Below are 139,640 nucleotides of genomic sequence, written 5' to 3' on the forward strand. Positions count from 1 at the left end.
GTGACAACCTCAAAGTTATCTTCCAGGCACATACAAGCCCAACTGGACTTTGAATGAGGGACTTTCTCTGGCAAATTGGGAAAAGGAACCTTCACTGACTTTCCACCTAGGCCTTCCCATGAGAGCAGCATAATCCTAATCTCTCTGGGCCCTTCTCCTGAGTTGCCCAGTGAGGACACCTAAGCCAGTGAGCCCTACAAGCATACACTTATTCTTGTTTTTACTCTTATTTACGACTTCATATGCTCCTTTTCTTGAGAGACAGTTTTGAATATACATAGAAATCAGAAAAGACTCATTTGCCACAGTCCCCGAGCCCACAGCTGTTTAGTTCTGACCCAGTGTTTTATCCCACAGTGAAACCCATCCAACTCATCCAGGTGATAGGGAATCCTCAGAGAAGGGATCATTGCCCCGTGTCCACTGGCACTGGTGGCCTCTCAAGCCTTGTTTGATTGAGTCCATTGAATTGATTGCATGTGTTAGAAAAGTCCCTTCTTCATCTGGAAACAGAAACCATTCCCGGGTGGTATCCTTAGTCTGCTCTTAACGTTTTCCTCTGACTTCCCCTCAAACTGTTCCCTCCCTTTAATGGATCTCTGCTTGATTAGTAATTATCCTCCGACCCAAAAAGAAGAAAAGCACTTACCTTCACCATTAAACCAGTATTTTAAGCCCTAGACTATAAGGCTCCCTGAAGAAGTTTCTATCCTTTCCTCCCTTTCCGATTATTCCAGAGTTTCACAAGGATAAATACTGAGCCATGTGGCAGTGCGACAGCATCAGGTCTGGCCCTGCATCCTCAGAGCAGGGCGCCTGGGTTTGACTCTGCTGCTTAATTTTTAACTTCATTTTCAAGTTGTCACCGATAAAATGAGTATCTCAAAAAGTGACATCATGTTTTTCTGCTTTGAACTGTGCATACAACCAAAAAAGTCAACAAGCATTTTTCCTGAAAGGAAGGTGGCGTATTGTGGATGAAAGACCAAGGCTCCCAGGGTTAGAGGGATGAGGTGAACCCCATCTTCACTTCTAGCGTTTTCTGCGGCCTTAGACAAGTTGCTCATCCTCTGTGAATTTCATTAGTGAAGCAAGGGTTATAACACCCAGCTCATGGAGTCATTATGCAAATTAAATGAAATACTCATGCTGACTGGTAGTCGGTTTTCCATAAATGAGATGTTTCCCCTAAGGGGTTCTGCTAAGTTGTCTAGACTTTCCTTAAGTTTTTGGTGCCCACATTCTTATAAACTTTGACTAATCCAATATCTTTTCATGAAGCTACCCTTTTTTGGGGAACATCATCAAAACTTGTGGCCACTGACTGACCCCTAAGCTAGGCTTAGACACTCAGAGGCTCCTCGGCCTCTCCTCTGTCCCGAGAATGTGGGTCCCAGTTACCTTTTCTGCTCCCAGAGGCCGCTACAAGGACATAACCTTGAGATGGTGATGTGTGTTGAGAACACCTGTAGGATATGTGGCTGAGCCCAGTAAGGGCCTCTTTATAAACTTCTAAGATTTGGAAGGGGGGTGCAGAGATCCTTTTCTGTCACGCATGATAAGGGTCATTCCCTTTGTTGTTATTAAAACAGCCACCGGCCGACCTGGAGTGGCCGTGTCTGTCATCAATCTTTTCTTGTCCTCTGAATACAGGGGCTTGTTTCCGATTAGACTCAGGATGCTCCCAAGAGGGAGATAAACCAGCACCCTACACTTCCTTCCTGTTTCTTATCTGACCCTGCCATTCTCCAATCTCTGCTTGACTCCTGATTCTTGGATTATGTCTTACTTACGAATTTTATTTTTTGGTTTGTGGTTGCTACTGGATATTTCCAGTATGACTTTGACCCTTATAAAATGAGGTGGGGGTCCCCCCTCTGTCACTTTATTAGCTTCAAACTGCCTTCATGGTGTTTCCTTGTGCGGTCGGCCTCACCATACTCCCCCAAAGAGCCTACTGGAGCCAGCACCTTAGTTTAGCTACTTCATTTTTTGGTTTTAGCTTCCTGTCATTGCCGTCATAAATTAACACGAAGTTAGTGACTTAAAACAACATGTATTTACTCTCGCAGTTCTGGAGGTCAAAAGTCCAAAATGGGTTTCACTGGGCCCCAAATCAAGGGGTCTACAGGGTCACACTCTCCCCGGAGGCTTCAGGGGGAGAAGCCATGTCCTTACCTTTTCCAGCTTCTAGAGGTCATCTGCTTTCCTCGGCTCACAGCCCCTTCCCACATTCTGAAAGGCACCAGTAAAACATCTTGAAATCTTTCTCACTCTGACCTTCCTGCCTCCCTCTTTACAAGGACTCTTATAAAGGGTCCTTGGAAGGACCCCCACCCTTCCAAGTGGGGCTCACTTGGAAAATCCAGGAGAGTCTTCCCGTCTCAAAATCCCTGACTTAATCATGCAGGGAATGTGCCCTTTGCCACACAAACTAACATATTCACAGGCTCCGGGGACCAGAACGTGGAAGTCTTTGAGCAGCATTATTCAGTCCACTTTTAAGTCACAGACCAACAGTAGTTGAAACAGTAGTTCCTTCCTCCCTTTAATGAAAATTCTGGTTATTGACCTATTGTAAAGTCATCGAGTACCTGACTAGCCAAGAAAAATGGCTAAAAAGAAGACATATGAGGACTTCTTCTTTTTTTTTTTTTTTTTCCTAGTCTGCCCAGAGAAGGTGTGACATTTTCTACTTTGCTTGCAGACACAGCGTGACATGGCAGCAGTCTCGGTAGAAAAGATAGCCAAGGGGTGCCTGGGTGGCTCAGTGGGTTAGGCGTTTGCCTTCAGCTAAGGTCATGATCACAGGGTCCTGGGATTGAGCCCTGCGTCAGGTTGCCTGCGCAGTGGGGAGCCTGCTTCTCCCTCTCCCTCTGCCTGCTGCTGTGCCTGCTTGTAGTCTGTCACATAAAATCTTAAAAAAAAAAAAAAAAAAAAGAGTAGCCGAGACTGATTCTCCCCAATAGGAGTAAATATATTAAAGGAATATCCCCAGTGTCCAATACCAAAACTAAGATTCAAACTATATTCTTCAAGCTTCATATTTTGTTTAACTAGTGTAATCATATAGTTGAGTTGTGCAAGTTCCCTGCAGAGATCCTGTGTGTTTTGAAAATTGTTATATTCACAGTTCCTGGCACAGTATCTGGCCTGTAGTATGTTTCATTAAACATTAATTTATTGGGTGAATGAATTTTTTAAAGAAAATTTTTCTTAAGATTTTATTTATTTATTTATTTGACAGAGATCTCAAGTAGGCAGAGAGAGGAAGGGGAGGCAGTTTCCCTCCTGAGCAGAGAGCTTGATGTGGGGTTCAAACCCAGGACCCTGGGATCATGACCTGAGCTGAAGGCAGAGGCTTCAACCCACTGAGCCTCCCAGGCGCCCTTGGGTGAATGAATTTTTGAGTCACACTCACCAATAAGAATCAGGATTTCTGTAGCTGGTCTAAACCTTTCACCCTCCATCACTATTTTCACATAACAAAGTGTTGTTAAATCAACTCCCAGAGTTATGTACTAAAGCATATAAATTCCCCTGTAGAATACCTCAAAAGGAATCTACCCTATTGTGTTCAAAGCTGAGCTTAAAATAGGAACCCAAAGGGGAAGTAGTATTAACAGAATAAGCAACAGTCTGGCCATCAGGAACGCTGGTGCTGGCTCAGTAAAACGTGAGACCAGGTGTCAAGCTCTCAGACTCCCATTACATCAATTTTCTCACCAGTAAAATGAACAGTTGGGCCCGAGGAGCTCTGAGCATAGTACATAACTAAAAGAACAAGTATCTATAACTTACGTGTAAGTATCAAGAGTAATACAGCCGAAAGATCAGTTATGTCTTTCTGGCCTGCCATTAGCTGTTTCCAATCAGAGCCAATTCCACACTCTTTTTTGAGAATTTACTATATTCCAGATGTGGTGCTAGCTTCTGAGAACACCTATTTGTTTAAGACCTGACCCATGACTCCATGGAGGTCGGAGTCCACTGAGTGAGACTATACACAGACAGACAACTGGGGTGAAAAGTGGAGAAAACAAACAAGCCGTGTGCACAGGGATACCAGGAGAGGCTGAGGACCCCGCCAACACAAGGGTATCAGGGGAGGGCTTCCAGGAGGAGGCACGGCTGTGGTCAGTCTTCACAGGTGGTGTGGGTGAGTCAGTGATGGAGATGAAGGACTTCTGGAAAGAGCAAAGGCACAGAGGTGTGGTGTGGGGAATTGCAACCGTTCAACACGACCAGGGATTAAAGTGCAAAGGCGCAAAGGGGATTTGGAGAACTGACTGCAAATATGGGAAAGGTTTTTTCTTTTAATCAATTGCTTTCCCCAGTTGTAGAAATAACTGGCCAGCAGAGGAAATAGAAAAGAGTTTTTGATGTTCTCTAGCAACAAAAACTGTGAAATTTTTCGGAATCGTTTGAGCAAGAAAAGTGTGACTCAGAGAAAGAAAATAATAAAATTTTATTAAAGGACATAAAACAAGACCTGGCTAAATGGAACCAGGTACTATATTGCTGGTTGGGAGCACTTAATATAAAAAAAATGTTGATCCTCTTGGAATTACTAAATATATTCAGGAGTGCCTTGGTGGCTCAGTGGGTTAAAGCCTCTGCATTTGGCTCAGGTCATGATCCCGGGGTCCTGGGATCTAGCCCCTCATCGGGCTCTCTGCTCAGCAGGGAGCCTGCTTCCTCCTCTCTCTCTGTCTGCCTTTCTGCCTACTTGTGATCTCTGTCTGTCAAATAGGTAAATACAATCTTAAAAAAAAAAAAATCTCCAAAAGAGGACTTCCACATCTTTAAAAAAAAAAAAAGCCCATCAACGGGAGACTAACTAAGCAGATTGCAATACATCTTTATGTAAGAAAAACTGAGCAAGAGTTTGAAAGGATGAGTTGCATCTGTACCATTTGACTTGGATGCTTTTGTATAATGTCCTAGAATTTAAGTGAGTAAAGCAGACGCAGGCTACATAGAAAAGGACCCCATTTTTTCCTAAATATTTATACATGAAAAATCAGGATCTATGTATTTTTTGTTTGTATGAGATTCTGGGAGTCAGACCTGGCTGTTAACTTTGGTTATCTGGTTTGGGTAACTAATGAGTTGGTTAAAAAACAAACAAACAAAAAAAAAAACTGTAAAACTACACAAAAAGGTAACTACAAAAAAATCAGCATTTATAGCCTATGCCTGTAGAATTACATGTGTTACTATGTGCATAAATATACGTGTATATGTTTGTCTATGTGTACGTGTATATATACAGGTGCAGGCATGTATTTCTATGCATACATGTACACACACGCACATACATGGAAAGAGAGCGAGAGAGTCACAGGCGAACATAATTAGCTTGGTGGAGAGGGATAAGCCAAACTTTCTTACTTAGGTTTTTCCTATATTGTTTAAGGTTTTATACAAAGAATATTTATTTATTCTGTAATCAGAAAAAGAAAAAAAAAGCCCATTTTGATTTTAGAAAAACCCAAAGCACCCAGATCATACACTAAGTCAGGGAATAGTGGGAAGTCTGGGGGAGAAGTCAGCAAGACCAGGTCACAAAGGCCTTTTATGTAATATCCAGGGGCACAAATTGTATCTTGTGGTTCCTGTACACCCTCAACACAAAGGTATGCAGACAGAAATAGGAATGCACAGGCAGGGCAGCCAACAAAAGTGGTTAAAAATAAGACAAATGGGTACTTTTTTTTTTTTTCTTCCTAGAAGAAGGCAGGAAAAATAGAAAATATTTTTCTGAAGTGCCAGTTTTATGCAATACTTTGAGGAATATGTATTTATTTATTTATTTATTTGACACAGAGAGAGAGAGAGAGAGAGAGAGAGCACAAGCGTGGGGAGTGGGAGAGGGAGAAGCAGACTCCCCACTGAGCGAGGAGCCTGACCAGGGGCTTCATCCCAGAGCCCTGAGCCAAAGGCAGATGCTTATCCGACTGAGCCACCCAGGTGCCCCTTTTTATTCATTTTAAACAATTTCAGTCAAATGTAAAAATTCCGTGAATTCTACAAGAAAAAATACAGAGACATGAAAAGGAATCCATGCCAGGCTTTCCTGCGTTACACACCCAGATCCACTTTGTGGTTAAACTTAATCTAGTGAAAAAAAAAAGTGACTAGGAATGATTAAAATGTCTTAAGCCAGCATGAAGCATGATCAGGTTTATACTTTAAGGACGTTATTGTCTGGTGGTTGTGTCTGATGAATGAGAGTATGTATATCCCTAACTGAAAAGTACTACCAAGTGAGAAATTCAGAGTGGGACTAACAGAATGACACCAGACTTTTGTTTCCAAGAAGGAGACAGAGGCAGACAAGCAGTGATGAGTACAAAGGCTGAACCAAAGAAGTTTCACATTGCATCATAAGAATTTAATCCCAATTCTGGCTGCAAAATGACCCCGAGGTAGAAAGAAGTTGGTAAATAGAGAGACATCCAGATCAAGGTCCCCAAGGATTTGAGCAGTCGCCAGCATTTGCCTCAAATCCCCAGGGGTTCTCCAAGTAAGTAAAGAGGAATTATTTCTATAAGGCCAGAGGTCTTCAGTTGGGACCTCGACCTTGGATGTGGCTTGCACCATATAGAAAAGACTGATTCCACCCCATTGTTCCAGGTGAAAAGGAGGCTATGGAACCTCTTTCTTACCTTTACCGTAGACCTGCAACCCAATCACAGCCTTTAAGACCTGAGGCTCCAGATGGCAAGAGACCGAGAGGGACCAACCCAAGGGCACCAAGAACAGAGCAGCTTCTGCTAGAATTTTAAGATAAAGAGAGACTCTTCAAAGCTACCATGGAAAGCTAATGTATTATCTGTGCAAGGAACAATTTTTTATCCAAACAACAGATGGGCCCATGAAAGAACACTCAACAAAGTAGAATACAGCAAAAGAGAAGCATAAATCTCTTGTATTTGTCCTGCTCAGGATTTGTGGTGTATTTGTGATTTGAGAAATCCATGTCCTTGATTCCAAAAACTTCTCAACTGCTATCTCTCCAGATACTTTTGTTCTACTCCTCTGGATTGACCTATTATTATAGATATACAGAATCCCTGGTCTAGCTTTGGCTCTTAGCTGCATTTTCATGTATGCCTTTTTTTTTTTTTTTTTGTCTTTTTGTTCTGTTCTGCATTCTGAGCAAATTTTCCTTCCACTACCCTAAGGCAGCACATCTGAAATTTAGTGTGCATATGAATTACCTGGGGGAACTTATGAAAGTGTTAAGTATCTTGGTGGGTCTGGGGTGGGCCTAAAGTTTCGAGTTTCTGTGAAGCTTCCAGATCAAGGCTGATCCTGAAGCTATTAGCCTTCTGCTACTTTGTGTAGAAATGTTCTTATTCTCTCTTCCACTATATTTTGTCTACAGTTCAGTCTGGGAATGATATTTAGTCTAAGATTTACCTCAGCAATAAGGTTTCTTCTTTCAAGGCCTATATTTTTTCTCATATTTCTAAATTTTTTAAATGGTCAATTTTTCTTACTTAATTTGACCTACTTCAGTTTCATCATTTCATGATGTCTTTAAGCAGAAATGAATCTTTCATTTATTTCCTTGAGCATCCTAAACACAGTTATCTTTGTCTGACTTTAAAATTATTTTTGTCTGGAGTAAATTCGCATGCCATTTGTGGAGTTTGATCGCGGTCTTTTGGGTTTAGGTTACTTCACGAATTTTGAAATTTTGGTGTGCAAACCATATTTCAGTATTTTTACTTGTCTTTCTCTGAATCTCTCTTCTTTTTCTTCTCTCCCTCCCTCAGGGCTTACCTTGCACTGTCTAGGACTTTTTTTATGTTGCCTTCACCTGCCTTTTAAGGTTTGCATTCCAGAACCACGCCATGTCTTATCCTAGCATTCGAGGTCACCCACCTTGAGATGACATTCCGGCCATCACAAATCTGGTCTCTGATCTTGTAGGCAGCTTGACTGAGATGCTAGCCGCCAGCCTTAGTCTGTATTTACTTCCCTAGTTCTTCAGGATTCCATCTTGCTAAGGCCCAGAACCCTGGACACATGGGGCCACAGACTGGTCTGCAGCCTCCTTCATGATGTGATAGAAACTCAAAGATGCCTCCATGATCCCTGTCTCCTCATGTCCATTTCTCTGTTCATGTCCTTGAGTATGGATGGGACTTGTGATTTGCTTCTAACCAATGGAATATGACAAAGGTAATGGGCTGGCATTTCCATGATCATATTATATTATGTTATATTAGCCTCTCTTATTAACAGGCATGCTTCTCTGTCTCTCCTTTGCAGGCTTTGAGGGAGCAAGTGATTGTGTTTAGGAACCCCCATATGGGAAGACACTGCAGGCAACCTCTACCAAGAAATTTAAACTTTCAGTTCTCTAGCTATAAGGAACTGGATTTTTGTAATAACCCGAGTGAGGTTGGAAGCGGCTATTTCCCTAGCCGTGCTTTTGATGAACCCTCAGAGTCAGTCAATATCTAGACTGTAAGGTGAGGTGAGGTGAGACCTTGACAAGGTCAGATGAGACCTTGAAGCAGGGAACTCAGCTAAGCCATGCCTCAATTTCAGATTTACAGATGCTGGGTAAAAATAAATATGCGTTGTTTCAAGCCTGTAGGACAATTTTGAAAAGCTCTAACATTTGGGTCATCAAAGCTTCAGAAGTACAGGAGAAATGGCACAGAGTGGGAAAAAAAATATTTGAATCCATATGGACTAAAAACCCTCAAATACATTGAAAGACACAAATGCACGGCGTCAAGATAATCAGAAAACTCCAAACAGGATAAAGCCACACACACACAAAAATCCATGTTCAGGATAGATTGGAGTACAACAGGCTGGTCTGGAAGGTCTACTTTCAGCTACAGAAAGAGAAAAAGATCAAAAATAAGCAAGCAAACAAAACAAACATATAAGCAGCCCATCACAACACAAAGCCATGGGGTAGAGTGAGACGTAGACCAGACCGGGGGATTGAGAGTGAGATTTGATATACAGAAGAGTGTGTAGGGGAGAGACAGAGACAGAGCCAGAGAGCCAGAGCCCTAGTCCTGAAGGGAGGAAGCAAGCAGCCTGTCTCCTCGTCAGGATCCCTTCATCTCATAGCCTAGAAGAGACACAGTCCCTACTGAACCTGGGCCCTGGTGATATGTGTCAAAGATCAATGGGACTTGTGGTTTTTAAAAACTTACTCTGAAATAATTTCAGACAGAAAAATTGCAAGACAAACACAAAGAATTCTCCTATATCCAAACCTAGATTCACCAATTGTTAATATCATGCCACATTTGTTTTCTCTCTACCCATACATCCTTTTATAGATCTGTGTCTCTATATATAATTGCGGAAGAATTTGAGGTTAAGTTGCAGTTATCATCCTCTATTCTTAAATATTTTATCTCTAAGTTTGGATTTCACAAGCTGTCTTAAGGATGTCTCTCCTAACATTCTCCCCTCTGCCCAGTCTGGGATCACACCTTGCATTTAGTTGTCATGTTTCTTCAGTCTCTTTTAATCGGGAACAGTTCCTCACCCTCTTCATCTTCCAGGACAATGAGTTCTTAAAGGGTACAGGCTGGGTGTTTTGTAGATTCGTTGGATTTTTAAACCTCACTGCAAAGTGCCCTTGGGGCCCAAAGATCTCTTGGCATTGGGGTTCAAAACAGGTGGATGGTCATAGGGGCCAGAGAAAGGGTCTGATCCAAAGGCTGATGGTCTTCTTGTCCCTGCATTGCTGTATCAGTCATAGAGCTACGGATGTGGCAGTACCTCCCTGACGCTGAATGGTGTTGAAGATGTTGAGGAGTCTTAGGGGTAAGAGACTCTTGGAAAGGGAGACTCGTCTGTGAGTGAATTTAGCTGTACTAGGAGTCAGGGGAGGGTTTTAGTCCATCTTGGGGCAGAATCCACCTCGGGGTAGGTTCTGTATGTAGGTAACAGGTCCCTAGGACCTGAACTTAGGCTGTCTGGGCCAAAGGGAAGAGCCTAGCTTGGGATAAGCAAACCGAGCAGATTCTCCACCTTCCCCCAGCACCCCAGCTCAGTGGTGGTTATGAATTTTCCCTCCATGTAAAAATCCTATAAAGGAAGTATGCAGGGAGAGGGGAGGAAGGAGATATGAGTTCTGCTAGTTGCCTCACTTATGTTGGTCCCAGATTTATGTGAAAATAAATCTTGGTTCTGGAACCTCACTGTATTCACATAACATGGAATACTTTTAATGACTCTTGACCTTTTCACTATAATTCCTGGCCCTCCTCTTCCCCTGGTGAACTTTCACTTCTCCTTCAGATTATGACTCCGAAGTTTTCAACTCTGCAGAAGTATCCAGATTCTGCCAGGAATTGCATGCTCCTTTATTTTTTTTTCTCAACTTCAACACTTTTTACTACCTTGTTATAACATGTAGGATATAATATTTTTTACATGTTTTAGCTTTCTGGAAACTTTATAGGAAATAAATTATCTCTAATATAATTGGTATGTCCCCAGGGTCCAGCCTAGTGTCTGCTGTAGAAAAGCTATTTAATAAGTACTTATTGTGTGAGTAATCATTTAAAAATGACTGTTTGGAAGTAAATGCCTTTGTTAGCCATTTGAAGTCACCTGTAAGAACAGATTACACTTACAAATCTTTTTAATATTGATCAAAAAAGTAGTTACGCTTTCTTAAAGGCAAAACCATACAGACGTAAGACACCAAAAACGCAAGAGTGCCATCTGTTGATCAACATGTAAGCAAGGAGGTCACTAAGATGCCATGTAAAATACATGCAATTTTTGATAATGTGCCCCATATGTAGGTTATATAAAATGTGAAAGAAAGATGGAAACAAAATTAATAGATGTTGCTATGTTATTTTCCTAGAAAATATTTTCTCCTAATAATCCATGTAAAATGTAATAATTTTATTTTTTTAAGGTTTTATTTATGTATTTGACAAACAGATTACAAGAAGACAGAGAGGCAGGCAGAGAGAGGAAGGGAAGCAGGCTCCCCGCTGAGCAGAGAGCCTGATGTGGGGGGCTCGATCCCAGGACCCTGGGATCATGACCTGAGCCGAAGGCAGAGGCTTTAACCCACTGAGCCACCCAGGTGCCCCAATAACTTTATTTTTCTATAATGATAATTTAAAATGCAATAGTAGTATATCAAGAAACAATATATTTAATGAGAAATTATTAAAAGCTTTTTCCACCTATGCTTTTCCCCCAGATTAAGAATAAAGTAAGAAGCTAATTCTCACAACTTATGTTCACTATTGTCTGGGAGATGCCAGCCAAGTGTAGTATGGGAAAAAAAGTAAAGGTTAATATTAAATGTTAATGGTCTAAATATTCCAATTAAAAAAGCAAAGATTGTTAGAATCCATTAAAAAATGGAAGAACTAAACATATGTCTGCTAGAAGAGAAACATTTGAAATATAAAAAAAGATAAGTTTAAAATAAATGTGTAGAAAAAATGTACTATGTAAACAGCAAGCATAAAAAGACCGAGCGTCTATATTAATGACAGAGTTGAAGACAGAGAGTATTTGCAGAGATAGAGTGATATTTTGTATTGGTAAAGGGTCAGTTCAGCAGGATAATGTAATGATCATAAATGTGTATGAGCTTAACAACAGAGCTCCAGGATACATGGAGTAAAAAATGGAAAGGATTAAAAGGAAAGTAAAAGATTCTACTATCACAGCTGGAGATTTTAATATTCTTCTTTCAATAATGACGGAATAACTAGATAAAATATCAGTAAAGACGTAGGAGATCTGAAAAACCATATCCATCACCTGGAATGAATTGACACTTACAAAACATTATACTGAACATCTGCATCCATGTTCTTTTCAAGTTCACGTGGTTATATTCATTGTGATAGACCACATTCTGGGCCATAATACAAGTTAATAAACTTGAAGGGATTTTTTTTTTTTTTTTAAGATTTGTTTATTTATTTGAGAGAGACAGAGAGAGAGAGGAGAAAGCACAGGCAGGAGGGCCAGGGAGAGGAAGAGACTCTCAGGGAGACTCCCCACCGGGGGTGGAGCCTGATGTGGGGCTCAGTCTCACAACCCTGGGATCAGGATCTAAACCAAAACCAAGAGTCAGTGGCTTAGAGACTGTAAGAGGGATCCCAAATGGGGAGGAGTGTAACTATAAATAGGTGGTCAGAGTGAGCCTGGTAGAGAAGGGATCCCTGAAGGAGTTGAGGGAAGGCACCCAGGGGTTATGTGAAGGACAACTATTCCCCAGAGAGGGACCGCCCGAGTGCGTGCTTTTAGAGCCTGCGGTGCCCCCTCTCCCGTTCCTGCATCCCAGACTCCCAGGGTTGCACCTAGCCTCACTCTTTGGAGGAGAGGCATTTCCCCTTGCGGCAGCTCCTATGGGTCTCTCTCTAGGCCCATATTTGAGGGACATATCTCCGAAGGCTCATCTGCATTCCCCTCCTCTTCTAACACTGCGGGCAGCTCTCTCTGCACGAACTAGTCCCTCCTTCACCCAACAGGAAACGGAGGCAAGGTGTGCTGGCCCGCGGCCGTCGCAAGACAGACCCTGTCATTAGGTCGCTGCTTTTCTCTTGCTGTTATCTGTAGCTGTGGCAGTTTGCTTTTTTTTTTCCCCCGGCATCCACTGGCTTCCTTTGTACGATCCTTTGACCAGACAGGTTTGGAACAAGCTCTGCCTGGGTCCAGAGTCACATCCACGACAGTGAAAGTCATGGGGATCAGCAAGGATGCATCATGCCTCAAGGCCTCATTCTGGGTCTTCGTCTGTGCGCTGGTTGCCTCGGGAGAAGCTATGTCCTGTGCTGGGCGCAGGGCCTGCCACCACCCCATGTGCCAGCGGGACACGATGAGCCACTGGGCTGCAGAGCGGCCCAAGTCTCTGTGAGTAGCCCGGGGAGCACAGTGGTTCAGAGAGACCCCTGTCCGAGAAGGGAAGAGAGGAACGTGTCCCACAGTTTGGGACCCGCAGGACCCTGTGTGGGCGAAGTCCCCGGCCCCACAGCCTGTCCTCCATTGTGCAGGTCCCGTGACGGCCCCCGCTGAGGCCACTCGCAGCGGGGCTACGCGGGCTCGGGTTTGCAGTCCTGGGCCGCGCGTCCGGGGGTGAAGCGCGGTCTCCGCATCCCGGGAGGGCGGCCGAGGAGGGAAAGGAGCGAGGGACAGCGAAGTGGGGCTGGCGCGGGCCGACTGCGGGACACCCGGAACTCTGCTCCTGCCACCACCGCTTCTCCCACGCCCTTCAGCTGTTGGACAACCGCGCGCGACCAACATGGGCCCCAAAGGGGGTCGGTGGCGGAAGGAGAAAGCTCTGGACCCTCTGCGGGCTTCCTGATTCGAGCCGCTCTCGCTCAGGTCGCAAATGGCGGACGGGGTGATTCATTTCTCCCGACCCTTCCCGGCTGTGAAAGAAGGGTCTTCCCTCCCGCCGTCTCCCCTAACCCCAGTCGAGCTGAGCGCAAAGCTGGCGTCTCCCCCCCGGGACCCCGCGGGCGCCTCCTCCCGGGCGCTGGCAGGCGTCTCCTCAGACCGCCTTCCGGGCGCTCGCGGCCCGCCTCCCACAGCAGTTTCGCTTCTCAGTTCGCGGGCGGCGGGGCCTCGGGCGGCGGCGGCGGCGGCGGCGGCGAGTACGTGGCGGGCGGCGGCGGGGGAGGGTGGTGGGCACGCGCGGCCGGGCGGGGGGCGGAGATGCGCGCTGGGGTGGGGGGAACGCGGCGGGGGGGGGGGTCCGTGTGCGGGTGCCCGCGCCGCCCGGACCCTGCCCGCGTTCCCGGCGGCTGTCCGGCTCCTGCGCCCGCGGAGCGCCCGCCGGGCCTGGGGAACCGTGGGCTGCGCGGGGAGGGAGGGCGCCTGCCCGCCCGCCCCGCACGCTCGGGGCCTCCCGAGGGGAGCGCCGCACCCTGGCGCCGGGGAGCCGGCTGTGGTCCGGGGGGAGAAGCTGCCTGCCGGGGAAGGGAGGTCCCCGGAGGAAATCCGCGGTGACTGCGAGAGACCGGCCCTGGCTCTCAGATGCCGGCAGCCGCCTCGCAGCCGGAGCCGAAGCCCGGATTTCGTGTCTGGCCCTGTCCGTGCAGAGGCTGCTCCTCGCACCTCGGCGCCCCTGCCCGCCAAGGCGCGGGGCTGGGGAGCGGGGGACAGGGCGAGGTTCCCCAAGCCGCTGCCAGCCGCAGTGGGTGCCTCAGGTCAGGCCTCCCTGTCACCCGTCGTCAGGTCCTCGGCGCTGGACACCAAGAGGCCGAGCCCCCCGGAACATCTCCGGGGCGCGGCCTCCCACACGCCCTGGCTTCTGCAAACCCCCCACCCCGGTCCCCCGTGCTCCCGTCACCCCGAGAACCACGTCCTGGTCTGGAGGGGAGCTGGTCCCCTCCCTCATTCTGCAGGAGCGCTGTTCCCGGGGACAACCATTCTTTTCCCGATCTTTCCCTCAGGACTGAGAGGACAATAGCAAAGACACATTGGTTCTTCCGGTTGCCTAATTTGCTTTCGTTATTGGTGCTCCGTTGAGACATTATTGACCCGGTGTCTTTTGTCCCCCGTGGGGTGGGAGTGGGGGCCGAGAGAGCTGGCAGTGGGGTTCCAGCAGAGTCAAATTTGACGACCTCAGGGGACTCCTTCATGGCCACCCAGTTACATCAGGGTTGCTCGCAGTCCCGAAGAAACAGTTCTGGTGTAAGGATTCTTGATGTTTGTAGAGTAGGAGTTTCACATTCCCTCACTTGAGTTCTGTCTTGCTACAGCTTTGGTGAGGAAGCCTTCCTTGCTCTCTGTCTCTGTCAGTGCTGGGTCTGAGAAAACTGCACCCATCCAGTGTTGCATATGGGCCATCATGGAGCCTCCAGTGGCCCCAGCTGTTAAGCATATGGCTAGCGGGATTGAGAAACTGAGTTTTAAGTTTTATTTAATTTTAATTAATTTAAATATAAGTGGCCACATGGGATCGTGACTGCCATTTTTCACAACACAGCCTCATTTTATGTACCATCTTAGTCCCAGTCCATCTCATCTCTCTAGAGAGAAGACTCTAGGACCTGTGGAGGCTGGTCGCCTCCCACGAAGCGCATGGCTCGGAGGCTCAGGTGAGGTGTATTTCCATACCTGTGCATTTTCGTCCCTGCCTCTAGATCCCATATTGGAACTTGTCAGGAAAAGCCATGGCCTCAGCCACCAAGAAGATGAAGGAGGAAGCCACGTGTGCCATCTGCCTGTCCCTAATGTCTGAGCCCGTGAGCATCAGCTGTGGACACAGCTACTGCAATCAGTGCATCATGAGCTTCCTTGAGAACCAAGGCCCTGTGGACACATCGTCCAATACGTTCCCCTGCCCCCACTGCCGGGCTCCATTTCGACTGGCCAGCCTGCGGCCCAACAAGCAGCTGGGGAGTCTCATTGAAGCCATCAAGGAGATGGAGCACGAGATGTCATGTGAGGAGCACGGAGAGCACCTCCACCTGTTCTGCGAAGACGAGAGCCAGCTCATCTGCTGGCGCTGTGAGCGGTCACCGCGACACAAAGGGCACCACACAGCCCTCATCGAGGACGTATGCCAGGACTACAAGGTGAGCGTGTGGGTTGGCAGGCTTTGGCAGGTGAGGCTCCCATGCTGCTCCCTGGGGACCGAGGTTATTTAGCCTATGACCTGAGACGATGATCCTGAAACATACCTGTCATCATGTCACCCTTCATGTCACATCTTTCGTGATATGAGAAATAGTGTATTGTGGGTCCTCACTTGAGTCAAGTCCTGACCGTCCATCCTGACCTTCAACAGGGGGGGTCCCACTCTTGCCCCCCTCCCTTCTTGCTTGCTACAGTGGACGTTTCCCTGCTCTGGATCGCCATGTGCTCGGATGCACACCTGCCTGTGTTATTGCTTCGCCCCACGTATGTAATTTTAACAGTGAGCGAGACCATATGATGTGCTTTGAAAACACAGGAGACAAAGACATACAACCTTTTAGGTATCCTACAGTCCGGTGGGGAAGACAAATCAGTAAAAGAGGCCACGTGGAATCAGCTGGTTGGATGGGGACGAGGATCACCACGGGGTGGGCAGTGGGTCTGAGCAGCCTTTCCGGAAGTGACTCCCGAAGAGCACGTAACAGTCAACCACAGGTAGAGGCCCGGAGAGAAAAGAGGGCGTTCTGGGCAGAGGAGACCATAGGTGCGAGGGCATAGCCAGGGCAGGGGGTGTAGGGAATGCCAGGTGATGGCCTCGGAAAGGAGGTTGGCCCGGAACTGTGGTGTCAACTCAGAGTCTAAATCGCAGCCCAGAGTGGTACTGCCCACTGAGGGGTTTTATTTGCAGATTGAAGGATCAGGTTGACATCGAAAAGGGCATTCTGGCCTTTTACTGAAAGTGCAAGGTGTATCCAGGAGTAAAATTCAGCTTATTCCTGTAAGAAGGGGGAAGGGATCGTTTCAAGCAAGATTTAGGAAGGGGAGCTAAAGGATTGGAAAATGTTGATGGAGGATGAAGTGGAGGGAGAGGTTTGGGGCAACTCCTGTTTCTCACTCAGAAGCAGTAAAGAAGGCTGGCCTTTGCTCTAGGGAATGAAGAAAGGGCGCAGTCCTGCTACCTTATTCCCTCCCTGTCCTGCCTAGATTTGAAGAAAATGTCCCCAGTGTGGGGCTCTTTGTTCCTGCCCCTGTGAGGTGGAGGTGGGCTTATAGTGAGGTTCTGGGTCCCCCAGATCGCATTGGCAATACAGTCTTTGACAAGTCTCATAGAGCCCTTTCTCGAGAGTACTCAAGAATTAACGAGTGTGCTCACTGAGTTTACAGAAGACAGGGGCTGATATTTTAGAATTGATCGCAAGCAGCAATTTAGGTCAGCTGCAAATTCTTTTCCATGGAAATGTGAAAAACTGTTTTGAAAAATCTCCCCAAAACTTGATATAGATACAAAATCATTTTAGATTGGCTTCACGAATTACCACTCTTAAAGATAGCAGAGCTCCCCTCCTGCGTTAACTGTTCCTGGTAACTTCAGCTGACATCCTGGTCTTCCCTTCCCAACTGAACATAACACATTCAGAATTCCCTGTGCATCACCCTGGCATGGGTTATGTTTGGTTCAACACATTATTTTATAAAATCTTGAAGATGATGATGAGATGTTCTGTGTAAAGTGTTTCCCTGGCAAGACCGTAGTGGATATGGCTCAGGCTCTGGGGTAGCAGACAAGGTTGGAACCGCACCTCAGCTCCAGCAGCCACTCAGAACTATCTATGAGGGGGTTACGGCACTCGGGCAAGTTATTTAACCCCTTTCTAAGCCTCAGTTTCTGCTGCACAGAAATGGTGTTAAGAATCCTACCAATTGCTCTGTGCCGCCAAGGGGATCAAATCTGTGATTGCACATACAGCCTTCGGCGTGCTTCCTAAACTACTGTAATGACTCAATGTGTATTCGGTGTTATTCTAAGAGTCTTGGAGGCCTGGGGTTCCCCTTAACGTGCCTAATGGAGAGTTACTAAGTGAATGGACTTTATTCACCCATTTTTTCCTTCAGGAGAAGCTTCAGAATGCTGTGACAAATTTGAGGCAACTAGAAGAGGAGTGCACGAAACTGAAGTTGTTCACAACAAAGCAGATAAGCGAATGGAATGTAAGAATTTGCGTTTATTGTTCTCAAGTTCTTTTCTACCCTAGAGTGCAGGCATGGGGAATGGTTGGCAAAACACAATGATAATTTATTTTTAGTAAACCAGACCAGATGAAACTCCAAAAAGAAACCATTTTTTTAATACCTCTAGTTGTCTACATCTGTGAGACTTTGTTTCCGATCCCTTCAACTTTTCAATAGTAATTGGCTAGGATCCCTGATACCTTACAGAAAGCAGAATTGGTATGTCTAGTTTAGTTAGAGCCGTCATTGGCCAGGCTTCAAATTTGAAATACCTCAAAGTGCCTTCCTGGTTTGAAGGCCTTAACTTTATTGCTTCGGCACACTTACCACAGTGCGGGCCGTGGCTCTCAGCCTTGCAGGTTCAGAAGTCAATCTTTGTGAACATTAAGGAAATAGAATCACTCCAGGTTGAGACTCATAGTCCTCAAGCTCATGAGGTTGATAAAAGAAGTCTATCTGATTTATAAAGAGGGTCACAACTTTGCAAGAACCTATACACTTCAACTGCAGACTTGGAGTCTCTAAGATGATCCCATGGCTGACTAGTTCCCCATGATCAGAGATGCATTCCTTTATGGAAGTATTTATGTAACCCATCAACTTGTAGCCAAGTGCCTCAGCCTGGTGGACCATTTTGCCTCTCTCAGGGGTCTCTTCCTTCCTCTGCCCTGATCCTTTGTGTGTGGATGCTAAACTCCCCAAGGATGCTGTCACTTCCCTCATTTCTGGGATCTTGGGCCATGGGTAGGATCTTGATTATAGCTAATATATACAGAAACCCCATCCATGACCCTTCCAGCACATCCTCTCAGTTATCAAAACACTGTCTGAGTTGGGGAAGCACTAGTGGAAATTGCAATTCTCTATCTCCTGAATTTGAAAGCCTGACCCCAAAAGACTTATATCCCTTGGCTTCTGTCAGTTTTACACGTGAAGATGATTACTTGGACCCCGGACTGGTGGTGAATATTTCTCAGTTAACTATGATAAAAGCCTGCCACCCAGACCTCCCCCTGCTGAAACCATGGACTTCCCTACTAGCCTGTTTTTTTGAGTCCAATCTCCATGATGTTTATTCCAAACTGTTGCTTCCAGAAATTCCCTCAGGCTCAGAAATACCTCCTTACTTCCTGAATAAAAATTCAGGTTTTTTCCTCTGTTACTGATAAAGTGTTTGACCTCAGCTCTAGTTCCGTGATTAAACTATCTGGCACTACTGCCCCTCCTTCTTCCTGCATCTTGGCTGAAGAAGAAGGAAATCGGTCAGGTGACTGTCGAGAATCCTGACAACTCTCCCACGTCTCAGTGCTTGCCTCCTAGGCATGACTCGGCGGCAGGCAATCTGTGACATTCTTCCAGCTCTAATGACTGAGAAAACATTCTTCTGTGTGTGTTAAAATACACATAACATAAAATTTTCCATTTTAATCATTTGTAAGCATACAGTTCATTGGTGTTAAGTACTTTAACTATCACCACTGTCTATGAATGGGAACTAATAGTGGAAACTGAACTCTGGAACATTTTCATCATCTCAAGCTAAAACTCTATACCCAATAAACACTAACTCCCCATTCCTTTCTTCTCTGTAACCCTGTTCCACTTTCTGCCTCTACGAATTTGGCTAGCATAGGTAGCTCATATAAGCAGAATCATATAATATTTGTCCTTTTGTTTCTGGTTTATTTCACTTAGCATAATATCTTCAAGATTCATCCACATCATAGCATATGTCAGAATTTCATTCCTTTTTAAGTCTTCATAGTACGTCATTATCTGTATACCATATTTTACCAATTCGTTCATCGATGGACGTTTGGCTTGTTTCTACCTTCTAAGCATACTCTCTTGACTCTAGGAGAAGATAGATATTGAGAAACAAAAAATCCAGTCTGACTTTAAAAATCTTCAGAGCTTCCTACAAGAAGAGGAGAAGTCTCATCTGTGGAGGCTGGAGAAAGAGAAAGAGCAGACTCTGAAGAGACTGAGAGATAACGAGGCCACTCTGGAACAGAAGAGCCAAGAACTCAGGAGTCACATCCTGGAACTAGAGGAGAAATGTCAGAGCTCAGCCCAGAAATTGCTGCAGGTGGGGCTGTGCCCTCGGGGGAAGGAACTCTTGAGCTATTAAGAGAAGAAGAGGGAGGGAACACGGGCAGATTGGTGAGGCCTGCCTCCCTCATTCAGGTGGCACATGGGCATGAGGAATTGAAAGAAATGTTTCTTTGAGGTATACCTCAGCATTGGGTGGCCTTTGCTAGTCTATAGTGAATCACAAAAATCTGTTTCTGTGACTCGGAAAAATATAGCCCTTCTGATGGATATGGTGGGGTCCTTGGCTAAAGGGAATCATGGGGTAACTTTTGCTACCATTTGCCTCTGATTCATGTGCACAGAACCCTGACTGTCAAACTGCCTCCTGAAGCCCTCCACCAGCTGACTGGTGGGCCAAAGAGTGGGACAGCCAACACGAGGGACAGTATTTTCCCTACTTCGCTTGTAGAGCCCTCCACAGCTCTATGGGGCCTTCTTTCAGCTGTATGAAGATCTACCCCATTAAGATAAACTATGCCTGAGCTATTAGTTCTAGTTCCTTCCAGTAGGACAGCATGACTGCTGAACTGCCCTGTGACACCCGCTGCCACCATCTTAGTGGGCCATTCTCAGGGGCTGTGCACGGATTCACCGCTAAGGACCCATAGTGATAGGTGATGTGGGCTCACTCTGAAAGGGATTAGGTCACTGAAAGCAAGTCTTGCCAGAGGAAGCACGGGCAAAGCTCCTCCGCCTCGTCCTGAAGCATTCCACAGGCTGTGATTGCAGACACCATAGCTGCCCACAGATCTCAGCCAGAAAGACAGCAGACTCAGAGGCTGATACACATCCTGCCATGCTGAATATCCCAGATGGCTGGGGTGGGAATCCTTCTGAGTATCCATCAGGATTTGAGGCTAGAGTCCGTGTCTTCACTTCTTTGGAAAGAGCATATATAGAGACCAGCCCCATGCTCCAAGCCTCATGAAATACTGATGTTTCCACTTACTTTTTGTCTGTGTTTCTCTGTAGGATGTGAAAGACACTTTGCGCAGGTAAGTCCTATATGAGCATACGAGGGAAGGGGTGTGGGTACATAAAGGTGAATGGGCTGTCTCACTGAACGAGTCCTTGGCCTCTGCTTATTCTAGGAGTTGGGCTATGACATTGGAGAGACCAGACGCCCACTCTCTGGAGCTTCATGCCGTGTGCAGTGTTTCTGAGCTTTATTTTGATGTGAAGAAAATGTTAAGAAGCTATCAAGGTATGTGAAGAAGCCCTGAATGCTTCTGGATGGAAGGTACCTGAAGTCATAGCCATGTTCACTGCCGGCCCCCTGGGCAGCCTCACAGCCAGAGAGGTTGTTTAATGGTTTTCAGTGGCTCTGTCTTGCCCTCCCCTTGTTAGCATGCTCTAGTGCTTAGACAGGACACAGCGTACTGGTTATCTGTGCGGACCTTTTGCATTCCTGATCCCCATGTATTAGCTGGGTCATCCCAGGAACATAACTTCCTCAGTTTCCCCATCTAAAAAATGAAGATATGGACAATCCCTGCTTCATTGGGTTATCATGAAGAGTAAGTGTGTCAACATGTGTCAAGTGCTTAGTGCAGTGTCTGGGATATAGTGTTTGTGGTTAATATTTTAGTCAACTCTCAGAGCAATGTAGGAAAGATCAGTGAACATTATGGGCTTTGATTCAGATGGTTTCAGGACCTTGACCCAGACAACACAGACGGTAAATATTAGAACCATAATGAAAACTGAAATTTACGAATTCCAAAGCCTGAGCTTCTGGATTCATTGATTCTATTAATCCATGCTTTCTATATTTCTGCAATATGTTATTTATAATTACAAAATTTAAAAAGCTCCAAAAACTGAAAGCTTTAAAATTTGTTTGACTATAAAATCAGACCTAACCTAAAATGATTTGGAGATTGTATTATCTCTTCCAGTGAACAGATTTAATAGCTTAAAACAACACATACATATTATCTCATGAATTTTTGGGGTCTGAAATCTGGGCACAGCTTAGTTGGTCCTTTGTTTAAGGTTTCACAAAGCTGCATATTAAGATGTTGGCCAGGCTGGGGGGAAGGATTCTCTTCTAAGCTCACCCAGATTGTTGGCAGAATTCATTCATTTATTATTATGGGGCATAGGGCCCTGGCTTTTTGTGAGCTGTTGGCTGGAGGCTGCCTTCAGCTTCTAGAAGGCACCCCTCAACTACTTGCACATGGGCTTCTCAACATGGCCAGTTACTTCTTCCAAAGTGAGCTCAAGAGAGTGTCTCTAGAGCATGTCTTTTAGAAAGATGGAATCCCACATAATGAAATATAATCTTAGGAGTCACATCCCATCATTTTTGCCATATTCTGTTGGTCAGAGGCACTTCACAGGTCCTGCCCACACTCAATTGGAAGGAATTGCATAAGAGCACGAACACCAGAAGGCAGGGACTCTGGGAAGGCCAAGCCAAATCTAACAATACATAACAACAACAAAAAAAGAAACCTATTGCTATGATCAAGTGGGATTTATTTCTGGGGTGCAAAGGTGGATCGATATTGGAAAATCAAGAATGTGATACATCACAACAAAAGAGAAAGGGTAAAAAAACCATATGATCATTTCGATAGATGCAGAAAAAGCATTTGACAAATTATAATATCTATTCATGATAACAACCCTCAACAAAGTAGGTTTAGAGGGAACATACCTCAACATAATAAAGGCCATATATGAAAAACCCATCACTAACATGCTACTCAATGGGGAAAAACAGAACTTTACACCTACGGTCAGGAACAAGACAAGATTTCCACTCTCCCCACTGTTATTCAACAGATACTGGAAGTAGTAGCCACAGCAATCAAACAAGAGATACAAATCAATTAAGGAAGAAGATTTTCACTATTTGTAGAGGACATGATACCTTATATGGAAAACCCTACAGACACCACCAAAAAACTACTAGAACTACTAGAACTAAATTTAGTAAAGATGCAGGATACAAAATCAATATACAGAAATCTGTTGCATTTCTCTACACTAATAATGAAGTAGCAGAAAGAGAAATTAAGGAAACAATCCCATTTACAATTGCACCAAAAGTAATAAAATACCTAGGAATAAATTTAACCAAGGAGGTGAAAAATCTGTACTCTGAAAACCATAAAACACTGATGAAAGAAATTGAAGACAATACTAACAAATAGAAAGATATTCCAGGCTCATGGACTGGAAGACTAAGTGTTGTTAAAATGTGTATAGTACCCAAAACAATCTACAGATTGAAGGCAATCCTTATCAAAATACCAACTGCATTTTTAACAGAGGTAGAACACCACTGACAAAAAATTTTGAGTCCAAAATGCATTTGGACCCAGGGAGTTCAGATAACGATTATGGACCTGTATTTATTTTCCCCTCAAGTTAGCAACAAACAATAAGAACAGCTACAAAACAAAGCAACTCTGTATTTGATCCTGTAAAGAGATTCAGGAAAGGAAAAAACAGGACTCCCTGCAAATCACATTCAGATCACTGAGCTGATTTGTCTACTCTTAGCTTTTATAGGATTACAAAATTGTGCAAGTCAATCTCTTTCTAAAACGACCTCATCTTTTTACTAGATAATCCCCTTTCTTTTTTAGAACCCTTATTATTAAAACTTTTCTTGTTTCAAAAGTAATACAAATAAATAGTAATCAGTCACACTATATAGATAGATACGAAGAATAATTCAAGGTTTCTTCTACCCTTCTCTAATCTTACTTCTCCAGGTTACAAGAGTTATGTCTTTTTCTGGTTTTATTTTATTTTATTTTTTTAACGAACATTTACTATATAGAATGTCACTGGTTGCTTTCAAAAGCTAATATTCCATGAGTACATCACAATTATATGTAACCATAGCCCTACCATTGGAGCTTCGGGCTGCTTGCAGCACTTGGAGATCACAACATTGCTTCAGTAACAGCGTGGGCCATGCAACCTTCCATCCTTGCGTTTTCATAGCTGGAGGGCACACATCCAGCCCTGGGCTCACTGGGCTTGTTGTTAATCCCAGTGCACATTACGCGGGCCAGTGTGGCAACATACAGTCTCACCAGCACCAGGAAAAGCAACTTACAGATACCAGGCCCTCTCTCCATGACAGATGAGGAAACCTTCACATATGTTACCTGTTTTATATCACAGTCCTCTCTGTAGGAAGTATTTTCACTCTATAGATGAGGAAGCTAAGACAGAGAGGCAAGGGATAAGTGGAAAGTCAGGTAGTCTCTCTCAGAACACACTCTCTTAATCACTCTGCAGTGTGGCAAAAAAATGAATATGTTGTGTTTTTGAATCCATTGTTCAGTGGCATAGGCGCTGAAGTTTATGTCTAGTTGGTTTTGTTCGTTGCTGGTACACACCATGCCGCTGGGAACATTCTTCTCCATGGGTACTTGCATTCGGTAAATGCTTTCCTCTGAGGATATACCTTAAATTGAAAATGGTGATGTGTCGGGGTGCGCATTTAATGTGACTAGATATTGCCGATCTTGAAATTGTATCAGTTTATATCCTGCCGACAACATAAGAGCACTGACTGTTTCATATCTCCCTGATTCTTTGCTTATAATTTATAATTTTTGATAATCTGATGGATCTGAAATAGTACCTAATAATTGTGGACTTAATTTGTGTTCTATGATTTCCCTAGCAAGGTTGAGCCTTTTGTAAGTCCATTAGCCTTCTTCTGTGATTTACCCATGATCTGCTCTGATTGAAGCATTTTTCTATTGGGTTCTTTCTCTTACTGACTCATGGCAACTTATCATGACTAGTATCTCTGGTATACATATGACATTTTACATTTTCATTCTATCTTTTGCTATATAGGGTTTCAAGACACATTTTCTTTCAAAGTCTGTGACTCTTATTTCCAAAGAGCTCCGTCGTCATCAATGGGCATTGAATTTATCAATGAGTTAGTTGTATTGATAGGGTCATGTGGTTTCTCTCCATTAATCTGTTTATGTGGTGATTATGATAATTTATTTTCTAATGTTAAACCATAGTTGCAGTCTCAGGAAAAGCTAAATTTATATATATATGTATATATATGTATATATGTATATATATGTATATATATATATAAAACATACAGGTTTGATAGCCAAATAATTTGTCATGAAGATCATTGTTGTGCTGCAGTTATGTTGCTCGATAAGGGTTAGTTGCATAGAGCAGTTAAACAAATAGTCCCCTGGGCAAACAGGAATCCTGACTTTAGAAAGTAAAGAAAGTGTAGCTGTCCCCGCATATACTCTGATAGCATGACTGGGATGGAGTGATGATGGAGACAGTCACTAGGTATGTCAGGAGAGGGTGCTTACACGTCAGACCTCCTCCCGGTTAGATGAGTCATATGCTTTCCTGGTAAGTGTCCCTCTGCAAACACCTTCCTTCCCCATTACTATGACTAATACTCAACCAGCTCTGTTGATGACAACGTTGTATGTTGGCTCCTCACCTTGACTTTTTGACTCTCAGTCTAGTTGGTAATAAAAACATCCCAGTCTTTTCATACAATTAGACACACAAACAGAATATTATATATCTAATAATATATATTAAAACATTTGACATATATAGGGAATTTATTTTTGATATAATATATTCCGTGTGACATCCAGTATATAATGATATATATCAGATGACTATTTAAATAATAATTATATAACAATTATATAATTAATATGTGTAATTAATAATATGTTATATAATGTAAAATATGTAATATGTATGATAAATATTAAATATATAACATATACATTTATACATATATAAAAAGTAAAGTAGGTGTGTAAAAATACAATTATACATACATGTAAAATTTGACTTATTATTTATATTATTTTGTTTAGGATTTTTATGTCTTTGTCTGTAAGTTACAGGGTTCTGTAATTCTCTATTCTTTGAAAGATTTGATATGAGATTACCATTTTCCCTTGACTGGTAGAATTTCTTTAAAAACTGACAAGGTCCCTTTTTATTTGGTGTATGTGCATCTTTTATTGGCTGTGGGTAAATTTTAAACTCCTTATTATATTTCTTTAACATTAGGCCTGTTAATGTTTTCTTTTTTCTTGTGAATGAATTTTACAAAGAACTGTTTTTCTAGAAAGTTATTCATGTTGCTGATGTTTTCAACTTTCTTAGTACCATAAAGTTTACCATAAATTCTCTTAATTTTTAAATTTCTATATTCATTCCAATTTTGTCTTTTTTCCTCCTTTGATAAATCTTTTTTGAGGTATGTCTATTGTTATTAGTCTTTTCATGAAAGCTATAGTTGGCTTTTCCCTCTCTATTGCATTCTTAATTTTCTTTCATTTCATTGGTTTATTGTTTAAACTTATTTTCCTTTTTAAAAAAAGTTCACTTTGGGTTTCTCTGTACTTTTTTTTTTTTAAAAGATTATTTATTTTTTTATTTAGAGAGCACCTGAGCAGGGGGAAGGGCAATGGGAGAGGGGGAGCCTCTCAGGCAGCCTTCCCACTGAACACGGAGACCCATATGGAGCTCGATCTCATGACCCTGAGGTCATGACCTGAGCCTAAATCAAGAGTTGGATGCTCAACCTGCTGAGCCAACCAGGAGCCCCATTCTCTATTCTTTTCCTATTTTAACCTGCATAGCTAGCTCCTTAATTTCCAGCTTTTTTTTTTTTTTCTAAAATAAGTACTTAAAGGTTATCAATTTTCTGGAAAATTCCACCTTAGCTTCATTGTATAATTTTTTAATATGTGGCATTTTATTATTGTTCAAGTCTGTATATCATCATATTATGATTTAGAAGCATTTAAAATTCCTAATATTGAGAATTTTTTTTTATTGATCTTTTTAAATTGATTTCTAACCTAATTGTATTGAGGTGAGAGAACATGATCTGTGCAATATAGAATCACTGGAATTTGTTCAGACTCGCTTTCTGACTAGTTTTTACTCAGTTAGTACATATTCCATCTATACTGGAGAAAAGTACATATTCTCTGTTTAAAATTGCTGAGCTTTACATGTATTTATTAGATTGAGCTTGTTGGGTTGTTCAGATCTTCTATATCTTTCCTTTTTTGTCTGCTTGATCTATCAATTATGGAGAAAAAGAATGTTAAAATATCTCATGATGGTTGTAGAGTTGTCAGTTTCTCCTTATAATTCTATAATTTTTACTTAGTATATTTTGACACTACATTATCAGTGCATGCATATTTGGAATTAGAATATCTTCCTAGTGAATTAATGTATTTTTCTCTCTTAGGTAACCCTTTTCATCCTTGATAATACTCTGACTTAATATCATTTGATATAATTATATAACTGTAACAGCTTTATAACTATATTATCCATCCTTTAACTGTCAACCTTCCTGTGTCTTTTTGTTGTATGTGTCACTTATAAGCAATCTGAGGTAAAAAATTTTTAAATTTTTTAATTAACATATAATGTATTATTAGCCCCAGGGGTATAGGTCTGTGAATCACCAGGTTTACGCACTTCACAGCACTCACCACAGCACACACCCCCGCAAGTCCATAACCCCGCCACCTCTCCCGACCCCCGTCCCCCCCAGCAACCCTGTTTGTTCTGCAAGATTAAGAGTCTCTTATGGTTTGTCTCCCTCCCGATCCCATCTTGTTTCATTTATCTTTAAAAAAAAAAAAGAATATCAATTGAAACCTCAAATTTTTTTGAATCAGGCTCGTGATAAGAACTGATCAGATAGCATTTAATAAAGGAATTACTTACAGAGGTGAAGACTGGGGTCATTACCAAGGAACAGTGAAGCAGCCAGGGCTAGGCATAAGTACGGAACCATCCCGTCCCTGGAGCCCTCAGAAGCAGGTGGAGGGCACTGTAATTGCAGGAGAGTGTGACCAGAGGCAGAGGAAGGCAGATCTCCAAGTGATAGGCAGTAGGGAGGGACTTGGGACTCTTAACTCTGCTTCTTTTTGCCCTGTGGTCTCCTCTAGTATTTCCCATTGGGTTTGGAGAGGACAGTAACTATGTCAACTCTGCTTAGTTCTTTTCCTTGACTCCTCTGAATGAGTAAGACGGTGGAGCTGATGAAGATGATATTATTTTTTTTTCTTTTTTTAAAGATTTTATTTATTTATTTGACAGAGAGAGATCACAAGTAGGCAGAGAGACAGGCAGAGAGAGAGAGAGAGAGAGAAGCAGGCTCCCTGCAGAGCAGAGAGCCCGATGTGGGACTCGATCCCGGAACCCTGAGATCATGACCTGAGCTGAAGGCAGCGGCTTAATCCACTGAGCCACCCAGGCACCCTGAAGATGATATTCTTATCATTACCACTGACTGGGCACTTACTATATTCCAGGAATTTTACTCAGCACTGAACATACATGATCTCATTCAGTTCTCCCACTATTCTTTGTGCCAGATACGATAATTTCTACTTCCTACATAACAAAACTGAGTCTTAGAGAGTGACTTGTCTAAGCTGTCAGGGCTAGTAAGAGACAATGCTTGGATCTGAGGACAGGCTGGTTTTATTTAAATTAAACTGTGCTCCTGGCAACAAAAAATTATTTATTTATCTACTTACTTATTTATCGTTTTCAGTCAATGTGACTCTGGATCCAGATACAGCTCATCGGGAGCTCATTCTGTCTGAGGATCGGAGACAAGTGACCCGTGGATGCCCCCAGGAGAATCTGGACAATTCTTCTAAGAGATTTAGTATCTTACCCTGTATTTTGGGCTGTGAAGGCTTCATTTCAGGAAAACATTACTTTGAAGTGGATGTGGGAGAAGGAACTGGGTGGGACTTAGGAGTCTGTCTGGACAGTGTTCACAGGGACGTTGGTTTGATGCAGAAGCCTCAGTCTGGATTCTGGGCCATTAGACTGTGCAAAAAGAAAGGCTACTTAGCACTTACTTGTCCCATAACTTCCCTTTCCCTGGTGGAGCAGCCTCTGGTTGTGGGGATTTTTCTGGACTGTGATGTCGGACTTGTATCCTTTTACAACATGACCACTGGATCCCACATCTTTACCTTCCCAAAGGCCTCCTTCTCTGATACTGTCCGGCCCTATTTCCGGGTTTATCAACATTCTCCTTTGTTCCTGCCTCCCCCAGACGAGTAAGGAAAGAAGTAAAATCTCCTTCTTGGTTTAACTAGCATAGAAAATATAACGTTAATCCTGTGGGGGCAGAAACCTGGTCTGTTTTCTTCACTTCTTGTACTCAGAACAGTGCTGGGCTTTTAGTGGCTACATAATAAATTTGCTTTGAATGAATGGATAGAACAATGGGAAAAATACCACAGATGGTCAGCCTGAGCTGGGGAAGCCAGATAATAGCAATGATCGTGCATTGTCTTCTCCAACCCCCAAGCCCCGCAGTGGGTTCAGAGCTTTGATTTCCAAGAGTTTTGGGGTGACCAGCAGGGTGACCCGGAGGTCAGGAGGTCTGAGTTCTCCCAGTTTGTTCAATGCCATAGGAACTCATGGGTGGGGGGTGAGGGAAATTGCAGTTGTCCCTACCAGCTGTGAGAAAAAGCAGGAGAGCCAACAGAGTGACTCTTCCAACCTCTGGCATAGCTCCGATGACGCAGTGAGGACAGATGCCTTCCAGACCTGGTGAGCTCTGCCTGTTGCAGTAACACGTCACCTATGAGAGAAATTGGCGTACAGGGCTATGTTTCAAATGGGAAGGAGATTCAGAATAATAACAGATTTACTTGGTGGACTTGGTACTGGAAAAGAAGTTGGTATTTTCCAGACTGTGCCAAGCCAGCTATCTTAAAATAGTTTAAGATCTCAGCAAATAGTTACCACTGGCATGATTGTTGGCAGACTTTGTTATGATTCTTCTATGACCAAATAGACCTTAGCTCTAGCTGGGTCAATTTTGAAGAGAACATTCCATGTTCAACCTAAATTATCATGGCTGAGTTGACTAATGGCAAGATCATAGTAAAGTCAGCCAAGCCACAAACAACATAAATGATTGAGGTGTGATGGCTGGGTCTTTAGAAGCTGTCCTAGATTCTACAGATGGCGGAAGTGTGGCTAACAGGAAGCTGGTAAATTTGTGGAGGTTCTATACCAGCCCTGGATTCTATGGGTTTCTTGGGCTTTCTACATTTTCTGGACTGTCAACATGGGAGAGATATGAACTTGCTTCAGCCACTATCATTTTGGGTTTTCTGTTCAATGGAAACTAATCCAATCTTCCAGGACACAGTGAGTTGCTATTCCTTAACAAAAAAAAAAAAAAAAAAAAAAAAAGTAACCATAAAATCATCTACTCCTTATTTGTTTTGTTTCCATGTATTGAACTGGTGTTCTGTAACTTGCTGAACTTTATTTGTATATATGGGTTTGTTTAGATTTTCATTTCCTCTTGAATCAGTCAGGTCATTCAGTTTCTTTTAAAAAGCAATTTATCAAAGTTTTCAAATGTATTTGCACATAATTCTTCAAATTGCTCTCAAAACTAATATTTCCTGTCTATGCTCTTTCAGACTTTCATTTTATTTCCTGTTTTCTTTTTTAAAAAACCTCTATTACAGTAGCTAATGGTTTGTCTAATATAGTAGCATTTCTTCCTGTTAAGGACTAGCAGAACTTATCTTTTGTTCTATAACTTGCTTGCACTCCAGTTTCTCATTGTATCTTAATTTTCCTTATGGTTTACAAAGGTTTATTTTGTTAATAAAAAACATTTTTTTTAGTTGAACGTTTATCATCATTCTTTCTTGCTTAGCAATCTAAGTGTTTAACGGTATGGACTTTTCTCTGAGCAGGGTACTCAGTTCTAGGCCCTGCCAACATTAGGAGGACACTCCGCACTGGGCCAGGCCACATTCCAAGATGTAGGGTGGAGAAAGGGACATAGATGTAGAGCAAAGGGCCTGCGGGTAACAGCTAATTTTTATGTAGCTTCCGAAAACCTACTATATGGCTTCCTGCTCGCATTGCATTAGCAAGAACCAATGGGCAGAGGCTGCGTGCAGTAGCCCGTTCGTATTTAGCCAGAAAAGAAGAGGGCCCCCAGTGCCCCTTCTTCAGACCTTCTAGACATCTCCTACTGCAGTTGCATGCAAGGTCAGTTATGTGTGGTGTCTGTGGTCCTGCAGCAGAGGACCAGGGACAGGGCACAGCAGGAAGGAGAGACAGCAATTGAGGGAGCCAGAGGAATACAACTGAGCAACCCACCCAGAGTCTGTGCACCTAAACTCACCGTGGCCCAGAAGGCGAATGCTGGCCTCACAGGCCTTGCCTTCCTGAATGAGTCATCTACCTTTCCTGCCTCTCACCTTCCGTACATCGTGGTCTTCTCTTTGGTCCTGGAGAAGGCCAAGGTTGTTTTGGGCTTTTGAGCGTGCTGTGTTCTAGGTTCAGAGCAGCCTTTAAGCCTCTGTTTTTTCTGAAGCTGGGTGGGCTCATTCTGGTCACCAGCTGTGCAGACAAGAGGTGGGTGGCGATTCACATCCCAGGAGGGAATCTTCAGCCAAGGAGGGAATGGGGTGGATGGATAGAGTCTCCAACCAAATGACCTACAGAGGAACAATTCTGGGATGACTTCTACACGTTGCCTCAAACGACATCCAGTGAAATGGAACCGACGTGTTCACAGCGGTAATCGGGTCAGGTCCGCATTCCCTGTCCCAGCACGCCTGCCCTGGGGGCCCCTCCTAGCTACCACCTGCACCCCCTTCCCAGTCTCAGCTCAGCTTTTCAGAGACAGCAAGCACCACCACCTCCCTCTCTCTTGGCCTCTTTCTATAAATAAATACAGAAATAGATACAGATACCAAATGGTTAAACTCACAGGTATTTATTGTGGAATACTGTAAACTAAAGTAAATTATACTCCCAGTTCCAAGGAACAAACACTCCCACCATGGGAGTAATCCACCTTCCCCATATGTATGTTAGATCTTGTTTTTCTCAGTGCGAGCTCCTCCCCATGACATTAAACATTATTTTAATATGTGGTTTTAAATGACTAACAATCTCATAGTCACATATGCTTTTGGGTTGTTTCTTGCAAATACAAGTAATGTTCAAATGAACATCATTGTATGTAATTATGTCTTCAGCTTTCTTGTTTTTCCTCAGGGTGGGTTGCCTGAGTCCCAGTATATAAACATTTGGTTAAAAGACTTGATGTATTCTTTTTTTTTTTTAAGATTTTATTTATTTATTTATTTGACACAGAGAGAGAGAGAGAGATCACAAGCAGGCAGAGAGGCAGGCAAAGAGATGGGGAAAGCAGGCCTCCACTGAGCAGAGAGCCCGATGCGGGGCTCGATCCTAGAACCCTGAGATCATGACCTGAGTCAAGGCAGTGGATTAACCCACAAGCCACCCAGGTGCCCCAAAAGACTTGATACATTCTTGCCCCCTCTTTTCCCCTTCCTCCACTTCCTCTATCTGCTCTTCTGTTCCTATAGCTCTGGCCATCATTGGCTGACCCCTGTAGGAGCTGGGAACCTTGGGGGGCTTTTATAACATGGAAACCGTGGGCGAGGTCACATGGGAGAACCCATCCCAGGAGATGGGGAGTGGAGAATGTTGCAGTTTGGAGACGAAAACATCCCTGGAAGGAGATCACTTCATTAATGTTTCCTCGTGTAAGAAAGGGAGAGATACAGAATTTTTAAAATTAAGGTGCTGAAGGGGCAAGGGACAAGAAGCTGGATGCATCTGGGATTTTACTTCGGAAACAACACCTGTCACTGTTGTAAAAGACTAATTCAAGGGGCGCCTGGGTGGCTCAGTGTGTTAAGCCTCTGCCTTCAGCTCGGGTCGTGGTCTAGGGGTCCTGGGATCGAGCCCCGAGTTGGGCTCTTTGCTCGGTGGGGAGCCTGTTTCCCCCTCTCTCTCTGCCTGCTTCTCTGCCTGCTTGTGATCTCTGTCTCTCTGTCAAATAAATAAATAAAATCTTTAAAAAACAAAAACAACCAAAAAAGAGACTAATTCAAGACTATCCGCTGAATGCTTGTCAATTTCTGCATGAAACCGCTCCAAAACTTTGTTGTTTAACCCTGCTATCAATTATTAGACTCACAATGGTGTAGGTCAGCTGGAGGTTCTTGTAGTCAGGGCTGTATGTGGCTGAACCCTATTGTGCTTTCTCGTGTGTCCACAACAACTGGAGAATCAGCTGGCCCTAGGAGATCTTGCGTGGCCTCCGCCCAAGTCTGGGGGTTGGCAGGCTGCTGCCTGGAGCGCCTCCTCCTGTTAGCAGGCGAGCTTAGCCTCTTTCCCATGGTTGTTCAGGGCTGTAAGAGAACCAAAAGGGGGACAAATTGCAAAACACCCGGCTCTTTTGAGGCTTCTGCTTAGGTTACATTTGTTAAATCACTTGGCCAAGCCCAGATCTAAGGGCCAGAGAAATACATTCACTTCTTGATGGGAGAAGCTGCAAAGTCACAAAAGCAGAAGTGTACAGACAGAAACAGGATGAGATGAATTCAGGACAATTTTTGCAATCTATCATTAGAAACTTATTGGTTAAAGTCTCTACATCTCAACTAAAGGAGGGATAGAGATTCAGAGACACTCTGAGTCCTTGGCCCATAGCAGATTCAGTCCCAGTTTCTCCCAAAGACAAGGTCTACTGGAACTCCTAGCAACATCAGTAGTTCCACTCTTTGCCCACACAAACAGCCACAGCCCCTGGGACTCAGAACTGATCCTCACACCCGCTCTCTAAACTCTGCCTCTCATGCTCTTCTATATGGCTTCTGTGATTTGTCCTGCAGAACCGACCTCCTGCGCTTTCAGGTTCACAGGCAGGCCAAGACATGCCTGAGACTCGTGCTGTGTGAATAACCCTGGGAGCCTGGTTACTTAAGAGTTTATGAGCTGGCCTCCAGGTCAGAACTGGCCCTTCTGTTCCAAACACCAAGAGCTACAAATCTTGGCTCGCGTCCCCTCCTGCTCCAGGGGGGCCGGCCCCCCAGGGTGGCATCCAGGAGTGGGGGCAGACACACAGCCGGGATCCTTGATGACACAGAAATGTGAGAACACGGAAAGGCAGCTCGCTCCAAATTACACGTAGGTGAACAAATGTTTAATTTCAAACCCTGTTATGTGCTCTACAAATCTGGCCCTTATGGGGACAGTGAGTCGGAAGTCTTGACCGAGGGGAGGACGCTCTGCCCAGGCCTCCCAGTCAGGACTGCAGCCCTGCCGTCTCCACCGGGCTTCCCCGGCAGATGCAGCAGGATGTGTAAGGACCCGATCTGATGTAACTCTGCCTTATTCTTATTTATTTGCCTACTATTAACCTCATCTCTGTGTAGATTCCTCTGCTCTTCTGTTTCTATAGCTTTCTGTAATAATAATAAAGTTTTCTTTCCTTTTTGAAACCGAAACACTGCTGTTGTGAATCTTTGGTTCAGAACACATGCCCACCCATAACACCAGCCTTGAGCGGAGTCTGCACTGGTTCTCTGGGACTCCCAGGGAAGGAAAAGAATTGCCAGCAGCTGAATTGGAAGTGCAGGAAACACCTCAAGCCCTTCACCCCAAATTCTCTTCTTTACCAGGAATAAGGAAGACAGAGGTCTGATGTTTAGGAAGGCGTTTGATTAGCATGTTAATGAGCATATGGCCAAGAGAATCTGCTACACTCCTCGAGCTTATACTGAATTTCTCTGGTCAAGTAAAAGTGATCCAACCTGTTCTATTCTAGGAATCCGGTGTTTCCTCACTCCAGGCCAGAGGCATGGCCTGCGGTCTTCAGAGCTCATTTCCTTCCCGTCCGCCCTGCAGCTCAGCCATCTGACTCTCTGTGTCTCTTTTTTCCAATGCCTAATCTCTCTGAGGAAGGGACTGTTTTGTTTTTTTTTCTTCCTTTTGCATCTTGGTGCCCATCCTAAGAGCCTGCTTTAGTTTCTTGGACACCTGGATCCATTAAAGACAGTAAGTGAGGTTTAAATGCTCATCTTTCTATGGTACAGCCAGATCTATGTCTGATTTCTGATTTGATTTACAAGTGGGTGACACCAGCCTTCAGGGTTCTGTTCCCTCAAGGGTAATGCTGGAGCAATAATCAGGTACAAAGCAACAGGTATGTAACACAATAAATGGGCCTCTTCTGTTAATCGATGTGACAATTGCAAAGCACTTTCTCTGACATGACCTGCTGAAGAGGACTTCTTGGGCCGCCATCGCATAATCTTTGTGGGATCCTGGGTAACTCAATCCCTTCTCTGGGCCTCCAACCCTCCAGAAAAATATTAACCCGATTTCAGTGATGACAATGAATAAACATTCACTATTGTGTGGGACTTGGCCCAGATCAGGTGGTTTTTAACTTTTGCAGCCCACTGTGGTTATCTGGAGAGCTTTTGAGGAATACACCAAAGCTGGCCTGCCCCCAGGCAAATTAAAAGGGGATGTGAGCAAGGGGAGCCCAGGCACAGAGTTGACATCTTGAACTTCGGCAGTGACACTAAAGGGACCTCTCCCCCAGAGGTGTCACTTCTTTGGCCTTACCCAGGTCCCCTTACCCCATGAGCCTCAAGGAGGACGGGGCACCCCCTTCTCTCCTGAGGCGGGTCCTGAGGGCCTTCAAGGTCCCACCCTCACGGGAGCCTCTCCACTCGGTCCTGGGCGGCAGGCAAATCCCCGAAGGGTGTGTGCCCCCAGCGGCGGCAGGGCCGTGGGGCTCCCCGCTTCCACGCCAGGGGTCCTCTGCGCAGACTCCACCACCGACCCGAGTAGGGGTGATGGGTGGGGGGAGACCTCGCGAGACCGGATCAGGCGTCAGCATCCACCGAGCTCCCCCGCCCCTCCAAGCCCAGCCAGGTCGTCGGGAAAGGTCCTGGCGCCTCCTGCCGCAGGAGGTCCGCCCCCAGCTCCGGCCCCGCCCCGCAGCACCGGCTCCGCCCCCTCCGGCCTTCAAAAGCTGCGCATGCGCCATCGCCGCGGCTCGTGTGCCGGCGTCTGGGATCGATTGCGTGGTGCTTTCGCTCCCACCCGGCGTCCTCCCACCTGGCAGGTCGGAACGCTGGGGAGCCCGGCTGCTCCCCGCCGAGGTTTTTCTCGTTTCTAAGGTGGGGAGCCCTGGCAAAGGGGCTGGTCGTGGTGGACTCGTCAGGGGATAAAGATGGAGACCCCTCGTCTGAGTCGGCAGGAAAGAGGTGAGTCGCGTAGAGACCCCCGCGGAGTGGGTGGTCCGGGAACCGCCGACCCTCCCGGCCTCGTGCTTGTGGTGTAGCCGCTGGGCTTTCCTCAGAGGCTTCAAAGGGGGAAAAAAAGAAAGAAAGAAAGAAAGAAAAAGTAATGGAAGCCTGCATATCCAACTCCCAGATCTTTAAACGTTCACATCTGTGTTTGCTCCAAATTGTGGTGGGAGAAATCCAAGGGGACAAACTGGAGGAAGAACTCCCCGCTTATCCCTCTGAGAGTCAGCAGTGCTTCTGAAGGTGGGGCGTCGTCTCCCAGAACCCGTTTTGATTAAAAATATTAAAAGTTACTTTTCACAATACTAGATGCAGTACGGGGTCGTTTAAATGGATTTTTAAGGACGGACGTCAGGGGCTGTCTTGCTGCCCGGCCCATTTGTGTCTATACTTTCGTCACTTGCTTTTTCCCCCGCGGGATATTGGTTTTTGTTATCTGTGTGGATACATGCCGTAGCGTCCATTCCATTGGAAGAATAAATCGTAATTAATGCCTTTGTTGCTGATGGTGAACATCCGGGGGTATTGGTGGAGAGCTGGCCGGCTCTGAGGCTGTGATCTGCTGCGGTCTCCAAGACCCTTCTTCGCTGCTGTGTTTCTGACTCAGCTGGAACCCAACGAGAGCAGCGCACCCCTCCACAGTGTGCATACTTTTTCACCCTCTCAGTGAAAGACTCCCAAATTCCAGTAGTTACTAAGTGGTACCAGATGCCCCGCCTAGTGACTTCAGCATGTAGAATCCTGCATCAGTGCCTGAGAGGGGTTTTTTGTTTTTGTTTTTGTTTTTGTTTTTCTCCCCATGTCCCAGTGTTTATGTCTTATGAACTTGACTGTGCTTGCTTTTATCTAGCTTTCTAATTTATGCCAGGCAAATAGGGAGTAAAGTGACCTCTCACTGTTTTATTTGTCCATTTCGGGAACTGAGTTGTACATCTCTTTAAATGATGATTAGCATTGCAGTTTTCTGCCTACTGCCCGATGATACCCTTTGTTGATTTTTCTACTGAGTCAGTTACATTTTTTGTTGCTTTTTCAGATGTTTATATAGTTTACCTATTAATTTTTTGTGGGTTTTTGATATTTAAAGTATCTCCTCACAAATGAGGTAACTTTGTCATAGATCCTTAATTGAACAGCAAACCTTAATTCTAACATAATCAAAATTGTTAGTTTAATTATGACTTGTGCCTCTAGGATTTACTTGAAGTTCTCTTTTATTGACTTATTTGTGTATTTACAAGCTTTGGAGTTTACCTTATGCTCTTAGGCATTTAATTCATTTAGATTCCACCTTTGCAGGCAATGGAGAGGGTTGGGATCCAGTTTAATTTTCATCATTCAGTGAGCTAGTTTTCAGGGCACCAACTACAAACGATCTGTTCTTTCCCCGTGGACCTGCTCTGTTCGTTTTCATGTTCCATCCCTGGATCTACCCATGCCAGTCTCGAGCTCTTGATTATATATTGATTATATATTCTTGATTATATTATATATGTTTTTTTTTCCTCGCTTGCAAATAGTGCCGCACCTTACATTGTAGTTCAGATCTGTGTGCGTATGTACAAGAATTTTTCCAGGGTGTATACCAAGAGAGAAAATTGGTGACTGTTAGGGGATGCACACTTTAATGGGACTCCAGACTGCCAGGTTGACATCCTTTTTATTTTTTTTCTTATGTTCCTGCCCCAAGAGTTTGAAATGGTATCTCACTGTTGTTTGAATTTGCATTTCCTTGCTTTTTGCAAGTTATTGGTCATTTTGTCGTGTCCTTTTCTGCTAGTTGTCTGTTGGGTATTCTTCTGGGTTGTTTTTCTTTACTGATTGATATTTAAAAGGTTTGTGTGAATTTTGGATTCTGATTCTTAGTGATGTAACAGATAGTGTCTACAAGTATATTGTTTGTCCCTTAATTGTGATTAGAATGAATCTTGTTAGATAGTGTTAATTTTGGATTGTTCAAGTTGAATACTATATTTCTTAAAAGTTTTTGGCTTTGTATCTGATTTTAAGGACTTCTGCCCTTCTCTGAGGTCATAAATATCCTCCTTATTTTCTTCTAAAATTTTAAAAGATTTTGTTTTCTAGTCTGTGTCTTTGCTAGCTCTGGAACTTTTTGTGAGGGGTAGAACTATAATTTTCTTTAGATTCTGTATGAAAGCCAGTCGCTCAATCTGAGTGGTCAGCCCCCCCCCCCCCCCCCCACTTTTAGTATTGCTGCTTCTGTATGTTCTGTGTTGGCACTGTTTCTAGGCTTTCTCTTTTATTGTACTGATTTCCTCTTCTGAAGCAGGGCTCTCCTCTGTTGCTGAAATAAAATAGTTCTGCCAACAAAAGACCCGTCTGATCCTCATAACCATGCCATCAATAGGGAAGGCCGAAGTGGCATGTCAGAGATTGGACATACTCTGTGACGTGGCCAGGGGCCTTCGGCTGGTGGAATGCTTATACCCCAGTCGTCCCCCTACTTAGCAGGAGCTGTTTGTGTGTGTGCGTGTGTGTGTGTGTGTTTGGTGGGTAGAGGAAGGGGGTGCAGGGAGAATCCTCATCTCCAGATCTTCCCATTCACTTGTTCTAGTATGTGGAATCTTATCATTAAGTGTTGATGTTTTCAGTTTTGTTTGTTTAAATCAGTATCTTCTTTAGAAAGTAAAGTGTCGCTAAGGCTTAACATATAATATGTTTAGATAGTTTATCTCAAAGCCAGGACCTTTTGAAACAACCAAAATGATGAAATATGGAAGGTTGGAATGGCCTCTGTCAGGAAGGGCAGCTTTTAAAACTGTAGACTAAAATAAAATTTAGAGGTTGTTTTTAATTTTAATTAATCACCCCATTATTTCTCCTCTTTAATTTCATATATATTTATGAGTTGATTATAGTATTTTTCTGTTTTTACTATACTTATCCTGATAGTAATTGTCACCTGTCCCCATTCCAGCCAATAATATACTTAATAAAAAATCAGCTTTGAGGGCGCCTGGGTGGCTCAGTGGGTTAAGCTGCTGCCTTCGGCTCAGGTCATGATCTCAGGGTCCTGGGATCGAGTCCAGCATCCGGCTCTCTGCTCAGCAGGGAGCCTGCTTCCTCCTCTCTCTCTCTACCTGCCTCTCTGCCTACTTGTAATCTCTCTCTGTCAAATAAATAAATAAATCTTTAAAAAAAAAATCAGCTTTGAGGAATAATTTATATCCGACACAATGCACTTGTATTCATTGTATGATATAATAAATTTTATATATCCATGTAGTTACCACCATAATCAAGATACAGCACATTTCCCTCAACCTGGATAGCTTCCCTGTGCCCCTTTGGACACAGTCCCCCAGACCCAGACCTCGACCCTCGCCCACCACTGATCTGCTGTTATTATACCTTAGTTTCCCCATTCCTTGGATTTCATATGAATGGGATTTATATCACATATTCTTGTATCCGGTTTATTTTTCTCAAAATGTTTTTGAGCTTCATCCTTGTCATTGCATGTGTCCCACTTTGTTCCTTTTATTGTTCTCTTTCGTTAAATGGTTACATTACTTTTTTTTATCCATTCACCTGTTGATGGACTTTTGGGTTGTTTCTGATTTATGGCATTGTGAAAAACACTGAAAAAGACATTTGTATACAAGTCATGGTGTAGACATGTTTTCATTCTCTTGGTTGGAATTGCTGGGCTGTATAAGTATTTGTCTAATTTTATGGGAAACAGCCAAACTCTTTTTCCAGCATGGTTATAACATTGTCCACTTCCTTCCACAGTGTATGAGAGGACTGGTTCCTCCAGACCCTTGCTAACACCAGATCAGCACTTTTAATTTTAGGTATTTTATTAGGTGTGAAGTGGTAACTCATTGTGGTTTTGATTTGCACTTCTGTAATAACTAATAATGTTTAGCATCTTTTCATGTACTTTGCCATTTTTACATCTTTTATGACATGTCTGTTGAAAACTTAGACTTTTTTTTTTGCTTGTCTTATTATTGAGTTGCAAAGTTCTTTATATTTGCTGGATACAAGTCACCTGTCAGATATATGTATTATAAATATCTGTAGTTTCTCTTTTCATTGTCGTATCTGTTTTTTGAAGGACAGACCTTATTACTTTTGGTGAGCTAATTTGTTGTTTTATCACTTACAGTTTTTGGGTGTGTTTTTTTTTTTTTTAATAAATCTTTGCTTGTCCTGAGGTATTGAAGATTTTCTGTGATTTCAGTTCTTATATTCAAACCTGTGACCCATTTGGAGTTAATTTTTGTGTAAGGCTTTGTGTGAAGTTTTTTTTCCCCTATGGAGGATATCTAGTTGTTGGAGAACCATTTTTTGAAAAGATTGCCCTTTCCCTTTTGACCAGCTAGTTTTGGCATATTTCTCACAATTAATTGACTGTAGATGTTTGGATCTGTTTCTGGGTACTATGTAGGCCACACCCAAGTTGGTGCAGAAACGAGAAGGGGGACGTAGATGAGACAGTTTGGGACCATAAGGAAGAGAAAGGGTTTCTGGGGTTTTAGAGCTCATCAGCTCCAGCAGAGGAGCAGACACCATGTTTTCCCACCAGTGAGGGGAGAGGGGTTAGGTAGTCCGTGTGGGGCCAGAGAAGACAGGGGATTTCCCTGAAACAAAGGGAGTTTTGGCAACTGCTTAGGAATATTCCTTAAAGTCTCTGTCCCAAGGAAGACTAACCACAGTTTGTCAAGGAACAAGAAGAGCACCCTTTGGACCTAACACCCCCCCACTCCAGATTTCCCCACCAGGGTTTCAGGTAAAAATTGAAAATGGGGTGGGCCCAAGTGGAACGTAAATCCGTATTTGAACTAAGTTAGGTTTGTTGGCAATTAAGATATACACATCTTTATTATTTATTTATTTACTTATTTATTTACTTGACAGATGGCAGAGAGAGAGGAGGAAGCAGGCTCCGCACTGAGCAGAGTGCCTGATGCGGGGCTGGATCCCAGGACCCTGGGATCATGACCTGAGCCAAAGGCAGAGGCTTTAACCCACTGAGCCTCCCAGGAGCCCCAAGCTAGACACGTCTTTAAAGTTATCAGCACTAAATGTAAAGCTTATTCTATTGAGGTTTACTGAAGGTCAAAAAAGCTCATATTATCCTTCTTGGAATTTGTTAACCAAAAGATGACTAAACTGATGGTTAATTAATTGTCTCAGAGTTTTCTTGGGTAATTGTTAAGATAGCTTTCAAAGTCTTTGGTAACCTGAAAGTTTAAAGTTTTGCTTGGATGATAAATGGAATTAAATTTGTTGGACATCTAAGTCTTTTCCAAATGGGAGAGAGTGCTAAATCACTGTTAACTGGGCATAGGTTTGTGCTTTTGGCTTACTGCAAAGAACTAAGGATATTTAAATCTGTTGGTAACATGCTTTGTGCTTAACTGATTCACAAATTTGCCATCTAAAGAATTCTGGTATAACAGTTTGCCATTGGTTACTCCTTAGTCTTAACTGGAGATGAAGGTTTCTAAAGAATGAAAAATTCTGCTGACACTAACTACGACTGATGGAAATAAGGGAAACCACTCTGAATGTGGAAAAGTGGGAGATAAGTAAGAAAGATAAGAAATGGGAATGCATTTTTGTTAAAGGTAGAAGAAGGTAATTTTGTCCGAAATGAGATGGTTGATTGGGAAGAAATGGCTTGGGACAAAATCTGAATGCAAAGGGAAGTTGTAGAAGGTTTATGGAGGGAAAACTTTGGAATGGAATTTTAGATGTGGTCAGGATGGACTGAGACTGAAATGAATGGATTTGAAAGTACATTGTTAGAAGATTGAAAGTTTGCCTTCTCTCTGTTCAATAAGACCAAAAGTATTGTGTGGTTGTTGGTTTGTCTTGATAAGAAAATGCAAATAGTTGTTCTCTCCACCTGCCTAGAAAAATCGGGTCTTTAACATCCCTAATCCTATGTAGGCATGTGCTTTAAAACTTTCCAAGGTTTTAACAGACTTCCCCAAGATTTAAATCATGAATAAAGTCTTGTGGACTAATTAGGCTTGCTTGCTTGGTATGTAACATTCTGGTTCTGGCTATTGACTTGTTATGTGGCACAGAATAACTGAGTTGCCTTATCATAGTGAACTCTCCTATCAGATGTTCATTTCTGAGTTTTTTGTTTGTTTGTTTTTGTTTTTTGTCATTTATAATTGTCCTTATTGTCTTGCAAAATGAGTTTCATTTCTGGGAGGTTCATATAAAAGACTTTTAGGACAGCACAGGTATTCAATATCTTTAAGATCAGAACTGAAATGAATAAGAATTTCCAGAACTAGCTAAAGCTGCATTCAAACTAAACCAGAATTAGTAACATGGGACTGAGTGAACTAAGAGATTATAGTGTTATGGCTCTTGTTTGAAACATGGCTGGTTCTCTAATGTTTGCTCTTCCAGACTAAGGAAACTTTTTCTTAAGATGTCTGTGACTTACAGAAATATGAAAATACTCATTTGTAAACAAATCAAAGCATTCAACTTTTCTCTCTACCTGAACCCTCAAATTCAAAAGGTCTTTGCCCGGGAAACATTATGCCTAAGTGTGGTGGAAGGATCCTTTAACAAATCAGTGGTCTGGCCCTGATCCTGTTTTAATTTGGGGACAAGAGCATGTGTGTATCTTTCCTGGGAACGCTGATGGACCCATCTGGCTCCTCAAGTGGCTCATACGCTCCTGCAGTGGATCACACTCCAGAGGAACTTCTGGATCCATCCCAACGCCTCATCCCGCCGTTCTGGAGGCCGAAGACACTGACATACAGCCTTGATTACTATAGCTTTTTTCTTCTTTTTTTAAGATTTTATTTATTTATTTGACAGACAGAGATCACAAGTAGGCAGAGAGGAAGGCAGAGAGAGAGGAGGAAGCAGGTACTATAGCTTTTTAATGAAGTCTTAAAATTAGATAGTAATAAGTCCTTGGGCTTTTTTCTTTTTTGGAAGATTGATTTGGCTCTCTCTAGCCCTTCACATTTCATGTAAATTTAGAATCAGATTGCCAGTTTTGAGCCTCCTTCCCAAATAAAGCTCCTGCTGTATTTTTTTCATTGGGATTTTATTAAAACTATTATATCAATTTGGAGAGAATTGATATCATGACAGTTTTTAAAAAATTTTTAATTTTTATTTAAATTCAAGTTAGTTAGCATATAGTGTATTACTAGTTCGGGGGTAGAGTTTCGTGATTCATCGGTTGCATGTGACACCCCGTGCTCATTCCATCAGATGTCCTCCTCGATGCCCGTCACCCAGTTACCCCAACCCCTCCCCGCCCAAACCGCAGTTGTTCCTGGCAGCCCTCAGTTTTTTTTCTCCCATAGTTAAGAGTTTCGTATAGTTTGCCCCTCTCTCTTCTTATCCTATTTGATTTTTCCTTCCCTTTCTCTGTGCTCATCTCTTTTGTTTTTTTTAATTCCACAGATCAGTGAAATCATATGGTATTTGTTTTCTCTGACTTATTTCACTTAGCATAATATACTCTAGTTTCATCCCCATCAGGTCTTTAACATCCCTAATCCTATGTAGGCCTGTGCTTTAAAACTTTCTAAGGTTTTAACAGACTTCCCCAAGATTTAAATAATGAATAAAGTCTTGTGGACTAATGGCAAGATTTCATTTTTGATGGCTGCATAATACTCCTGTGTGTGTGTGTGTGTGTGTGTGTGTGTGTGTGTATATACACATCGCATCTTCTTTATCCATTCATCAGTTGACAGACATCTGGGCTATTTCCATATTTTGGCTGTTGTGGACATTGCTGCTTCAAATCCCTATTTTTGTATCCTTTGGACAAATATCCAGTAGTGCGGTTACTGGGTCATAGGATAGTCTTTTTTTTTTTTAAAAGAATTTTATTTATCTGTTTGACAGATCACAAGTAGGCAGAGAGGCAGGCAGAGGGAGAGGGTGAGGGAGAAGCAGGATCCCTGCTGAGCAGAGAGCCCAACGTGGTGCTCAATCCCAGGACCCTGAGATCATGACCTGAGCTGAAGGCAGAGGTTTAACCCGCTGAGGCACCCAGGTGCCCTAGGATAGTTCTATTTTTAACTTTTTGAGGAACCTCCACGCTGTTTTCCACAGTGGCTGTGCCAGCTTGCATTCCCACCAACAGTGTAGGAGGGTTCCCCTTTCTCAACATCCTCGCCAACATCTGTTGTTTCTGGACTTATTAATTTTAGCCATTCTGACCCATGTGAGGTGGTATCTCATTGTGGTTTTGATTTGTATTTCCCTGGTGCTGAGTGACGTTGAACGTTTTTTCATGTGTCTGTTGCCATTTGGATGTCTTCTTTGGAGAAATGTTTGTTCATGTCTTCTGCCCATTTCTTGATTGGATTTTCTTCCTGAGTGTTGATTTTGGTAAGTTCTTTATAGATTCTGAATACTAGCCCTTTATCGGATATGTCATTTGCAAATATCTTCTTCCATTCCGTGGATTGCCTTTTAGTTTTGTTGACTGTTTCCTTTGCTGTGCAAACGCTTTTTATCCTGATGAATTCCAGTAGTTCATTTTTGCTTTTGTTTTCCTTGCCTCTGGAGATGTATCTAGCAAAAATTTATTGTGGCTGAGGTCAGAGAGGTTGCTGCCTGTGTTCTCATCTAGGATTTTGACAGATTTCTGTCACATTTAGGTCTTTCTTCCCTTTTTAATTTATTTTTGCATATGGTGCAAGAAAGTGGTTCAGTTTCATTCTTCTGCATGTGGCTGTCCAATTTCCCCAGCATGATTTGTTGAAGAGACTGTCTTTTTTTCCATTGGCTATTCTTTTCTGCTTTTATGAAGTTTAGTTGATCATAGAGTTGAGACTCCATATTTAGGTTCTTTATTGTGTACCAGTGATCTATGTGTCTGTTTTTGTGCCAATACCATACTGTCTTGATAATTACAGCTTTGTAATACAACTTTGTAATAAAAAGTTCAGAACAGTGATGCCTCCAGCTTTGGTTTTCTTTTTCAAAATTACGTTGGCTCTTTGGGAACTTTTCTGGTTCTGTATAAATTATAAAATTGTTCCAGCTCTGTGAAAAATGCTGGTGTTATTTTGATAGGGATTGCATTGAATGTATAGATTGCTTTAGGTAGCAGAGACACTTTTTTTTTTTTTTAAGATTTTCTTTATTTATTTGACAGAGATCACAAGCAGGCAGAGGCAGGCAGAGAGAGAGAGGGAAACAGACTCCCCGCTGAGCAGGACCCTGAGATCATTACGGGAGCCAAAGGCAGAGGCTTAACCCACTGAGCCACCCAGGCACCCAGCATAGACATTTTTTTAAAAGATTTTATTTATTATTTGACCAAGAGAGACACAGCAAGAGAGGGAAAACAAGTAGGAGAGGGAGAAGCAGGCTCCCTGTGGAGCAGGGAGCCCAGTGTGGGGCTTGATCCCAGGACCCCAGGATCACAACCCGAGCTGAAGGCAGACGCCCGACAGCTAAGCCACCCAGCTGCCCCTAGCATAGACATTTTAACAATATTTGTTCTTCCAGTCCCTGAGCATGGAATGTTTTTCTATTTCTTTGTGTCTTCCTCAGTTTCTTTCATGAGTGTTCTATAGTTTTCTGAGTACAGATTCTTTGCATCGTTGGTTAGGTTTATTCCTAGGTATCTTATGGGTTTTGGTGCAGTTGTAAAGGGGACCAGTTCCTTGAATTTGTCTTTCTGCTGCTTGGTTGCTGGTGTATAGAAACGAAATAGACTTTTGTATGTTGATTTTATATTCTGCAACTTTGCTGAATTCCTCTCTCTATCAGTTCTAGCAATTTTTTTGGTGGCATTTTTCAGGTTTTCTACATAGAGTATTGTGTCATCTGCGTAGAGTGGAAGTTTGAGTTCTTCTTTGCTTATTTGGATGCCTTTTATTTTTGTTGTCTGATTGCTGAGACCAGAGCTTTCAGTGCTATGTTGAACAACCGTGGTGAGAGTGGACATCCCGGCTGTACTCTTGATCTTGGGGGAAAAGCTCTCAGTTTTTTCCCATTGAGGATGATATTAGCTGTGGGTCTTTCGTATATGGCCTTATTATTTTGAGGTACTGTTCCCCCTATCCCTACTTTGTTGAGGGTTTTTATCAAGACAGAGTGTGTATTTTGTCAAATGCTTTTTCTGCATCTGTTGAGAGGATTATACAGCTCTTACCCTTTCTTTTATTAATGCGGTGTGTCATGTTTGATTTGCATGTTGAATGACACTTTCAGTCCAGGAATAAATCCGACGTGTGGTGAATAATTCTTTTAACATACTGTGGGATCTGATTACTTAGTAATCTTGTGGAGAATTTTTGCATTCATGTTCATCAGGGATGTTTGTCTGTAATTCCCCTTTCTAGTGGGGTCCTTGTGTGGTTTTGGAATCAAGAGAATGCTGGCCTCATAGAATGAATTTGGAAGTTTTCCTTCCATTTTTATTTTTTGGAACAGTTTCGAAGAAATAGTTATTATTTTTTTTTAAAGGATTTTATTTATGTATTTGACAGAGAGAGAGAGATCACAAGTAGGCAGAGAGGCAGGCAGAGAGAGAGGAGGAAGCAGGCTCCCTGCTGAGCAGAGAGCCTGACATGGGGCTTGATCCCAGGACCCTGAGATCATGACCTGAGCTGAAGGCAGAGGCTTTAACCCACTGAGCCACGCAGGCGCCCCGGGTCTTGTTTTTTAATCCATTCTGATACCTTATGTATTTTGATTGGAGCATTTAGTCCGTTTGCATTCAGAGTAATTATTGAAGATAAGAATTTAGTGTCATCGTATTACCTATATCAAGCCCAGCTAGTACTCTTGTAATCGTTTTAAATTCTAGTTCAGACATCTTGCTGATTAAATCTGTGGCACTGAGTGCTACCTCCTGTTCTTCTTTCCTTTGGGGTGAGTGTTTACATCTTAATCATTTTGTCCAGAAAAGAAAAGAGGAAAGAAAAAGATAAAACAAAAAAACCTAACAGTGGGTTTCAGACAATACCTGAAAGGAATTGAGAAAAATAGGAAAATAAATGAAAAAATTAGAAAAACATTTTTTGGAGAGAGAGTGTGAGCCAGCGAGGGTTAGAGGGAGCTGGAGCGAGAGGATCGTAAACAGGCTCCATGCCCAGCCCCGAGCTTGACGCCCGCGGGGTGTGACCTCATGACCCTGAAATCATGACCCGAGCCAAAAGCAAGAGTTGGGGACTCAACTGGCAGAGCCACCCAGGTGTCTTGGCAGATGTAAGCCTTCTAATCCCTGAATCCCTGAATACGTCTGTATTCAGACGTACTGTATTCAGGGTCTTACTAAATTGACTTCAGAGGAGCATAAGGGAACTTTTTGGAGTGAAGGGAATATTCTGTGTCATGGTTAGAGTGGGAGTAACATGGGAACATACAATTATCAGACCTCACCAAGGTGTACTTTAGATTCTGTAGTTGACTGTGTATGAGGGACTGCAGTGAAGTTTGTCTACAGAGTAATAACAAAAATTACGTCAGGTATTACATTTCTTTCACTGACATGATTCCTAACCATCAGAATCATTTGACTTGCGTGTCATTTGAACAGCTGGTTTGATGCTGACGGTGCCGCATTCGTTCACGAACTGTCTTCGTGACGCACTGCCGACCCAGTCCAGGGAGAGATCTGGCCCCCGGGGCCTGGCAGGAAGGGGAACTGGGCCAGGCGCCGTGATAGTCAGCAGAGCATCTGTGTCAGAGATGATTACGTGTTCACTACTGTCTCTTTCCTCTTCTTCCCTGGACTCGAGGTCAGACTCCTGGGAGGGTTTACTGGTCAGAGTGTATGGCCGAGAGACTGAGTTCTGGTTTGTAGAGGGTGAGCAAAAGTGACGTGTGCCTTCCAACTTGGCCCATAACCAGCGATCACGTCAGAGCACTCCACGCCCTTTTCCTCTTCAGACTCTTGTTTAGAGACCAGCTGCAGGGCAGGGTTGGGAGCCGTAACCTAAAGACGGCCGAGCCACGGGTTGGAAGGAGCCATGTCTCCCAGGCAGCGCCCCGACTGGATCTGGAGAGCAGTTTTCTCTAACAGCCTCATTTCAGTCCCAGTTGTAGTCTGCTTCTTTGATTCTCTCAGCACGCAGTGTGCTCTGGGGAGATTCTAGATTCTCAGCTTGGTTGTGGGTAATAAGGAAAAGCTCATTCCATACAGACGCGTGAGGCAGAGCAGATCAGGACAACAGAGCGGGCCAGGAGCAGAGAGACTCCACAGGGGAAGGAAGGCCTTGTGGGCGGGGGCAGCGGAGGGAGATGGGCCCTGGAGTCAGGAAGGGTCCTCGGGGCATGCCAGCACCCACCAGAGCCTGGCAGAGCTATTGAAGGAAATTGAGAAAAAGCTCTGCTTACCACAGGCACAGAGGATTGGGCTGTGGATGGTGGGTAAATCAGGGGTTAACATCTCTGTCATATTGATGAGGAAATTAAGTTTTATAGAGATTAAAATATTTGTATCTAGCCTGGTGCTTAGTTCATAGTAGATGCACAGTAAATATTTGTTGAATGAATGAATAATTTACTAGTCTGACACCTTGAATGCTGAAGCCTTCAACCAGGGATTGAGAACTTGTCTGTTCGGTGATGTGTAGAGGAGGTGCTGGTACCCAGGACGGACGCCGCTGTGCTTGCATACGGTGCTTGGAAAAGGTTTGAATGTTCGTGTGCTCCCTGCTTGGCCCTCGTCCCTACCATTCCCGGTTGCCTTACAACTCACGCGGTCTCCACGTTGAAGTCAGCCGTCTGTCTCCTGTGAGCTTGGTTGTGTGGTACCCCTCTTCCACTTCCCCGTCCACAGGTCACCTTCTAGATGACTCTAGAAGTCATCTAGGGGCTCTTCCCTAACCTGTCGTTTTGCCTTCTCCCATATCTTTCCTGCCACTGCCACTCCATCCTCTCTCCCCTTCTCTGTCCGCTTATGTCCCGGATTTTCTCATGCTATTCGGCATTCTAAGCGAACTTCTTAGGCTACGAAGCCTAATACGAGGAGCTGGAAAACCTAAGCCCGGGACAGAGTTGTATCAGGGGTGGCGTCTACAAGTTTGTGTTACGTGTAAAGAGACATAAATATTACTGTACTGTGTGGTTAGTAGACAAATGAGCAGTGTCTGTAAATTATAGTTAACCAACATGTTACTCTGCTTTTACTGGCTGCAGTTAACTACCTGGGCATTGAGTCATTTTAGCGTATTTTCTTGTCTGATGAACTAGGAGTTAGAAGGTGTTGTGTCCGTTCTGAACAAAATATCCACAGTGGCTGTACTCTCTGTTTCGAAGTAGAAAAATCCCTTTATTGATATTATCAAACTAGAATAGAAACAGCAGAAAACGGAAATGTGCACACAGACGGGAGCACAGTAAGCCATGAAGGCGGGTAAGACAGTCACATCGGATCGGGTCCTCGCACGTGCAGCCGCATCGGCCGGGGAAGCCCCGTGGACACGGCCGGGCTGCGGTCCTGACTGAGGCCTGGGCGGAGGGAGCGTCCCTCCCTCGGCGGAGACTTCGACTCGCCGTCACCATAGGGGCCACATTCACAGGGTGAGTGACGGGGTCTGAAGTGAAACATGTGTTCGCCGACGTGCAGTTTGCAGCGAGCTGCCTTTCCAGGTTCTCATGTTTCTGTGTCATCCAGGATCCCGGCTGTGTGTCTGCCCCCACTCCTGGATGCCGCCCTGCGGGGCCGGCCTCCCTGGAGCAGGAGGGGACGCGAGCCAAGATTTGTAGCTCTTGGTGTTCGGAGCAGAAGGGCCAGTTCCGACCTGGAGGCTGCTCACGTCCGCTGACCGGGCTCCCAAGCTCACTCGTGCCACTTGAGTCTCGCAGGTGGTCAGGTCTGGGGGGACAAGTCCCAGGACCCTCCGTTCAGACGGCGCAGCACATGAGAGGCTCTGGGGACGCAGCCAAGGCTGTGTGCACGGTCACCATCTGGACGGCTTCAGCCTAGAGCAAGGGGAGCGGGGCTGGAGGGACACGGTGCCTTGGGCGGGTTGCCTGGTGCTGACGGGCCGAGTTCTCCAGAAATGTCTTCTGTAAAAGCAGCTTAAGAACCTCTGTCCCCAGAGGTCACCAGACCTGCCTTCACTGGAAGTCCTCGGAGCAGAGTTGGATGGAGCTTGACATCCCCAACCTGTCCCTTTCTGCTCCCTGTCCAGACTATCGCCTTCCGACAACCCTTGCCACAATCGGCTTGGGCTTGCTTCCTTCTTCTCTGGTGCCCCAGGTGCTGAGGGTCACACCCCTCGCCAGACACACACCCACAGGGCCTGTGGGGATGGGCGGGGTTGGGGGACTCCCTCCCGGCCTCTTGCTTCTTGAGGTGGCTCCGGGCCCCGGGGCCCGGGTTTGTGGCCAGTCCTCCCCATTCCTAACATTGGCCGGGACAGGCTCCTCCCACTCGTTCTGTCTGTCTGGCCACTAGACCAGATGTTACTTTGACCACAGGACCTTTGTCCTGTTTATGGAGAAGCCCAAAGCCACGGGTAGGAGCTCCACCAGTGTGGAATCAGACTTATTTATCCTTACATCCTGCCGGAATATGGGAGGCAGCGCAAGGAGAGCTGTGTCTGGACCGCCGGGAGGGGTTGTTTGTTTTAGGAGCTGGAAGACAGAAACATCAGCTTAATAAGCTTTCTGGGTTCAGCTGAAATGTGAGTGGTCAGCCTCGCTGTTGCCTTTGGGAGTTATGTAATAATCCAAGTGGTATCTCACAGACCTTCCACTCTGTGGAAACCTAAATGTGTCACATTTGCTAACAAGCAAAAATTACATTTATGACATAGGAGGCCATTATATTTTCTTTGGATAACAGTAAAATATAAGGAAGAAGTGGATTTGCTTGGGAGTTTTTCATATTTAGCTTAGCACATCTAGCCAACAGAGACATCGGATTAATTACTAGTTCTATTGAAGTAAAAACAGGCATTTTGGAAAAAAGGGGGGTTCTGCTTCTTTTATTTTTTATACTCATGTAAAGTAATACCTTTATATAATAAATAAAACTTGAGCATGAGGGGAGCATTTATTTCTAATAACTATTTTAAAATTACACGATAATCTAAGTGATGATGCACATGGTTTCATAATTAGGACATTCTGATAGAATCAACTCAGTAATACAACAAAAACTTCATGAGTGTCCATAACCGTACATATTTTAAGAAACCAGTTCTAAAAGAGCCAGTATCAGGAATATTGTAAAATGAATTGGGGCAGCTAGAATAGTCTGTATTTTCTCCTGACAAAACAGGTGAGTGACTCTGGCAGTTCCTGAGAACATTCTCTGAAACTAATGGCATATCCATAAATGCTTAATAGTCAGCTCTTGAGAAGACAAACAAGGAACCCCCCCACCCACACACACACAGACAAAACCCCTTTAACCTGTAGCGCTCGCCCTTTTCTGCAGTGCACCTGTTCCCGCACAGTGGGTGTCACACTAGCCGGGGCGAAGTGCGGTGGCGGTAGCAGAGCGAGGCCCAGTAGCCCACGACGGAGTCTCGCCACTCCATGAGCTGGAGCCTCCCGGTGGGTGAGGATAGTAGTGAGGTAAGTAGGAGGTGTGGGGGATCTGTTGACTTTTCTTCTTTTTTTTAAAGAGTGTGTGAGTGGGAAGGAAAGGCAGAGGCAGAGGGAGAAGCAGGCTCCCCACCGAGCAGGGAGCCGGATGTGGAGCCCATCCCCGGACCCCAGGATCAGGACCTCATCTGAAAGCAGACATTTAACTGACCGAGCCACCCAGGTGCCCTTAATTTTGTTTTTCATATAAGCTATTTAATTGTAAATGTATTTAATTTAATTTGTAATATTCGTTGAGTTTAAACAAGCAGCTCACAATAATGCCTGAAAGCTTAGCAGTTGGCCCTGCTGAGCGACGTGAGCCGCCCCCACTCGGCGGCTTTGTCCTCCTCCTTCTGTGTAAACGATCTAGTCCTGTGACATGGGGATGCTCTGAAACTCCAGTGGGCAGCCAAGAATTCCAGACCGGTGAGACATGAAGCCGACCGTCAGAGATCCGTGGCCAGGACGTGCTGGAGTGGGTGTCCGAGCCCCAGTCCTTGTGTCCCCTCACCACCCCCTCTGGAGTCCCAGGCAGTTCCCATCGCCTGCATCTGGTCAGCTGGCCAGCAGGTGCTCCCTCAGGGCGTCGGGTTCTGGAAGTAGCTGTCCTCTGGTGGTCTTCCAACCCCAGCTCTGTCCTGAGGCAGGAGGGCCTGAGGAGCCAGGTGTCTTTCCAGGGCCTGGTACTGAAGGCTCTTTTTAGGTCTGATGAGTTCCGGGGAGGATGGATGCTGTTTCAGCCTTGGGGGATCCGGAGGGGCTGGACAGTGACGTAGGAGGTACAGGGAGCTGCCTCACTGAGGACATTGGAGTAAAATCTGAAAGAGGGTGAGGGAATGAGCTCTTGTGTTTTCTGGGCAAACCATTCCAGGTAGACGGGATGATCCATGCGAAGGCCCCAAGGCAGCTCTGTGCTCCCGAGGCTGCTCCTGGAGGCGCGGTCACGGTGACAGTGTGAGGTGCTGGGGGTGTGTGTGGGTGCAAAGACATCCGGCTGTACAGAGCAGTGTAGTTTGCTGAGCGCAACCCATTAAGTATTTGTGAAATCAGTTTAAGGGGCTGCTGCCGCCTTTTTATGAGAGAACAGAATGTAGAGAAAATAGCACAGAAAAAGTAAAGTTAGGGTAAGTATTATTTATTGAAATACTTGTTTTGCTTTTGTGTCTTTGCTGTGACATGTAGTTCTTACCGAGTAGAATTATGAAAAAAAAACAGATGTTTGAAAGGCCTGGCCCTCAGACCTTGTAGGAACACTGGGTTTTCTACTGCACGAGGAGGGAAGCTGATGGCAGGATTTGAGTTAGGGGACACGAGAAAACACCTGCTCGCTGTGTCGGGAGCAGACTTAAGAGGATGGTGGTAGAAACAGGAAGACCAGTTGGGAGGCTGTTGCCACGGGTCCAGGGGAGAATTAAGGCGATGGAGGGACCGTCTGAGGACAGGGGAGGGCCTGCGGGTGCAGCATCTGGAGAAAGACTGAACGATGGGTGTTGGACATCTGTGTGGCATTGTAAGTCAGCAATTTCTAGAAGGCGTATGTAGTATTAACCTTACTCAAAGAGAGGTCTGGCCTTTGCCCCTAGCTGCTGGGACGTGATCCAGAGGCCCTTGGAGAGTGCCTTTGTTTACCTGGCGGTCTCGGCCACTGGACAGTCAACAGTATAATTCATAATGGGAGCTTTGGACAACACAGGATCTGCTCCTCCTCTGGGGGGCTGGGACAGCGGGTCAGCCCCGGGACATCAGTGGTGGGGCTCCAGACCCGTGAGAAAGTACCTTTCGGTGTAAGCCACCAGGCCGTGGGGTTTTGTTGGGGGCACACAGTGTGATAGAAAAATGGGCAAGAGATGCAGAGGAAAACCACGCATCTGCCACGATGGAGAACATTGAAAAAAGACCAACAATTTTAATTAAAAAACAAACCCAAAACTAGCAGGATATGAAACAGGGATTTTCATCTAAATTTGACTCAGTATTAGGTGTGGGAGGGTCATCTAAATGTTCATAACTATGGCTTTCATTTTCGTTTTTGATTTCAGAGCAGGGAGAAGTGGTACAACCACTTTGGAAAAGGTAAGGGTTTGACCCAGTGATTTCTGACTCTAGGAATGTAAACATCGTCGTGTCCGCACAGGCGCCGAACCACGTGCAAGAGCGCTCGAGGCACTGTCATCCCTGAGAAAGAAACAAATGTCAGTCGGCAGCGGAACAGACGCCTAAGCTGAGGTATGGTCACAGAATGGAAGCTGATAGGACACAAACGAGTCACACCTCTGCACAGCAACACAGATGATACACAGATGAATCTGCCAAACCTGATTTTCTGCGAGAAAGACACCAGGCACAAAAGACTGCTTGTAGTTTGATTTCCATTTAATTAAGATCCCAAACCAGCTAAACTGAATGACTGTCGGACATCGGGAGGACGGACATTGAGGGAGGACGGAGGGCGGTGAGTGTCAGAGCGGGGTGAGTAGCAGTCGGCGGACGATCTGGGCTCTGACCGGCGTGTGCTGCGGGGCCGTTTACTCTGCTTGTTCAGTGAGCTTTACAGTGCTCTTTTGTCACGTTTTGTTACGATTTTCTCTTTGTAGGTTATGTTTCCTGATTCAAAAAGTTTAAAGAAGGTTGGGATCTTCTAAGGACTCTGTTTTCCATGAGAAGAATTTTGAGCACCAGAATGAACTTTAAAACCTCCAGTTTGCTTTCTAGGTAGGTTCAGGAGCTGCTTAACTGCTACTCACTGTTTTCGTCTCTCAGTATCAAAATACTGAATGAATATTTGCTGCACAACCATGGAGTGTGTAGCATATTAGCAGCTTTATAAATAAAAGGATAAAATCAACCCACAAGATTTTGGGGGGAGCTGCTGTCCCCATTAACTGAATCCTATTTCCAGTGGTCCCCGTTCTGTGTGGGACAAGGGATAGTGCGGATCTGTGGGTCACTTCCCACGTCGCTTGGCTTTACCTAAGAGCAGCCAGGCAGTGCTGGGTTCTCTAGGGGCAGAGGGTCTACACATGCACACCTGGACCCTGTGCCCTCTCTGAAGAATTAGCAGATACGTGAGCGATCCTTTAAAAAACACCGAACCCTATGTGAGTGTGGAAGAGAGTGGCTGCTTACAAAAGCTCCTTCATCTTCAGCGCACGGGAATGAGGATACCTTACCTGCCTCCTTAACTGTTTCCTCTGTAGTTAGGATTCCCCATGTGGAAAGGGACAGTGCCCTGTAAAGAGTTTGGAGGAAAGAGTGATAAATTGGTTCAAAGAGAACACCCACTGATTCTAAGATCATAAAACTTAGTCTAGTTTCTTTCACTCATTGACCTTGAATGTGGCCCGACATACACGCTGGGTGAAAGCACAGGGCTCTGAAGCTCTGGTGGGCCCTTCTTAGCTGGTGGGGCTGCTGGGGCCTGACGTCAGAGCGCAGCGCTCCTTGCGGCTCGCCCGCACGGAAACAGACGCTAACGCACCTCCGAAGCTTGTCTAGCTCTAAGCATTCCACAGTTCTTTGAAAAGCTGGAATGGTCATGATTGCCCTAAAATTGGAACTTAAGGACAGGAAGGGTGGGTGATCTTTGCCCTCTTTTGGGAAGGATTGTCAGTCCTCAGTTAACACAGTGTGGTGCCACTGCTTGGACAGAGGGACTGATGCACAACAGGAAGTCCAGAAGTCAACAACACAGGAATTTTGTATGCCATAAAGACAGTACTTTTTTATTTAATAGGTTCCACACCCAGTGCAGAGTCAAAGGTGGGGCCTGAACTCATGACCCTGAGATGAAGACCCGGTCTGAAATCAAGAGTTGGACGCTCCACCGACTGAGCCCCCCAAAAGCCCCACCGATAGCCTTTCTCATCACTGGGAATAAAGACGGACTTCATTAGTGTGAGACGATGGGATAGCCGTTTGTAAAACACCATATATACCAGGATAAACTCCAAATAGATCAAAGATTGACATGTTAAAAAGAACAGAATAAAAACCCAGATGAGAATAGAGGTGAATTCCTTTGATTCTTGAAGTGGCAAAGACCCTTCTTAATATATTGCTCAAAATCCAAAAGCTGTGAAAGAAAATATTGACACATTCAATTACTGAAAGATAAGGCCGGGTAGCAACATTTATCAAAGTTAGAAGACAAAGGACTATCTGAGAAAACGCCTGATACAAAGGGCTCAGCTCTCTGATACAGACACGGAGCTTCCAAAACCAACGCGAACTATTGTTTTATACATTGTGTATCACGTACCTGTGGGAGGAGATGGCCACAGGTCCAGGACAGACTGCTAGGTGAACAGCGGTAGAGAACTTGTATGCGTTCTCCTGTGAGAAGACAAGGAAGAAAAGTATGTTCTGTTTCTGTTTCCATAGACACTGGAAAGGGAACTGGGTGGCCAAGGTCAGTGACGTGGAAGTGGACTTCTCAGTGTGGATCTCTCCACGTAATTTTGATTTTTGTAGCAAACTATTTATTTTAAAATGAAATAAAATGGATGGTGACCAGTTAGAGTTGAAGTCCACTCACATTTCTGTCTTTAGGCATTTGTATTTAAGATTCCGTGACGATGATTTTACTGTAAACTGCAGCTTGCAGTGTTGCTGTTTACCCCGGAATCCCACTCCTGGAAACCCATTCTGAGACACCCTTGGAAATGACCATGTAGTTTTTGCTAAATAAAATTTTAAGTCCAGCAGGCAACTGGTGAGATCAACAATGGCGCACACGCGATGGGATCCTGGGGGAGCTACTGGGCCAGCACTGTACTCGGTCACCACATAGTAGGTAATACTTGTAGTTTAACCTAGTTCTGTATTTTTTTTTTTCTTAAGATTATTTATTTGACAGAGAGAGAGAGAACACAAGTAGGCAGAGAGTGAAGGGGAAGCAGGCTTCCCAGTGAGCAGAGAGCCCGATGCAGGGCTCGATCCCAGGACCCTGAAAATCATGACCTGAGCCAAAGGCAGAGGCTTAACCCACTGAGCCACCCAAGTGCCCAATCTAGTTCTGTTTTTGTCCACAGAGTAATTTTACCCCTTAGGTTTGCACGTACACATTGTCAAAGATCTGAAGAATAAGTCATAGTGTAAAGAATAGAACAAACTCACCCCCCGCCCCCCAACGTTCCTCCTTTTCCTTTGGGCACATAGCACGCGCAACCTGCAGCATCCAGATGCGAGATTTCCCCTCTGCTCTTTTTCCCATTTGTGAGCAAATGTAGGACTTATACAGAGCCAAGGTCATGATTTGTCCTCAGTACTTTAAAGGGCCTGCACTGATCACCCATCAGTCCTGGAATCCTGTAACTCCTGTGCTTTGCGCATCTCTTTTCTTTCCTTTCAAAAGTCCCCACAGGCAAGAACAATGCAATCAATTAGTAAATAATAGAATTTATATGTCACCTCTTACCCATCTGTTTCTGGAAGACCTGGGACAAGGAGATGGATTTCAAGTCTCTCTACTCTCTTATACAGATGTTAGATCTGATTCTGTGGTCAGAACATCAAAACAGCAGATTCTTGGGATTGTGAAAAAACCATAAAGGAGCATCTTAACACTAGTTTTCAGATTTGTGACCCCAATAAGATACACAGTCTTCTTCATGACCCAGCGCAAACCTACTTATGCCTAACGACGTAAGGGCCCCCAACCTAAATCCCAGGAAGCCTTATCTACCTTTACAGGTTGGCACGCTCTAAGATGTTCTCATCTCTTCCTGACAGTCCATGAAAATCACTGCTCTAATGCAACTTTTACATTAGCAAATGGAAGCACAGAGAATAGTCGCTCAGTTTTATCAGTGATAAATGGTCAGGACTAGCTATCCTCTGCCCTTGATGTTTAATGCCTCAGGACAATATTTTCCCCTTTATACCTTTCTCTACCAAGGTCTCCTCTTGCTGACCTCACCCAGGTTCATGGCTTTACTTGCCATCCATATACCAATGATTCCCAAATTTATACTTCTAGCTGAATTCAATTCCATCCTCCCCAAAACTATTCTCAAAGCTAGCAGTCACCTCCATACTACTGATCTACTTACTGATCTACATAATTACTTAACTAGTCTCAGGCCTATACTCCGTTCAGTCAATCAGCAGCATTTGAATCCAGTTGCTAACACCGCATCCAGCTGGTAATCTCAGGGACTCAGAATTTTGATGGGGGAGCAAAAGGCTGGCTAAGGACAAAGCAGAAGCTGGTACCCTACTCCCTTCCCCCACCTTTGTGACATCTGTGACAGTCCTCAGGCCCTCCTGGCTGCCCTAAAGGAAAAACCAATAGCTAACTTGTAGAGATCACAATCTTGCAAGACCTGAGACTCCTTCTGCTTAAAAATGTCCTAGTGATTTACAAGAAAGAGGCTTTCTTACCAACAGCCTAACTTCCAGAGACCCAGAGCTCAGTTCCTGAAGCCCTAACATTGCCCTCCCCTCCCTAAAATGGAAGGAGAGGGAGGTGAAAGGAAATGTCAATCAAGCTGAATTTCTTCTAAACCGAAAGCTCACTGACAAGGACATGTAACAGCAGAAATGTGGCATTCCACCAGGAAGCTCCCAACTGGTACCTCATTAGAGAAAACAAACAAAACACCGCTTGGCTTGACAATAACCAGGCCTCCAATATCCTGAAAGTTTTTACCGTGTCAGCCCTTCTGAACACCCCCTTTGTCCTCACCTCCCCAACTCCCCAATATATAATCACCACTCCTTGGGGTACAAGGCAGCAGCTCTTTCTGCCCACGGGCCTGTCCCCGCACTTTAATAAAATCACCTTTTTGCACAAGAGACGTCTTAATTCTTTCGTGGTCGTCGGCTCCAGGCTCCAGACCTCCCTTACATTCTAAACTTCATCAATTTGACTTGCCCTCCTCTAGCTCTACCTCAGCTCACGTGCTTCTCTCCTATTCGACCACCTTAGAAAAACACACATCTTTTTCTAGTTCATTCTTTCAGTCACATTGAGTTTGAAGAAAATTATATATCAATATAATTAAAATCTAAAAGCTATTGAAAAATTTTCAAACAGCAAACTTTGAAGGTATTTAAAATAATGAAGATGCCAAAAATTAACAAATATCCCAAAGGACAAACAATAGCTTAAAACTAAAAACTAAAGAGGAATTCCTACTAAATTATTTACTTTGGAAATTCTTAGCAAATGCAGTACAAAAGGGAAATAAAATGCTTGGTATTCACATCAAGGAAGATAGAAAACCAATAAAAGTTATTTTGGTGATGACTAGGAAAAACTCAAGGGGCTTTATTCTAAAAAGTAGCAAGAAGCGGGAATATAGAAATTGGTAAATTCACTGGATACAATAGATCAATACATTTCCTCCTTCCTAGCAATTGAGTCCTAAAAAAAGGAAACGAGGGCCTTCCATTCACAGTAGAAACAAGCATATAAGTTAATAAGGAAACATGACTTATACAGAGAGATCAGTAGAAAAGAAGAAATTCCATTTGAGACTTTAATAACAGAGGATATACAGTGGGAGGAGGGGATGGATTATTTAATAAATTGTGTTAGAACAACAGGCCGTCTATCTGGGAGAATATAAACTTGGATTCTATAAAAGTACATAAAGTTTTAGATGGGTTAGAGACTAAAATAATTTTAGGAAGCAATTTTGAGAGGAAAACCTAGGCTGTTCAGTTTCTTAACCAAGAATGGAAATCTAGAAGCTTTATAAGTTTCTAACATTTAATATTTGGAATTTTATATAGATATCTATAATATATTTAAATGGAAAATTTACCATAAACAAAATATAGTAAAAAAAAAAAAAATGCCAAAAAGTAGAAAACTATCTGCCACAGAGGTGATAAGTAGTTCACTACTATATAAAAAAACCACAATGGGACAAGAAAGACAAACTGCCCAATGAAAAAAATTAGCAAAGGGATAAGCCTGCATTCTCTGAAAAGTGTATTCAAATGACCAATAAACCTAAAGAAAGGATATATACAAATGACCGTGATCATGCCCATCAAAGTGACAATATGAAATAATCTTCCACCATTTAGACTGGCAAAAATTGAGACCACACCTTGATGGCCAGAATGGGTGGGGGGAACTATTTTCAGGACATGTCAGCACCAACTGAAATACAAAATGCACTCTGATCTAGCAATTTCAGTGCTGGAATTCCATTGCACTGCACCACAGTCAGCAACCGTAAATGTTAACAAGTGTCAATGCTTACCAACAGGAAATGGACGAATAGCTTGTTACTCCATGTGAAGGACATTAAAAATAGAATTTGACTTGAAAGAATTTTCAAAAGGTTTCAAGAAGGAATGTGTATAAAGCAACCGTTTTGTAATTAGCTCTCACTGAAAACCAGATGCACCATCGTACATGTATATGATAGGTGCTCCTAGATGACTGAGTTCAAAGAAAACATTAAATAGCCACGTGCCTGCGTGGAGCAGAGATGTGAAATGCCTGCACGGCAGACATCGGATAGTGGGAGACCAGCAAGAGAGGAGGAAAATATCACCTGAAAAATGGAACAAAGAGTATGCAGGGACGTGTGTAAAAAAATAAGGCCTTACAACCAATTGAGCTGATTAGTAACCCTGGCTCACCAGATGTTGTTTTCTCCTTGGAGGTGAAAGACGTGATTAAAATCTGCATCCTAGAATTAAATTTTAAAAGCCTAAAGAGACAGTTCTGCAAAAGTGTCTTTTCCTACCTATCATGGTAGCCCCACCAGAATGGGAAACCCTGGGGACGATAAAATACGCTCTTAGGTACAGAGTGGATTTGCAAATATTACCCAATCAGGGCAGTTTTGTTTCCTATATCTACAGAAGCCGGGTAAGGGGCTTTGGGGCTTAGTCTCCCAAACTTCGTCGTGACCAGCGCTAGATACTTGTGGCAGTGCACAACCCGACCCGCGCGAAGGCGCCGGCCCGAGGCGCTGCCCGAGGCGTGCGGGGCCTACCTAGTGGGGCTCCTCGAGGACACCAACCTCTGCGCCATCCACACCAAAGCTCGTCACCATCATGCCCAAGGACATCAGCTGGCGCGCCGCATTTGCAGAGGTTGTAGCCAAGCATTCGGTTTCAGTGGTTACCCCAGGAGCACTTCTCAGAGGAGCCCAAGTCCATAAAAGGCCGCTTAAAACACTATTGTCCCAAATACCACAGGGCTCGGCTGTTAACCCAACCGCTTCCAGCTGGGGCCGCGTGGAGGAAAAGGTGTGGATTACAGCCCAGCCGGGGACCATTAGCTCCCCAGGTATTGCCCACACGGTTAACTAGGCGAGAAAGCACAGTAGGCCGCTGGTTGCCAAACCTTTAAGTGTCGCCTAGGAAGGTTAGGCACATCAGCGAGAATACAGGAGGTCTCTAAGAAATATAGGTGTGGGGTAAGGATTAGCCCAAAACCGTCCTCGCAAGTGGGTGGCAACTCCACGTGGGAGCCGAGATACACGCTGTACTAAAGCTCTTTCCCCTGAAATAGGTTGGTGGCTCTTAAAAGAGCCGTTGGGTTACTGGAACAAGTTCCAACTGCAACTCTACTTTTTCTTGGGTGCGGCCTTTTTGGGCTTCGCAGCCGTCTTTGGCTTGGTCACCTTCGCCTTGGCCGCTTTGGGCTTCACAGCCTTGGCTTTGGCGGGGCTCTTGGCTACTTTCTTGGGCTTCTTGGGACTCTTGGACGGCTTCTTGGCCACAGCCGGTTTTTTGGCCTTCTTCGGAGTCTTGACCGCCTTTTTAGTAGCCGCTGTGACCTTTTTAGGTTTCTTAGAAGCGCCCGTCACCTTGGCTTTCGCCACTTTTGGTGGGTTGGCCTTGGCCTCGCCGGAGGCGGCCTTCTTGTTGAGCTTGAAGGAGCCCGAGGCGCCGGTGCCCTTGGTCTGCACCAGGGTGCCCTTGCTCACCAGGCTCTTGAGGCCCAGCTTGATGCGGCTGTTGTTCTTCTCCACGTCGTAGCCGGCGGCCGCCAGCGCCTTCTTGAGCGCCGCCAGGGACACGCCGCTGCGCTCCTTAGAAGAGGACACCGCCTGCACGAGCAGCTCCGACACCGAGGGGCCCACGGACTTCTTGGCGGTGGCCGCTGCCTTAGCCGGCTTCTTGGCTTTCTTGCCGACAGCCGCGGGCTTCTCGGGGGGAGCGGAGGTGGCCGGAGCGGGCGGCGCTGTCTCGGACATGGTGAGAGCAACGAGCAAACTACCAGAACCTGACTGAGCAGGAAGACGCCGGCGGCCCCGGCGCGGCGTACTTATAGGGCGGGGCCGTGCTGTGATTGGTGCTCGCCCGCGCCCGCCTCTCGCCCCCTAGCGCCCTCCGCGCCACCGTCCTCGGCGCGGCCCCGCGGGGACCTTGCGGCGGCTCCCCGGTCGCCTCCAGCAGACCGCACTTCTGGGCGGGCAGGGGTCGGGCTCCGCAGCCCGGTAACGTCGGTGGCTGCCACCGCCTTTTGCAAAACAAGCCTTTTCTTGCGGGGCGGAGGAAGAGCTGTTTGTGCGGGAGGCACCCAGACAGGAGTCCCGGGCAGTGACCGGAGGGGCGTGCGTTCCCAGCCCGTGGCGAACGTGAAATGGCCGGGGAGGGGGAAGAGGCCGGGGGCCAGCCCTCGTCAGCGCCGCTGCCTTTCCCGGCGACGCCGAAGAGGGACACCCCTGGTCAGGACCTTTTCTGCGTTTTGGTTTCACGAGCGCACAATTAGACCCTCCTGCAAGTGCAGAACAAGCTGTTGCCACCGTCCCGTGCGCTTGACCCGCCCCCGAGGCCTTCCCGGTCTTCCCACGTGCCCCGGCGCGGCCGACTGGCTACCCTGGGCGCTGTCGCGCTCTTTCCCCGCAGGGCAGCTCCCAACCCCGCCCACGAGGGGCGTTCGGGAGGCGCCGGCCGGACTCAACGCTCCCCCTCCCTTGCGCCTCAGGGCGACAGCAAGAGGGCACGGCTCCCGTGACTTCTGCGGGGAGCCCTCCTGTAACTTCTTTGTGGCTGTACGGGGCATTTAGACGCGTCAGCAGGGCTCCGGTGATTCCCCAGTGCGAATCAAAGGAGAGAATAAAATGCTTTTTCCAGGGCCGCGCCCGGGAGCCCACACGCCCCGCCACAGGCTCGGGGACGTCGCCTGGGGGCCGAGAAAAGGCAGTGACGTCTCCTTCCCGCGCCGCGCTCCTGACGTTCTCAAACAAGTCCGCGCGGCCTAAGTAACGCGAGCTTCCCGGTTTCCCCCGAATATCCGATGGCCCGAGTACTAGCTGGCGGCCGTGAACATCTGGGAATCAAACTTTTCTTAGTGTAATAAACGGGAACTCTAATTAAACGCAGCTTTTTAAAAGGAAACACTTGTTTCGGGGATTTCTTACCGTTCCAGCCTCCTGCGTATCCATTGGATTAAATAGGCTTCAATAAAATACGAACGGTCCACCCAGATGAAGGATGCTAGATTTCTTACTGGCTGTTCAGTATAAAAGTACTCAACCAATGAAAAGGTAGAATCTCGCCTACCTACTCTTACAAAACGGTCACATTTGGTGTTTTTAAGCTCGAAAAATTTTACGAACTATAAGGTTAGGTCTTGGCAATGAGAAGTTGGCCCTTCTTGTGTCTGGGAATCCTGTTGATTGCGCTGAGTACACGCCTGCTCCGCAAAGTTCAGGGAGGTTGGTACTGGAGAATTTAGTCACTGATATTTTACATCTGGCAGAATATACTCTAGACGTGAGAAAATATAAGATCCAGAAAGCTCCAAGTTTAGAAGTCAGCATTAGTATTTAACAGAGGTAAAATGGGATTGGGAGGGAGACAAACCATAAGTGACTCTTAATCTCACAAAACAAACTGAGGGTTGCTGGGGGAAGGGGGGTTCGGAGAAGGGGGGTGGGGCTTTGGACATTGGGGAGGGAATTTGCTTCTGTGAGTGCTGTGAAGTGTGTAAACCTGGCGATTCACAGACCTGTACCTCTGGGGATAAAAATATAGTGTATGTTTATAAAAAATTAAAAATTAAAAATATATTTAACAGAGGTGCCCGATTACTGGGAATATTTCTGTAAACTCCAGTGTAATTTTACTATGGTTCAGTTAGGATTCAAAGGAGTTCCTTCATGTAAGCATTATAAAGGGATCTCATTTTTGAAAAAGGTTTCAGAAACTTATATGATAGGGGATTGTTGGGGTTATTGAAAAGGGAGAAAAAAGAGTACATTATCGGGGGCAATATTTCTCAAATTTCTCCCCCAAAACTACAGAAATATAGAGTTTTGAACTACAGTACCAACGAAGTAAATGTTTAGCTTTTCGAAAAGGTAATGTTCAAAGCACTGTATCCAGACTACGAAAATCAGATGTGAAAGGAACAAAAACCTGAAGAAATGGGATAACGTGATAGCCAATGAAATTGCGCCGATGTTGGAAAGCTAAAAGATGGACCAATCAGCCTGTAACCTTATACGTCAGCATTTTCCTCATCCAATCACTACACTTTGCGTCCTATAAATATTGGCAGGCATTCTAGTGCAGTGTTGGGGAGAGCGCGGTGTGTTTCTGTTCATACTATGGCTCGCACGAAGCAGACGGCGCGCAAGTCGACCGGCGGCAAGGCCCCGCGCAAGCAGCTGGCCACCAAGGCGGCCCGCAAGAGCGCGCCGGCCACGGGCGGCGTGAAGAAGCCGCACCGCTACCGGCCCGGCACGGTGGCCCTGCGCGAGATCCGGCGCTACCAGAAGTCCACCGAGCTGCTGATCCGCAAGCTGCCGTTCCAGCGGCTGGTGCGCGAGATCGCGCAGGACTTCAAGACCGACCTGCGCTTCCAGAGCTCGGCCGTCATGGCGCTGCAGGAGGCGTGCGAGGCCTACCTGGTGGGGCTCTTCGAGGACACCAACCTGTGCGCCATCCACGCCAAGCGCGTCACCATCATGCCCAAGGACATCCAGCTGGCGCGCCGTATCCGCGGCGAGAGGGCGTAAGACGCTACTGGTTTTTTTTTTTTTTTAAACTTCAGCCAAAGGCTCTTTTCAGAGCCACCCACGTTTTCAACTAAAGTGGCTGTAAAATAACTACCAACGAAACCGTTGACTGGGAGTACCTATGCACTTATAAAGAAGGGATATCGGTTGGCAACACTAGTGTGGGTTACAGATCCTTATTGCTGCGTAAGACATCCCCGGTGTATGCACACAAAAATAACCCTTTACAAGGTTAGAAGATACTGTTCATCGAGGTCCTAAGGAACCGTCAGCGTCTCCAGAGGGGCATGAAACAGTTGGCTATTTGAAGGGTATTAAATGGGGCCTCCTGAGCATTTCTAAAACGAACAGGACTAGAGGAATCTCATCACAGGTATTAGAAGCAAAACACCTGAAATCTGGCTTATCACTAACCTACTCAATTTATATTTCTTTGACCTTGATATTTTTTGCCATTACTGAAATTACTGCAAAACAAGCATTTTTATATAAGTATTCTATTAGATTATTTTTTGAATCCTACATGAGTTTACCATAAACCTAGTTCCTTAGAACAAGGTAGTCCAATTATGGGAGTAAAGACCAATGGTCAAGCTGCGTTCTGCACCCGCCCTCCCGGAGTGTCTGGGGCCTGGAGGCGGGACTAAGGGAGGGGACTGCTGGCGTCATATTTCCCGCCTGCGCTCTTTCTATTCTTTACATCTGCAGGGGGTGGGGTTGGGAGGGGGGACGTCTTATATAAGGACCAGCTCTCGCTTGCTTTGTCACTTGCTGTGGGTTTGCTTTTCTGGGAGCCATGTCTGGTCGCGGCAAGGGCGGGAAGGGCCTGGGCAAGGGCGGCGCCAAGCGCCACCGCAAGGTGCTGCGCGACAACATCCAGGGCATCACCAAGCCCGCCATCCGGCGGCTGGCCCGGCGCGGCGGCGTCAAGCGCATCTCCGGCCTCATCTACGAGGAGACCCGCGGGGTGCTCAAGGTGTTCCTGGAGAACGTGATCCGCGACGCCGTCACCTACACGGAGCACGCCAAGCGCAAGACGGTCACGGCCATGGACGTGGTCTACGCGCTCAAGCGCCAGGGCCGCACCCTCTACGGCTTCGGGGGCTAAGCTCTGATTCCACTAGGAAATTGCATTTCGCCATCAAAGGCCCTTTTCAGGGCCACCCAAACATTCAGAAAAAGAGCTGACCTGATCTACTCCATTGGTTAAAATGAACAGTTGAGATTTAATGACCGAATTATGTGGGATTGCGGGATTTTTAAAAGTAAAGCTCCGTGCAACATCCGATTACACTAAAGGGACTCCCTTAGCTGAGCCGTACTTCCTTGCTCCTCTGTCCTCCACATTGACTGCATTACGCGTAAAAGAGGGATGATACTCCTAACTCAAAAGTGGGGAAACCAAGTAGAGCAAGGAACTTGGCAAGGATTTCTAGGAACAAAGAGGAACATTGTCCAATCAGCAGGTCCCATCCGTGTTTGTCAACCAATCAGAACTGATGATCTCATGTGCCACCTCACCCAACCCCCCCCCAACCTCCCAGGCGAGCCAGACTGGGGGATGGGAAGGTTGGCCAGAAACCCCAAAGCCCTGTGTAAGGAATCTGTGGGATTTATCATTTTGTGCATTACGAAGTAGACTCAGACCTGCAAGTGTCCTTCAATTGGGTCTCGAGGACAGTAGAGGTTTCACCACTAACAAACTCCAAAAAATAGTCTTTGGAAACCGGCAGGGGAGAAACCAGATTCAGGCTGCCAGAAAACCCAGGGCACTGGATTCAGGGGAAAGTAACATCTGGTTTATGGGGGAAAGTGCCTCTTTCACTGTCAGCAGAGCCCGTCTGAATTCGCCATACTTTTCCTCCCTTCACAGAGAAATGGAAATCAGGGCGGCTAATTTGGAATGAATTTTATGGTGCATAAACTATATTTCAATAAAACTGAGTGAGTGCGATAGAACCTGTGAGCTGGCCACAAGCTCAGTATGTCAGCTTCAGCCGGTGTCTCTCCTAGCTTTTGGGGGCCCCCTTTGCACCTGATAACTGTCCTCCAAGATTTCTTGGGGAATGATAAAAGTACCTAGTCTGGCCTAATTTAAATTGACAATGAGGAGAATTCAGAGCCGCATCCTGGATGGCCAGAGGAGCAACATGGGCCTGGTTGGGAGAGCGGTCATTTTATGTTCTCCCTAGCTGGTGTTCCTTCAAGAGATATTTATTGACCTCATGTAATGTGCCAGGTACTCTTATAGGCAGTGGGGGACCTCTGTAAGCAAATCAACAGAATTCCCCGTTGTGGATCCAGAGTATACGTAGAGAGATGTGTGGATACAGATTTTCTACGTGAGAGGGGAGCGGTAGTTGCTACAATAGACAGGACGAGCTTCTGTGATGGCAGGCCTGGAATCTTTATTAACAGCTTTGTAGATAGTACCGTGTCCATTTTAGTCATGCTCACTGCCCTGGGGGAACGCCTCAGAGCCTTCTTCAGCCTTAACACTCATGAAGGCCTTTTCAGAACAAAGGTAACGCCGCCTATCTGCCACTGGCATCATTCCTCAGATCTAGAGGAAAAACTGCCATATGGATTGATTCGGGCAGAGGTAAATAAAAGAACAGTACATGGAGAATCAATTGTGGCAACACTCTGGTGGGCCTAGGGTCTGACGTAGAAAATTCATGTACGCATTCATTCAGCTGATGGGGTTCAGGACATGCGATCCCCTAATAAGCCTCCTTGGCATATTAAATATATTAAACTCTAAGGAGATTAAGCTTCAGAAGCAGGAAATTCACCCTGACATTCCCTCTGCCCCACATCAACCCCCACTTCTTTCTTTTTCCAAGAAACCAAAGATAAATCTTTTATCTGAAAGGTACCCTCCTGTACCAGGAGGAAGAAAAAAATCATTATCACCAGAGATGAGGAACTCAGGGTTGAGAAGTGTCTATGAACAAACCTTTTTACTTCTTTACCATTTGCTACTTCTAGTCCAAACCGCTTTGTCTTTTCACTTCTTCAGAAAGGTATTCTTTGTCTAACAGATATAAAAGCTTCCTGCTCTGTTCATTTCCTTGAACCTCATATCTTTGTGGGGCTCCTGTACATATGCACATAATTTAATTTGGTTTTCTTCTGTTACCCTATCTTTTTATTACAAGGAGATCTGTTAAGAATTTAGAAGGGTAGAAGGAAAAACACTTTTCCTCTCCCCACACAACAAGCCTTCAGAGACTACCTATTAGCTGTCAGCCCTGTTCTAGGTGCTAGGGACAAGTCAGGGACAAAATAAAGTCCCTGCTCTCAGAGAGTTATATTCTAGTTGTGGGAGACAGAACAATTAAACATATATTGATACATGTGGGGATGCATATACTATTTTAAAGAATGAGCAGAAAGGGGTATTACTTTACATAAGGTGGTCTGGAAAGTTCTCTTTCATAAGAGGGTGTTTGAGCAGAGACCTGAATGAAATGAAGTCTGCAGCCATCCAGGGACAGGTAGCAGAATATGCTACACAAAAACTGACTCGGACCTAAAGATCAAAGGCACTTGAAAAACAACAGATGCCAGAAGGCACACTGACCTCTCCTTTTTCTTCCTGAAAGCAGGAGAGAAATTCCCCATATGGAAGATGTCACCCTTATATGATGAGGAAAGTAACATTTTTCTCACCTTGGGTGAGGGGTTGAGGCCAGGAGAAATCTGTACAAACAAACCTTGTAAACTAACACTTATCTTCCTAGTTACGTTCCCACAACTCACTATCCTAGCCCCAGCCTCCTTGCCTTGTTGTGTTTTCAGTTCACTACGCTTTGTCCAGCTCAGTACAGAAGTGTTCAACTCTAACTGCTTCTTTGGGTCTTCATTTCCTTAGGAGTGCACCTTTGTCATGGAAAGCATATTGGCGTACAATAATGTCTCTTTCTACATATAAAAAAATATATATGTATTTATATAAATGTAAACAAATTGTATGCTTTTTCTACTGTTAGTTTGTTTTATGTCATTTTAATTCTTAGGGCAGAAGTAAAATCCTCCCCATGTACCAGAATAAGATACTTCTAGGAAGTCAGAGAAATACATACAAGGGCTCCGAGACTGGAACATGCTTGGTCTGTTCTGCAAACAGCAAAAAGGTCAGTGAAGACAAAGAAATGTGATAGCAAGTGAGATCAGAGGGTGGCCAGGGCCCAGAGCATGTGAAGCCATCTAGGCAGGGAGACAAACTCACCCTGTTTGCCTGGGACTTTCTCCAAGTTGTAGCATTGAACGTTCCACATCCCCAGCAACCCCTCAAACTCAGACAAACTAGAATTATTGGCTACCCTCCTTATAGGCTGGGATGAAGAGGGAAAATCACTGGAATGTTCTGAGGGTGAAACAACTTTTGAAATGATCACTCTTGTTGCTGGACTGAGAAAAAAACTAGCTATCAAAAGTGGAAATAGAAAGACTAGTTAGCAGTCATTATGGTCATCTGGACAATAGGTGAGTGTGGCTTGCCCTGAAGTAGCAGCACAGGATGTAGTGAAAGGTGCTTTCATTGATTTGTAACAGAGATGACTGGGTTGGATAAAAGTTGTAAGAGAAAGAGCTCCAACAGGATTGCAAGATTTCTCAGATGAGCCGCTACAAGAATGGAGTTCCATTTATTGAGGTGGGGAACACTGGAGAAAGAATAGATTTGGTGTTTATGTGTTAAGATATCTAATTTGGAAAAATCAAGTTTGAGATGTCCATTAGACACTCAAGTAGATACATCAAATATGCAACTGGATATGTGGCAAGTTTCATTATGAAGCTTGAAGTGGGTGGAATGAACTGAGAAAAGTTTAGAGGTGATTAAAGTCTAACACAGCCATTGTTTCTAAAAACAGCCATTGTGATTGAGAAACATACAGAAGCAGACACAATCATAGGCATTGTCACTACAACCTGACCTGACACTTAGGGCTAGGTCATGGAGTTATCCTGTTGAGCATAAACCATTACACAGAACACAGAACATATCAAGATCAAGGTCATACCAAGATCAGAGAAGGGGCCCAAGAAGTGAGCCATAGGTACTTGAGCACATATTGGAATAGACTTTCCCTTTTCTTTAGTAGGGCTGTATAATATTTCATTTGTTATGGGCTGTTTGTATTCCTCACATATTCACGTGTTGACATTTAAATCCCCTATATGATGGTGTTAGGAGTTCTGGCCCTTCAGTAGTGATTAGGCCCCGAGAATGGAGCACTCACGAATGTAATTAGTGCCCTTCATAAATGCGAGACTTCGGAAAGCTCTCTGGCCCTCCGTCTGCCATGTGAGGACACAGCAAGACAAGTCTACGAACCCGGAACGGGGTGGGGGGCTCACCAGACACCAAATCTTGTCTGAAACTGCCAGTGCCTTAATCTTGGACTCCCAGCCTTGAGAAATCAGTTTGTTGTTTAAGGCAGTCTGTGGCATTTTCCTTATAGCAGCCTGAACTAAGACAGGGTTTCTGGTGGCAATTTACATTTCTGCTCATTTACTATTACAATGCATTGCAATAAATGGTGTTTGAATTCTTCCCGATGGGATACAGACTCATTTATAGGCTGTTGATTCCCAAATTTTCCTCTAAACCAGACCTCTCACTTGAACTCGAGAAACTGTTCCAACTGCCTATTCGGTATCTTGTGTCGGAGAACATCTTAGAGGAACTTGCTTTAAGCAGTCATCAATAGATTTTTCAAGAATTAAAGATGCTATCCACGTGCCTGATTTATCAATGAGGGCATACTAGAAAAACTTTATTTTTTAAGTTTAGGGTTTTGAATGAAGCTTTCAAGAATGCTCGAAAAGTGTTTTGAGGGGCACCTGGGTGGCTCAGTCGGTTGTTTGCTTGCGGCTCACGTGAACCCGAAACCCTTACCATGTACAGGAGGCGGAAGAGGACCTGGGCGGAGGGACGAAGACGGAAGGTGCAGGACAGTCGCGTGAGAGCCGGTGACCTCAAAGGACGGAGGCTCCTTCCTTAAGCCCTCAAGGTGGGGCCCTGCCGGAGACCCTAGGGGGTCCCAGAAGCAGAGACCTGAATCCGAACAGACCCCCTTCGTCCACTAAATGGCACTTTCCAGACCCGCTTAGGCAGGGGCGGAGGGAGGACCCGGGGCTCGAGAATGGCGAGGCCCCTAGAAACCTGCGACCCCCGGCTGCGGCCTCACAGGTTCCAGCTCCGGGGCGCCGGCGGCGGCCCGCGGGGACCTGACGCCAGGGGACGCTCCGCTCTCCTCACGCCGTCCAGGGAGGCGACACGCTAGGAGCGAACGTCCGGCGTCTCTCCGGTCGCGCATTTTAAACCACCTGGCTGCCTGTGAGGCGGGGGCGGCCTCTTCCAGAGACAGGGATTTACCGAACCTCCCCAGGCGAGCGAGCTGGGCGGCCGCTGAAGCCCCGCCGCTATCCGAATCCCTCCGGACAGGAGGCATGGGTCGTCGTTTCACTCCTTCCACGGGAAACAGGCAGCAAATCTGCGGGAAGAGCCGAGGTCGGGCCCCGCATCTCTCCCGGGAAGCCTGGGGCCCGCGTCGCCGCTCCATTGGCTTCCCTCGGGCAACCCTGGTCCTGATTGGCACGGACCCCGCGCGCGCGCCGTAAGGCCAGCTCATTGGTCGAGCTAGCATCCGGCGGCCAATGCACCGCCCTGGCTCCTTTACACCGGAACCCAAGACCCCAAGCACCGGGAAAACGCAGTAGGTACCAGAATCAGGAAGCACAAAACGCGTACAGCTCTTCTGGAAACAAAGTGGGCGGCCCTGAAAAGGGCCTTTAGAGAGATTTGAGGAATAAATGAAACCGGGGAAAATTTTAACCGCCGAAGCCATAGAGAGTGCGGCCCTGGCGCTTGAGCGCGTAGACCACGTCCATGGCCGTGACCGTCTTGCGCTTGGCGTGCTCCGTGTAGGTGACGGCGTCGCGGATCACGTTCTCCAGGAACACCTTGAGCACCCCGCGGGTCTCCTCGTAGATGAGGCCGGAGATGCGCTTGACGCCGCCGCGCCGGGCCAGCCGCCGGATGGCGGGCTTGGTGATGCCCTGGATGTTGTCGCGCAGCACCTTGCGGTGGCGCTTGGCGCCTCCCTTGCCCAGGCCCTTCCCGCCCTTGCCGCGACCAGACATTTCGACCTAAAAGCTCTGTGCGAGTTCCACACAGCGATGGCCCTTCGCCTCCGTCAGCGCCAATTATAAGCAGAAGTCGGACCTAGTTGAAGACTGACAGCGCGGGCGGGCCCCAAGGCCCCGCCCCCACCACGGCTCCTCCCACCTCTGGGCGGAGCTCCGAGGACTGTGTGAGGGAGGGAGCAAAGTCGGGTGGAAGGTCTGGCTTCTCCTGAGCCGGTCGTACTGGTGTCTGCAGGAATCTCCCCCATGAAAACGTTACTAGGGGCTTCAGTTTACAACAAAGTACTGCCTTCTCTCATTGAGAAGGGGAATGATTGTTGGCTGGGAAGGGAACCCTAAGATGTCACCCCGAAACAGGAGTGTAGGGGTTCAGGACATACCGTCTCAAAATAGGCCTCTTCGGTGTGGAGGGCAGCAGAAGACGTCCCCCCGCCCCCCAACCAAATGCGCCTCTTTGTCTAAGGACTGTATGCGAGCAGATGATTTTTAAGAAACACCGACACGGGAGAATCTCTAAAATCTTCCTAACGGGACATTTTAACATTCATGAAGGAGACCTCAACCTCTAAGTGTCGCCCTCTCTGCAGCAGTGATGAAGTCCCAGAACCTAAGTCAGGTTCGGTTGGGTGAGGTTCGGAGCTGACAACTAAAGAAAGAATTCTTAAGACATCTTTGGTGCAAAATGGTGGTTTATTAAAGCACAGGGACAGGACCCGTGGGCAGGAAGAGCTGCTGCCCCAGGTTGTGAGGAGTGGTTGGTTATATACACAGGAGTTGGGTAGGTGAGGACAAAGGGGTGTTCAGAAGGGCTATTGGGGCAAAGAATACTATCAGGATATTGAAGGCCTGGTTACTATCAAGTAAAGACAATTGAGAGTCTCCTGTTGGAATGTTACATTCCTGCTATCAAGCATCCTTGTTAATGAGATTTAGGTTTAGAAGAAATTTAACTTTATTTACTTTTCCTTCTACCTCGCCTCCTTCGGTTTTTTATGGAGGGGAGGGTGACATTAGGGCTTGAGGAACTGAGTTCTGTGTCTTTGGAAATTGGGCTATTGATAAGGTAACTTCTTTGTTAGTAAATCTCAAGGACATTTGCAAACCAAGGGAGATTTCTGCCTTGCAGGACTGTGATCTCTGCAAGTTAACTATTTATCGTTTTTATGGCAGTGAGGGGTGCCTGAGGAATGCTACACATATGGAGGGGAGCGGGTGAAGGGGGGGTGCAAGGCTCCAGCTTTTGCTTTGTCCTCAGCCAGCCTCCTGCTCCCTCATCAGCAGGAAGGGAAGGACGACTAAATCACCAGACATTCCTGTCCTTGGGAAAGCCCCAGCCTAATTCGGCATCACAACCTTGTTTCCCATCTTTTTCCCGCCAACCCCAGTCTGGCTTCCTGGGCACTCCCTTCCCACACCAACATCTGTTAGCGGAAGGGGGTCTTTCCTGGGGTGGCTGGGGCCTCTTCAGGGAGTTCCACTCAGTTCTTCAGAGCATCTCCTAAGTACACACGAGGGGTACATGTCATTAAACTTCTCTTTGTTTTTCTCGTTCATCTTTTTTTATAGCGACTCAACTAAGCATTCAGAAGAGTAGGGGAAGTTATTTTCCCTCTTTTACAGATGTGTGATCCTGTAATTTTGCCTTCATTTTCTTCATTTGTAAAGGTGGAGTGATGATACTACTCATGGAGCTTTTGTGAAGATTTACATTGCTAATGTAAGCAAAGGGCTAGAACAGAGATTGGCACAAAGAAGTCCTACGTAAATGTCCCTGATTTTTAGCTGGTATTATTACTTAAAGAATCTGTCTGGAGTTGGGAGATTGCCCTGAGCTTTCATTTTTAAGCTTTTACTCCTAACACAATATAGACAAAACAGGCACATATATAATAGTGAAGATTTTTTTTTTTAATCACAGCATTCAATAAAATATAAAGCGTTGATGAATTGCGTTTTTCTCGTTGTATTAAAGTATAGCTGACATACAGTATCACCCTGGTTTTAGGTGTACAGCATAGCGAGCTGACGGTTCTATACATTAAGAAATGCCCATCACGATGTGTTACCATCTGTTACCACACAAAGCCATTATTATATGATCGTATTCCCTCTGCTGTACTTTGCATGCCTGTGACTTATTTGTTGTATAACTACAAGTTTGTACCTCTTAATAACCTTCACCTATTTTACTTCTTACCCCGCGCCCCCACAACTACTCAACTGTTATCTATATCTCTGTTTCGTTTTTTTTTATTGCACATATAAGTGAAATCATATGGTATTTGACTTTGTTGGACTTATATAGCATATACCCTTGAAGCCCATCCATATGAATAAGATTTCATACTTTTTCATGCTAATATTCCACTGTATAGTCAGTGTACACTTGAAAAACGCAGAGGTGGGGGTACTGACCTATACACAGTTGAAAATCCACATATAACTTTTGACTCCCCCACCCACAAAACTACCAATACCATACTGTTGATTAGAAGCCTTACTGATAACATAAAGTCTATTAAAACATATTCTGCATATGTACTATATGTTATATTATTATAAACCAGAAAAAAGAAAATACTATCAAGAAAATCACAAAGAAAAGAAAAACATTTACAGTAATGTATTATATTTGTTGAAAAAAAATCTGCAAGTGGGCTCACCCAGTTTAAACCTGTGTTGTTTGAGTCAACCCTATATACCACATCTTTTTTATCCACTCATCTATTGATTGACAGACTCTTTTTTGTTTTTCATACATAGCATGTTAATTAAGGTTGTCTAAATATATTCCTTTGTCCCCTTTCCAAGTATACATTGACAACGTCTGCTTTCTGACTGTCTTGTGGCCATGTCTGGAATGCAGTTCAATTCTATTAACTGATTTCCAACTGTTGTGTTAAGTCTCCCTAAAACACTCATTGATTAGTAAGTCGCTTCTTCTGGGATGACTGGAAGGGCTACTACTAAATTTTTTAGTCTGAAAAATGCACCCTGACTTTGGCTTCCTCCTCTTTTCTTAAAGACGATTCCTCCTCTTTTCTTAAAAGCGATTCTAGACACCAACAACATTACCTGCAAACTTTAGCCTGTGTGGTCATACCACGCCTTGGTGCCTGGGTGACTGAGAACCTTCCAACAGCCATTTGAAAGATAAAATCTGTGTCTTAAACACCCCCTTTTCCCCTCCAGCATGGCCATAGTCACTCTGCTAATCCAAAGTAATAAATGCTTAAAGCACTGATGTTAAAAGACTGGCACTACATTTGGTCCAATATGTTCAGTAAATTTTTATAAATGTGAATTTCTTCCATTCTTTGTTTTTCAAATACCTGCTGAAGTTTTCTTTACAAACAGCAACAAAGTAATGTAAGTGAAAGGGACGTTTAGAAGCTAAAGTTTGCATTTTTATTTCAATTAAAAAAAAAAATTCTGAGGGATGCCAGTGTCTCAGTGGGTTAAGTCTCTGTCTTCAGCTCAGGTCATGATCTCAGGGTCCTGGGATCAAGCCCCACATTAGGCTCTCTGCCTGCTTCCCTCCCTCTCTCTAGCTGCCTCTCTGTCTACGTGTGATCTCTCTCTCTGTGTCAAATTAAAAAAATAAAGTCTTTTTTAAAAATCTGAGAATAAAAGGGAAAATAATACATAACTCAGAAAAATTAATAGCATTTATACAATGCTCTGTGTTCAAAAATCAACTCCTATTATCCCAATTACAGTTCTGAGGTGGGTAGTACTACCCCCATTTTTCTGACAATGGAGAAATCAATTTGTGAAAAGGATATATTAAGTAGCAAACTGGAATTTGAATGTTGGCAATCTATCACCCAAATGCTGCTCTGGGCCGCCTGCTTCCAAAGGACTCTTGGACAGAGTAACAAGGTTGGATTCTAAGATGATGCTAACCTTACTTTCCTAGACACTGGACAATTACTCTATTGAGGATCTCAGGTAAATGAAGACACAGCCAAATCCTTGATCCTTGGCCAGGAAAGGGGTAACAGTTGGTGGGAAGCTCGGTCTGAGCCACTGTCCCCTGGCCATCTAACCCTCCCAACAGTAATGGGTACTTTCACTTTTTAAAAGCTATCCTCTCGAGCCCTATACCTAAAACACCCTTTTTGTAACAGATACATAAAATAATAGGGGAAAAAATCCAAAAACAATGCATATAAAACCCAGCACAGCTATAAAACCCCATAATTGGACTTTAGCTGGGGCCCAGAGCTAGAGAGCAAAGTCACCCTGGTTTAAGCCAGAGGCATTGGTGCCTCGGACAGTCCCTTTTATATGGATAGAAAAGGTGTGCCAGAGTTGTATGGATAAATCTGGAAAAACAGAATGTTAAAAATTCAACACAGTGACACACACAAATTCACAGAAATATCAATCTTTAAAATGCAAACATGTTGTAAAGCAAAAGTGCTTTAGTAAAGTCCTGGAATGTAAGTAAATCCAAGTAAACCACACAATTCAAGTTTAATTTTGTTTTGTGTCTATTGATAAGAGCTGCCCACATGACTTAGCAACAGTTCCCATCTCAGACATAGGCCCAGAATTTCAGGTATTAAGAGCTAAGGTGTAGAAAACAAGCAACATTTTGGAATTTGGTGGCTAACGTTAAAAGAACCTACAGCCAAGAATCGTGAAAAGAAATTGTGGCTAGCTCTAGAATAAAGCAATACAACCTATCACAAGCAGGGCCACAAATAAATGGCATATTAAGCAACAAGAGAACTTGATAAAATTATGCTTTATCAACGGATTAACAAGGTGTATGAAGCCAGAAGATAGACGGTTGGACTCTTACCTCGACGGAGAGAAAATTTAGGTTATCTTATTGTAGAGGTTATAGGACTACACTGGGTAAACGTACTATTTTGCCTGTGCCGTTGTTGAACCTGATCATTACGTCGTTAGAGATGCCGGATGACCAGGTTAGCGAGGGCTCCAGTTTGGCATGTCAGGGTCAGTTAGCGGCCACACGATCACAGCTACTTTTGTTGAGCTAATTGGTTGGCTCTGAAAAGAGCCTTTGGGTTTAAAGTTGGCAGAAATCAGGACATGAAAAAATTACGCCCTCTCGCCGCGGATGCGGCGCGCCAGCTGGATGTCCTTGGGCATGATGGTGACGCGCTTGGCGTGGATGGCGCACAGGTTGGTGTCCTCGAAGAGCCCCACCAGGTAGGCCTCGCACGCCTCCTGCAGCGCCATGACGGCCGAGCTCTGGAAGCGCAGGTCGGTCTTGAAGTCCTGCGCGATCTCGCGCACCAGCCGCTGGAACGGCAGCTTGCGGATCAGCAGCTCGGTGGACTTCTGGTAGCGCCGGATCTCGCGCAGGGCCACCGTGCCGGGCCGGTAGCGGTGCGGCTTCTTCACGCCGCCCGTGGCCGGCGCGCTCTTGCGGGCCGCCTTGGTGGCCAGCTGCTTGCGCGGGGCCTTGCCGCCGGTCGACTTGCGCGCCGTCTGCTTCGTGCGAGCCATTTCTAAGGCGGGCGGAGACTGTCTTCACCGAAGCCGGTGAAAGGCTCACAGCCCTCCTCCTTTTATACAGCCAGACCGACAACCATTGGGCCCACGAGTATTCAAAAGTTCCCGCGCCCTCCCCCGATTGGCCCAGCCCTGGAGCGGTGCCCGGATTAAGAGCGGCTTTCGGGTTGGTGAATGACTCCTAAACCCTGCCCTTCACGGTAGCTACTCTGACGTCATTTATTTACCCTTTCCATTCTTCTAACCACTGGGGACAAAAATCTTTTAACGAGAGCTTCAGAGATTTTGAAATGTCAGGTAATCATGCAAAGCAACATAGGAATTTCCAACGGATCTTTTCTTAGAGAAACCGTCAAGATAATTTGCAGGTGCTCAGGGAAATATACAAATGCGCTGCATTTACAATGAAGGTGAAAATTTTCTTGGGTCTGGCACAAACACTGTGGAAAATTAGGAAAATGGTCTTTATTCACAAGCACTAATTATCACGGACCTGTGAGTTACTCTCAGATGCTTCGGCAAATGTGCAGCGTTTTCATCAGCTTGGATCTAGATGGGAGAATGTGGGTATCCTTCAACAAATGTTTTAATTAGAACCTAATATCCCAGCTCTTTTCACTTTTTTGCAAAACGTGAAGCTATTGCCCTTGCGATAAACTTTGAAACTCCATCTGCACAATAGGGCCCTTCCCATTTAACGCACGTATTGGCAAACACGGCCAATACTTAAACTAAATCCACGTGTGGTTTTTACCTCCAAGCGAGTATTACTATTTTTCATGGGGCACGGGGTAATGCTTCCCGGGGGTTAATCGTGACATTTTACTTTGGTTTTAAACGCTTGTCAGAATTCAAAGCAGGACAGCTCTTTTAATGGAAATAGTGGGTGGCTCTTAAAAGAGCCTTTGTTGTTAGGGTAACTTTCTTGATTAGGAAAAAGTCCGTGTTAGAAACAATAGCCAGCATTTTACTTTCCCTTGGCCTTGTGGTGGCTCTCGGTCTTCTTGGGCAGCAGCACGGCCTGGATGTTGGGCAGCACGCCGCCCTGCGCGATGGTAACCTTGCCCAGCAGCTTGTTGAGCTCCTCGTCGTTGCGGATGGCCAGCTGCAGGTGGCGCGGGATGATGCGCGTCTTCTTGTTGTCGCGCGCCGCGTTGCCCGCCAGCTCCAGGATCTCGGCCGTCAGGTACTCGAGCACGGCCGCCAGGTACACGGGCGCGCCGGCCCCGACCCGCTCCGAGTAGTTGCCCTTGCGGAGCAGGCGGTGCACGCGGCCCACGGGGAACTGCAGACCCGCCCGCGACGAGCGTGTCTTGGCCTTGGCGCGCGCCTTGCCGCCCTGCTTCCCGCGTCCAGACATGGCTGATAAAACAAATAGCAAACGCCTTCAAAAGAAAACACAAGAATAGAACCAGAGCGTGAGCAAGAGAAGTATTTATACTAACGGGAGGTATGCTGTTTGCAAGTCTCCTATTGGCTGTTTTCAAGTAACCAATGAAAAAGCAAAATCAGCATCCCTCATTTACATACACGCTCCCATCTCGCGGGAGGTTTTTGAATGCTTCAGTGTAATCCCGTATGAAGAACTTTTATTTTAATACTAATAATTGAACAACTTGGTTTTTTCAACAATACTATTTCAAAGTACAATTAGAAGCAGAAGTTACTGTCCTCATTGCTCCGTCTTTTCGCTGTTTTTCCTTGTTCAAGGTTGTGACTAATTGTGGAATGGAATAAACAGAAAAATTTCTAAATAGGTAACATTTAAGAAGTATATCTATGCCAGCAGTTGCTTTAGCGCTTTGAACCTTACAACAGAAAAGAAAAAAAGGAACAAAATAATTCTTTGGGACCACTTGAGTGGTGCAGTCGGTTAAGCATAGGACTCTTGGTTTAGACCCTGGTCCTGATCTCAGTGTTGTGCGTTTGAGCCCCGGGGAGCCCCAGCATGGGCCTCTGCTCTCAGGGCGGGGTTGGCTTGAGATTCTCTTTCCCTCTGTCCTCCCGGACCCTTGCGTGCTTGCTCTCAAATAAGTACATAAATCTAAAAAAAAAAAAAAAAAAAAAAAATCTTTGTCAGAGCCCAAGTCTTAAAATATCTGAACAACGAAACCTAAAGGCAAGAACTGGACCAATCAGCCTTTGCCCTGGGACAGCCAAGTTTTCTGCTTCAGCCTTTATCTAAACATGAGGCATTAGAGGGCCAACCACCCTCAAGGTATATAGAGTACTGTTGTCACTTTAGAGACCAGAAGACTTAGACACTGATTGTTTCTGCTTCAGCCTTTATCTAAACATGAGGCATTAGAGGACCAACCACCCTCAAGGCATATAGAGTACTGTTGTCACTTTAGAGACCAGATGACTTAGAGACTGATTGTTTGTTTGTTTGACCTTGTGCAGGTGCAGGCTGAGTTAATAAAATGGAGGACTCCAAACTCTTGACTGGGAAAGTCATCTTTCCCAGTGCCATTTCCAATTCTCCCGCCTTCTCTCTTTTCTCATTTGGCTACAACACAAAGGATTCTAATCGGGTTCAGGAAACTCCTCTGTCATCAATAGAGATTGCCAGGAGAAATGTTGCTGTTTTTCCTTTTACTGTCCATGAGACAAACTAGACGGGACCCAGATGGAGGTGAATAATTATTTCAGGAATTTTTGCAGGCTCAAGCCTAAACGGTTTCTGACTACCAAACAGGATGGTAAAAGACAAGAGAAGAGCCTATGTGGCTCTGAAAAGTAATATGGAGGACAGATATTGGTGAGGGAGATGATGAGGGTAAATCCTTCCATAAAAATATCAGAAGAAAAGTAGCTGTCTCCAGTAACCCCTCTTCCTTCTTCTCTGAGCCAGGGGAGGGACAGAGAAGAAGATTCACCACTAAGCAGGGAGTCTGACACGGGTTTCAAGCCCAGGATCCAGAATCATGAACAGAGCTGAAGGCAGATGCTTAACTGAATCACCCAGGGGCCCAAGAATCCCTCATTTTAAAATAGAAGTTAACAATGACAACAGATCTTGAAAGACAGCTCAAGTTGACTTGATCTAGATCTGTACATTATTTATCTGACAAAATTTTTTTTAAAGATTTTATTTATTTGTGCAAGAGAGAGTGAAAGTACTAACAAGGGAAGGGATTGGGGTAGGGGCAGAGGGACAAGCGGACTCCACTCTGAGCAGGGAGTCCAATTTGGGGCTTAATCCCAGGACCCTGAGACCATGACCTGAGCCAAAACCAAGACTCTGATGCTCAACAGATTGAGGCATCCAGGAGCCCCTCATCTAAAACAATTCTAAGAAAACCATGTTTTTTCCAGTACTTCAAAAGCCACTTAAAAAAAAAAAAGAATGATTATATCCAATTTTGTTTCTTATCTCATAAGTATAAATGTCTATTGAATCCCCAGGATGTGTTCTTTGTGGCAGTATGTTTGAAAATAGTAGCTGGAAACATTGCTTACATCACAGAGAAACAACGTATGAAAATTATTTCAAAAGCATAAAACCTTCTGTTTCTGGACCACAGTGAAGTATACACACTTATCTCTATTCTTTCTGCTAGGTACAACTAGAAATCCCAGACATTACATGTAAACCAAAGGTGGAGAGAAGGCAGGTTGGCTAAGTGACCTTGAGAGCTGAAGAACAAGATAGTTCTGTGTTCTCTGGGTTTTCTTTTTACCTCCCATATCCTGGATTTGGTGCTGAAGAAGTTGGCAATCTCAAAATGCCAAGGAGAGCAAACAAACAACAGCAACAATAAAGACACAAAACAAGAACCGGATATCTCTACCCAAAGGTCAAGGGTTGACCTAGAAAGTAGAAAACTTAAGACATAATCACTGCACAGCGAAACACCATGGAAAACATTGTGCCTCTGCCTCCCCAGCTTCACAGGTATAAGATTTCCTTGGAGGCCAGACGGGGATCTCGGGCTTCACTTACTCAGCGATGATGGGGTGCTTCTCCCTTCTCAGCAGGTGGAAATTATCCAACTAGGATTTTAAAGCAGCCGTCATAAAAATACTTCAATGAACAGATAACAGACCCACTTGAAGCAAACAAAAGACTGCAAAACCTCAGGAAAAAAAATAATAAAAGATGTAAAGAAGAACTAAATTCAAATTTCAGAACGGAAAAATACAATGACTGACATTGAAAACTCCACTGATGAGCTCAACAGCAGAAAGGAGAAGACAGAGGGGAAAAAATCAGTGAATATGAGGATAGAAAAATAGAAATTACCCAATTTGAACGACAGAGAGAAAATAGACTGGGGAGAAAAAAACCAACATCAGAGACCTGTGGGACAATAACAAAAGACCTAACGTTCATGTCTTTAGAGGATCAAAAGGAGAGGAGAAAAGAGAGTGGAATGTCCAAGAATTCCTAAACTTGACCAAAGATGTAAACCTACAGATTTCAGAAGCTTCACAAACCCCCAAGTAGAATAAACCCAAACACATTCTTGACATAAAACACATCATAATCAAACCCAGGCAAACTAAACACGCGTAAAATATCTTGAAAGCAGTGAGAGAAGAAAAAGGGAAGGGGGAAAAAAAGGGAAGAAAAGGGAAAAATCCATTCAAACGACAGCAGATTTCTCATCAAAAACCACATACCAAAAGGCAATGCCACATTTTTTTAAGAACTCATAGAAAGAAACTGGTACTGTCTCTCTGAATTTCATGCCCTTTAGGAATCGGTGAGGGAATAAAGACATTCTCAGATGGAGCAAAGTGGAATTTCTTCCTGGCATATCTCTCCATAGGAGAACGACAAAAGGAAGTTCTTGAAAAAGAAAGAAAATGATATGAGATTTTTGGAACATTAGGAAGGAAGAACGGAAACAAAGAAATATGGGTAAATACAATTCTCACGTGTTTTCTAAATTATGTTTAGAAGCTAAATTTCTTATATTATGTGATGTGGTTCTTGATGTACATAGAGGAAATATTTCAGAGAGTTATATTATAAACAAGAGAGGGTAAAAAGATTTAAAAGAAAACAAGCTTTCTAAGGTTGAACTGGTAACATGTAGATACCAGTAGACCGTGATGTTGTGTGTATGTAATATCTAGAGCAACCACTAAAAAACTATCCAAGCCCAGAGATGAATCAAATTCAAATTGTCTCAAGAAAATATTCAAGTAGCCCACAGGAAAGCTGGAACTAGAAAACAGAGAAATGAACAATAGGGAGGGAAAATTAAAAACAAACCAACAAAAAATCCACCAGAAAACAAAAATTTAAATGGCAAACTTAAAGCCTAACACGTAAAGGAGGAAAATTTTTCCTAAACCCTTTTAGAGTCCCTGGCTGGGTATGATAATTAAACTGACAAAGATAAACTGGCAGGAGAAAAGCATACAAACTTTATTGGAATTTTTACATTGTACGTGGGAGCCTTCCTAAAACAATGAAGACCTAAAGAAGTGACCAAAGCAGGAAGCTTTTTGTACTTTTAGACCTAGAAATAAATTTCTAAAGAGAAAAGACAGGAGCACCTGGGTGGCTCAGTGGGTTAAGCCACTGCCTTCGGCTCAGGTCATGATCTCAGGGTCCTGGGATGGAGCCCTGCATTGGGCTCTCTGCTCGGTGGGGAGCTTGCTTCTCCTTCTCTCTCTCTGCCTGCCTCTCTGCCTACTTGTGATCTCTCTTTCTGTGTGTCAAATAAATGAATAAAATCTTAAAAAAAAAAAAAAAGAACTGAAAAGACAAAGGGGTTTGGGCAATAGGTAGTAAATGGCAAAGAAGTAACAAGGTTTATTCAGAGTCTTCTCAGTCCTAAATTCTGTTTTCTGGTGATGTTTTTCTAATCCTGCCTTTAGGGAAGAGGGGTGAGGGAGAGCAAGTCAAAGTAACCTTGCTTTGCTATTTTCCCAAACACCTCTATCTTAAAATATTATGTCCAAGTGCCCATCTTTTGCGGTAATATGTCCTGAACCCTCTCAAGGTCAATCATTGCATTAAATGTATATGATCTAAACACATCCATTCAAAAACAGAGACTGGCTGATTTGATAAAAGTACAGGCTCCAAATCGATGCTATTGTAGGGAGGAAAAATCGTTTTCCCTCTACCCTTCTAGATTGTTAGCTGAGACCCTCCCCGCCCCCCAGTAATATGAGACAGTTGGGCAGACCCAAGAAGTACTGAGTAATGCCTCAAATGGCCCCGAGCCATCACCTTAAATACCATCTCCAGCTAAAGGCAAAACATGTTCAGGGTGGAGGGTGGGGAGGACAGCTTTGGGAGGTTACCAGGCAAAGCACAGTAAACAAGGCTACGGTTGTTAGGCAGATTTAAGTTTTTGTCTTTTCCACTGGGTTCTTACAGTTTTAGTCATCCTTCTTTTCCTGGCACAGAGAGGGATACACTCTTGCAAACTCAGATTTCCCCTGTAAATGTAAATTTCTCTTACGAAATTTCCCCAGGTAAATGGGGAAACCGTTTTACTAGGTTTTCAAAGCTTTTTTAATGTCTGCTATTTAAAAAAAAAAAATCACTTTAGGTAATCTTTCTGCCAAAGAAGCATATTTTAGGGTGCAAATAATGCTCCCCTTCACTCTTGACAGGAACTCACTTCAAATACAACTATCCATACAGGTTGAAATGACAGGGTAGAGCTAGAAAAACCTTGCAAATATCAACCAAAGGAATCAAAGGTGCTTATATTAATATCACGTAGGTAAATGGGAGCAAAGAAATTTCCCAGAGATAGAAAAGGACATTACTGATGAGGGAGCAGGAGGCTGGCTGAGGACAAAGCAAAAGCTGGCGCCTTGCACCCCCCCCTTCATCCGCTCCCCTCCATAGGTGTAGCATTCCTCAGGCACCCCTGACTGCCATAAAATGATAAATAGTTAACTTGCTGAGATCACAATCCTACAAGACAGGAGTCTCCCTTGGTTTGCAAATGTCCTTGAGATTACAACAAAGAAGTTACCTTATCAATAAGTCCATTTTCCAAAGACACAGAACTCAGTTTCTCAAGCCTAATGTCACCCTCCCCTCCATAAAAACCGAAGGAGGTGGAGGTAGAAGGAAAAGTAAATAAAGTTAAATTTCTTCTAAACCTAAATCTCATTAACAAGGATGCTTGATAGCAGGAATGTAACATTCCACCAGACTCCCAATTGTCTTTAAACCTAAATCTCATTAACAGGGATGCTTGATAGCAGGAATGTAACATTCCACCAGGAGACTCTCAATTGTCTTTACTTGATAGTAACTAAGCCTTCAATATCCTGATAGTATTCTTTGCCCCAATAGCCCTTCTGAACACCCCTTTGTCCTCACCTACCCAACTCCTGCGTATATAACCAACCACCCCTCACAACCCGGGGCGGCAGCAGCTCTTCCTGCCCACGGGTCCTGTCCCTGTGCTTTAATAAACCACCATTTTGCACCAAAGATGTCTCAAGAATTCTTTCTTGGTCATCGGCTCCGGACCTCAGCCCACCAAACCTCACCTAGGTTCTAGAACTTCATCATTACAGAATGACAAAAGGGTCAGTCTAATAAGAAAACCAAGAAATCCTTTAAAAAGAAATTATTTATTTGACAGAGAGAGGGAAAAAGCAAAAGCAGGGGGAGCAGGCAGAGGGGGAAGCAGACTCCCTGCTACGTGAGGAGCCTGACACAGGGCTTGATGCCTGGACCCTGAGATCATGACCTGAGCTGAAGGCAGAGGCTTAACCCACTGAGCCACCCAGGTGTCCCAAACCAAGTAATTCTATATGTGTAAGCACCAAATAGCAGCCTTACAAAATACGTGAGGCAAAAACTGGTAGAGCTGCGTGGCGTACTGAGCAAATCCGCAATTACAGGTAGGCAGGTCAACACCCCTCCCTCAACAACTGATACAGCAAATATATAAAAAGTTAGCAAATACACAGAACTCAGCAAGTGCCTTGTTTTCATCTGTAAACCAGCAATGGTAACGTAGAGGTGGAAAAATGTTCCCTTCCTCCTTTCTAGGTGCTTTGGCTGGTTTAATAATTATATTTCGACCCAGGTCAGATTAATAGGAGAAAAGCAAATACACTTTCTTATGTCTGAGAGCAGCACAAAGACAGGACCCCCAGAAGTCGGTCAGGCAGTTGAACTAAGGAACGGGGACCTGGGCTTCAGAGGAGAGACTGGCAATTCACAGGAAGGTAAGAATAGATGTTTAGTTCATCAGCTGTACGCCCTGCCCTGCAGATAAGTCTTTTGGATTAAAAAAAAGAAAGAAAGAAAGAAAAGAAAAAGTTATACTTGACAATAGCTCTCTTTCTGGTACTTTTAGAATAGGCAGTTAGTGAGAGTCTATGGGGACGCCCGGAGGCCAGCAAGGCGGAGGCCGCGGTCGGCTGTGGGGAAGGTCAGGGGCCCCTCCTGGCAGGATCCCACCAGGCAGGCCCAAGATGGCGGCGCCACAAGACGGAACCCCTGAGCAAGGGAGGTGGAAAAAGCAGGGGGAGCAGCTCCTTCTCTCTCTCTCATATCTCAAGGGTATAATTTTAACTTTAATAAACCTTTCCGCCTGTGTCCCTTGTCCTCTGTGTTGCACATCTGTCCTTGAATTCTTTTTTGTGACAAGACCAAGAACCTGGTCACCTCTTTGGGATGTGCAGAGTAGAGGCCCCGGGGCCAGGGTTTCCCCGTTTACCTGGCAACAAGATCTCTATTAAATTTTAAAGGATAAGAAAAAGTATGATCTCATATGACATTCATATATCTATATGCATAGAGACCCGTATATGTATGTATGTGTATGTGTGTGTGTGTGTGTATATATATAGACACACACAAAGTAAAATTTCCAGAAGACTGATGGCAAAAATGTCCTGGGTAATGGAATTGATTTTCATTTGTTTATTTGAAATTATTTGTGGTGGTTGTTATTTTAAAATAACGGGCAGATATTTTGTTTTACAAGGAAGTTAAAAAGAACTGACTTAAATATGTATATTATTTAATGGAAACGAAAAGCCAAGAAGAAAGACATCAGATGTTGCAGAGAGATGCTGAAGGCAGAACTGAGAAGTCTGTGTCCTCTCATCTGCCAGGAAGCAGGGCCAGGGCATTCTATTTCTAACTGTGCCCTCTTTCCCAAATCATGAACACTTTCTGGACCCCCTGTTATGTATCTTTTCCAAATTTTCAACCTCCCTCCAAATTAAAAGCCTCTCCAGCCCCACCCCCTCTGTCTTGTTCTTGGCACCCAGAACTTAGCCCAGAGCATCTCCCCTCTCCCTCAGGGACAGATCCAGATCGGGGACAGATTGAGCTCTTCTTGTCTCCAGCTCATCTTCCTTGGACAGGAAGGCAGCGAAAACTTCCCCGTGGCTGCAAGGATAATCACGAAAGTAATACAAGCTATTTTTTTCTCATTTGCTTTTTTACTCAGAAATTGCCTTTCTGGAGAAAAATGCAGATGTTTTATTAGGGAAGAGGGTGTATAAAACCTTGTAGTATTTCACTTGGATGGCTCGCCTGCTGGCTCTGCTGTGTCCAAAACTGGCCTCCCATCATATGCAGCTGGAGAGATTTTATGAGTTTTTTCTGTTTTCTCACCACTCCTCACTATAGATCCATAGTCTACCCCACAGTCCAGGCATCTGATTTTTTTTCCTTTTTTTTTTTTTTAAATTCTCCTTTCACTTGTTAGAGATCAGCCGGTATTCAGTACAGATGGCAAAAAGACCTAGGTCTGAGTCTACAAACCCCAGTTTAGTTTGAATTTGTCAAATAAGGGTAAAGTTTTACGTAAAGAATCAAATTTTAGGAAGGAAGGGGAGTATGGAAAGAGAGAGGAGAGGAGAGATGAAAGGTAGAAAGCAAACAGGTAGGCAAAAGTTTTGAAGGACGAGATGAGGAAAAAATCATCCCTACCTCAGACCGTTTTGAACACGATGAGAAATATTACCACCTAGATCTCACCTCGCCAGGGTCAGAACATAAAGGTCAGTGAGTTTTAACATGTTGGCTGAGTTTGATAATTAAAAAAAAAAAAAAAAAAAAAAGGAGGGGGGGTAGGGAGAATAGGTCTTTTTATAGTTATTCATTTTTAAGGCCAGGGTCTCATTCACAGCTATATTTTGTGTTGCTGAGACTTGAAGTACTCAAACAGCGGTGGGCTGACATTTGAGATCTGGGAAAAGATCATTTAAAGATAAATTTTCTTCATAAAGGGGTCCTTTTAAAGAAATTCTATTGTACATTTAATTTCTTCATCCAAAGTCACTGTTGTGTGTCAACTACAGAAAATGCTCATAGACTCATGAAAAAAATACAGTTTTCCTTTTTTTCACCGGCAGTCAACAGCTGAGTCCTACCCATTCTCCTCTCTTCCCCCAATCCCGGACATAGACCTGCCCCATTACCTCCCCTTCATCAAGGCATTTTCTGTCTATACAGGATAATTTTTGGAGTCTGGTGTCTTTGATTGTCACTCTCGGCCCGCAAGAACGACCGGCAGACGAGGTGAGTGGCAAGCTTCTTTTTTAATAGTAATGGCGGCTTTTTGCACCAAGCACTTACAGCAGTATTTATCCACGAAGTTCACCCGTACTCGCCCCCCCTATTTGGCCAATCATAACGCCGTGCACGCAGTGTCCTTGTGGACCCTTATGTAACCATGCAGGACTCTATTGTTCTCTAGCGGTGATCATGCGTTTCTCTCTTGGCTCCTGGAGCTGTGTGCGTCAGCCACGAGCGCACCCACATCCTCCTAAACCAATCATTCTCAGTTCCTCAATCTTCAGGCACTCCCGTCTACGTGACTCCTTGCATCTGCTGGATGGCTCTCCACAGCTCCCCCTTTTTTATTGTTTATATGGCAGGGATCGTGCCTGTCTTAGGTTGCCAATCCTCAGCACACATGCTTACCCGTCATCGGGTACTCCCCCGGGCCGAGGAGCCCCTGTCTTAGGTTGCTATGGTGAGGGATCAGTCTTACCCGTCTTTGACTACCGATCCAGCGTACTAAGCCATATTTTGAGGGGAGGGAAGGTACCAGCCTCCAGAGCCATCATGGCTTAGACCAAAGCCCGTTGCTATAGCCGTTGTTGTCGCGCGATGCATTGTAGAAGGAGCACTTGAGCCAGAATCATCAACATAATCAGGGCTCCTATGCCTGCCCAGTTTTTGAGGAATGAGACTGATTGTTATAACATACTAACCAAATCGCTGACGGAACCAAGAGATACCTGGGTGGCGCCTCCAAAGGCGGCAATAAGTTTTCAAATCTCAGTTTGCACCGGATAGCCACGTTGAGGAGTGAGAATTGGGGGTATTTTCGGACGGCATTCAGGACATCCGGAAGATATTATAGGCCCCCAATCCCAAAGCTCAAATCTATCCTCTAGTGAGTACTTAGTAGCTTTTTGTCCTAGGCAGAGCCTCCAGGGTACTCCAATCCCCTTAGCTATACTTAAGTTAGCTGCACAAAGTGGAATATCCCGTGGGGCTATACCAGAAGTCACTATGGTGCTATAGGTAGTGTCAAGGCCAGCTATACTCACATCACTATAACCAGATCGCGGGGAAACACTTAAACAGCGTGGTATTGTGCGCTTCATCGCAAAGCATATGGGATATACATCAGAATAGCCCTTGTAAGATATGGCAGCCTGCTGTGGCCGGAGATGAACAGAAGAGGGAGGGCCTAGCAAGACAGTATCATTAACATATACAGGAATAGAACTCACATCCCAACCCACGGGCTGTAACAGGGGTGGATCGGGGACGTATGCCCAATATAATGAGCCCTGGGCTGCCAACACTTGCATAAAAATAAGCGTCAGTAGCAAACATGAGTTCGGGTGAGAAGAATGCACTCTATGCTGAGCCATTTGAAGAAGGGCCTGAAGCTGGGCAGTCTCTTGTCTAGGCCACAGTTGAACTGGCTCCGCCTTCATGGGAACAGGCTGCAGGACAGTCGTCGTCGCTATCATCATCATCACCAGCATCCTCCACAGGTTCCACGGCCACCAGCCTGGTGAGGCGTTCCGGCACCCAGAGTGGAGCAGGCGCATCCTGTGGGAAAACACAAAGGGAACCTCGGTGCCACCGAAGCACCGGGTCAGGTCTCTTCCATAAGCCAGTAAGGACATCTTTCCATTTCACCATTGACTGCTGCATTTTCTGTTGGCCCCAATGACGTTCCGCGGCCGAAGTGCCGTCCTTGTCAACCGTGAGAAAATTTAAAATAAAGGTGACCAGATTGGTGAGGTCATTGGGTATACGATACTCCTCTCCAATTCCCCCCTTTTGTATTTTTTGCAAGGTAGTTTTAAAGGTCAGGTGCGCGCGTTCCACAATGCCCTGGCCTTGAGGATTATATGGTATGCCTGTAACATGCTGGATATTGTAGCAGGCCATGAAGCTGCGAAAGCCTGCAGAAGTGTAAGCAGGGGCATTGTCTGTTTTCAAGTGCTTTGGCACTCCCCAGCAGGCAAAGCTGCACAGGCAATGGGACATCACATTTTTGACATTTTCCCCTCGCAAGGGGGTCGCGCTAACAATCCCCGAGCAAGTGTCTACACTTAAATGGACGTATCTTTGTTGTCCGAAGGAAGGAACATGTGTTACATCCATTTGCCATAGATGGTTAGGTAAGAGTCCTTTGGGATTTACCCCTAGGGAGGGCATAGGCAAATGTGTTACACAATTACCACAAGACTTCACGATGTCTCGTGCATCAGCTCTTGAGATGTTAAAACGCATCTTTAAAGTTTGGGCATTGACATGCCACCTTTTATGATAGGTTCTCGCGTCTTCCAAGGCGCTACAGACATGAAAGCGTGCGGCCGTGTCAGCTATTCGGTTTCCCTTAGCCATAGGCCCTGGGAGGTCTGAGTGTACTCTGAGATGTCCGATATAAAAAGGGGCACCACGAGAGAGAATGAGGTCTTGCAATTCAATCAGCAGGGAGGAAATTTCTGATTGACTGGCTGAGATAATGGCAGTCTCAACAGATCTGGTAGCTACAACTGCATATTTACTGTCTGAAATAATATTGATAGGCTGATTTTGAAACCTTTGTAAAAAACACACATAATTACCAACAATTCTGTTCTTTGAGCTGAGGTTGATGGCACAACAACCGGAATTACCTCTCCTTCCACCACGTAGGCACCAGTTCCAGATTTGCTACCATCTGTAAACACCGTGAGGGCATCAACCACTGGCTCTAAACGGCAGGATTTAGGCCATATGAGGGGTGTATTTTTGTAAAATCCAATTAGGGGGTGTGAGGGATAATGATTATCAAATGTGACAGGATAAGCGATCGTCAAAATGGCCCAATCATCATTTTCATGTGTTAGAATGTTCACTTGGGTTTTGTCATAAGGGACTATACACGCATCGGGCAGTCTCCCGAGGACCTGTATGCTAGCTTTGAATATTTTGCTTGCTATCATAGCTACAGCTGTAGCATACGGGGTGATGACACGGCTAAGATTATGGGGCAGGTAAATCCATAACAGGGGTCCTCCCTGCCATAGTGCTCCTGTGGGTGATCCAGGGGACGGGATAACTACGGCATTTATAGGCTTTTCCGGGTCACATCTATCTGCTGCTGTTAAGGCTAGTCTGCTTTCAACCAACTGTAATGATCTAATGGCAGCTGGGGTAAGAGTTCTTGGGGAGTCTAATTTAGGATCTCCAGGCAGGATATCAAATAAGGGTTTCAATTCTGCTGTAGTGATTTTTATATATGGTCGGATCCAATTAATGTCTCCTAGAAGTTTCTGGAAGTCATTCAATGTGTGCAGGTGATCCCTACGGATCTGGACCAATTGAGGTTTTACTGTTGCGTTAGAGAGCTGCATACCAAGGTATTTCTGTAGGTTTCCTGCTTGGATCTTTTCAGGGGATATAGTTAGTCCCCACTCTGCCAATTGCTTCTGTAGGAAGGTTAGAGCCGAGGGCAGAGACCTCTCATCTGGCCCACAGATGAGGATGTCATCCATATAGTGATAACAAAGTAGGTTTGGAAATGCTTTTCGAAAAGGTTCCAATGCTCGACTCACATACAACTGACATAAGGTGGGGCTATTAGCCATCCCTTGAGGGAGTACTCTCCATTCATATCTTTGATCTGGCTCTGCATGATTAATGGATGGCAGAGTAAAGGCAAAGTGCTCCATATCCACAGGGTGTAAAGGAATGGAGAAGAAACAGTCTTTGATATCTATTATGATAGAGGGCCAATTTTTGGGTAACGCTGTCATGACTGGGAGCCCCAACTGAAGGGGTCCCATGACCTGCATTTGACCATTAATTTGTCACAGGTCATGTAACAATCGCCATTTTTCTGATTTCTTTTTTATCACAAATATGGGAGTATTCCACGGGGACGTGGATTCTTGAATGTGTCCTGCTTTGAGTTGTTTTTGGACTAATTCTCTTTGCCGCTTGTAGCTTGTCTTTTGTTAAAGGCCACTGAGGCACCCAGCGCGGCTCCTGTTGTTTCCAAGTTATTCGAATTGCCTCAGTGGCCGCTAGGAAAAACCCTGACCTCCCATGGAAGGGGGATCGGGATCTCCCTGGCCCTTGGCTCCAAGGCCCTGGCCAGGCTTATATCCCATGTTCCTCATTATGGTTTGGGAGGCCCCACTATACAGTTTTTCAGTAGTAAGTCAAATATCCATCTGCTCCAGCACATCGCGTCCCCACAGAGAAACGGGGGTGGCACAAACATACGGTTGGAAAATGCCTTTATGTCCCTCCTCATCTTCCCAATCTAAGGATGCGGCACTAATATCTGGGCTGGTAGCTACCCCTAATCCTCGGAGGGTTTGATTAGCCTTAACCAGGGCCCAGGCTTTAGGCCAATCTAGATGATTGATAATACTTTTGTCTGCTCCTGTACCTGTATCTAGGAGCCCCCAGAATGGTCTTCCTCTGATCCTTAATTTAAGCATGGGCCTCTCTTTCATGCCCATGGTAAGGCACGCGAGGGAAGATCCGGTGGATCCTAGGCCACCTTTCCTCGCCTAGCCTGTGGATGGATATTTTTCGTGATCGCTGGGCAAAATTAAGAGCTGTGCGACCCTATCCCCTGGATTTATAATGTTAATACCCCTCGGAGATGAAATCAGAATTTTAACCTCCCCTTCGAAATCGGGATCAATGACTCCCGGGTGGACCTGAAGTCCCCGCATAGTGGAGGAGCTCCTACCAAGGAGGAGCCCCACCGTTCCTTTTGGAGGGCCTCCATGCAGGTCAGATGGCACGGCCTGCACCCCCATTTCAGGCGTTAGGACCATTCGGGTGGTGGCACAGACGTCAAGTCCGGCGGAACCTGTTGTGGCTCTCCTGGGCCCTGCGTGGATTGACTCCCCTGATCGGAGGGTGGGAAAACCCATCGCGGCTTGGTAGGCAGGGACATTGCCACCCCGTACATTTGATTCGGGCCCCGGGGGGTGGGGCCCTGCCTCCCGTTTTTTGAATTCCCCCAGTTGTTAGGAGGCAACGGGTTCCCCTCAGTGTCCTCCATGGAGCGACATTCATGTGCCCAGTGATTTCCCTTCCTACATCGCGGGCAACGCTGAGGCTTTAAGCCTCCTGGCGGTACTTTTGGGTACGCTTTTCCAGCCTGGGTTCCACGCTGCGGGCAATTCCTCTTAACGTGTCCTTCCTGGCCACATTGAAAGCATCCTTTGGGGCGGACTCCTTCCTGGCCGTACATGGCTTGTGCGAAAGCCGCTGCCAGAACCTGTCCCTGTATTATAGGCCCCGTTATATCTCTACAGACTTTGATGTAGGCTGATAAGTCCTTTGATCTCCAGGGTCTGATAGCCTCTCTACACCATTTATTGGCATTCTCATAGGCTAACTGCTTGATAAGTGGCATTGCTGTATCAACATCCCCGAACATTCTACCTGCGGTCTGTATCAATCTGTCCACAAAATCAGCATAGGGCTCGGTGGGCCCTTGCAATACTTTGGATAATTGGCCTTGCAAGTCTCCTGCCCCTCTCAAAGTCTTCCAAGCCTTGAGGGCTGCCGTGGCTACCTGTTGATACACCGCAGGGGGGTATGTACTCTGCACATGGGCCCCAAGGTATGGCCCCGTGCCCGTCAGCATTTCCAAACTCCATTGTGGGTTACCTGCGGCTGCATTTCTCCGAGCTGTGTCCTGACAATTGTCCTGATTTTGGATTTTCCATTCTAGATATTGTCCTCCACTTAATACCGCTCTGGTCAAGTTAGCCCAATCCTCAGGAGTGAGGTAAAGTGTTCCCAGCGACTCCACAAGGGAGACAGTGAAAGCTGCCTGGGGTCCATAGGCGCTGACTGCCTCCTTAAGCTGCTTTACCACCTTGAAATCTAGTGGCTGGTGGTACCTCTGCTGATTCTGATCTTCTAACACTGGAGAAAAGCCTTTTCCCGGGCCAAGGACCTCTCTCCAATTTTCCGCGGTACAGCCCGAACAATAGCACGTCTTGGCGCAGCTGGGCCTATAAGGCGGGGGCCACTCCTGGGGTGGCGCCGTGGGGCTGGAATGCGGACGCGGTGTAACTTCCGTTTTTAATTTCGACTGCGCCACAACTGCGGCGTCCGCCCCTGCTTTCAGCTGCGCCATTACTTCTCCCTGCACTCTTAATTCTCCTAATGCCTTTTGCAATTCCGCCTTCTTTTCCTCAAGTTGCTGCCTCACGGTCTCCAAGTCTGTCTGGAGACCGGGAGATTCCCCTTTCTTGTTACTTGCCTCTATCTTTCCTAGCTCCTGTAACTCGCGTTCGGACATCCCTTCTGAGCTTTCGCTTTCGGATTCAGAATCTCGGGAGGAGCCCTTACGGGACTCTCCCTTCATTTGCTCAAGGACTTTCCCTCCCTGTAGTACTGCTCGCTGCAGGGGCTCTCGGGGGGATTGTAAACATACCTTCACCAGGGACCACACAGCTAGAGTCCCCGGGGATGTAGAGGGGCAGCGTTTTAAGTCCTCACCCAGGTTTTCCCATTGTGGCACATTTAGGAGCCCTTCTTCTATAAACCAGGAGGCAATCTCTTCTACTTCTTTCAAAAAGGCCCTCGCTGTTTTTGCCTTTAAGGGGGTACCGTTCGTCTTGAGGACATCTTTTAAAGAGTCCTCCAAGCGAGCAAGATCATTCCCCATTCCGAGGAAACTTTACCTTATCGTCCCCGTAGAACTTCACAAACACCCTAACGTCTTATCGTCTACGGGGAACCTCTTATCGTCCCTGAAGAACCTTACAAACAACCTTACGTCCGATCGTCTTCAGGGAACTTCCCTGTCAATAGACAGAAATAGGTGCACTCTTTACCTTATCGTTGCTCTTACCTCGATCCTCCTTCTGCGTCTGGAGATAGGGATCCCGGGTACCGGCACCAGATGTCGCTCTCGGCCCGCAAGAACGACCCGCAGACGAGGTGAGTGGCAAGCTTCTTTTTTAATACTAATGGCGGCTTTTTGCACCAAGCACTTACAGCAGTATTTATCCACGAAGTTCACCCGTACTCGCCCCCCCTATTTGGCCAATCATAACGCCGTGCACGCAGTGTCCTTGTGGACCCTTATGTAACCATGCAGGACTCTATTGTTCTCTAGCGGTGATCATGCGTTTCTCTCTTGGCTACTGGAGCTGTGTGCGTCAGCCACGAGCGCGCCCACATCCCCCTAAACCAATCATTCTCAGTTCCTCAATCTTCAGGCACTCCCGTCTACGTGACTCCTTGCATCTGCTGGATGGCTCTCCACATTTGATAAAGGTTGACCAAGAAAAAAACAGCACATCTTCCTCTCCAACCCAGGCCCTCCTTGCCAGCCAGTAAGGGCGCGATAGGGAAGAGCGGGAAATTCAAAACTTTTGTCCTTCGTAGAGCTGGACGGCCATTCCCCCGCCCTTCTAGTGACATTCTCGAAAAGCCATTAACACTCAGAATGGGCAATGGACCTCGGAATCTTGGGACGCAAGAAAAATTGAAACTGGTGTAGATTGGCTGTTGCCATCGGTAGACAATTCTAGTGTGAAATTAGAGTAATTCCCTTTAAACTGTGCATAGAGCTTGAGGTATAGCTCAGAAGTGCCCACGAGAACCACGGGCGTCTATCTACCCAGTGTTTTACGCAAGGGAATTTAGGGTCCAGGTATAAGCCCTCTTTCCCGCAGTCCAGATCTTGCCCTCTTCCCAACAGCGAGTCTCAATTAGTCATGCCCCGAGGGTCCCTCTATTCTGAAAATCTTTAACCACTTCTTTACCCTGCAGGAAAACCCCTTTTTCAGAAACATAAACACTGGGAAAATAAGAGTGAGCACTTACAAGCATCCGGAGCGTTAGGGGAAAACAGAACCTGGGATGAAAAAAAAGGTGAAATCAAAGATCACTGTTGGGGGAGATTCCATAAGACTCAAGCTGTAGTGGTAGACTTGTACTTAACACTACAACGAAGTGGTGGTTACAGGTCTTTATTGATAAAGTGGGTGGCTCTGAAAAGAGCCTTTGGGGTTGAATCACAAGCCGCTTACTTGGAGCTGGTGTACTTGGTGACGGCCTTGGTGCCCTCGGACACGGCGTGCTTGGCCAGCTCCCCGGGCAGCAGCAGGCGCACGGCCGTCTGGATCTCCCTGGACGTGATGGTCGAGCGCTTGTTGTAGTGCGCCAGGCGGGACGCCTCGCCCGCGATGCGCTCGAAGATGTCGTTGACGAACGAGTTCATGATGCCCATGGCCTTGGACGAGATGCCGGTGTCGGGGTGCACCTGCTTCAGCACCTTGTACACGTAGATGGAATAACTCTCCTTGCGGCTGCGTTTGCGTTTTTTGCCGTCCTTCTTCTGCGCCTTAGTAATGGCTTTTTTGGAGCCCTTCTTGGGAGCCGGAGCAGATTTGGAAGGTTCAGGCATGGCTTTTCCCTAAGAGTTGTAGAAACGCCAATCGCACTCGCCACAACAAAGGTTAGTGTTGTGAAAGGTCCAGAGCTCATTCTTTTATACTTCCTCAATGCAAATGAAGTTTCAAGAATTGTCACTTCTGATTGGATAAAATGGAAGAGCTCTCGTTCTGAGGAGGGGTTTATGCAAATAAGGGATAAACAGTCTCTCTTTCTATTGGATACACAGACTAACATAGTTTGACCAATGGGATAGCTTGTAGGCTCATCCCTGAGCTGTCTATAAAAGAGGTTTGGGGCGGCGGAGGGCAGGTGGTAGCTGCAAACGTGTTTTCTGGTTTTGGGTTTCGGCTGCTAAGCTCATTTAAGTCGACATGTCTGGCCGTGGAAAGCAAGGTGGTAAAGCCCGGGCCAAAGCGAAGACTCGGTCATCCCGAGCCGGCCTGCAGTTTCCAGTCGGCCGTGTGCACCGACTGCTTCGCAAGGGCAACTACTCGGAGCGGGTCGGGGCCGGCGCGCCCGTGTACCTGGCGGCCGTGCTCGAGTACCTGACGGCCGAGATCCTGGAGCTGGCGGGCAACGCGGCGCGCGACAACAAGAAGACGCGCATCATCCCGCGCCACCTGCAGCTGGCCATCCGCAACGACGAGGAGCTCAACAAGCTGCTGGGCCGCGTCACCATCGCGCAGGGCGGCGTGCTGCCCAACATCCAGGCCGTGCTGCTCCCCAAGAAGACCGAGAGCCACCACAAGGCCAAGGGCAAATAAAAATCTAGCCCAGGCCGCACGCATTTTATACTCTAACTACGGCAAATAAAAGGCTCTTTTCAGAGCCATCCATATTTTCACAAGAATGGCTGATAACCCAGTTTGTGCTACCATGGTAGAACCAATCCTGAGAGCCTATAAAAAGAAGTTGAAACATTGAAACTTAAGGAAACAGGTAATTTATAGGCTGAGTGTGTACCCGACCTGTAAGTTCGCTACAAGAAGTTCAAGGGCTAAGGTGTACAAGCAGGAAGGAGATTTGCTTTTGGCCACTAATAAAGTTGCACAAGCTTTTCAAGTTTTCAGTTTAGGGAAAAATTTCATCCAACAAAGAAGCTATCATTCATTGCCGTACGGTTTTGTATGTAGCATTAGATCCGGTGCTTTACGTGCGATATTCCAAATACACCCAGGAACGCTGCCATGTAATTTCATACGAGAAAACTTGGTATTAGGAGAGATATAATGACCGAAGATCTAGGAAGAGGCAGTCCAGGCTACCCGAGCTCTACTTCAAAATAACTAGCCCAACTGTCTAGAGGAGGGGGTGACATGACAAAATTGTACTCAGTGAAGTGTGCAGACCGGCAGGATTGATAACCTCCGAGCCTGTGGAGAATTGGGGGAATTTCAGGTTCACTTACATTTACAGAACCACACAGATTACATTTAACATGTTTCTTAAAAGGCTGGCTACGGCTCCTGTGCTTCGTGAAAGCATAAAACAATCTGAATATTAATTCGCACTGAAAAGAGGGAGAGAGGTGGAGTTATTCATCCAATCGGATTCTCCAGTAACTCCTCAATGCGGCTACCGTTCGACCAATGATTTCATCGCGCGGTTCTTTTGAAAAACTACGAGGCCAATCAGAATGCCTCTTACTGTATATAAAGGAATCTTCGCCTTGGCTCCCCAGGCTCTCGGTGTGTCTTTAGTTCCTCGCAATGGCTCGCACGAAGCAGACGGCGCGCAAGTCGACCGGCGGCAAGGCCCCGCGCAAGCAGCTGGCCACCAAGGCGGCCCGCAAGAGCGCGCCGGCCACGGGCGGCGTGAAGAAGCCGCACCGCTACCGGCCCGGCACGGTGGCCCTGCGCGAGATCCGGCGCTACCAGAAGTCCACCGAGCTGCTGATCCGCAAGCTGCCGTTCCAGCGGCTGGTGCGCGAGATCGCGCAGGACTTCAAGACCGACCTGCGCTTCCAGAGCTCGGCCGTCATGGCGCTGCAGGAGGCGTGCGAGGCCTACCTGGTGGGGCTCTTCGAGGACACCAACCTGTGCGCCATCCACGCCAAGCGCGTCACCATCATGCCCAAGGACATCCAGCTGGCGCGCCGCATCCGCGGCGAGAGGGCGTAAAACAAACTGCCGGTTGCAAAAGGCTCTTTTCAGAGCCACCCACCATTTCTTGAAAGGGGTTGTAACTTTTTTACGGTTCCAACTACAGAAACAAAGTTATTTGCCACGGAAATGTACAAAGTGTATCTGAGTGTTAAGTGGCCGAATATTCCAAGTCCCTTTATCAGGCTTCCGCAGACTTGTTAAAGAATTGCTGTTTAAGATGCACTTACCATTCCAGGGTGACATGATTGTAATTTTCTAGAGCCTTTAGACAAACTTGACATGTGCACCAGGAATAGAGTGCAAACTTAGCTTGTAGTTGGACTTTCTCCAGGGAGTTTTCTCTTTTTACGTTTGCAGTGTGGTTCCTAGAACCCCTTTATATTGGTTTAGTTTGGCCTGTTCAGTTCCGACTTCATAGAGAATACCATTTAATCCGTTGAGTTTGTAGAGGGTCCTGCCCACGCCCTATAAAAGCTTTTATTCCATTTAACATGACAAAAGCAAGCCTAACAGCAGTATCCTTACCGTTTCCAGTAATCCACAAAACATTTCATGTATCCTGACTTCAGAATCTTGTATTGGTCTGAGAAGGGACCAGGTGACAAACAGACTTCTGTACTCACCAGAAGACACCCACTAAATACATATATGCAATAAGACAAAAGACTTACCTATCATTATCCGAAGTTTCTCTGCCTACACAACTTAAAATCAGTGGGATGTGATTCTGACAGGCTGTTACCTAGAGTGTTTCTCCTACCCATGCCCCCCCCCCCTTTTTTAAAGTGGTTTTTTGTTTGTTCTTAAGGTTTTATTTGACATAAGAGATCACAAGTAGGCAGAGAGGCAGGCAGGGGGGTGAGAGATGAGGGGTATGGGGCTGGGAAAAGGCTTCCCGCTGAGCAGAGAGCCTGATGCGGGACTCGATTCCAGGACCCTGAGATCATAACTGGAGCCAAAGGCAGAAGCTCACTTAACCCACTGAGCCACCCAGGCCCTCTCCATGTCCCCTTTTAATAAACGCAAAATCATTCACTAAAGTGATACTTTCTTTAATTTTCTAAGTATAAAGTTATAATAAACTGATGGTAGTTCAAGGTTTTTGAGGCCTAAAACTCACACAACTTGGCAACTCTTAATCACAATTCACAAATCACAATTCACAAATAATCACAATTCAAAATTTAAAATACAAAATAGACAGTGAACATTATCATTGAAAGGATCCAAATTCCAATTTTACCAAAATAAAGCTGTAGCTATGACAAAGTTCAGTAAAATAGCATATTAATTTTCGAATACAACACTATAATTTTTTTGTCTTAGAATATTTTTGATGGCATACTCTGATTCCATTTTTGCTTGAAAATTATTTGAGGGCAACCCTCTCGGGTTGCCTCCCTCCTTGGAAACTTTGCGCTATTGCTCAATAAATCTTGTTTTGCTGCCCACCAATATACACACACACACACACACACACGTATATTTATGTATACGTATATACACATACATATGTACAAATATTTCCTATATATACAGTGTGAAGAGAATTCAGTATTTCCTCCCAGGTAAATTGATCACAATTTGTTTTGTTCTCTTGATAACTTAGAACTGAGTTTCAGCTTCCAAACACACTACTGGTAGTGTCATTTTTAAGACGTTTCAAATCTGGGAACTCCTTGGTCAATCTCCTTTCATATGTGAGTTGTAAAATTTGGAAGGATTCTTCATGGACTAGCTTTCAGCTCTATACGTTTCAAATCTTGATTCATCCATACTATACACCGTTGCTGCCACTGCAGTTGCTGCAAATACACAGATATCATTATATGCATCTAGCACAACATCTTGTCTGAAATCCAGGTTTGTCAGTGAGCAGTAGAAGTACACACCATGAAACCACTCTTAAAGGAGGCTCCATGTCCAGCATGGGGCCCAATAGAGGGCTCAAACTCATAACACTGAGATTAAGACCTGAGCTAAAAAAAAATAAATAAATAAATAAGTAAGAAATGGCATAAAATGGTGAAAGTCAGATGCTCAACGGACTGAACCACCCAGGCACCCTGATGTCACTCTTGATATAACACTGAAAGTCAAGTTCTCTCACTGTGTCCATTTTACAGAGCAAAAACTTTAGCCTAAGACATTTTAGTTACTTAGCCAAATTCATACTACTAATAAATATCATTGACAGGCAATGTCGCACCAAACCTACACTCTAAATATCTTCTGATTAATAAGATTGCCCAGAAAGGGATTCTTAGAGCTAGCTGCTCCTGTCACACAGATGAGGCTGGATGGCTAAGATATGCGGTGGCCTGGACTTGGGCTAGCTTCTGTGGTCAGAGTCCTCTGCTCAGTGGCCTGGTATGAGATGAGATGGATAGGGATGCTCTCTGGGCCTCGGGACCAGGTCAGAATAATCGTTTCCTTGGAAACATCAAGACTCTGCTACAGAGCAAGTATTTGCTTGTGTCTTACCCACAGTGTTTACTATGGACCTATATTGTCCACGATAGTAACCACTAGCCATGGATAGCTATCCTGCACCTGAAATGTGGCTAGTCCAAATTGGGATGAGCTTTAAGGGTAAACTATATACCAGATTTCAAAGAGCTGTCTGCAAAATAGAATAAAAAAACCTCCTTAATATTTTTTATATTAGATAACTTGTTGTACTGGTATTTCCTTTATAGTGAGTTAAAATACTATTAAAAGAGATTTATGTGTTTCTTTTCTACTTCTTTAAATGTGGCTACTAGAAAATATCAAATAAGTGATACAACTCTTACTGTATTTCTGAGGAAAAGCACTAGCATACAGAGGATAGTTACACTGGCTCACTGATTGGAAACTAACAAGCTATATTCTTGATATCACCAATCCCCAGTATTAGTGACACCTACGTGCTGTGACAAGGTGTTTGACAGTAAGTGGAGGGGGATGAGCAATAGTGTTTGGCACATTGTAAATTAGAGCTCAGAAATGCTGGCTCTCAGCACTCTTGTTCCCACTGGGCCCTAAATCCCTTCTCCACTGTGAAATCCTCTAATGATGTAATCTTGCTTCTCCTGGACCTGTTCATCTCTGGTATGAGTTCCAACCCAAAGTTACTGTACTTCCCTTAGGCATAGAATAATACCTAGAACTTTGCTTATGAGAAGTAATAGGATATTTTATTTTTCAGCCATGAGAGCTCTGTGTATGGGCAGGAGAAAAAAAAAAGTTTGCATTATAATACATTACAATTATATTGCATTATAATGCATTACAAGTAGACTGTAATTTCTGTGTTACTCACATTTTTGTCATACATGGACACGAGATCGTGAATTTTCATTGTTGAATTATCAACCAGCAATTTAGTTTATGCACTATTCATTGCCAGTTTTGGCTAATCAGGCATGTTTGGGCAATTATTTGAATATATTATTGCCATTATCAGTATGATCATAGTAAGTAGAACGTTGAAAATGATAATATTAATAATGTCAAAATAAAATATAAACTTCATAAATTAGAAATCAAAGACAATGACTTTTTTCTTAAAGCGGCCAAATTGGAGTCTAATGAATGGCTTACAGTATCGGACTTAAGCCAGGCCACTTTGTGAACACTGGTGAGGGAATGGAACAATTTTGAAGAAACATTACTGAAGATTTTATCTAACGTCTAGGTGACATTAGAGATTTTTACAACTTTTAGCTCTCCACGAACGAACTCTCCCTACACCCTACTAGAGAAGGGCGATTGTTTGTTCTTGAGGAATACATTTCATTTGAAAGTAAAGGATGCCCATTACCTAAGCAGACATGTTTGCAGGAGACGTTCAGTGTTAGGGTCAACTGCAAGTATATAACCTCCAAAGGTGTGCGGACTTAACAGCATCTGAAGAGGAAAGGAAGCGTGGAAGTACGCTACGCTCGACTGAGGACGAACTGTGCTTCTATTTGGAGTGTCTTAGGTCTCCTGATTGCTACAACTTGACCCAACCTGAGTCAAGAGAGGTGACCCTAGTGGCAGGAGTTGAGATGGCTAGGAGAACCAAGAACCCCAATGTCAGGAGCACAGACAATAACCCTCTAGGCATCTCTTGGCTCCATTTTGGTCTTTTTAGTCCCCAGCCTTCTTGGTTTCTCCTAGAGAATGCCTAAGAAATCAGTTCCTTGAACATCGGTTCACCTCATTTTCTATAACTCAATTCCAGTTTTTGGAAGACAATTGTTGATGGTTCATTTTGGCCCAGTGCCCTGTGGACCAGTCAACCATCATTTAAGGTCAGACACTTCACCAGAAGATAGTATATATTGACACCCTGACATGCAAGCTTTAAGCCAAAAACCAGGTTAGAGAAGACCAGGATTATTTGGGACCAGAGGGCATTCTAGAGTTTCATTGTTCATATAGTTAACTGAGCTGTTGAAACAGGTTAGCAGGAATTGAGATGTGCCGTATGCATAGAGTTTTCAAAGACATAATATGAAACGCAAAAAAGAAAGTGAAATATTTTATAAATATTTTTCCATTGCTTTTATGTTAAATGAGAATATTTTGGATATATTACGTTAAATTATGTTATTAACACTGATTTCACCTGTTTTTTTTTTTTTTCTTTCTTTATGTGGCTATACCCGCATTGTTCTAGAGGTTGTTAATTCACATAGGCATAGATCTCTTCCAGAACTGGGTATCTTCTTCAGTGTGCCCCTATGGGATTCTGGTCCGCGAGAAATCTCAAATCTCATAGGCTGCCATTTCAACAGTAGAAAGTTGACAAAATATCTGGGAATAAAGGTAATAAGAAATATGAAGATATAGTTGGAGAAAATTTGAAACATTCTCCACAGGTACAAAATATTTGGAAAAAAAAGGGAGGGGAATAAAATGTTTTTGAATAGGAAAAATTCATCGTCTCCCCAAATTAATTTGTAAATTTAACATCATCCCAAAGAAATTACTGATAGGGTTTTGAGGGTTTTTTATGCATAGTGGAGGGGTGGAGAGGTGGGAGGAAGGAAGCATCTTGTATTACATTTGGAAAAAATGAAATTAACAAAAACTAGAATAACCAGGAAATTCTGAGAAAGAGCAAGGACGGGATGAGCTCTATCAGCTATTAGTCACAACATCTCAGTTTATTAAACATTCAACTTTTATTTTAATACCTACTATAGGCCATGTATTCTCAGCATTGAAAATAGTCCTGTGAACAATATTTAGTGTGATCACACTTGAGGAATGACAGAGACCAAAGGAACAAAGTAGAAAACCAAGAATTATTCCACCTACCCAGGGAATTTAGCCTATGATAAAGGTGGCATCTTAAAATGAGGGTGGGGCAGGAAGGGGACAGGGGGAAGACACGGAAGGATTGTATACATTTATTAAACCTTACAACAAAATACAGAGGGCTCCATGGTTTTAAATGTGAAACTAACAGCACAAAAATTACTTCGTGTAATTTATGGAAAATTGGGAAAATTGTCTTCGTGTGTGCGCGCGCGCTGCGCCCTGAAAGTGGAGGAGGTCTTTCTACTCTTGACAACGGACACTAAAGTGTCCCCATTCCGTGGGAGGGTAGGGAGGAAACCCGTGATCGCTGCCAGTAATGCGGGAACGAATCTAGATTAATTAACCGCTAGTTCCGTCATCGTGGCAACGGACGAAAACGGAGCAGCGGGTCCAAGAAGCCCCAGTTCCTGGAACGTAAGAAAATCCGGGTTCACCAAAATAGAAGCAGGACTAGGACTTTGTCCGGAAGAAACGCCATGAATCTCAAGGAACCCGCAGATAACACCGTGAATACAAACGAAAGCCCTTCGTTAAGCAACGCCCCTCGCCCACGCACACGTTTCCAAACAGTTTACCCATATTTTGTTCCTGGCGTCGCAACTGTTGGACTTGGGACCGCCGCACAGAAATGATTTAAAACGTCTCCGGCTTTCAGATGTTGACGTCTGCCTAAAACGAGGCTCGGGACCCGCTGCCAGACAAAATGGCCGACGAAAAGCGGTTTCTGATGCCCTGAAATCCATCACACCTGTGTCCAAAGGCACGCGAGGCGAGGCGCGGGAGGGCGCGGGAGGGCGCGGGAGGGCGCGGGTGGGGCCGTGCGCCCGGGCAGGGCCGCCGCCGCCTCTGCGCGCTGTCCCGGCGAGGTACCTGGGGGCCGCGGCGCACCGGCTCGCACAGCAGAGCGCGGGACGCAGGCGCCTGCGCCCTCTCCTCCCGGGCCGGAGACTGCCCCCGGACACCCCAACTTCACTTTCCAAAACACGGTCAGTGTCTGAAATCCATACATGTTTATCAACCGGAAAGGCCCAGTTCAACCCGCCCGAAACAAAACAGCCTACACCCGAGGCCGGACGCCACCCAATGAAACACGGGGCGAAGACCACGGGCTGGAGGAGTGGGCCAACCCGCGAGTAGGGCGGGACTTTTGAATGACTTTCCAACCCAATCGGGGTATTCCTGAAGACAAACTGGCTGGCTTGATTTGTGGTTGTTTTCGATGTACCCGGCGCGGGGCGGGGCTCCGGACGAGTGCGCGCCTCGGGACAGCGCTTCCGCACCGCCGCGGGAGAGGCCACCGGGGCACCGCAGGGCAGGGGACAAGCCCCACGGCCGCGCCGAGACCTCCCCCCACCCCGCCCTTTTCGGGTTAGCGTTAAGGCCTAGGTTACCAACCACACCCCCGCAACCCTGATCTTAGAGCTGAAAGTTCAAGGAGAAAAGGGAATAGGATGCGCGGAGAATGCCCAGCTCTTTCTCGGAGATGGTGGTGGCTCTGAAAAGAGCCTTTTTGGGTTTCAGAAGCAGACGTCCAACAACCTACTTCTTTTTGGGCGCAGCCTTCTTGGGCTTGGCAACCTTGGGCTTGGCAGTCTTGGGCTTCACGGCCTTGGCTGTGCTCTTGGCCGCCTTCTTGGGCTTGGCAGCCTTGGCCTTCTTCGGACTCTTGGCTACTTTTTTGGCGACAGCCGCCGCCGCGGGCTTCTTCGCCTTCTTGGGGGTCTTCTTGGCGCTCTTCTTGGGGGCGCTGGCCCCCGCGGCCTTCTTGGGCTTCTTGGCCGCCCCGGCCGCCTTCTTGGGCTTGGCCGCGCCCGCCTTCTTGGCCTTGGGCTTGGCCTCGCCGGAGGCCGCCTTCTTGTTGAGCTTGAAGGAGCCCGAGGCGCCGGTGCCCTTGGTCTGCACCAGGGTGCCCTTGCTCACCAGGCTCTTGAGGCCCAGCTTGATGCGGCTGTTGTTCTTCTCCACGTCGTAGCCGGCGGCCGCCAGCGCCTTCTTGAGCGCCGCCAGGGACACGCCGCTGCGCTCCTTGGACGCGGCGACGGCCTTGATGATGAGCTCGGACACCGGGGGGCCGGACGCCTTGCGGCGCGCCCCTGCGGGCTTTTTGGCCGCTTTCTTCTTCACCGGGGTCTTCTCCACCGGGGGGGCGGCGGCGGGAGCGGCAGGAGCGGTCTCCGACATGCTGAGGCTGTGGGACTGGGTACAAGTGGCAGAGCGCCGTGGGTGCGCCGCGGCCGGGCCGCCGTATATATAGAGCGCAGGCGCGCGCTGATTGGTGCTCCGCTCGCCCGCCTGGCTGGCAGCTCCGAGCCGCCGCCGTGCGCCCAAGTTGTGTTTGTTCCACTTCACAAAAGGGGGAAAATGTTAAAATACCCCGCACCAAATCTCCCGACTTTGGTCGGGAAAGGATCCGAGAAGCCTCAGGCTTCGTGCTCTCCATTTATTTTTTCCGCAAGCCCGAAGACAACGCGTCCAGGCGCCCCCAACTCCCCCAACTCCCAGGGAAGTCCAGGACGGTCGGAGACCACTTTCTGTTTTTCTTCTAAATTACCTGTTCGCTCCTTTGCGCCTGAAAGTTCTTTTTCTCAGGAGTGCTTGGACACATGCTGCCCTTCTTTGGGATGCAAAAACGAAATGGTTTCCACCTAAGTTTTCACGATAATTCTGTTTCTTCGCAAGGGAAGTAACACAGGTCCTCTGTGAGTTCTGCGCACAGACCCACAAGAACCGTGGACTGGGACAAGGATTCCCGGACCAGTCCAAAGCAGTTAGGGCTGGAAGAAAGGGGGTCCAGAAGCCTTGGGGGCTGCCCTGGGTCGTGGAGGGTTAGAGACTTAAATCTTAGACTTGAAGACATTGAAATTCTCAAATCCGTCTTTTCACAGATGGGGGCGGGGCAGTCTTCACTTCTCCAAGGGAGAGAAATTGGGCAGTTTTTCAAAAGGTCTCAGGTTCCCCTCTGGGTTGTGCAAGGCAGGGGGTTTGACCCTCAAGAATAGGGATAATGAGGGAAGAAGGGAGACCCCCTAAGCTTAAAAAATATATATATATATATAGATACATAGATATATATCTACATAAATATCTCCTCAATATACTTGGCAGCTATAAACATTGAGATGATCTGTTTTCAAAGAAAACCAGCATTTATTATTTTTATATGCTCCAGTAAAGGGTTGAATTTTAGCCCATGAAAATCCTGGGTTACTTCCAGTAACAATAACTGAAGACATGTTATGCTATAGAAGGACACTCTCTAGCTAGGAATTCAAAGATCTGGATGACTTTCATGTGGTACACTTTTATCAGGTGAACTATAGATCTGAAGTTGAGCAAAACAGATGGCAAAATTTTAAATAGAAACAGGAAAAGTACTGGACCATATAAATTATTACACCATTTTTTGTTGTTGATAAGAACACCTCTTCTAGCCCCCTCTGAAGCAGGTCTTACACATTCTGTTCTCAAGTTTGCTTTACTTCTTTAAGGTTTGTTATTTCACATTTCAGCCTTTGGTCGCCAGCAGTTGCAATTGTTTCTTGAACTGAATAAAGTTACTAATCAAGAATTTAATAGAATTATGTATTTGTATTTAGGGGCAAAGGAAGTATTACAACTTACCAGAAATTCTCATTCAAATATACAGCGAATGAAAATATGTTTTGAAGATGTTTGCCTTAGATTGTGATCAAGAAGTACAAACTAAGTTCAGTGATGAATAAAAAACGAGGCATCTTTTAGACTAAGGATAACTCCAGGGTTTTATTGAAGAACATTTGTTCAACATTTGGAAATTGTGTCTAGTACTGATCATGTCCTCTGGGAATTAGCAGCTTAATAAGATTAGTGATGGATGAATTACCAGCCATAGAAAACTACTTTAGACCTGCCATCCCTCACTGTGACTCTGGGTATAGAATTGTAAGAAGTTATTGAAAATGTTTGAACAACTAAAGTACTTTTATCACATAATATACTTTGGTAACAAAATAACAAAACAAAATAAGAACATGCCACTTTGCTCTGATTCTCTGTGCAATGAGACCCCCCCCCAACAACCTCCCAACCCCACCACCACCGCACCCTGGCCCCCCACAGCATCTGAAATTCAGTTATGTGCGCTTAACCACCAGGAAAACAGCAGTGGAAAGTCTTGATTGTCAGGTCACTGGACTTCCCGTCCTGGTTTATAAGTCAGCAACGTGTCAGTTTGATTACTGTGATTCAGTTCTCTAATACGATCACTCAGGTTGAATCAATCAAAACACATCTTCCTACATTCAAATCTGATATCCAGATCTCAAGTCATTAGGACACCAGCCTCTCAGTCTTGCTTGCAACCTCCTGGCTGCATCCAATAGGCCAGAAGGCAGAGAAACAACTAACCCGCCTCCAGATCCCTGTAACTTATGTTGAGAAAAGCTATCCAAAACTTAAAATCAAGGGAAAACTATTTCTTTCTGTCCTTCTGAGCTGTATTAGAAAATTGTCTGGGTTCGTTTCTGGGTCATTTGATGCTCTAAGGCAATGTTCTACAATAAAACACTGTGAGTCACGTGTGTAATTTTAAGTTTTCTGGTAGTCCCATTGACAAACATAAAAAGAAACAAGTGAATTTCATTTTAATAATGTATTCTACTTCACTCAATCTATCCAAACGCTGACCATTTCAACATGTAATCAATATTTTAAAAAATAAGATAATTTATGTTCCTTTTCTTTTAATCAAATGGCAAGTCTGTCAAATCTAGTGTATTTTACATTTGTAGAACATTCCATTTCAGACTAGCCACCAGTCACTAGTGGCCACACGTGGCACTAGTTATCATTCTGGACGGCCCGGCTTTCAAGAAGGTAAGTGACTTCATATTTACTCTTTGATTAGGTCCAGAGTATGTGAAATTAGGCATTCACTTGTAGAAGATTGATACGTTAGTAAGGGTTTTGCCCAGTTGAGAGGTAAGTGAACTCTTTCCAGTAGAAAAGATAACCTTAAAAGTAATCATTGCATTTTTTTTCTTTTTCTGCCTGAATATATATTTCATTTTCCTGTATCCTGCCTTGACCTAACGTTGTCATCCTGCTTGCTTCCTTGTTAATGACTTTTATCATTATTTGCTCCATGCACAAGCCTGCTGTAAACAGTACTTGTAGGAGACATGTGGGTTTTGTGTGAGGGATTTTTTTCTTTTTAATATTTTATTTATTTATTTATTTATTTGTCAGAGAGAGAGAGAGAGCACAAACAAGGGGAATGGCAGGGAGAGGGAGAAAGAGACTCCCTGCCGAGCAGAGAGCCCCACACTGGGCTCCATCCCAGCACCCAGGATCATGACCTGAGCAGAAGGCAGATGTTTAACTGACTGAGCCTCCCAGGTGCCCAGGAGACGCATGTTTTTAACTTTTTGAAGATTATACTTTGCCACTTTGTTAGTTGGTTTGTTCTAAGTGCTCCAAGTCAGAACCTTTAGAAACCATTCTAAAAATGAGAAGGTGTAAAACTTCTTGGCCGTCGACTTTAAAGTAACCTTAGATCTGGTAGGTGTGTCATGGAGTCTCGTGCTTTGAAATAAGATTGGCGAAGCCTGTGAGCAACAGAAAGCCTACTAAAATTAGCTCCAAGGGAGAATTCAGGTCAAGGGTGTGGTCCTCCTACTCAAATCGGTGGCCTCAAGGTAGCCAACAATAAGCCAACGACACAAATATCACAATGCAATGAATTGTGTATTTACACACATTCTTGTATTTACACACATTCTGAAAAGTATGAATTGGCTAATTTTCTTTCGTGTTTGTCAGGTCTGGAAAGCTGGTGAGCAAAATTAAATGTGCAGAGCCGAATGTCACGTCCAAAAGGCAGTAATGGCCACAGGACAGAGTGTGGGGGGGAGAGAGCCTTGAGCATCGTGAAATACACAAGGATGATGAGAGGAGTTGCTGGAGCAGGTGTAGGCATCAGCCTTCCACCGTGCCAGAGTAGGGTTCTGTCTGCTTCCGAAAGTAGCTAACCCGGTGCTCATGAACCTTGTTACAGGTTCCCACTGGGAGCGATTCAAACCTGCTTCTTCCTGACTCACCAACTGATGAGGTTAATAACAGTAGCCAGTCCACTAGCCTCCTTGCTTGAGGGTACATGGCTAGTGCTTTGCTCCATTGTGAGGCTGACGATACAGGGCAGCCTGAGAAAAAGTATACAGGGAAGAGCTTCAGGAGATTTGCAGCCTAAAGAAGATTGCAGGCTCACTGACTGCTTCAGCCCCAGGAACCATCCTGACAAATAACCCAGTCTCTGCAGGCAAACGACCAACAATTACGCAATCAGACCTGAGCCAAAATGTTTCCTGCAGCACAGCCTGTGGGCACCTTAAGGGCAGAGACCACTGTTTTTCTATGTTTATTCCCTGACACATCCTTAAAAGACATTGGGGAAACAGAGAACATAATGGTACAGCACAGAATAGGAGCTTAATAATACACAGAGAATATCACCAAGGGAGTAATACATTCCAAAACATATTTAGCTAACATTCTGGAATTGCAGCTAGAACCACATAAGTGACACGAGAAGCTAGGTCATCCAGAGCCCCCTTATTCTTTAAGCTTGTCTTCAAATGACTTTAAACTGTCTCAAAAGTCAAACCTACCCTCAGAAGAAAAGGATTTATCAATAGTGAGAATATATACATTTTTATAGCTTCCCAGTCAAGGCCCGTAATAAAGGTGATTATAATCCATACGTTGCAGACATATTTTAGGTGGTAGCCTTAATCGGAGTAAGCATAGAGCCTTACCCTGTGGCTATTTTGGAGGAAACGTGGACATACAAGTTTTGATAGATTTTTGTTAAGATGTATTACCACTTTTTTTATTATGAGCCCATCACAATGCCATGCATGAGCTCTGCACACGAAGGGCACCTGTTAAGCAAAAGATACCAGATGAGATCATAAAAACAAACATCAGCCCAGCAAAGTGCCTCCTCTCAAGGAATTCTATAACTGGGGTGACAGACACAGACAGGGTAATTATCATACTGGGCAATAAGTCTCATTGGAAAGACCCAAACCATGGAGAGAACAGAAGAATAAAAGAATTTAAATGTTCATGTGCTGGTTACACCTTTGCCTTCAAGTCCTTACCAATCCAGTTGGGAAAATAAGATGTCCAAGTTCAGCCTAGGGCCGTGGTTCTCAAACTTCTAGATTTTAGGACCCCTTTACACTTCAATAGGGCCCCCCCAAATTTCATTAATGCAGGTTACTCTTGTAGGCATATTAACTACTTTAGAAATTAAAACTGAGTGTTAAATTAATTTAATAATGTATATCTATATTGACTTGGCAGTTTTCATTAAGCACAAGATTGTTTATAAATATATATAATTAACATATAACATATCACATATTCACTTATATTGCATATTATAGATTTGTATGTATAATGTATAGTATAGAATATCATATATAATATTAGAGAACATTATATTTTATGTATTATATATTGCATATATAAATGATGAAGGTCAACTCAAAAAACCTTCCGCATTCCCTAGCCAGTTGGAAACCCTGCCAGCCCCAGGCTAACCCAAAAGTTGTCAGGCTGCTTGCAGGCAGAGAACACAGCTGAGCTCATGGTGCAAAAGAGTGGGAAGATAGCTGTTTCAGAGCAAAAACATTGTTTCCGATCCCAATTCTTCCATGCAGCAACAGGGTAACTCTGCTAAGTCTCAGACTTTCCACTTCCATTTCCTCCTCTGGGCCAGAGGACTAGCCCTCCCACCCCCCAGGAATATAGTGAGAATTAAATTAGATCACATGCATACAGTTCCTGAGACGGGGCTGAACACACAGTTGCCTCTGACTTGAGGTTTCTTTCCATGAGATCCATCCACTGTGGGATTCTGCTGTTTCGGAGTGACCCTGAGAATTGGTACCCTCCTTAATTTGGAAGAGGGTGATAAGAAACCATCAAACAAGCTTGTTCACTCTTTCCAGTTATGTGTGTTTCTCCTGGAAGCCTCTGAAAGGTAACATGACTGGGTGTTAACTCAAGGAAGATTTTGATGAGAAATTCTAACAGGAGATGAAGCCAGACCATCGGAGAAGGGAGTTGAGTGTGGGTGTGTACACTTGAATGTAATTGTGTGTGTGTATGTGTGTGTGTGTGTGTGTAGTATATATATGTGTGAGCATATAACCCAGAACCATCACTGTCACTCAGCATCTCCCCCCTCGCTGCTGTTCCTGGAGCTCACTCCTTGCCTAAAACACCACGGGAAGAGATGACGTCACTCACATAGTCACCCAGTCCTCACCTGCTGCATCTCAGGTGCACGTGCACTTTCAATGGCAGCTACGGCTGTCAGGGAGAACTGTGTATAGCCGATACATAAGAGGGACCCAGGAATTCCATCACCCTGCATTTTTTACTACTAAACTCACCAAACCCGCTTAAGTTCACAGAAATCCTTGTTGGGACCAAATTCTTATTTCATCAAATTCATCAATTACCAAATTCTTATTACCTACGGATTTGTAGCTATGCTTCAGTTAATACATAGACTTCTTATACTTTTCATGGTTAATAGTAGTGGCATTTATATTTCCTCTTTTCTAAAATAATTCAAGAAAAATACAGAGGTGGCATAGTATATTTATCTAAATGACTGCCTCAGAGGCTGGAATGCCTGGGTCCAAGTTCAACTTTACCAGTGGACAAGTTAATTAATTTCTCTATATTTCACTCTTCTCATCTATAAATGTCAGTAATACCACCTGATTCATAGGTTGTTATATAAATTTACGAGTTAATATTTATGTAGTACCATATTATAAGAACAAAATTTTTATATACATATTAAATAAAAATAACTTTTAAAAGCACACGTATGTTATTATAACCACAACACAGCAGAATCGTGCCCCTGTTGGTTTAAGAGTGTCGATAATATTAATAAGGACAACAGGTAACTGAACATTCTGTATGGACCAGGAATTAAATGCACTATTTTCGTTCTGTCTTCACCACCGTCCTATACATCCTTGACATCCATTATCATATCATCAGTAAGAAAACGGAGATTGAGAATTTAGATTTCTTCTAGGGTTAGCTGTATAGTCCAGGTCCCCAAGACTCGCGCACACACACAAATACAGATTAAACTACAGTCGAAGATAAGGCTTGATTTTTAATCTATGAAGCGCATAAATTAAAATACACCCCAACTATTACTTACTAGCATGTTTAGTGAGTTTTAGGTAAAAGGCCTTTTCACACCCGCCAAGTACATCCCCTTTGGACCTCTCACCTTCCCGGCAGAAGCAAGTTTACAATACATCGTGCTGTTGGTCCTGGTTGACACTAGGTGGCGCTCCGAACCAACCAACGCTTATCTAGAGGCGGGTAAACTCCGATTTCTCCAGGCCTTTCTCTGAATAATTATTAACGTCTCATTATACACTTAACAGTTTTCTTTTCCCATCTGGTGAACAGAAATGACTCTCCCCATTGGCAGATGGTGATCCGGGGGTCCCTGGGAAGCCCTAAGGCTGCAGGAAGTCCACAGGCAGGAAGGAACGCGAGAGGAACAAAGAGAGCGACTGGACGCTTGTCTAAGTGGTGCAGAGAAATCACGCCGGATAATTCCTTCCTTTCACGAAGAACTCAGCAGCCCCTTAGAGAAGACCCGCACTGTGCTGGGTTCGGGGAATAAGAAAGGGAGGACAGGCTCTCCTCCCGATGATGGAAAGGTCTGCAGGAGGGGAAACCAGGGAAAAGGCCACTCCGGTTTGTTCAGAGACGTCAGAGGGGCCTGAAGGAGGGGAACAGTCGGTTTTCGCAGGGGGAGGAGGGTAAGCCTCGAATCTTGTAAGGGCAACTTTTTCAATACTAAATTCCTTCTTTTCCTTTTCAAAGTGCCATGACCACACAGAGAAGGAGGAAAGCCTTGGACAGAGATGAGCACTGGAACGGGCTCCTCTACTGCTGAGTAGGGAAAGACTTCTGAGATTCCTGGGTGAGTGTATCAGCTACGGCCATGACGATAGTCCTAACAAGAGTGATAATAAATGTATTAAGCACCGTGTATTGAAAGGGAAAGTGTAGGTTTATCAAGTCCCACGAAAGAGGCCCCTGAGATGCAGAACGTTAATTCATGGATTTCAAAACACCCGATTGCTAACGAGTAACTTTAAAGAGTTTTAGATAAAGAATTGACTATAAAGGTTATGTACTTAACCTTTGAAGTGTCCAGGGCTAGTCGAGTGGTTGAAGGATAACAGTGTAATACACAGGTTGGCTTGGGCCTCAACCCTTTCCTGCCCAGACGAGTTTTGGAGGCAGGATGCTGTTTGCACGACTGGACACCGGATGGCGCCCCACACTAACACGACCCGCGGCGGGACGGCGGCCTCTCGGGGTGCCTGGACAGTTACTGATCATTAACCTTGGGTTGACATTGTACTACCCAGATTTCAAATCTCCTTCATACAGTCCACTGACGGACAGAAATGATTATTACTTACAAGGGACGATGAGAGCCTTGAGAAGCAGTGAGACTGGAGTTTGGGCCCAGAACACTTGAGAAAGTAGGGAGGCCCGCTGCAAGGACCTCTGGGGTCCGTACTCGTCACTGAAGTACTCGTCAAGAAGCCCGCGCCGCTCGATCCACTCACTCCCCCACACAGTGACTAAGGAGGAGAACCCAGATGACTAGGCTCGCACTGCCTACAGTTTAGAATAAAGAAGAAAACACGAGGGAAGAGAAATGCGCAAGAGTGCAGAAGGGAGGCGCAGGGAGGGACAGGCCTGGAAATAATCTCGGAGAAGCCACCACACCTGTGTCTTCAACGGGAGCAGCAAATTAAGCATAACAAGCCCAGAGACCTGGAGAGACTGCACATGCTTTATCCTTAAAAAAAAAAAACTATTATTGTTTTACAGTGAGAAAACCACACAATAGGCAATCTGTAAGAGGGTATTGACCTGTCATCTGATAGGAAGTGACGTCCTCAGGTCAGCAATGTCATTGACAATATTATTGTTATGGTATTATATAAAAATATTATATATTTATACATATAAATATATATTATATATAAATTTATATATAATATATAAAATATTATGTATTTATATAAAATATTATTTTAGAATATATAATATGTAGTATTTATTATATAATATTATATTAGAATATATAATAGTATATTACATAATATATATTTTAGAATAAATCCTCCTCATCATCATGGCTTAGCCTGATTATATACCAGACACTATACTGAGGGCTTCATTGATCAATTTGCTTTTTACAAAATTTAATTCTTTAATTACAAAATTTAATTCTAAATACCATTTTATGAAATAGCTATTGCTATCAACTCTACAAATGAGAAAATTGAGACCTAGAGAGTTGAAGGGGCCTTGCAATATAACTTTGCCTTGAAGACTGATTATAATTCACGTGCCTTTAAAGCACACTCCAGTGCTCATCAGAAATGATACACGATAGAGAAGTTTACAAAAACTCGGATTATACCAAAGTGAACAAGTCTAGATTCGGCTGCTTTTCTCATCAGTCATGAAAAAAAGGTATGGACAGTTTCCATAGGAAGATATTAAATATGAAGGACACTTCCTCCCTCAAAGTTTCTAGGGCTGCCAAGGGAGCTGAAAGATAACAATTAACAGCACTAGTCACTGCGCTGACCGCCAACTCTTCTTAGCTGAACTAGACCTTTACACCGTGGTCTGTGGTTAGCTGCAGTGGCACTCTAAACCAAAATGTATTGCATACAGTTCATCCCTAATCTGCTGGGTAATTATTACCTTCCACTGGTGTCCATATCTGTTAATAACTGTAGGGGGTCGTTCATGTAAAGAATCGATTGGCGATTAGAAATTATTATCCACATTTAACAGGTGAACAGACTGGCGTTCAGACGGGCTCAACTGAGGCCATACAGTAGCACAAGAGAAATAGCAGTAAACAGTCGAGTAAAAGGCCGGGAGTAAGCAACCAGGTCTTTGGACGGAAGTTAGATAACGTTTGCACTAAGAGATGGAATTGTCATTCGAGCTTTACACCTTCACCTCTTCCCCTCCTGGTTACAGATGCAGCGAACTCCAGGGCCCTGCTCTTTGGTATATCTTTTCAATCTGACTATAAACTCCTTGACAAAGGGAGTTTGAAAATGCAATGAGATCATATATACAGGAGGTTCATACACGGTTCCTAGCAAATAGAGTTCATCCTACCATTATTACACTGCATTATTTGTTTTAAAGATTTTATTTATTTCTTTGAGAGAGGGAGAAAGCAAGAGCAGAGGGGAGGGCCAAGGGAGAGGGAGAAGCCGACTCACCGCTGAGCAGGGAGCCCGAGGCGGGACTCGATCCCAGGACCACATGATCGTGACCTGAGCTGAAGGCAGACGCTTAACCGACTGAGCCCCTCAGGCGCCCCAACACTGCATTATTTTTTTACTGAAAGGAACCAGCTTGCAGTTAACCACGCTGCTGGACACACGTCAGTCTCTGCTCCTTCTCCAAGCCCCACTCTTTTACGGTAAAAGATTTTACAAAGAAGGCATAAACACTCAAAGATGAAGGGAATGGGAGACAAAGCAACCTAATGAGAGACGTCAATGGAATTTTGGAAGCTGGAGAGCAGATGGGTGAACGTCTTGCCAGACCAGAGAAAGCTGCACTCAGCACCGGCAAGGGGACAAAACCAATAAGAAACATAAATTCCCCACCGCAGAAGCCAAAAAGATGTAAGTCTCTGAGACACCAGGTGTCTCTGAGGTCAGGGTTGTGAGCGGGACTGGAAATGGATAGATTGGTTAGAGACCTGTGGAAGAGGCACCCTGATGACCAGATTACTGTTCCACGCTAACAGACCGGCCCGGCAGGAGACCGAGGGTTCTCCTTGGGTGATACTCACTCAGGGGGACTCTGGACTCAGATGTCTCAGTCATAGACTATGAGGGTGCAGCAGCAAACTGAAAATAGGGTTTGGAAAGAGAATCTGCATACTCAGATTCTCCCAGCTCCTTCCCATTTTGTCTCCTAGAACACAAATACCCAAGCTTGTGTCTTTGTCTTGTGATCAGGTTTTCTTACCTCAACCAATCTTTTGTTGAGTGTCTACGGAATGTGTAAAGCATGAGCCAGGTACTCTAAATGGTTTAGCTTATAATAGTTTGTTGCTATCACCAAGTACCACAGACTGGGAGCTCTTGTATTGTCCCACATTCTGGAGGCTAGATATCTAAAACAAGTGTGTAGAGAGGGTTGGTTCATTCCGAGGGCTGAGAAAGAAAATCTGCGGCAGGTCTCCTTTCTGGGAACTTCAGGCATTCCTAGACTTGTAGATGACTGTCTTCTTCCCTCTATGCATGGGTATGGTCCACATTTCCTGTTTTATAAGGACACCAGTCATAATGGTTTAGGGCTCACTCTAATGACCTCATTTTAACCCGAGGACCTCCATGAAGACCCTATCTCTGCCAATTTCTGTTTTTAATTTAGGTATTTAGACCATCTACATTTAAGATGATTTTTGACATGTGAGGGTTTAGGTCTGTTATGTTATTCTTTGTTTTCTCTGTTTTTCCTGTTTTTCTTTTCTTTTCTTTCTGTAAGTTATTTGAACAGGTTCTTCAAATTCCATCCCTTTTGGAAAATGGATTTATTTATAATATTTTTTTAGTTCATTGCTTTGTACAATTTTGTCAGTGGTTACTCTCAGGTCTTACAATGTATATGACTTTTCATAGTCTATTAGGATCAGGTTTTATGACCACAAGTTAATCGTGGACACATCATTTTTATCCTCTCTATTTAAAAATATTGTCTTGAATATCAAACTGTTACAATTTTTGTATCAGTTGCCACATATGATTTAGAAAACTCATGAGAAAGGCAATCTAATGTTTGCCTATATGTTTGCCCATATTTCTGGTCTTGCCATTGTAGTTCTTTCTTCTTGGTACTCTAAGATGCCTTCTCTTATTACTTCTTTTCTGTTTTAAGAAACTTCTCTACTCATTCTTTAAAGATAGGTCTGTTAGTAAAAAAATTCTTTCTGCTTTCCTGCATTTGAGAATGTCTTTATCTCCCCTTCATTCCTGAAGGTAGTTTTACCTAAAGGATATAGAATTTGCAGTTAACAATTATTTTCTTTCACTGCCCCAGAAGCATGTGCCCTTTCCTTCTGGCCCGTTTCTTCAGAGGAACAATGCACTGTCCCCCAAGTTGTTGTCCCTACATAGCTTGTTTCTTTCTCGATGCTTTTTATTAAAAGTTTTTTTTTAAATTGTATTTATTTATTGACAGACAGAGATCACAAGTAGGCAGAGAGGCAGGCAGAGAGAGAGAGGGGGGAAGCAGACTCCCTGCTGAGCAGAGAGCCAGATGGGGGACTTGATCCCAGCACCTTGGGATCATGACCTGAGCCGAAGGCAGAGGCTTTACCCACTGAGACACCCAGGTGCCCCTCTTTCTCGATGCTTTCAAGATTTTTTAATCTGTCTTTAGTTTCTAGAATTTTAATTACAAAGTGATTGGCAGGAGTTTCTTTGATTATATTTTACTTGGGGTTTATGCAATTTGTGTCTTTTCACCAAAGCTTGAAATTTTCAGACAATATTTCTTGAAACACTCTGTCAGCCCTGCACTCTTTCTCTTGTCCTGGGAGCTGATGATATGAATGTTAGGTCATGTGTGTAGAGCTACTCCAAGTGGCAAAAGTAAACATGTTCGTTAACAGACCCAAAGATACAGTCTCTCTAGGGCATATGAAAATAAAAAGCAAAAGCATATGAACTTACAGAATGCTTAAGAAGTGTCTCAGTGTTTTATATACTTAGAAATGTATACAAGAGGGGGAGCCTGGGTGGCTCAGTCAGTTAAGTATCTGCCGTTGGCTCTGGTTATGATCCCAGGGTCCTGGGATCGAGTCCCCCAGCAGGCTTCCCACTCAGTGGGGACTCTGTTTCTCTCTAGTCCCCCTGTTCCTGCCCTCAATCTTTCTCTCTCTTTTTTATTTTTCCCCAGTTTATTTATTTATTTATTTATTTGAGAGAACATGAGCAGGGGGGAAGGGGCGGAAGGGGAGGGAGAAGCAGGCTCTCCTGCTGAGCAAGGAGCCCAACGCAGGGCTTGATCTCAGGACCGTGAGATCATAACCCGAGCTGAAGGCAGATGCTTTAACCCACTGAGTCATCCAGGCGCACCCCTCTTCCTTTTTCTCACATGTGCTCACATGCTCTCTCTCTCTTTCAAATAAATAAATAAAATCTTTCAAAAAAAGAAATGCATCAAAGTGTCTATCTAAGGATCTTCCATCAATTAATAGAACATTGGTGCAAAGTTAATGAAAGATCCACACTGAGCGTGTGGGGGGAAGCAGCTACTCCTTCCTTTTGTATACCTGTTCAAGAGTTTTCAGTTGTCTGCCCTGTCCTTGTTTTCCATGACCCCTGTTGAATGTGAGTGTATTTTTTTTAAGACTATGAGGATTTCAGGAATATAGGTACTGGGTTACGGCGGAAGCAACTGTGTAGCTCTGTGCCGGTTACTCTGCAAAGCGTCAGGATTATCAAGAAGCAGGGGCGCCTGGGTGGCTCAGTGGGTTAAGCCTCTGCCTTCAGCTCAGGTCATGATTTCAGGGTCCGATGATGGAGCCCTGCATCAGGCTCTCTGCTCAGCGGGGAGCCTGCTTCCTCCTCTTTCCCTCCCTGCCTCTCTGATTACTTGTAATCCCTGTCTATCAAATAAATAAATAAAATCTTAAGAAAAAAAAAAAAAGAAGCACAGAGAGGGTCTCGGTCAGTGACAAATCTAGTGAGAGAGGTAGTATATTAACATATATGCATAAGTCCATGCAATGTCTTCTGGTATTCACAAGCTCCGGGGGCACCGGGAATAGAGACAACCAGAGAAGTCTTCCCAAGTTCCCAAGTGGGTTTCAGTTGGCTTCACGGTCTGCTGTTGGACATTCATTCACTGGCTCATTTATTTACTCAATCCACACATAGTTATGGAATACTTCCACTAGGCAACAGTGCTGAACGATGTAGAACAAGGTCACTGTGTAGCAGGAGTTCAAAGGAAAGAGGAGAGAGAGGAACAATCATTCTTGGCCTAGAATGTGACCATTCCTGTGGATGGAGCACGAAGGGGCAGGAAGGAGGGAGAGAAGTCAGGGGAGCAAGCAGATGGAGGGCGCCTAAATGGGCCCAAGACACATTTCCCTGCGTGAATGTATACACGAAGATAGGAAAACAAGCTTTCCTAACACATCCTGGCGTTCCTAGGAATTGATCGTCGGTTTAGACTGCCCGTTTCAGAGGAAGACGAAGAAATGGTCAGGAACCAGAGGAAATGAAATGCAGTTTCTGTTGAACCTGGCCTGGTACCTCTCTGATTCTACTGAAGTCATTTAAGGCAAGAAGTTATTCATTTCTGTGAGTTCCCAGAGTTGTTCACCTCAGTGAACTTGGGCAAGGCCCTAAGTCCTTCTTTGCAAATAGAGGTTATATATCTATTAAAGATTTTACTCACTTACCTGTTACATGTAATGGTTAAATGTAAACGGTCTGAATACCTAAATTAATACCTAAATTATTTGAGAGAGGGAGCGAGGAGAGGGGCAGGCAGAAGGGCGAGGGACAAGCAGACTCCGCGCTGCGGACGGAGCCAGACCCGGGGCTCGATCTCATGACCTTGAGAGCAAGACCTGAGCCAAAATCAAGAGTTGGAGGCTTAACCAATTGAGCCACCCAGGCACCCCAGAACAATATATTCTTAAGAAGATGTTGAGAGTAAGTTTCTCCTGTATAGACAGCTCAGCGTGACCCTTCGTACAGGCCTGGCATTCTGCAAGTTGCATTTCCCTTTCCTTTCTCTCCTGGGTTAATCAGGACTTGGACACTTTGAAATCACTGTTCTGGGGGTTAATTCTGAAAATGGGTTGGCAGGGCTGACTCCTTCTGAGCAAGGCAAGAGAAAAACCTGTTCCAGGTCCCTCTCCTCGCATGTAGGCTGCTCTCAGTTACCCTCCTGTCTTCACATCCCTCCTCCGTGAACTTCTCTGGGTCAAAATCAGTTCTGTCAGATTAGGTCCCATCCTAATGGCCTTTTCTTAGTTTGATCATTTGCAAAAACTTGATGTTCAAATGAAGTTACGTACAAGTACTTGGAGTTGGGACTTCAACCATTTTAGTGGAGGACACATTTCAACCCCTAACATCTGACCATCCACAAGGGTTTCCGGAGACTGGAGGGGCTGAGGCCAGCTTACAGGTGGTTACTGGTCTCGTGGAGCAAGCTAATACTTCAGAAGGGAAGGCCCAGGGACCATCTACCTCCTACTCCCGTTCCACAGGACTGCCTTCAATATATAAGACCCACCATAAGACCACTCGGCAGGAAGCATTGGTGCAGTGCCCAGCCTATGTCTCTTCCTCTGCCACCACGCTGATACCTGTTCTCCCTAAGGGGTCGGGGAGGCCTGCACTCAGACCACAAAGGGTACCAGTGCAGCAAGAATGGAACCAGTCAGCGCTGGGTGAATGTCCCTTGGGGAGAAGCAGCCACCTACCCCTGCCATACTGAACACTGAGACCTGGAGAGGGCCACCATTAGCACATGAGGAAGGAGCTAGGCTGTTGGTAGACCTGGGTGGGTCTGGCATATCCCTGGAAGCAGATGGCTGGGACAAAGGACGAAATCTTACATTCTGAGGAGGGGCGAAAAGAAACCAGGAACCTCAAACAGAGCTTTCATCAGACTCCATGAACACCACTGCTCAGATGCCCATGTTAGCAAGCATTCCAGCCATGGCACCATTGGAGTTCTTTGGAAAAAGCTATTCTAATCAGGTAAGCAAGCTAAGAAGCAGCACAGTGGGGCCTGCTGTCAATCTCTGCATGGCCGGCGGCTGGCACCCCAGACCAGACAGCATTTATTGTCTCCAGTGTCCCTCCGTGCAGTGAGAGCTAACTAGACGAGTCAGAAGTCAAGCGTTTTGTGTGAGTAGAAGAGGAAACACACAGGATAGAAAATATGATGTAGAAGAACTGGTTTTTTCCCCCCTACACACGAAGGAAGATCTGAGATGTTACTTTTACACACATGAAAAAGAATGAAGTTGGACCTCAACCTCATACCACATCCAAAAAATTAACTCAAAATGAATCAAAGACATAAATGTAAAAACTAAAACTACAAATACTTAGAAGAAACCGTAGGTATAAATCTTTGTGACCTTGGATTTAGCAATGATCTCTCAGTTATGACACCCAAAGTACAAGTAACCAAAGAAAAAATACGTAAGTTGCACTTCACCAACGTTAACAGTGTCTGTGCCACGAGGCACACCATCAAGACAGTAAAAAGATCACACACTGAATTGGAATTCCCAAATTGTATATCTGGTACTGGCCTTACATCTAGAATACATAAAGGACATTTATGACTCAATGAGAAAAAGCAAATAACCCAGATTTTAAAATGACAAAGGATCTGAACAGACGTTTCTCCAAAGAAGGTTCCTAGATGGCCAATATTCAGGTAAAAAAAAAAGATGTTCAGTATCACCAGTCATCAGGGAAAGGCAAATCCAAAGCGCAATGAGGCATTCCTTCTCACCGACTGGGATGACTAGCATTATGAAGATGAACCATAAGAAGTGCTGGCAAAGGTATGGAGAAATCGGGACTGTCATTCACTGCTGATGAGAGCACGAAATGGTGTATCCACTTTGGAAGACGGTCTGGCGGTTCCTCAAAAGGTTAATTAAACATAGAGTCATCATAGGACCCAGCAATTCCACCCCTAGGTCCATACCCAAAAGAAAAGAAAATGTAAGTCCACACAAAAATGGGTACACACATGTTCAGAGCAGCATTCTTCTTAATAGACACAAAGTTGAAATAACCTAGTTTCCATCAATTGATGAAGGGAGAAATAAAATGGGGTGTGATGGAATATTATTCATCTGTGAAAAAGAAACATGAAAATATTACGCTAAATGAAAGAAGCCAGTCATGAAGAATCACATAGTCTAGGATTCCATGTGTCTAAAATGTTCAGAAGAGGTCAATCTATTGAGACAGAAAGTAGATTAGTGAAGCCTGCAGTGGGGTGGGAGGCATTGCCTAGTGCTGTCTAAAAGGCACAAAGTTTCTTTGTGGGGAGAATGAAAAACGTTCTAGAACTGTGTTAATAATCACATGCCTTTGTAAAAATGTGAAAATTCACTGAATTTTACACCTTAAGTGGAGGAATTGTACGGGATGTGAATTAAATTTCAATAATCAAGCTGATACCAAGAAAAAATATATTACAATCATTCAACCCCAATGGATTCATCCACTGTATTCATCATTTTTCCGGTTGCATTTCATATCCCCCTGCAGTTAGGCCCCAGTTTTCAAGTCTGATTTCTTTTTCTTAGGTGGCCAAAATTGGCATGCATGCTTAAAAAGGTATTGCTCACTGGATTTATTAGGTATTTAAAGGTTTTTAGGAAAATCAGATGTATTAAATTTGGTAATATGTTTTGAAATATCTAAAGCAGTAGTTCCCAAACTTTGGGTGTGTGGGGTGGGGGTGGAGGAGGGGTTAAAATTCCAATCCCCAAGTAACACCGCAGGCACAGTAGCTGAAGTAAAAACAGGGCATCAATAAGTTTAATGATTTTCTAGGTGATCTCAATGTGTTGTAAAGTTTGTGAAATCTAACTATTAAATTGGGAAAGATGTTTCACTAGGTTCTAATTTATTAGACTTACGATTTCATTGTTTGTAATGTGGGAATAAAATGGAAATTTTACACAAAAACCGTATTTTTAAGTTGAATAAACAGGATTGGCAAGATGAACTTAAGATAAAAATGCTGAAAATGTATCGCTGAATTTTTAAATTCCTATTTAAGTATCGGATATCAGAAATAAGGCTGTTTCGGTCGAAACACTGGTAAGCATACTCTCCCCCAACAGCAACGTCCCTGAAGGCCTGGAAACCCCCCAGGGACAGCTGGGTCACAGTGTTTCACAAGCCGGTGCCCTGGGCCGCAGCAGAGTTCAAGTTCAGGAGCCGCGTTTCTTCTCAGCCGCGGCCCCGGAAAAGGATCGCACCGGCCAGGAAGTTTTGTCTGGTATCCCCGCAGCCCGGGCAGCGACTCCAGGGTGACTTGCTGGCCATGCCCGCGTCGCCGCCGCTCGGAGGCGGGTGAAGCTCCGGGACGCGCGGAGCCGGGGAGACGCACGGTCGCCGCGCCGAGATGGGCTCCGGAGCGCGGCGCGCGCTGCTCCTGCTGCTGCTGCTGCGGACCGTGGCCGAGCCCGGGCCGCCGCCGCGTGAGTCCGGGCCGCGGGGGGACGAGATCGAAACCAGCTTTGCTGAGCGCCGGGGGTCGCCGAGTGCGGGGGCACGGCTCGGCCCCAGCGCAGCCTGTCCCCGACTCTCCCGGGAGGGGCTCCACCGCCGGGTGCGGCCGGGTTTGCGGGTCCCTCGCCCGGGACCTGTGCGGCCCCCACCTCCGTCGCAGCTCCCCAGGGTGGCGCTCGGAGCCTCCCGTCCCCTCCGCCGACTGCGACGTTTTTAACTACTTCTAACTCCAAATCTGCGCGTTTCTCATCCAGGCTGAGCTGGGATCCCCGGGTCCTTCCGAGCTGGGTGCTGTTGCTCTGCTTTGGGCCATGTCGTGTTTTTCCCCGGTGGTCCCCAAACAGGAAGTTCTCCGCAGAGACGACGTGTTGACACTCAGGGCTGGCAGAGGGCAGCAGGCCTGGGCTGAGCGACCCCCCACGCACAGCGTCCAGCCTCGCAGACGCGTGGGGGCCCGTGAGCTCGCGGAGGCCGGGCTTCCCCCCCACCCCTCTACACTCCCCGTTCCAACTCGGGGTGGAGAGAGGCCCCCGAGACAGATCTGACCCGAACCTTACTGACTCTTGGCGGTTATTCCTTTGCCTGGAATAAATAACGTATCTGCGATTTCTGGACTCTTGAACTGAAGGGAACAGTTCGCATTTTCAGCCGCGGGCGGGGGGTGGGGATTGATTTGCAAAGTTCATCGTAGTATGTGTGACTGACAGGCTTTTACTAAAGGATGCCAACGTGAGGATAACTGACATCGAACTAGGTTTTAAATCCCCTTCCTCTCTATGATCAGATTTGACTCCACTAAGCATTTGGGAAGTAGGAGCGAGTCGGAGGGTGATTTTACTGGCGTAAAATTCCTCAGGCTCAGTTCCTTCCCCAGGTTAGAAAGAACTTAAGCCGTCTGGTTCTCTGATGCAAAATGAAGAGCTATCACTGTTCCTAATCTCAGCTGAAGGGGACTCTCCACACACCTGTTTACACAGTCTCAGAACAACACTTGGAGGGCAGGTCAGATGTGTGCCCACGTTTTACAGACATCAAGAATGAGGCATGACCTGCTCGTGGGTAATTTTGTTCCAAGTCACCCAGGGCTCTTGAAGCAGCACCTGCATCTCCATAGCTGTGATTCTTACATGTCACACCGCAGTAGAGGCTGAATACTAAATTTGATGTGGAACAGAAATATTCATTGTTCACACTTATAAAGGGAGTAATGGAGCGTGAATTGCCCTGTTCTAGACCCGGGGAGGTAGCGGAGCCAAGCCCCTGCCCTCTGGTATTTTGCATTTTAGAGGCAAGATGACAATAAACTAACAAACCATAGGACACAGAGCCCCAGGTAGCAGCAGGAAACTGTGAAGATGGATGAGGATGGGACGCTGGGGCAGGCTCCTCTCAGGCTGAAGGAAGTAGGGGTGAGCCTTCTAGAAGCTTCCCAGTTGAGCTGAGTGTACACAGCAGGTTGAGTTGAAGCAGAGACTGCAACCTTAGGGAAACTGACACTTTTCTGTTGTGGGGACTGTTCTGTGCATCACAGGATGTCCTTTACTCACTGGATGTTAGTAGCATCCCCCCAGTTCTGACAGCCAGAAGTGTCTCCAGACATTAATGAGGGAGTCACAGTGTCCCAATTAGGAGTGGCTGGGATGCAGAAGAAGCAGCGACCAGAGATGGAGATTCGCCGGGGGCTCAGCCCCTGGCCACAGGCAAGGTGTCCTCGGACCTCACCGCTGCCGTGTGGGTTCTAGCCGAGGAGGGACATGATCCACCATAGGTCTGGCCGCTCTGTGGGAGGCAGGGGTGAAGGAAGTCACAGAGCTCGGGAGCAGCAAGGGAGCTGTTGCTGGGATGCAGGGGGAGATGGCAGCCAGGCCTGGGGCTAGCCGAGGAGGCCATGAGCAGCAGGTGCTTTCTGGATGTCTTTAGAAGGAAGCTGCCGAAAGATCTGGCACTGTGTGAGAGAAAGAGAAAAGTCAAAGGCGACTCTGTGATTTAAAATTATTTTAGATGTATCATTGGCCTGAGCTGTGGGGTGATAGGTGATGCCATTTCTGAGATGGTGAAGGCAGAAGAGCGAGCAGCTTGGGGGAAATCAAGAGTTAGACTTAAGTTGGATTTTTCCAATTAGTTATCCAACCGGTGGTGTCCTGTTGGCAGTTGCGTGTAAGAATCTGGAGTTCAGGGCCAGAGATAAACAGCAAGGAGTTATCATCGATTCATCTAACAAGGATGTACCGAGCCCCGAGTACATGCCAGGCACTGTTCTAGGTATTAGACATTCATCCCAGAGTCCCTCTTTCCACAGCGGAAGGAAGGGAAACTCTTTCTTGCTCTTCTGGGTCTTCTTCCTTTTGCTCTGAAAGTATCCTAGTGACACATCAGCATATCTGCCAGCATTTCACAGCAAACACTTAACACAGGAAAGAATTTAGAGATGGGAATTATGAAAAAACAAACAAACAAACAACAACCCAGCAGTGAATTCCTCTGCACGTGGATCTAATTCCCCGTGAGCACCCAGAGCTTGGCTGCCCCAGCTAGAGAACCTTTGGGATCTTAGAGAGTTGGTGGGCTGCAGGGGAGATTGCCCTAAATGTGGGAATGGGGCAGAGGCTGGGAGCTCCAAGAGGGTGGTGGCAGCCCCCACCCCACCGCCGGGGAAGAGAGAGCACCCAGGCTGTGGGGGGGGGGGGGGCGGAGAGGCCCTGCAGCTCACGAGTGGTGGGTGGGCCCAGAAGGAGCAGAGATGCGGCCCTGCTGCCTCCCAGCCCCTTTCGCAGCCCACAGAGATGTCCTCTTGCCTTCTCCCCAGGATCCCACTCTCTGCGCTACCTCTTCATGGGCGCCTCAGTGCCGGATCTCGGGCTGCCCCTGTTTGAGGCCTTGGGCTACGTGGACGACCAGCTGTTCGTGTCCTACAGTCACGAGAGTCGCCGTGCAGAGCCCCGTGCCCAGTGGGTCCAGGGTGGGGCCACTAGCCAGCTGTGGCTGCAGCTGAGTCAGAGCCTGAAAGGCTGGGATCACATGTTCATTGTGGACTTCTGGACTATCATGGACAATCACAACCACAGCAAGGGTACATGGAGAGGGAGCTCGCCTTTCCCAGGGGGGCAGAGCGCTTCTCTACCTCAAAGATGCATCTGGGGGAAGCAAGCAGGGAGTCTGAGGTCCCGCGGGAGGAGGGGAGGAGTCTGAGGTCCTAGGCTCCCTGGGGGTGACGAGACAAGGAGTTTCTCCTTTGATTTCAGTAACGAAGCTCGAGGTGCTGTCCGAGTCCCACACCCTGCAAGTGATCCTGGGCTGTGAGGTACAAGAGGACAACAGCACCAGGGGGTTCTGGAAGTATGGGTACGACGGGCAGAACCATCTGGAATTCTGCCCTGAGACGCTGGACTGGAGAGCAGCAGAGCCTAAGGCCCAGGCCACCAAGCTGGAATGGGAAGTGAACAAGATTCGGGCCAAACAGAACAGGGCCTTCCTGGAGAGGGACTGCCCCAAGCAGCTGCAACGCTTGCTGGAGCTGGGGAGAGGGGTCCTGGACCGGCGAGGTATGATGGGGGCGCCTGGCTGCCCCTGGACTGTCCGGATGCCGCAGAGGGGAACACAGGGCGAGGTCTGGGGCTGGGCTTTCCCAGGTGGCCAGGGTCACATGACTCTCGGGGCCAAGAGCTCTGAGGTCTGAGGGCTCCGCCTTAGAACTGAGATGTAGGGCACCGCTGAGGGTCAGGGTTTTAGGGGTCTTTTCTCCCTACACATGGCCGAAGAAGAAGTATCTGTGATCTCTTGATTTCCCCGAGAACACGGTGTATATTTACACGTTTTAGGAATTTCAGAGATGTCAATTACTGCATGAAAGCCCAGCCAAGAAATTAGCAAAGGAGGCAACCAGTCAGAGTAGCAGAATCGTTGGGAGGTTAAACGTTACTCTTACAGAGCAAGCAACAACAGAGAGTCCCTGATGGCTGCCCATCTTGGAGGCCCCTTCTTACAAGAACCCTTACCGGGTTGAGCCAGGGAGAATTTGCCAGTAGGGCTCATTCGATCACGTCTGCACACTGTGGAATTTTATCCGATTCCACTTACTCTATTGACAAAGGACAGAAGTCGCGCGCTGCAGGTAAGTGTGTTTATACATGGGCAGGAGAATGGCCTTGACTGTCCACCATGCAGCTCCCCATCACAGCTGACACTCCTGTGACATGATTTAGGACACAAAACGGTGACTGTCCTGCAGCTGTGTCAGGACATGATTAACTTCCTCCTCCAACCCGTGGAGAAAGGGAAGTGAAAGTTCCAGTCTTCCTGGCAAGGGTAGAAAGCTCCCCTCTCCAGATCCTTCCTCCTTCCTGTGCAGTGCCCCCTCTGGTGAAGGTGACTCAGCGCGTGGCCTCCGCTGTGAGCACCCTGCGGTGTCAGGCCCTGAACTTCTACCCCCAGAACATCACCATGAAGTGGCTGAAGGACGGGCAGCCACTGGATGCCACGGACGTGGAGCCGAAGGATGTGCTGCCCAACGGGGATGGGACCTACCAGGGCTGGGCGGCGTTGGCCGTGGCCCCTGGGGAAGAACAGAGATACACCTGCCAAGTGGAGCACCCCGGCCTGGATCAGCCCCTCACTGCCGCCTGGGGTACAGGCGAGGGGGGTGGGGCAAGTCCGTTGTGGGGGGAAGCAGAAGGCTCAGCCTGGCAGTGAGGGTTGGGGCTGAGCTGGGCTGGGGCCGGAGTGCCAGCCTTCCCTTGCTTTTGCCTTTTTAGAGGCCCCGATGTCTGGCACCCTGGTCATTGGAGTCATCAGTGGGATCGCTGTCTGCATCATCCTCCTTTTTATTGGAATTCTGTTCAGAATCTTAAGGAAAAGACAGGCTTCAAGTGAGTAAGAGGAAGGAGGACATCTCTCAGTTCCTCTGACCTGGGGACACACTAACTCATCAGGAAGCAGGGCTGAGGCAGGGCAGAGGGGCTTTGATATCCGTCCAAGAGAAGCCTGGTCCTCTTTTTCGCTTTGGGAACATGTGCACGGTCCCGGGAGCAGGAATTCATGGTTTTCCTTGGAACGAAAGCTCCAAGTTCAACAAACTTCTCTGTAGAACCTACTATGTTGCAAGCTGCTATTTAAAACAGTGCGTGGGCTTGAACGTTGAGTTCATCACTATTGCTGTTCTCGAACCCACATCCAGAAAGGAATGAAATCTAGCACAAGTTAAGACAGTGAAAGGAGAGCCCCTGAGGTCCTTAGACAGATATGAATTAGAGGGACAGACGGAAGCCAGCCGTGCAGAGCTCTGGGGGCCTCAAGGATGCTAGCCAGTGAGCCCAGGGAAGTCAGTGCAGGAACAGTGGGTGGCGACAGACTCTTGGCAGTTGGAGAACGAGCGTCAGGAGGTGAGACGGAACACAAGGAGGCCCAGTTAGAAAGCGGTAAGCAACTCCAGGGGAGAGATGATGATGTGAACCCTGGGAGGCCTCCAGGCAGGGGGTGGTCCCAGTTGAGGTGAATGGATGAGGGGGGTGAGGGCCAGGGACACGCGGCGCACGGTGCTTGGGTCTGAGATGCACTTTCCTGTCTCTTTTCTCTGCAGGAGAAGCCATGGGGGACTATGTCTTGGCCGAATGTAAATGACTTGGACAGCCTGCGACGCCTTGTGGGGAGGAGATGTGGAGACTCAAAGAGAGGGCACCGCTGTGGCCCTCTTGGTGTTCCAGAGCAGGACTGGACTGAATGAATGGGAACTGCACCAGGAAATCTCTGCTTGCGTCCTGCCTTCTTCATTTTTGGAAAGTTCCTCCCATTTCAGTTTTTGAGTTCCCGAGTGCCAAAGAGCCCCAGCGCTGGCCGCGGGACAGAACAGGCTCCCTTGAACCACCAGCTGCTTCTAGAGCCTGCCTTCACTTCTGCATCACTTCCAACTCCACGTGCCCAAGTCATCTCATCTCCTACCTCTGGAATAGCGCTCCTGAAATCTGGGGGGCACACGGTTCCTTTCAACATCTGAGAAAAACAATGAACTTTCTCCTTGGGACATAACACTCTCATGCCCTTACCAGAATTTTGCACATACATTCAGGCATTTCCTAGGCCCATCCGAGTTTCCTTTTGGTCCCTTCTCTCTCTGTTGTCCAGTAATTCACCTGTCACCGAGCCCTCTGGTCTCTTCCATCAGAGGGTGAAGTGGGTCAGTGTACAGCGGCAAAGGCCGTGCACTGCACAACCCAAGGAGGCACCTTTCCCAGAAGAGCCATTGTGGATGCCTCTGTTTATTTATGATAGTTTTCCAGAAAGGGGGTGGAAAATGTCTTGAAAGGGGTATCTTTTTCTATTTGGTAGCAAGTTGTCACAGATTCACACAAACTCATGATTTACATTAATGCATTCATAGCGCCTCTCTGGTGTGCCAGGCTTGACGTAATGCAGTCATTTCCTACCCTGGTCTCTACTATTGAAAGGACAATGAAAATGATCCTAAGAATGATAACGGTAGTGATAAGGGGGCTGACACATATATATTTTTTTAAAAAGGCATTTTACTTGCTACCAGACAGTTCTGAGCACCCACTTACCGTATAATTCTCACAATAATGCTCTGATGTAAGTACTGTTATCCTCGTCCTTTCTTTAGGTGAACAAAATGAGGTAAACAGTAGCTCACAGCCTGCCAAGGCTAGAGACAGGTCTGTAGCTCGGTCAGTCTGACTCTGACCCATCTCACACGCCTGCGCAATGTTTTAGCTGTGCCAAGAAATGGAGAAGGGAGGGGCACGGCTCTTCCGTGGCCCCAGTGTCTTTATTTTGCCCGAGCTTGACCAAAACGAAGGGAAATAGTAGAAAATAATCTTCACCATTTCCTTTCAAAGTCTCTGGGCAAAGAAGTCCAGCGTGTGGCTGGTTTCCTCTGCTGCCAGCCCGGGGCCGCTCTGTCCCGTGCGTCTCCGGCGCCCCCGGGTCACGACGGGGATCGGTGCTGTGCGTCTGCGGCTAAGCTGGACCGCACGGTGTTTTCGTTCCGCCTGCGCCTCCAGAGTCACAATCCTGCTGGCATTTCCCTCCAGGAACCAGAGTGACATCTCTCATATTAAAGAGGGCAAAACGGACGCCACAGTGTGGCCTGGGGGTACCCTGGCATATTCCTGGGGTTCCAGGAAGTCTGTCTCTCTTCCCCAATTGTGCACATTAAGAAAAGAAACTCATCTCACCAAGCTGCTCAGGAATTACTCCGTTCTGGGAAAGTAATTCATCTGACGGTGTTCAAAAGAAAGTGACATGATGCCCAGATGGCGCGGGTCTCCTTTCTGCTGCTATGTACATTCGGCGGCAAACAGTGCAACAGGCATTCTGTCTCTGCGGCAGGTGCCTCGAAAGTCCAAATATAGCTCAACGGTTCGGTAGGTATTGAATTTGTGCAAAAAGAGCTCAACTATTTTTTTTAAACTTTTCTTTTTTTCTGGTTACAGAAGTTAAGTGGATAAAAGTACATCTAATTTGTGCTTATTGTCAAAAAGTTGAAAATTAGTTCAATTGAAACTCTCATTCCAATTAGCTAGTGATAAACGATCTGTGTATCTCCTCTCAGTTTTGCTATATTAACACATAAGATCAACATATACACTTTAATAAACATACAATTCGTGTGTTGCAAACTGCATGATTTCTTTAGGGGGAGAAAAGCAGAAGAGAGAGAATCTTAAGCAGGCTCCACGCCCAGTGCAGAGCCCAGCTCAGGCTTCAATCTTACCACCCTGAGATCACAATCTCAGTGAAAACCCAGAGTCAGATGCTTAACTGACTGAGCCGCTCATTCTTTTTATAATGGAAGTTATAACCTCTATTTTCTTTCAGTGTTTCTTACCTTAATTTTTCTTCCCTTGTCCATCAATTCTTAAGATCAACTACCTTTGAAAAATCAAAGACCTAATTTTAAATTCTGGATCCTATGTGGCCTCTGGCAAAACCAGACACAAATCGCGGTCGGGTGGAGAAGGGTGCCACCTGGTGGCTATCATCGAAAGTGTCACACTGGTCATGCGACTGTCTAGCTATGGGGGGTGAGGAGCAGTGTTTCCTGCAGGAATGAGGAGACAGAAAGAGGAGAGGGCCACTGGACATCTTTTGTGGAGAAAAGCCCCAGAGAACTGGAGGAATTTGAGTCACCAGCTGGTTTCATCACAGCGCACTGCTGAGCTGGCTGAACTGAAGAAACCTTTGGTAATCTTTGAAGTTCAGGTTCAGCAGTTGGTTAAGACCTGCTGGGGCCGGTGCGGGGGTGGGCGGGGTGGGGGGAACGTGGGGGTGGGGTGGGGGGGTGTGGCTGGATGGCCCAGTGGGTTAAGCCTCTGCCTTCTGCTCAGGTCATGATCCCCGGGATCCTGGGATCCGGCCCCACTCTGGGCTCTCTGCAAGCCTGCTTCCTCCTCTCTGCCTGCCTCTCTACCAACTTGTAATCTGTCAAGTAAATAAATAATAAAATCTTTAAAAAAAAAAGACCTGCTGGGGGGTTAAAGCAGATATTCTTGTTCTGCTTGAACAATATGGTCTTACAGGGCTAGTGGGCTTGACTCACTATGAAACATTTTTTAAGTTCACACACACACCCCCCTTCGAAAACATAATGCTAAAATGCTAGAAACTCTTATAAACTACCATTTTTAAACTATAATTTTTTTCTAATCTCACTCTAATCTAATAATGACTAGAACTAAGAATGCATGACTTTAAACATTGAAGATCTTCACACTGGTGGACGGGTATCTGAGATTTTGATTTCTATCTGTAGACTTTGTGTCATCATTTTTTTGTTTGTTTGTTTCTCTTTGGAATCAATGTTAACTGGTAGAATGTCAACTCATTATTAATGATTATACGTGATGATTTTGTTACAAAGCCTAGATTGACTTGACATCCAACACACATGTCTTCTGTGGCATGAATATTTTCTAAAACTATTTTTTTTCAGCTAATAATAAGTATGCATTTCCTAGATGTCAGGCCTTGTTCAGGATATTTTTTCTGAAGAATTCAGTGAAGTAGGAACCATGGTTATTTCATTACCCTTATTTGGTTTTATGGAAACCAAAGCACAGAGATGTTACCTAACTTGCTGAGGGTTGCACAGTTAGAAAATTATTGTGCTCAATTTTTATTCTCACTTGTCTGGCTCAGAGTCAGGCTCATAACCACTATACAGTACCTCTTTCTGTGTCAAGAAAAAAATGTCATGGGGCGCACTGCTCCTACTCTCAGGGTTTCTCCTGGTGGCCACACCTCTGATGTTTGCTGTAGTGGGGAGAGAATCTGTTTTAACATTTCAGAATTTGCCATATCCCTGTAACTTTTTCATAAATATTTGGAAGCATTTTCTTTGGGTGTATTTTTTTAAGGGTTTTTTTTCTGTTAATAAATAAATTTCTAATGAAAGAATTCTCATTTTTATTTATTCTCTTTCTCATAAAGAGAGAAATTTGAGTATGAGTAGCCCCGAAACACCTGTGAATCACTTAATAAAGTGGGTAGATTTGGGTAGAAACTGTTGTTGCTATTTGTGTTTTGGGTTTTTTTTTAAAGTATTGTTATTTTTTAAATATAAAATTTTAGCTTTTGATCCAAAGAGTCTAACGAACAGTTTTGGAGTTTTCTGTGTACTCGTGGTGGGACGGCGTGTAGGTGAGTATACAGACCAGTATCTGTATAAAGCCCAGTGGTAAGTCTCAGTTAACCTTACTCTAGGATTGATTAAATGCCCTGAATTTAATTCCTTAAATAGTTACCACAATGGTATTTCCATAAAGCAGTGAATAACCAATTTTGATCTTGCCAAAACGTCTTGACCATGTGTGCAAAAGAGGGCATCTGTCTTAAATACAGATGTAACAGTTAGTGGAGTTTCCTTTTGTATATGTTTGGAATTACAGTTTTGCCATTAAAACAAGAGCAAAATACTTTTCATATTTTGTGTATGTGACTAAGAAAGTATCCAAAGGGGGTGCCTGGGTGGCTCAGTGGTTTAAAACCTCTGACTTTGGCTCAGGTCATGATCTCAGCGTCCTGGCATCTAGCCCAGCATTGAGCTCTCTGCTCAGCAGGGAGCCTGCTTCCCACCCCCCCACTCTCTCTACCTCTCTGCTTACTTGTGGTCTCTGTCTGTCAAATAAATAAATAAAATCTTAAAAAAAAAAAAAAGTATCCAAAGGAATTTGAAAATCAAATTTAATTAGAGACTTTAAAAAAAAAATTTGAAACAAATAAATATATACAAAGGACATTGTCAGAAATTCCCTGTCCAAAGAACTTTTTTTAGGAGGTCAAAATAAATTAAGAATGTTTAATTAAGTGCCCACAAAGACAGCAGGCTGAGGAAGTAGATGGGACAAAACCTTTCAGTAGACTGTTTGTACTGAAAAGAAAACGTAGAGCATTTTCTAGAACAGGACAGAGAGGAAGTAAGGAAACTAGGCTGAAAGACCTACCTCACATGTTGAATGAACGGGGTTCTCTGAAGCCAGGTGCTCTGAAGACAGTTTCACTCTGAGGGTAAGAGAGGTGAAAAGAAAAGTCAGCCATAAAGGTTCCAGAGTGAGCCACCCCTCTCCCAAACCTTAAGACCAAGAAAGGCAGGCACTCTTCACTGAGTGGAAGGATCCATTCTTTTTTTTCTTTTTTTTTTTTTTTTTAAGAGTTTATTTGTCTGTTTGTCAGGAGAGAGAAAGCAGCAGGCCAGAGGAGAAGCAGGCTTCCCAATAAGCAGGAAGCCCGATGCAGGACTCGATCCCAGGACTCGGGCATCACCACCTGAGCACAAGACAGATGCCCAGCCAAGGAAGGATCATCTTTACTATACATCTATATCTGCATACTGTTTAAATATTTCTGTTCTGACATTCACAATTTTTGAGTCAATGTCATTGAGAGAAATTGATAAAAGAGAACATTAGGAGAAGGGAATAGAAAAAAAGAATAAGATATCAAAATAAAAGTGAGGTTTTATCAATGATAGAGTGGGCAAAATAAAATTGGGGGGAAGCTGGCCTGGATCTCCGGCTAAAATGCAGAGGGCACCTGCTGGGATGTGTATCCCCGGCGGCTCACACCATTTTTTGCATGAAATTACCATATTATATACATGCTACTTTTATTTATTTCCATGAATTAAAAAGCATGTTGAGGTTTCAGTTTTACTTATAACCTCAGACCTTACACTTTTTCTCTGTAGTGTTTGACATTTCTTCCTAGCTAAATCCTCCTCGTAAAATATGTGTTTGTGGTGGGAGGGAGAGAGTAAAAGTCAGGAACCTAAAAACCCTCAATCTGGGGCAGAAGAATGCTTAATAGTTCCAGATGTGTTACAAGTCAGGGCTTTCCTACCCTCTCTTGGAACTCTTTTTTCATCTAAAAAAGTATGAGATTATATATATATACATATATATTTATATATATTTATACATATATATATAATGTATATTTATACATTATATATATAGATTATCTATAATCTATATATATATCTATAGATTATCTATCTATCTATCTCAGGCCATAGTCTCATTCTAAGTATCCGCAATAGATATTTATTTATTAACTAGGATGGAGGGTATACACTCCCCCACTTCCCGGTTTTGACTAGAGTAAGTGTCATCAAGGAAATTTTCAAAAGCTGCCGCAGGAGGCTAAGGAGAAATGTGTTTTGTTTTTTTTTTAAACCCTCTCCCAAACCACATTCAGATCCAATTCGGCTCTATTCTTTTTTCTCCTTAATGGGATTAGCCTTGTTTAAAACACCAATAATCTCATTAAAAGCCCTCCAGAAGAGGGCCCTGTAGGCTTTATAATGACCTTAATCAAGTGTTAGCCCTGCCCTACAATTAATCCCCAACTCAAAACGTCTGTTCTGGTCTCTAAACCTGGAGAAGGCGGACAAGGCTTGAGTTAGGGAGGGAAGGGGAGCTTACTAGGAATTGCAGGAGGCTCAGACAGGCCCAGCAGGCCAGGAAGAGGGTCCAGGGGCAACTGGCTGTCCAAGCTCAGCTCCAGGTTCCCTAACGCTGGCACAGACTTTTGTAGAAACAGGAGTCACTCAATAAATGTTTGAAAAGGAACAGAAGTTTTAATTTGTAATTGTTCGCTTTCCCACCCACCCCCCCAGACACGGGGCCAGAGCTTCTGGATAGCCAGGCTTACACTTCGTCCAGCATAAAGAAGCCCTTCTAAAGGTGTCAGTTTAATAGGAATACTAAAGAAACCGGAGGGAAAGTCCCTTGACCTATAAACCCTCCGTCTCTCCCATATGACCTCTACATCCCCCCTGCCAGGAATCATTCCATAACTTATTAGTTATTAAGTGGAAATAAAATGAAACGTTGAGTGGTTCTCTGCTCAGCGGCTTTACCTGATAGAAAAGAACACATTCTACCTGCAAACGCGCCCGGAAAAAACACAACGCAGGACAGAAGAGAAAGGAGCTTTCCAGTCAGGAGAGCCATACCTCCTCCTCCAGCGCGCCGGCGCAGAGCGAAGTTCCACCGGCCAATGAAAACACCGACATGTTAATGAGGGCTCCTTGCCCCACCCCCCCTTACTGACCTAATTTGGAAAGTACGCCAGAGCACAGTGTTCTCAATCAGGTCCGCAAAAATGCTATTTAAAGGGCTGCGTGAAGACGGCGTTGTCAGTTCAGCGACAATCATGTCTGGTCGCGGCAAGGGTGGGAAAGGCCTGGGCAAGGGAGGCGCCAAGCGCCACCGCAAGGTGCTGCGCGACAACATCCAGGGCATCACCAAGCCCGCCATCCGGCGGCTGGCCCGGCGCGGCGGCGTCAAGCGCATCTCCGGCCTCATCTACGAGGAGACCCGCGGGGTGCTCAAGGTGTTCCTGGAGAACGTGATCCGCGACGCCGTCACCTACACGGAGCACGCCAAGCGCAAGACGGTCACGGCCATGGATGTGGTCTACGCGCTCAAGCGCCAGGGCCGCACCCTCTACGGCTTCGGGGGCTGAGCGCACGAAACCCTCCCACCATACTTCAAACACAAAGGCCCTTTTCAGGGCCGCCCACAAAATCCTTTAAAGGGCTGTAAATGCGAAGTAGGTCTAATTTGGGGTAAAGTCCAGTGACGGTTACTAAGCATAAAACTACGGAAGGTTTAGTTGGTAGTCGTTTGCGGAGTGCTGTTGTCTAAGGTTATGGGGCGCTTATACCATAGTAACGGGGTCGCAAGACTTAAACGAAGTGCTGGCAATTAAGTGTTTTCAGGACAGAAATACGTGTATTTTAAGCAATCGTGAGCGCCCCGACGAAGGTCCTTCATGTAAGCGCAGAGGCGGAAGACCCCATCGCACAAAGCTCTCCGGTCACACCAGCCGCGTCTTTGTAAATGAAGGTCCTCTGGGGACAAGTTCTGATTGGATGATACTCGCTGTGGTGCGGCACAGTTGCAGAGGGTGGGATTTCAGCACCATTTTCCTGTTTGCTGGAAAAGGTTTAATGCTGGACCCGGAAGTGGAGGAAGAACCCTGGTTGGTTAACTTTGTTTTTAACCCGATGTATGCCAGGAGCTAAAAAAGGTGCGAGGAACAAAGGCGCGCAGGATGGCGGGGTCAGCTCTAGACGGATTCGAGCAGTGCCCGGCACCTGCCGGCTACCAGGCGGAGGTCTGGGGTCCGTCCGCTGCTGGGCGCGGCAGTCGGACGGGGGACTCATGGCCTTCCCCGGTACGTGAAGCATATTCCTGCGCCGCTTTTCCAACCTGAAACTGACCGCCATGTCCAAGCAAGACACAGGCTGTGGCTGATTCTATACAACTTTAAACCATTATGTGTATTCGTTTTCCCTTATATAGAAGATTGTCAGAGGCCTAATTGCATGGACTAGTTTAGAAAGGCAAGGCCCTAAAGAGTTGTAATACAAGCTTGCACATGAAAGAATGCGTTACGTAGTTTTTGCATGGGTCTTTGTTCAAGGTTGCTCCAAATACCAAGGCCCAAAATAAGATTAACAGTATGAATTTAACATATATAGTAACCTTTAAGAATGCCAAATCCCAAATTAAGCGAAAGCTGAAAAACTAATTTTGCTTAAAGTGAGAGAGGTCTTCACTCAGACCCTGACAATTTCCAAGTTTCTGAGATGTAGTTCAGTTTGGACCCTAAAAACTGTAGCCCCAGTATTTCCGTAAAGGTTTAGTATTTTTCAGCCTGTGGAACACAATCTGGACAAGCCTATCCACTAGTCATAAAACAGAATTACAATTATGTTGGACTAATTGTATTAACAAACCAATTTCTTTAATGTGACAATACAGTACCTTGGAAATGATATATGGTATTTCAGTATTTTTTTTAAAAGATATTATTTGACAGAGATCACAAGTAGGCAGAGAGGCAGGCAGAGAGGGGAAAGCAGGCTCCCTGCTGAGCAGAAAGCCCAATGGGGCTAGGACCCTGAGATCATGACCTGGGCCTAAGGCAGAGGCTTAACCCACTGAGCCACCCAGGTGCCCCTCAATATTCGTTCAACTGTAAATTGAAGGTACTTGATATTTCTATTTTTAAATGTTAAGCCCAAGGCACCTGACTGGCCGAGTTGGTTAAGTATCTGACTCTTGATTTTGGCTCAGGTCATGACCTCAGGGTCTTGGGATGGATCCCCCAGGTCAGCTTCCTGCTCAGCAAGGAGCCTGTTTCTCCCTCTCCACAGTCTTCAAAAAGTAAATGGAAAAGCTCCACAAAGATCCAAAACTCCAATCCAAATCTTGTTACAATTCCAATGTATTGGCCCACAGAAAGCTGTGGATCGTGAGTTCTGGAAACCTCTTTACAACAGTACCATGTAACAAGGTCAACTGGAATGCAAGCCCTTGGAAAGTCAGCTACATTCCTGCAGAGCAGAGCTGATCTCTGATCCAACCTCAACCTACTATGCCTTTCCAGAGAAACATGGCGGCTACACAAGGCCATGTGCCTTATTTAACTCTGCTGTGCAACCTACTTTTGGACGAGGCTACAGGATTTCCAAATACGGATAAACCTTTCTAGATCGGTACTTTCTCTGACCGGACCCCACTTCCTACAATAGAATCCACTTAACAAACCAATACACAGTTACACAATTAAAAGCTACTAGAAGTTTTCAGTGTCACGCCGTTTTGTAAGTACTTGGAGTGGCTCTTAAAAGAGCCTTTGGGTTCACAACAGAGCTTCTTTTGGCTTATTTCTTGGACGCCACTTTCCTCGCGTTGGTTTTCTGCTGGCTCAGCTTGGGCTTCCCGGCCTTCGGCTTCTCTGCTCTGGCCTTCCCCGGGCTCTTTCGTGCTTGCTTGCCCTTGGCCCCCAAGGCTTTCCTGCCGCTTCTGGCCGCTTTCTGCGCTGCCGTTGCCCGGGGCTTCTTGGATTTCTTGTTGGTCTTGGCACCTTTCGGGGACTTCGAATCCTTGGATAAAACCAGCTTCTTCGCCTTGGCGGAGGATGGCCTTTTGACTTTGCTCTTGGTGGGCTCAGGAAGTGCCTTCTTGCTGAGCTTGAAGGAGCCCGAGGCGCCGGTGCCCTTGGTCTGCACCAGGGTGCCCTTGCTCACCAGGCTCTTGAGGCCCAGTTTGATGCGGCTGTTGTTCTTCTCCACGTCGTAGCCGGCGGCCGCCAGCGCCTTCTTGAGCGCCGCCAGGGACATGCCAGCTCGCTCCTGGGACACCGACAGCGCCTCCGTGATCAGCTTGGACACGGAGAGGCTCGGGGCCTTGCGACTAGCGCCTGGTTGGCCCCCCGGCTTCTTCCCCCTCTTCTTAACTGGAGGATTCTCCATTGAAACCAAGGCAGTGTCAGCTGTGGCTGCGGGAGCCGTCTCAGACATGGCACGAAGACAAGCTGAGGGCGACCACCGACGAGCACAAGATGCCGCACGGCCTCCAGGCCTTATATAGGGCAGGGCGTGCTGTGATTGGTGCGTCACCCGGGCATCGCCCCGCCCCTCGAGGGAGGAGCTTTTG

The 139,640-nt window shown here is 45.5% G+C and overlaps 15 protein-coding genes and 1 long non-coding RNA gene across 27 annotated transcripts in view; 8 read left to right on the plus strand and 8 right to left on the minus strand.

Annotated features, from left to right (window-relative positions):
• Positions 1-839, minus strand: part of SLC17A2 (solute carrier family 17 member 2) — a 16,817-nt gene extending 15,978 nt beyond the window's left edge. The window contains exon 1 of the mRNA XM_013049104.2: positions 650-839. The gene's annotated coding sequence lies outside the window, so the exon portion shown is untranslated. The remainder of the gene's footprint in view (positions 1-649) is intronic.
• A 12,685-nt stretch (positions 840-13,524) lies between these two features.
• On the plus strand, positions 13,525-30,427 carry TRIM38 (tripartite motif containing 38). 3 transcript variants are annotated; one of them, XM_045082227.1, is made up of 7 exons: positions 13,525-13,631; positions 15,126-15,560; positions 17,515-17,610; positions 19,490-19,720; positions 20,698-20,720; positions 20,817-20,929; positions 28,307-30,427. In XM_045082227.1, the coding sequence occupies exons 2-7, from the start codon at positions 15,156-15,158 to the stop codon at positions 28,828-28,830; spliced, it is 1,392 nt and encodes a 463-aa protein (XP_044938162.1). In that variant the 5' UTR covers positions 13,525-13,631; positions 15,126-15,155; the 3' UTR covers positions 28,831-30,427. The 3 variants fall into 3 exon arrangements, with proteins under 3 accessions (XP_044938162.1, XP_044938163.1, XP_044938164.1); XM_045082228.1 differs by having other exon boundaries at positions 13,553-13,631; positions 15,016-15,560; XM_045082229.1 differs by lacking the exon at positions 13,525-13,631 and adding an exon at positions 13,745-14,186.
• Positions 30,428-35,600: 5,173 nt separating this feature from the next.
• On the plus strand, positions 35,601-55,944 carry LOC106004312. 5 transcript variants are annotated; one of them, XR_006607394.1, is made up of 4 exons: positions 35,601-35,849; positions 51,277-51,416; positions 53,535-54,140; positions 55,162-55,944. It is a non-coding gene; the product is annotated as an uncharacterized LOC106004312 (long non-coding RNA). The 5 variants fall into 5 exon arrangements; XR_006607393.1 differs by lacking the exon at positions 35,601-35,849 and having other exon boundaries at positions 46,533-51,416; positions 53,535-53,880; positions 54,023-54,140; XR_006607395.1 differs by lacking the exon at positions 51,277-51,416 and having other exon boundaries at positions 35,603-35,849.
• H1-1 (H1.1 linker histone, cluster member) lies at positions 51,588-61,653 on the minus strand. Of its 5 annotated transcripts, none has more exons than XM_045082233.1 (4): positions 60,416-60,959; positions 55,687-55,760; positions 54,599-54,657; positions 51,588-53,603 (listed from the first exon to the last, which is right to left on the minus strand). In XM_045082233.1, exons 1-4 carry the CDS (start codon positions 60,671-60,673, stop codon positions 53,464-53,466), a joined length of 531 nt encoding a protein of 176 aa, XP_044938168.1. In that variant the 5' UTR covers positions 60,674-60,959; the 3' UTR covers positions 51,588-53,463. The 5 variants fall into 5 exon arrangements, with proteins under 5 accessions (XP_044938168.1, XP_044938166.1, XP_012904565.1 ...); XM_045082231.1 differs by having other exon boundaries at positions 53,467-53,603; positions 60,389-61,653; XM_013049111.2 differs by lacking the exon at positions 51,588-53,603 and adding an exon at positions 53,781-54,032 and having other exon boundaries at positions 60,416-61,653.
• A 2,282-nt stretch (positions 61,654-63,935) lies between these two features.
• Positions 63,936-64,670, plus strand: LOC101676305 (histone H3.1). The gene has a single exon (XM_045082262.1). The coding sequence runs from the start codon at positions 63,959-63,961 to the stop codon at positions 64,367-64,369; it is 411 nt and encodes a 136-aa protein (XP_044938197.1). The 5' UTR covers positions 63,936-63,958; the 3' UTR covers positions 64,370-64,670.
• Positions 64,671-65,128: 458 nt separating this feature from the next.
• Positions 65,129-65,536, plus strand: LOC123392664 (histone H4). The gene has a single exon (XM_045082291.1). It carries the CDS (start codon positions 65,166-65,168, stop codon positions 65,475-65,477), a length of 312 nt encoding a protein of 103 aa, XP_044938226.1. The 5' UTR covers positions 65,129-65,165; the 3' UTR covers positions 65,478-65,536.
• Positions 65,537-70,725: 5,189 nt separating this feature from the next.
• Positions 70,726-71,574, minus strand: LOC123392663 (histone H4). Its single transcript, XM_045082289.1, has one exon. The coding sequence runs from the start codon at positions 71,522-71,524 to the stop codon at positions 71,213-71,215; it is 312 nt and encodes a 103-aa protein (XP_044938224.1). The 5' UTR covers positions 71,525-71,574; the 3' UTR covers positions 70,726-71,212.
• Positions 71,575-76,584: 5,010 nt separating this feature from the next.
• On the minus strand, positions 76,585-77,060 carry LOC106004309 (histone H3.1). Its single transcript, XM_045082259.1, has one exon. It carries the CDS (start codon positions 77,009-77,011, stop codon positions 76,601-76,603), a length of 411 nt encoding a protein of 136 aa, XP_044938194.1. The 5' UTR covers positions 77,012-77,060; the 3' UTR covers positions 76,585-76,600.
• Positions 77,061-77,900: 840 nt separating this feature from the next.
• Positions 77,901-78,428, minus strand: LOC101676017 (histone H2A type 1-D). The gene has a single exon (XM_045082272.1). The coding sequence runs from the start codon at positions 78,375-78,377 to the stop codon at positions 77,985-77,987; it is 393 nt and encodes a 130-aa protein (XP_044938207.1). The 5' UTR covers positions 78,378-78,428; the 3' UTR covers positions 77,901-77,984.
• Positions 78,429-95,436: 17,008 nt separating this feature from the next.
• Positions 95,437-95,951, minus strand: LOC123392660 (histone H2B type 1-B). Its single transcript, XM_045082286.1, has one exon. It carries the CDS (start codon positions 95,887-95,889, stop codon positions 95,509-95,511), a length of 381 nt encoding a protein of 126 aa, XP_044938221.1. The 5' UTR covers positions 95,890-95,951; the 3' UTR covers positions 95,437-95,508.
• A 225-nt stretch (positions 95,952-96,176) lies between these two features.
• LOC123392653 (histone H2A type 1-B) lies at positions 96,177-96,715 on the plus strand. The gene has a single exon (XM_045082271.1). It carries the CDS (start codon positions 96,251-96,253, stop codon positions 96,641-96,643), a length of 393 nt encoding a protein of 130 aa, XP_044938206.1. The 5' UTR covers positions 96,177-96,250; the 3' UTR covers positions 96,644-96,715.
• An 833-nt stretch (positions 96,716-97,548) lies between these two features.
• Positions 97,549-98,029, plus strand: LOC106004311 (histone H3.1). Its single transcript, XM_045082263.1, has one exon. The coding sequence runs from the start codon at positions 97,589-97,591 to the stop codon at positions 97,997-97,999; it is 411 nt and encodes a 136-aa protein (XP_044938198.1). The 5' UTR covers positions 97,549-97,588; the 3' UTR covers positions 98,000-98,029.
• Positions 98,030-103,121: 5,092 nt separating this feature from the next.
• Positions 103,122-105,524, minus strand: H1-2 (H1.2 linker histone, cluster member). Its single transcript, XM_013049109.2, has one exon. It carries the CDS (start codon positions 105,458-105,460, stop codon positions 104,819-104,821), a length of 642 nt encoding a protein of 213 aa, XP_012904563.1. The 5' UTR covers positions 105,461-105,524; the 3' UTR covers positions 103,122-104,818.
• Positions 105,525-112,752: 7,228 nt separating this feature from the next.
• HFE (homeostatic iron regulator) lies at positions 112,753-131,309 on the plus strand. 2 transcript variants are annotated; one of them, XM_045082248.1, is made up of 8 exons: positions 112,753-113,028; positions 113,195-113,294; positions 123,288-123,647; positions 126,485-126,748; positions 126,921-127,220; positions 128,027-128,302; positions 128,430-128,543; positions 129,254-131,309. In XM_045082248.1, the coding sequence occupies exons 3-8, from the start codon at positions 123,572-123,574 to the stop codon at positions 129,292-129,294; spliced, it is 1,071 nt and encodes a 356-aa protein (XP_044938183.1). In that variant the 5' UTR covers positions 112,753-113,028; positions 113,195-113,294; positions 123,288-123,571; the 3' UTR covers positions 129,295-131,309. The 2 variants fall into 2 exon arrangements, with proteins under 2 accessions (XP_044938183.1, XP_004778830.2); XM_004778773.2 differs by lacking the exon at positions 112,753-113,028 and having other exon boundaries at positions 113,125-113,294.
• A 5,003-nt stretch (positions 131,310-136,312) lies between these two features.
• Positions 136,313-136,713, plus strand: LOC101677766 (histone H4). The gene has a single exon (XM_004778774.3). It carries the CDS (start codon positions 136,345-136,347, stop codon positions 136,654-136,656), a length of 312 nt encoding a protein of 103 aa, XP_004778831.2. The 5' UTR covers positions 136,313-136,344; the 3' UTR covers positions 136,657-136,713.
• A 1,345-nt stretch (positions 136,714-138,058) lies between these two features.
• The window catches only part of H1-6 (H1.6 linker histone, cluster member), a 3,875-nt gene continuing 2,293 nt past the window's right edge, over positions 138,059-139,640 (minus strand). The window contains exon 1 of the mRNA XM_013049110.2: positions 138,059-139,640. This exon is cut by the window's right edge and continues 2,293 nt beyond it. Within this exon, the coding sequence (XP_012904564.1) occupies positions 138,866-139,504 (639 nt within the window). The 5' untranslated portion in view covers positions 139,505-139,640 and the 3' untranslated portion in view covers positions 138,059-138,865.

Source organism: Mustela putorius, unplaced genomic scaffold, assembly GCF_011764305.1.
Source record: "Mustela putorius furo isolate JIRA1106 unplaced genomic scaffold, ASM1176430v1.1 tig00000594_pilon_pilon_pilon, whole genome shotgun sequence".
NCBI classification, from domain to species: domain Eukaryota; kingdom Metazoa; phylum Chordata; class Mammalia; order Carnivora; family Mustelidae; genus Mustela; species Mustela putorius.

Coding starts and splice junctions, on each gene's coding strand:
- LOC101676017 (XM_045082272.1), bottom strand. CDS start 78,377: ATGTCTGGACGCGGGAAGCAGGGCGGCAAGGCGCGCGCCAAGGCCAAG.
- LOC123392664 (XM_045082291.1), top strand. CDS start 65,166: ATGTCTGGTCGCGGCAAGGGCGGGAAGGGCCTGGGCAAGGGCGGCGCC.
- LOC123392663 (XM_045082289.1), bottom strand. CDS start 71,524: ATGTCTGGTCGCGGCAAGGGCGGGAAGGGCCTGGGCAAGGGAGGCGCC.
- LOC106004311 (XM_045082263.1), top strand. CDS start 97,589: ATGGCTCGCACGAAGCAGACGGCGCGCAAGTCGACCGGCGGCAAGGCC.
- H1-1 (XM_045082231.1), bottom strand. CDS start 61,597: ATGTCCGAGACAGCGCCGCCCGCTCCGGCCACCTCCGCTCCCCCCGAG.
- LOC123392653 (XM_045082271.1), top strand. CDS start 96,251: ATGTCTGGCCGTGGAAAGCAAGGTGGTAAAGCCCGGGCCAAAGCGAAG.
- TRIM38 (XM_045082227.1), top strand. CDS start 15,156: ATGGCCTCAGCCACCAAGAAGATGAAGGAGGAAGCCACGTGTGCCATC. Junction 17,611..19,489: donor AGCAGATAAGCGAATGGAAT/GTAAGAATTTGC, acceptor TCTTGACTCTAG/GAGAAGATAGATATTGAGAA. Junction 19,721..20,697: donor CAGCCCAGAAATTGCTGCAG/GTGGGGCTGTGC, acceptor GTTTCTCTGTAG/GATGTGAAAGACACTTTGCG.
- LOC123392660 (XM_045082286.1), bottom strand. CDS start 95,889: ATGCCTGAACCTTCCAAATCTGCTCCGGCTCCCAAGAAGGGCTCCAAA.
- LOC101677766 (XM_004778774.3), top strand. CDS start 136,345: ATGTCTGGTCGCGGCAAGGGTGGGAAAGGCCTGGGCAAGGGAGGCGCC.
- H1-2 (XM_013049109.2), bottom strand. CDS start 105,460: ATGTCGGAGACCGCTCCTGCCGCTCCCGCCGCCGCCCCCCCGGTGGAG.
- LOC101676305 (XM_045082262.1), top strand. CDS start 63,959: ATGGCTCGCACGAAGCAGACGGCGCGCAAGTCGACCGGCGGCAAGGCC.
- HFE (XM_045082248.1), top strand. CDS start 123,572: ATGGGCTCCGGAGCGCGGCGCGCGCTGCTCCTGCTGCTGCTGCTGCGG. Junction 123,648..126,484: donor CGAGCCCGGGCCGCCGCCGC/GTGAGTCCGGGC, acceptor CCTTCTCCCCAG/GATCCCACTCTCTGCGCTAC. Junction 128,303..128,429: donor GCCCCTCACTGCCGCCTGGG/GTACAGGCGAGG, acceptor TTGCCTTTTTAG/AGGCCCCGATGTCTGGCACC.
- LOC106004309 (XM_045082259.1), bottom strand. CDS start 77,011: ATGGCTCGCACGAAGCAGACGGCGCGCAAGTCGACCGGCGGCAAGGCC.